A 144,179-nucleotide genomic window follows, 5' to 3' on the forward strand; every position below is an offset into this window, starting at 1 on the left:
TCATTATCGCCTCAATCCTCTCTGGTGACACCTTACGTTTTCCTTTCTCTAACCGGTGCCCTAGATACTGTACTTCTGTCAGACAATACTGCAACTTGCTCGGAGATACCTTATGTCCATTTTCGGCTAAATGGTTCAGTAAGGCAATTGAGTCTACTTTACAGGCTTCCTCTGTCTCTGACGCAACAAGTAGGTCATCTATGTACTGGACCAGAACCGAGTTCTGGGGCAGTACTAGATTTTCGAGATTCTTTTTCAACAACTGGTTGAAAATAGATGGACTGTCTGTGAATCCTTGTGGGATTCGACACCATGTTAAAACGCGATCTTCCATTTTAAAAGCGAAAAGATATCTGCTCTGTTCATCCAATGGGATTGAAAAGAAGGCCTGGCAAAGATCTATCACTGTGAACCATTCTGCTTGACATGGTATTTGAAACAGTATCACTGATGGATTCGGTACCACGGGACAACATGAAACGACTATGTTGTTAATTTTTCGTAAATCCTGCACTATCCTGAATTTCCCACTAGGTTTCTGCAAACCCATAATCGGGGAGTTACAAGGACTACCCACAATTTCTTCCAGTATTCCCTGCTGTATCATTGACTCGATCACAGGTTTTATCCCTGCAATCGTTTCCTGGGACAATTTGTATTGAGGCGTTCTTGGAAACTCGGCATTTGGTTTTACTAGTATTTTTACCGGTTCTACCCCTTTAATCAATCCTATTTCTTCTCCTGTGAAATCCCATACCTCTGACGCCACTGCATCTCTTAAGTCTTGGGGAAGATCTTCTACTGTCAGAGTAGGATATAGTTCTACACAGGATTTTGAGTTTGCTACCTTGAAAGTAGCATCATCGTCTGTAGTCTGTACCTCCACTCCTTGCGGGGTGCAGTATATTGTGCAGTTCAATTTGCACAACAAATCCCTTCCTAACAGACATACAGGACTCGAATCACAAACCACAAACTGATGTTCGTTCATATGGTTTCCTATCTTCACAGACACTGGTTCTGTCAATGGACTAGTCAGCCTTTTATTTGCGACTCCTACCACCTGAATTGTTTCCCCTGACATCGGCAAGTCAGGAACCACCGCTGACCTCAGAGTTGATCGGGTAGCCCCAGTATCCACTAAGAACGTTGTGGGACACCCTGCCACTTCTGCCTCAACAAATGGCCCTCTTTGATCCACCTCTAGGACTGCCCCGAGGGTACAGTCCTCTTCACTGCTCACACATTGTCCTGTCAATGGATCAATATAATAACACTTTTCTTCCTCGATGAAGAGAGGCATTTGTTTAAAGACCTTTCCCCCTGTCGCTACCTTCGGTGGCTGTGGGAACTGGGCCCGTGGAGCCGAAGTCCCCCCTTTGGCCACCTTGCTTCCTGGAACTGTCACCTTTGGAGTTGGGACTTCTTGAACCTGCTCTTCTACTTCTAGCTCTCCATTTTCAGGGTTAAAGGGACACTCGCGTCGCCAATGTCCCACCTGGTGACATAAATGGCACTTTGTCGTTTTCTTTAAAGTGGCAAAGTCTACACTTGGTCTCTGCCCTTCTTCATTATCTTTGTTCTGACCGTTTGGTTTTCGTCCCATCCCCTGCTTCTGCTGGCCACCCTTCCCAGCGGACTGCATTTGCACCACCATCAATTTCTCCTTTAGATTCTTGGCTTTAGAATCTATCTCGTCACTACAGTATCTTGCATAACGTAAAATCTCATCTAGTGGTTTGTTCTGCCAACAGATTAAATGTTGCTGTATCATCAAACAAATATCAGGTCTCAACCCCAAGACAAACTTTGACACAAACTGCCCTATATCTTTGGGATCCATTACATCGAGTCCACTGTATTGCTTGAATGTTTTCAATAATCTCTCATAAAACTCGTGAACTGTCTCCTTGGGTTCCTGCCTCGTTCGGTCTATTTTCACCCAATCTATATCCTGTGGTGGTACCTTATCTTTCAGCCATGCTATTACCCTTTCATACTTTCGCATGACAATCTCGGACGGTCCATTAGTCCGAGCATCCCTCACAGGTTCAGTATTTGGCCATTCAACACTAGTCTTGCACGGGGTCCACAAATCAGATGGGACTACGATGTCAAACAACGTGTTCAAATCAATCCACAATACTTTTGAGATTTTTACAAACCTTTCTACCTGCTTATACCACTCAACTGGATTGTCCCTTAACTTCGGAAATGAGTTGGTAAATGCAGCTAAGTCTCCTCTACTCCAGGGCACATGTACATAATTTCCGTTTGATATTTCTCGCAAAGGGAATGCCTCCATATGCATTACCCTTCCCTCGAGGGTCATCACATTTGTACTTCGTCTAACGGTGCCCTTTTTTGACCACCTCTCTTCCCATTTGTCCAATTCTCTCCACACCCTTATCCCTGATACCAGCTCTCTTATGTGTGTTTTTAATCCAGTAGTTCTCTTCTCATCTAGGTCCTGGTCTGCGTACTGCAATCTGTGGTTACTCTGCAATGCCCTTGTCCTAGACAAATCCACGGCATACCTGTCTGCCAAATCAGTCAGTTTCTCATGAAACGCTCTAGCTTTCCTAGTAATATCCTTTGCCATGAACAATAACTCATCCTGTTCATACAATTCTATCCTTTCCAAAGGCAATGTTCCATCTATTATCTCATCAACATCTGATTTTAAACTAGTAACATCGAGTCTCTTTGCCTTAATTTCAGCTTTCAAGACACTAAATTTAGTTCCTCCATCCGCATCTCTCCCATCCCAGCTCCGAGATCTACGTTTAGGTACTGGTGAGTTATAGGGAGTCCTCCCCTGTTCCCATCTCTCTAGGTCCCATGCCTTTCCATCTTCTCGGGGTGGATGGTGAAACACTCCTTCACGCCTCATAGCCCCACTCTCCCCATCCTGGCTAGTTTCGCGGGATGCATGGTAAGATATTCCATTACTCCCTCTTTCTTCACTACTTCCCTGTGATTCCTGATTATTCGAGGCGTGGCGGAACCTATCACTGTTCTCCTTTCTCCAATGTTGAACGTCTTCTCCGAGTACATGATGAAGGCACCTAAACCTATTCTGAAAAGCATGTACCATTTGGTCTCCACCTTTCTCCCAGAGACGGGACATCTCCTCACACCCTACACTCCTACTATTTTGTTCCTGCTGTTCCCTCTCATCCGTAGGACGTGTAACTCCTCTATTCTCCTGACTTTGGCCTTCCCGCCCCTGACTGCTTTCGCTGGCCCCACAATGAGATACAGTCCCGTTACCTCTGCTTTCCCATTCTGGTTCTGTTCTTGACCTGTTACTCGGGGTTACTGCGGACCCATCCCATTCCCTCAAGTCAGCTCTTAATTCCGTATAGGACTTTGGCCGCGGTCCCCTTAGGTCCATCGGTCCTCTCTGACCTCCCTGTCCTGTGTTGGGACCTACAGATGTATCTAATGGGGTGTTCCACGTTACCAAACCTGGCAATTGCTTCCATGCATTTGTCACGTTATTCCTCTTTTCCATCTCGATCCTTTCTCTATCCAATTGCCTCTGTTCTTCCTCTCTATCCCTCTCTGGGTTATAGATCGATACTATAGGTCCTATGGTAACAGGCACTTGAAGAGCGTCTGGCAATCCATAGGACTCAACCCTTTCGGTGGCTGGCGTTTTCTGCACCACAAACCTTCCCACTACACTCTGTACTGTACTAGGTTGAGGTGTCTCCCCACCTTTGATAGGTGTCCATTCCGATATAGGGAGTGGTGTATACCCCTCAATGGCATTCCCATCTTCCCTTGCGAGCCCCCTATCTTCTATCACCCCCACTCTCGGAGGTGGTCTATCCATTAACAATCTGTTTATCAGATTGTATTCCGACTCGCTTTCCTCGTCTTCCTCCATGAGGTTTCCTCCTCCTGCCACCTCCCTCATCGGATACATTTTTTCCACCTCAATAGCCTGTACCCTCCACCGCTTTGCTTCCTCATCCCATTTAGAATCTCGCACTGCTCTTACCGATCGCGTCAGTCTTTGTTGACGCCTGTTCAAATTTCTGTCGTGTGCCGCCCTAATCCATGCATTAAGGGCCTCAAACTGTGTAGGTCTAGGTGAGGGTTTCAATGAGGACATAGTTTAGCCGATGTAACACCTCTAACTTAAACGTCCCGTACCTCGGGAACTGCATTTCCTCATTCCCTTCCGTAAGCTTATTCCAAGCCCCAATCCATAATATGGTATGCAGCCCAACATTCGTTGCCATATAATGAGCTGGTGTACCCTCCGGCGGAGCCTCTTCCCCATAATAATGTTCACTTCGTTTTCGTTTAAAAATCCCTTTTAAACACTTAAAACACTTCATGATTTCTCTCTTCCTCCGCGTTTGTTTACTTCCTGATGATATTCCACCAATCTCAGCCCAGTTCTCACTAACTGGCCTATCCGTACGCGACTTTCCTCCGACGTCACTCTAGCCGCCCAACCAGAGCGCGGCTCTAGCTAACGTCACACCAACCGCTCAATCACAGCGCGGCTCTAGCCGACGTCACCCGTCCCCCTTCGCAGCAGTTCCCCTCCTTTCTCAGCTCGTCTCCTCGGTCATGCACGCGTCCCATTCATACTCTGAAAAATGATTACTTCCGTCCAAGCGATCACCTTTCTTGACTGTACGCCCACAGTCTTTCTGTAGTTGTCACCTTAACTTGACGAAATGTCTTTCCGTTTACTTCCAGACAATCGCCTTCACTGATAGGTTACTCACACACAGTAACTTCCGACCAGCGTCCGTTACTCATACGCTCACTCTTACACTCCCCCTATCTCGGTTCCACGGCGGTCAATGGTACCTCGTGACCTCCGTACTATGGTCGACAACTACTCTGGATGTTCGATACACCCAAAACCACTTAAGCCCTGGCCTGAACTTAAGATTTCACCAGTTCACCCGTTTACCAGGTAACCAGTTTACCAGGTTGCGCGCGCTCACAACCTTCTCTCATTCACACTACAGGCATTCAACTCCGCAAGACATTACAATACAAATACAACACAAAACACCGCAATCTGTTCACGCATGACCCTTGTTATACTCACTCTCCTCCGATACTGCTGCTTTTCTCGCACCGTCTGCACCTTTCGGCACACGATTCTTCCGCTGCTCGTCTCTCGACGTCTAGGGGCCTTGGGGTAAACTAACCTCTCTAGATTACCTTCCTCAAGAAGATAACCATCCTACTCTGCTACCAACTGTTAACGCGGGATTTCTGGTTACTAGTTACCTTACCAGATCCCAAACCAAGTCGACTGGATCGTTGGTACCTGTCATTGAGTAAAAGGCAATCTAACATTAAGTCAATCAATTAAGAACTTACACCACTCTAAATGACCACTGACCAGGATTAAGTTTCAAAGATTTAATATAAAGTCAAAGATAACTGAAGATACAAACTTCTCAAAATGAGGTTCAAAAGATAAACTGGTATCACTATGAACATAAATTCTTTGAACAATCTGAGTCTACAAAACAGAATAATGAGTACAAGCTCGAATATCATGAGCGTTGCCAAAATGGATACAAGTTGCAACCTCAAAGTCATTACAGAAAAGAACATTTAGGTTAGTCTGTCCCTACACTATATTAAGTGACATCCCTACTTAACAAGATCTTTACCCCTCTAGGTGTTAGCCGTGGTGACTTCCTAAGAAGATCACGCACTTCTCTTTGTCTCTTCTCTGATAATGGGTCTCTCCTGATCAGTCTATCTGCCTACCCACCCGCTTCCTTAGGCTCCCAAAATCATCTGCTCTACCCTCCTCCCGGGTCGCTTTCCCTAATACCAAATCACATTTCCAATAGAAACGCCCCTTGGGACGCCCCTCACGTGGTACATCTTTGCGCGGTAAACTCCATGATGGTACTCTTCAAGACCCTCGTTAAAGTTGACCTTGATTCCCAGGCTTCTTCTCCAGTGCGCCGATACCCCCTGAAATTCCTGGAAACTCCTACAGGCCTGCGCCAAGCGCCACTGAACAAAGCCCCTTTCATTCTAGCTGATTAGGACCCTCGCACCTGCATACAGTCCGTCCTGCAGTGGGCCTCAAATTCCAGACTCCACCATATCTATAGGTCGTAAAGCACACGCGAAGCTCTGTACTGGACGCCTCTCGACTTCTCTTCTAACGAGCACATGGCACATCAAAAGGAGATGACATTATCAGTTCAGGCCTACTTGATTTACACGAAGCGGGTCCCTGCACTCTAAAACATTTAACTTGATTTAAACAGCATTCTTAACTAGCATACGTTTCTAAAACAACACCTCTATAAAGCATATATTTCAAACTAGATTCGATAATACATTTTGGAAGATCCATGTTAACCCCATCTCACATTATTTTAGCAGCACGTTTAGATTTGCTGTGAATTGCCCTAAGGCCTACACAATATACTGGTTTTCAGAGTTCCATTCAACTCTTACATGATTCCTTTAACATGAGAACGTGAGGTTTTCATATTCATCCCAAACATTTCTACATTAATCTCACACAGTTATGACTATTGTTACTTTACTTAAACATTCTATACATTTCACTACTGAATATAAGACACTCTGTGTATTTCACTTCTAAATATAAAACACTCGTGTGCAGCGCATGTTTAAACTAACTACGTGCTTGTAAATATGGTGCACTTATACATTTTTCAGACTTGTGCTCTCTCAGTGTAATAACAGTGTGCAATGTTGAGGTTGAAAATTAGTTTATGTGTCATAAGACTGTAAAGAGCATTGAAAGTGCTCTAAAGCTGTCATGAAGTTTTCATTAAAGATTATGGGGCCCATTAGGATGTCGGGCGGTAGCCACCGCCAGCCTGGCGGGAGCAATCCGCCCGACATCCTTCCCTGAATTCCCCCCGCCATATTAGTATGGCGGGGAGGACCACGGCGGAAGAAAACTGTTGAAAATGTTGAATATGGTGGCGGTGTCTATGAGACACCGCCAGCCATATTACAATGGGCATTTTGCAATGCTTTTCCGTGGCGGCAATGCCGCCACGGAAAGGCATGCGGTGTTCACTCTGGGGGGCCCCTGTGGGGCCCCAGAGTGACGGCCAAAGGGGGGTGGCACACGGGGGGGTACCTGTGGTACCCCCCTGCATTTGCATAATCGCAGCGGCAGGCACCGCGCAGTGCCTGCCGCTTCGATTATGCTAATGCGTGCATTTGTTTTTAACATTGTGGCGGGCGGTGCAGTGAGCACCGCCCGCCACAATGTTAACTTGAGGAATGCACCCGCCACTGTGGCGGGCGCATCCTAATGCCAATGTCGGGACCCCCGCCCTTTAGGCGGGCGATCCCGATCTCCTTTAGGGTGGCGGGCGGACACAGTCCGCCCGCCATCCTAATGGACCCCATAGTGTTTTGTTCCGACCATAAAAGTTTTGAGATTTAAGAGAGCTCCCAGAGAGCCTTCTTCCGCTTGAAATAAGTTGTTCGCCTATCTAATTATGTGGGCCAACCTCTTGAGGAGGCACTAACTATCAAGTTCTCTAGACATAATGCTTGAACCAGTGTAGGTTGGCTCGTTGTTGTTATTTTGCAGAGTGATTTCCCTTTGTTTGTGTTCAAGATATAACATTAGTTTATGGAAATATATTCTAGTCCATATGACAAGGTGGAGGGAATTTAAGCACAATAAATTTCAAGGAGGTAATGAAAATGTCTCTTTCCAAGGGAAGAGTAAAATCTCTGTAGGGCGCTTATATGAGTTGCAGCTTTAAGTTCCATGTGATGGAAATATGACGTGGTTTCAAGTGCCTGTGAAAATACTCTCCCCAGGTGGGTATCTGCCTTTACTACCTCTACAGGTCTGTCACCCAATTTCCAGTCGAAGTGGAAATGATGTTTCCTACCTGTTACTATTGCTGTACATACTAATGAATCTAACATCATCTTTCTTAACATCTGATTTTCTAATTTTGTCTTTTAATAAATAATCTCTATTTATTTTATTGACACCACTTTAGCTATAGTCTTAACACTATGCCTGCCACATGGTGCAAGGTTTTCCCCAACCACCCTTTTTTTCAATGGGAGCCTGTTTTCTCGTTCGGAACACAGGCTTCCATTGAAGTCAATGGGAGTCTGACGAACAGTTTTCGGACACACCGTAATCGGTCAGTTGGGCTTCCCGAACCCGAGTCGTTCGTAAAGCATTCCGAAGCCGATTCGGTTGGACTGTTTTCCGGACGACATCGTAATCGGCACCTTAGTGTTATATGACTAGCACTGCCAACACATGTTTCTCTACACTGCTACTTCTTCGTGCTGTTAAATGAAAACAACGTAATCCTTTAAAAATCAGCATCATATATGATATATCGAGTTGCATGAAACAGTTCCTTATTTGAACATAAATGATCAATTCTTACAATAATTAATCAAATAATGATAGATAATCATCCCTTTTCGTTACATTATTAGGGTAAATAGAATCACAATTCGAAAAAAGGTACAACATTGTCATAATGTGTTCTTCAATTCTTTTGAAATTAGATATGAAGTTCTCCTTTTATTATTTCAATCCCGATATTAAGTTTAAATGCATGTTTCAAATTAAGACCGAACTACATGTCCATGATAGAGGTCATTATTAAGCCCAACTCACTGAAAAAATTGCATTGCCTTAGTAATATACTGTCCTAAAAATTGCATTTTCATAATGATATATAGTTTAATACGCTGAAAAGATAATTGGAGAATCCTCCCATTTACTGACCTGCAATGTTCCTTCAGGACATTCAATTTGAAATGTGCCCAGAAAGGGGGTGCAGAGTCACATCGAAGGGAATGTATGCTCAAGACATAATTAAAGCAGAGAACCATTGTTTTTATCACCTGAACCCTACCTCAGAAAGAGAGCGCGGACACTTCCAATGTGTTGAAGTCTTCATTCTTCTGGTAGATGGCCATAATGTCACAAACTATGTAATCTAAATGAGTGTTCAGCAGGATGCCAAGATTGCTAGGTGTGTTCCCTTCCCACTTAAGTGAAGTCTCTTGGTTGCTACTTTGGTAGTGATACATGACATTTGGTGAACCTCACTGTTAGGCCAATTAATCGTGTGTCCTGTAAAGGAAAAAAATGTCTCAATCAGGATCATTATGCCCAGCACTGATGACTTAGGTTCAGCTCACCTTCAGTAATATGCATATACTTAATTGTGGAGATTTTTAATGGCCCTAGCCATCATATCCAGTGGTAGTAGATATATCAAGGGTAACAAGGGGCCACCCTGTCTAGTGTCCTGGCATATGGTAACAACTTCTGACAAAAAGTCATGAATGTTTCTTGAGCTGAGGGGTTTCTGTATAATAAGCAGATTTTAGAAATGAAATCACTCTCTAAATTAAACAATCAAAGGACTCTAAGGAGGTAACAACCTGCCACTCATTCAATGACTTTCACTGAGTCGATAAACAGGGTTATTTCCTAGATCCAGGTAATCTGTACAGAGATTCAGAGTAGGTGTAATAACTTACAATGGGAATGCGTAGAAGATTGGCTGGGGGCAAAACTAGGCCGGTGGAATTTCAATTAGAATGGAGTATTCAGAGTAATTTTGTTAATTCCACATTACTCTAACCAATAATTCCTGCTTGTGTTATTGTGAGTAATTTTGAGGGAAAAAATACTACTGCAAGAATGTGAGCGGCTGTTCACGCTAGCTATTCTGGTTCTACTGCATTTAGAGCTATTTCTTAGTGCAAAATGCATCCTCACATCCATTTTAGACACAAGGGTCATTTTGCGCTAAGCTAATATTGCTAAAGGCCGGGAGTAAGTTGAGTGGAAAATCCTATCCCACGAGCACATTTATTCCTATTTCCTAGCGCAAACTGCATTCTCATGCCCATTTTGGATGCGAGGGGGCAGTTTTGCTCTAATAAATAGCTCTAAGCACAGAATTACTCTTCTCGTGTAATTACTTGAGTTATGTCTGCCCCTAAGCAAAACTCACTTGGGAGTAGTGAATCAAGGGATGACCTTACAAAGTTGTTTGACATAACTTTTGCCAGCAGCTTCATATTGATGTTGATCAAGGTTATCTGCTGATTGTTGGAGAATTGCAGGTAGAAGGTTTAAGAATCATAGTTATTAAGTCCTCGTGAAAAAAATAAGAGTGAAAAAAGCCTGTGTCCTCTACAGTAGCATAATGCATAATAGTGATCATACTTTAGAATGGTATAAGGGACCCATGAAATCCCAACTCTCACAGACATTCATCGTCCTTGGGCTGAAGAGGGACCCCTTGAAAGGTTGGCGGGCCACTGAAGGGTTGGGTGCATGTGTTATGCCCCTGATCCTCAGCTCTTTGAAAGCTGCATGTAGCAGTTAATCAAGTGTGATCGACCTATCTTATAAATCTTACTGGGGAATGTATTGTCTCCAGGCGTTTTATTGTTGGCCAGAGATATTTCCTATGGAATGTTTTCACCTTCAAGGAACCTCCCTCCACATCCGATAAGATAACAAGCATTTGCAATGCAGTAGGTCTCACATTTGCGAGAGTTTAAGCTTTTGACATTGTAAATGACAATGCCTTTTATTTAGCCATTTTAAAAAACAACACATAAATAAAAGACAAATATAATTAGAAGGAGCGTCTAAGTATACAATGTTATCAAGCATAATAAATTCATGCAGTCCAAAAAGAAACAAAAAAGTTCAATGCAAGCTTCCATCAAGTTTGTGTTCAGTTCAATTATTGTAGTATTTCATTCGGAACAAACAGTCTTCCTTGGTGAAGATATCCACCATGAAAATATTCAAATTATTGTACAAACATCTATTGCACAGCCAACAAACATTCCACAGCCTACCATTTTCATCCCATCCGGGACATCATCAGGGCTGTAAATAAAAAAACTAAATGGATAATTATGTCTCCACAACACGTATTCAATTCAACTTGGAGCCTGCCTATAAACCATTCTATACATCAAGTAGAATGAACCATGATCCTGCCTATATAACAATCTATGTTTTACAGATTCCATAAACAATCTATTCAAAGATTGTCTGGGAATCATGAACCCGTTTGATACATGTCTTCATATCATAGAGCATCCTGATTACAGCTCAACATTCAACCTTCCACATTGTAAATCACTATTAACGTCCATAATTCCTACTGCTTTATCCTATATGGCCTTCTCACCTCTATTTACACTCCATGTAATGATATGTTTGGCAATCCATTCTCAATCTTGTTTTTATCCAGCAAATAATGGATGCTTGTTGTATATACAAAAAACTTGCATTCACTACTCATACCCCTTATTTATCAAATGAAATGTTATGTCATTTCTATTCCATTGACTCACCTAGTATTTAGGCTAACAGTCTTATTTTTCCAGTTTTTATCAGGATAGCTTCCACTTATTACAAATGTTCTTGTTTCTTAATGGTATAATTGAAGGACTTCTCCTATTGTCCAAAAGAGAGGAATCCCTTGTTAAGATACACCATGATCTTCCATCCTGCATTATAAAAGAAAAACCCCATAATATGGTATAATTTTCTCACCCAATTTACGACTTCTGTTTCTCCACAGATCCAAAATCAGTCTTCCTCCATCCTAATGTAACTGTGGCAGTTGCCTAAAAATTCACCAAAAGACACTAGTTCAGCTCCCCTTTCTAATTTCCCATTGGTATTAAAGCCTACTTTGTTATATACTGCTGCCCAAACCAACATTGGTTAGCGCTTATCAACGGTTCCTGTATATTATCCATCCTCCACTGCACCACATCTCACCTTAATGTTCACTCCTGTGATCTACGTCCAACAGACCCGTTAAGTTCCACTCCTCCGTCTCTTTATTAATCCATAAACAGTATTGCCTGCAGTAGTAGCCTGTAATATATCCATGAAACACTTGTTTTAGGTCTCATTCTACCCGAATCCCTTAAACTCCTCTTAATTCCAAAAAACACTTGTTTAAGTCCTATTTTACCGAATTCCCTTAATCTCTTCTTAAATTCCAAAGCCTCAAGATCTCACCTTATTCTTCCAAGAATGCGTGTAATATGTCTTCACTCCATGTCAGCTAGGTTAAATAAATCCCGCCGTAACTCGCCCTTCGGGAACCGTGCTATTTAAATCCCAAGGTGGGCAATCACCTAACGCCTTTCCTCTGACTCAATTATATCAATTACTCCTCCCAGGTTTCCTTCCTGGTCCGCACCCTTATTCAATTCTGTAAAGCAAGTCTGCGGTGCCTCAAACACCGGAAACACTCCATTTCTTTCCTGTTTTCAGGAATTATCCAATCAGAACACGTCCTCCCCCGTCCTGTCGTTCCATGGCAACCGGAAAGACTCTAAACGTTTCCTGTTTTGTTCCATGACCAATCATATAACGTCTTCATCCACCGTAATATATTATGCGCCTCTGCGGTTCAGCCATGTAAAACTATTCCTGCTCAAAGTTAAAGGGCAATTGTTAGTTCCCATATCTCAATCTTATCAATTCATGGCAGCTCTCGACAAACATGTATATTCATAGTGACAATCTAAACCCTTCGTCTCTGGATCATAATACCAGATCCTTACCTGCTTCACTCCGCATGCCCAGTATTTAACAACCGGAAATACTGTATTAGTTTCCTACTTTGTCTCAGTGGCTTTGGCGGTGGGCCACTAGAAGTTGAGTGCCAGGGAAGTGATTTGTGATACTAATTGTTGACTTTCTTTGTTATATCTCGCTGTGCACACAAGTGTAATGCCCTCACCGTGCCATTAGTGCCATTAGTTGAAACAAACATAAATAAAAGACATTGGGCCCGATGTAGGTAAATCCCATTTACCGATTTTGAAATACCGAATTTTACCGATTCGGTATTTCAAAATCGGTAAATGGGATGTAGGTCCCAACATCTGGATTCGTTACCGAATCCTTAACAATTCTTTAATTACCGATTCGGTGAATACCGAATCGGTAATGCCCATTCATTCCTATGGGCTTTGAAGCCCATAGGAATGATTAGGCATTACCGATTCGGTATTTACCGAATCGGTAATTAAAGAATTCACAAGGGTGCAGGGGGTGTCACTTTGACACCCTCTAGCACCCCCAAAACGGACATGTGTGCAATGTGGCACACAGACATGCCCTAAGGGCACGTCTGTCTGTCACATGGCACATGTGTACATGCACAGATGTGCATGTACACAGGAATCGGTTTTTTACCATGGATTTGTATTCCATGGTAAAATACCGATTCTGTAAGCCATGTGCTGATGGAACATAGGCTACCTACATTGCATTTTCGGTAATTTTACCGAATCGTTATCATTACGGAATCGGTAAATATTACCGAATCGGTAAATTTACCGATTCGGTAATGATAACGATTCGGTAAAATTACCGAAAATGTGCCCCTACATCTCGATAGCCCTTTACCGATCGGAAACGGCCGAAAATCGGTATTTTCGGCCGATTCCGATCGGTAAAGGGCTACCTACATCGGGCCCTTGGTCATTTACAATGCCAATAGCTCAAACTCTCACAAATGCGACTTCTGTCTCATTAAATTTAGTTGGGACGAAAATCAACAGGTGGGTGGATCCAGAGCCACGGTATGTTGATTGCATAAGGTCTGGCCTCAAGCCTGTCCAAAAAATGGGAAAAAAATAGTTTCATATCATAAAATGATAATCCAGCCTTTGGTTTGTTGCACAATGGGTCAAGCATTACAATTAAGTGAATATTTGCTAGTCTGGGTGACATTTCTGATCCCTTCACAAAGCAGTGTTAGCTCAGGGGTCAGAATTCGGAGTTGTGTGGAGTTTACTGCTCTTGGAAATTACCGCTTGTCTGCAACCTTCGGTAAATTGTAGGCATGGCAAACTTGCTGCAACTTAACAGGGGTGAAGAGTACGGATGATGTATACAGTCACATGAAGAATTTGGTGCATTAAGTATCAAAATCCGCATATATTTCCAAAAACTCAGAATAGATACGATTGTTCGCACCAGGTCCATTCCAAACCTAGGCTCGTCATTGGATTTTATGGGTGAGATAAATAGCACCTTCCCTTTGGGGCACGTAATTTGGTCCTAATTGTTCAGACAATGCGATTCTAAATAAATGGCATTATGCGAAATAACGTTATAAGCACTGTGAGTTTTCATCAGGTGTATTTCACCACAGCAATGTCAATGTTATTGAACATTAGCACTTCTATGTGGAGAATCACGTCAAGACTTAGGGGCTCATTAGGATCGCGGACGGACTTGAGTCCGTCCGCGACCCCAGAGTAGGAGGGAACGTCCGCATGGGCAGCGGCGTTCCCTCCGTGAAGATTAGGATGTGACCACCAGGGTGGCGGTCACATCCTCTATCTTTAACATTGCGGCGGCTGCAGCTTCAAGCTGCACCCGCCGCAATGTTAAAAATGCATACATTGCGCGGTGCCTGCCGATTTCTGCATACAAATGCAGGGGGGTACCATGGGTACCCCCCATGTGCACCCCCCACCCCCCTTCACCCAGGGGGCCCGCAACGGGCCCCCAAGTCAAAATCCGTATGCTTTTCCACGGCAGAAAAGCCGCCGTGGAAAAGCATCTCTTTTACACTATCCTAATATGGCTGGCGGTGTCTGATAGACACCGCCAGCCATGTTACAGCTTTTCCGCCGCGGTTGAAGTCAACTGCGGCGGACTGAAACCAGGACCCACCAGCCATCCTAATGTGGCGGTGGGTCTTTGGTGGGTCCTCAGAGGATTTTCCGCATCCTCCGGGCCGGCGGTGGCTTCCGCCGGCCCGGAGGATGCGGAAAATCCTCCATCCTAATGAGCCCCTTAGTGCACACTTTTCCATTCACGTGGCCAGTTTTATGCTCAATATATCAGACCTCCCACACACATTACGTGTTATACAAAGGCATTTGGAACTTCGTAGTCTATCAATGTGGTGTTTCCTCAAGTTAGCCGTGAATGCTCCCCCACGGTCTATCTGCTGCACAAGACTAGACACTTTTATTCCGCCTTTGAATTTTGATCAGATTACTATGTTGACAATTTCATCTATTGTTACTACTAGCTTGCGTGGTGCCCGGTGGGCTCTAAAGAAAGATCATTTTATTTCAAGACTTGGCGAAAAAAACAAATGCATGAATTCCTCAGCTTTTTGTCTTTTATGCAAGCTGTGGCTGAGCACAGTGTCGTGTTACACACACGCACACACTGTGTGCACCTTCATGGATCCTGGTGACTTGTACAAAGCTGCCTTGTGGCCACGGGACACTGGGGCCCTGCGGTCCCGCTCGTCTGCCTTGAAGCCAGGCATTACATACACTCCGCGTCTTGATGTCTGCCTTTGCGGGCTGACACACCGCCTTCCTAAACCATAAACGTTTGCACATTTAGTCTAACGCACGAAGAGGCTGAAGGTGGGAGGGCAGGGGAGATACTCTCCCCTGCTACAGTGGCTGCCGGCAGATGCTGGGCGGGAGAGCCCAGCCAGGGTGGGTGGGGGGAGAGCTGCACTCCCCATGCCCCCTGCGCCTCTGCTCTCTGTGCCTGCTTCACCGTTGTGGTGAAGAATTTTCTTATCTGCTTGTTAAATAAACAAGCAGATAAGAAAAGTCTTCACAGCAGCCGTAAAGCAGGCCATGGTGTCCGGAGGTGCTGTCCGAAAAATGGACAGGGTGGCACCCAAAAACCCTCCTTTCCATTGGGAAGCCAGCGTTTACCATAAATGCTGACGCTACCCAATGGAAAGAAGGGGCGGGGCTTAGAGTCCCCGTTAGAAAAAAATGTTCTAACAATATCTCTCGCAGAGGCAGAGCAGCTTCGCTGCCACGCCCACGCGAGACCTAGAAATGAGATACAAACCAAAAAAGACATCATAAACCTCTGTTGTGTAAATACACTCTGAATAATATACATATCACAGGGATTTGTAAAAGACTCAACATTGTCACATGGATGGGAGTGGAGAAACCCATGTTATCTATTGCATGTACTGCCTTTTTGAACTCTCTGTTTAGTTGGGGAACTATCAGTCATCCTTGCTCATAGTGATGACATCGGGGTCAGTACAAGGCGTACTCTGCATTTCCAATTAATAAAACGAGTTTAGGATACATTTTCCCCTCTCCGGATTTCTAAATAGACTATGTGATCGGCAAATTCTTTTTTTTGTATTGTCAAGTCCCTAATTGATCGGTCAAGGCTTAGTCTAGCATAAGAACAAGGTCTGAAATTCCACCCTCTAGTATCTCACAGAAGACAGTTCTAGAAAGTGGTCTACCAGATAGTAAGAAATAGTCAATAAGGGAGCTGGAACCATAAACACAACATCTTTATATGTTAATTATAGCAGCTACCTGGCATCTCCTAAGCACCTAAAGCATGGTCCCAAACTATTTTGAATAACGTTTCTCAGAAAGAGATGTTACCTCTGTCTGGGGAGTTTGTCCTGTTCAGGACTGAGTTCTATGCCAAATTCTAGTCACCCTCTATAGATAGATCTAGTAGAGTTAAATTCAACTAGAAGTTAATTCAGAGGCATTAAGAAACAGGTGCGGGAAGAATTTGGTACCTATGGAGAACCTATTATCAAAACCGTTAGACCCTTAACCCTTAGGACCTTAACTATTATCAGGTATGTAATGGCCTTGGTGTTCATGCCAGATTTTTTGCACCTTAAGGACTAGGTTTTTCTTGAAATGGATGAACACACCACACAACTTTGAAGGGCTGTAAGCATTAGAGCATGTAACAGGATCAGAGTTAAGATGGGTACTTACAAAAACCAACCCCACTCAATGTTTTCTTGGCTTATCTGTCTCATTAGTGTGAGATGTGGCTCCTGTATCATTGAGACATCAAACTGCTTAGAAGATAAATAGTGAATTACCTTTGTCATTCTGTATTATGACACACCTTTGACGCTTAGGGACACAAATCTTAATGGGCTGGGCCACGTTGGAGATGCCACTATGTCCCCTTAAAGTGCATGTGATTAGGGGCAATACTGAGGTAAGATAGTCCCCGGAATGTGTAGGAGCTATCTAGGAATTTAAGGCAAGTAGATGTCAAATGTAACCAGTGCTCTTCCCCAAAACAACTCTTTCAGCAGGGTTTGTTTCTCAGAAATGATGAATCATAGATTCTGTTAGGAGGGGCCTGAAGGTCGGGTACAGTCCCTGGCTGGTGCAGGAAGGGTAATAGCCAACGTTCACACTGGAGAGTGGGAAGGGGACAGGAGAAATGGGGACAGAAAGACAAAATGTTCAGATGGAGGCTACTGAAAGGTGTGAGGAGACCACTGAAAACGAGCAGCTAGGGTGAAGGGCAAACAGAGAAAAAATAGTATTTTAACACTGATTCTCTATGTAAGGGACACTAACTCCCTATAAAGGATGGTGTGGAACTGTAACTATTTGAACCGGCAGGCTATACTTTTGCTTAGGGTCCACCATAATCTTGGCGATGCATCTTTTTGAGAATCAGTCAAGGGGAACACCACACTAGGTTGTGGTCAATGATTTGGTGCCAGGTCTGGATATATAGTGCTATGAAACCTTTCTGGTATACGTGCACTCTATAAATTGCCCCAACTTCAACATATATAGAGAGAAAGTGACCACAGAGTTTTAGAGTCATTGATATCGGGACAGTGGTTTGACCCAACATCAGTGAAGTCAGGCAGGGGGACCAGAAAAACTTTAAACATCATTCAATGATTTATGTTATAGAGAGATAGAACAAGTTACTCCAACTTTTGCAAAGGCTTACCCCACAGCAAAATCCATGCAACAATAAACAATTAAACTACTATAGAAAGATCAGTAAACTTACGATTGATATCATCACAGAGCGAGTTTCCACAGAAATTGCCCTGTGTGTGTCTTCAATGGTGATATGAATTTATATATATCGTTAACCAGTGTCTCAACCACTCAATGTAGGCTTTCTTTATTCGTAGTCCCTTGAGTCCTCTGATGATGATACGGATCAGAAGGTCAGGGATTGACCTTAATGAATGTAGGTGGAAGCATATTCAAACTTATCAACAAGTTCCATCTGTCCAAAAAAGGTTCAAGCTCCTCCAGTTCCATGAATTCTAAGGTTCAATCATTCATCATTATGAACTTCAAAGCCAGTCCAAGTAGTCAAATGTTATGTCACTTTATTGCAAATGAAGTTTCATAATAAAAACGACTTCTGCTTCAGGTTGGTCTAAAAAACGAAATCAGCTGAAATACGCGATTACGTTCATCAAAAGTGTATGGACCATGTTCTTCACTACCAGTATAGTCTCTTAACCCTGCTGGTAGTGAGGAAAGCAAGGGATATGGGGCTGAATAGATCAGGTTTGTCTGCAAGACAACGTCTGATATGATGTTTCCTCTGGAAACAGAGGGTATGGGAGAAGTCTATTACGAGAAGGCGAGGGAAAAACATGGACTGAAACTCTCCCTTAGTACCCTTCTGCAAGCCTTCAGGGCCACCAGAAAGCAAACATTTTCTTTTATTGGCCTTTCATCCTTGACTGTGAGTTTATGATGCAAATGTGAGAAATGTTGTTCCCAGTAAGGCAGATTCAGTGAAGGAAGTCTGCAGGAAATCTATGGATTTCTCTGAAAGTTCAGGGCAGGTATGAAGGATTGCAATATTTGCATGCATGAAGCAGGGGAAACGCCCTACCACGCTTGCCTTAACCACGCATATACCTTAACCACACATATGCATGGTTAAGGCAGTAGGTGTTCTAGTTGTCTAGCTGTTGCCTGCTGCACGGCAGAAGCAAGAAGATGCCAGGAAAAGAGGACGCGGTGAGGTAAGTGAGATTGGGGTCGGGTTTCGTGGGGGGTAGTTTGTATGGTTTGGGGGGTTGTTTTCAGTGTTGGGCAGGTCGGGTCATTTTCAGGGCTGGAGGGGTCGGCAGACATTTTCAGGGCTTCTGGTCAGGGATGTTTTTTGAGCTGGGGGAGTTGGGGTTTGTTTTCAGGGGTGTGGGTGTTGGCAACGTTTTCAGGGCTGGATAGATTGGTCGGGGTAGTTTTCAGGGCTGGGGGGCCGGCGTTAGTTTTCAGGAGTGGGGGAGGGTCGGGGTAGTTTTCAGGGTTGTGGTAGTTTTCAGGGCTGAGGGAGGGACAGGGTAGTTTCTAGGTCTCGCCTACACAGCGCGCATGCGCTGCATAGGAAGGCCTTTAGCCGTAGTTCTGCTCATTTTCAAGCTCATACTCGTGCTTGTGACGACATCCACCCTGCAGGAGCGAGCAGCGGCGCGCCACAAGCACGAGTGCAGTGCTTGAAAATGAGCAGACTGCGTGCACTCATGGGCTCACCTTCTGCTCCCCCTCTCTCTCACGCACGCACCACTCGCGGGATGTGTATTTTCAGCCAGCGCTTCTAAATTACAAAACACAAAGACCTTTGCCTTCGCTCTATTTCTGCATTCACTCTCCCTCTCTACCCCTGCCCTCTCCCTCCCTGCCTCCGTTCTCTCTCCCAAGTGTGTTCTTGTGCCGCCTAACTTCCTCGACCTACTTCTGTTCCCGGTCTGCTCTTTTTTCCCGCTGTACCGCCCTCATTTCCCTCTCGCCTTTTCCACTCTTACACCATAGACATGATTGATGAGCTCAGGCAAGAGAAACCAAGCATTTACACTGAGGCTGCTTTGAACTCCAGCGAGGGATGCGAGTGACATCACAGTCTGAGGCATCCTCAGTGAGGAAGCGCACGGGAAGCCAGCGTCTCCCGTCTGCAGACACTGCACAGTCTATGTAAATGTAAATGTAGACGTATTTGTAAAGCGCACTGGTACTCCGGCAGCTGGTGTGTCCTGGCGCTGTACTCATACCGCTAGGGAACCCATCCTGGCTTTTCCTCGTGAAATGTCCACTCCTGGGCATCCCCGGGGTGCAACCAGGCATCCCCAGCGCTGTTGGGGGCCGTTGTGGAGACTAAGCAAGCTATTGCCCAGAGTTGCAGCGTGGGACTCATGCTCAGAGTAGGCACCGAGGTGAGAAATCAGGTCCGAGGAATTATGAGCCCAAGAACCGCCGAGATCAGCCGAGATAAGCCGAGGCGGGATTTGAACCCTGGTCCCAGGCCAGACCTCTGCACCAGGGACTGCCGCTCTAAGAAGTGAGCCACACTTCTCCACTATGACTGCAAGCGCACCCTTGATGACATGCAGTCACTCACTGCCAACATCAGTCTTGTGGAACAGACAGCTCCTAGTGTGCACTTTTTGTGCACTCGCTCTCTTTCTCACACATGCACTCAGCAACTCTCTTAAAATTATTATTCTCAATGGCCGATTTCATAAGTAACCATACACATTCTTATGAAGTGTGCAGTGAAGATCTGAGAATCTCACAAGTCTGGGAATTTGCCCACTGTCCCTGGCTTTTATGCCAAGGCTATCCACGATTCAGAATCTGTATGCTGCTTATAACCACCTGCTGTACATTTTTTGGCAGATTCACCCCTGAACTTTTTGCCTTAAAGTCTGAAATAGTGATAGTGATTTTTGGCCTCTGCGCACTTTAGCACTGTGGTCCAGTGTGAAGTGCGTGCGCTCTCTGAGTGCGTGTGGTGAGTTTGGCCTGCCCTCCCATAGGTATGCATGGGGATATGTGTGTCCATGGTAATTCCTGATATGAGAGGGGTGCAGGGGCGAGTTTAGTATGTGTAAACTCGTGAGAATAAATTCTGTGCAATGGTGTGCGCAGATTTATGGTGACTAGTGGAGAAATGCCACTTTTAGAAGTTGGCATTTCTGTGTACTGTGTGTCTGCCTGCTTGATGTGAATTGCATGTCTGGCTTGTGATTGGCAGGAGCTGAGAAGTGTGGGTGGCTCTAGGAGACAGGGGGGAATCTGCCAGTGGTGAATAGGGAGATCTGCATGTAGATGCGAGGGAGGAGTTGCACCTGGGACCTGATTAGGACTGTGCCTTCCCTCCACAATGCCTGCTCCTCCTTCTGTGGTGCGTCTAATCCCTGAGCCCCCACCTGACAAAGGAGAGAGGAGCTGAGAAAAACAAAGTGCTCCAAAGCTCCCCTATACCAGTTCTAACTGGTATCCCTAAACCCTGTGCTGTGACACAAAGGGAGTTGCTAATATAAATATAGGGGATTTGTCCCCATGAAATGGTTCAGTTGTTCACTTGACTTGAGGCTGGGCTTGCTGTTGCTGGGGCCCAGGAGGGACCACCATGGGGGCTGCCTCCCTGCTGGAGGGCCCTGTGTGCTGGCCCTTGGGCACTGTCTTGTGCTTATTGCTTGAGGACGGGTGCCCACCCCGCCTCAATGTGTCTTTTTAAAACCAAAGCAGGTGCCCACCCCACATAATGCCGCTGATGAGGAGAGAAGCCAGGGAAAAGCAGAAGTCAGGCGAAGTCGCCTGGCAGTGGGCGGGACTTATTCAGGAAGTCCCGCCTGCTGCCGGCAAAGCCGTCCAGAGCCTCGCGGTTCCAGAGCGAAGTCCCGGGTCCCGGGTGAAGGCAGGGAAGTGTTGCGGTGTTCAGCACGGCTCCCATGTGCAAGGGAGAGCCCCGCCTTTGCCCACAGGAGTCCCGGGTCCCAGGAGGGGGCCCGGGTGAAGAGCTGGGATGCCACGGGCAGCCACAGCACGACCGGAAGAAGACGGCACCAGAGACCGGGTGAGTGTTCCTTGTCCAGGCGGCGCTGTGGGCCTTGTGGGCAAGGAGCTCTATGTGCACTTAGTGCCAAGGTCGGCACTAGAGGAGTCTCGTGGGCTCCAGTGGCGGTGCTTCAGCCTCCCCACCTGACAGGTAGGTAGGTCACAGAGATCGCCATATGGTTGATGGCACATACCGAGGCACATTGTCGGTGCCTGAGCTGTTCCGCCCTCGCGGGCCGCTCCATCGTGGGCATATTTGTTTACAGAGCCTGTGTGGCTCAAACCGGGGGCAAGGTATTTTAATGGTCCCGTTAGGGGCCAGAGGGCACAGTTGTGTCCGGGCCTATCATTGATCCCAGCTGCGCCGCCCCAGTGCGGGCAGCTGCAACGTTTGGCGAAATGTCCCTAGGGCCCAGTGAGAGCCCAGCCCTTATTGGATCAGCACAGCTGCCCAGCAAGTAGTGAGCAGCTGCATCGTTTAGGCCGCAATTCTTTGGGGGCATGTTGTTAAGTTAAGAGTGAGATGCACTCCTTTGCCCCATACTTTCCCAGCTGCCCAGCAAGTAGGGGGCAGCTCCACCGTTTAGGTTGGCGCAGTGGCGCACCTGGACTTCCGCTGCGTTGGCAGTGCGCGCTGACTGACTTTTTGAGCTGGCCAGGGGGACTATTAGTTTAATAGGGCCCCAGGCCCTAATGTGATTTATGTGCTAAAAGTATTTTGGTGCTAGGAAATTTAATTCATGTAGTCTGATTTACGCACCCTGTGTTATACCTCTAAATGTGTTTTTTATGATAATGAGGTTGTTTTGCATATTATGGTTTATGCTAGTGAGATTATGTTTCACTGTGTGATTTATGCCCCTAATGTGAGTTAATCTTAGGAGGTTAGGGTCTAATGTGTTTAGACTTATGAGAGGATTGCATAATGTGTTTTATGCTGGTGAGGTTGGCGCCGAATGTAATTCGCGCCTGATGTGATACTGTGCATAATATAGTTTATGCTACTGGGTGTAAGTTTATGATATGTTTACTTTGACTAAGTTCGCTTTGTGATGGTACTGACAGTGGTCCAAGTGGCTCTTTCATGTGTAAATACTTCCGTAGATATGACCCAGTGCCAGGTGGCACCATATATATTATGTGTTTACTATTCTAATGTGTTTTGAGAATACAAAGGCTATTTTTGATATAACCTTGTGTGGAGTTCCTTTTGTAGTGTGCCTGTGATTTTGTTGCTGTGTGCCTGTGCAAATGCTTTACACTTGGCCTCCGGGATAAGCCTGACTGCTCGTGCCAAGCTACCAAGGGGGTGAGCAGGGGTTATATTTGGCGTGTAATGCCCTTGCCCTGACTGGAGTGGTGGTCTCAGCCTGGCTTTGGCGCAAGCCTTAGCCAACCAAAGATCCCATTTCTAGCAAATACCCTCCTGAGTTACAGTAAAACAGATGCACAGTGGAGTCTACAATGCATGACGAAATGGGTAAAATGTGTCCAAGTGACCCTAAAGGTAATGCAAAGCATTTACCAAGCGCTGCGTGTCACGGGCATGACACAGGCTACCATTTCTTTATTAGCAGCCAAAGCCAGACTTCTATCAAATGTGCTGAACAACCACTGCCTTATTTCTGAATCACTGAAGCAAAAATATGTCTCCCAGTGAAAAGTGTGTGAGCACGCAAATACAGTTTCTGTTTTAGGGCGTAGGTTGTACTCCTTGTAGGGTTGGGGGTATATTTTCCAGTGAATGCTGAGGTGTTTGTTTGTAGTATGTTTGTTTCTCGTCCTGCCTTTGAGGCTGCCTACAATAGCGGAGGGTAAACATGGTGAACAAAGTGTATCCCAGTTAAAAGGAAATGTTATTTCAGTTAGCCATAATAATCCTTATTCGGCTATAAAAAGCCTTAAAAGCAAAGTTAAAACACACATAAAATACATCAATATGACAACAATACAATCAGAAAACAGAAAATGTTAAATATTAGGAGTACTGATAAATGCCCTCAAGTCCCCATGGCTCTTCCTAGCTGCCAGTGAACATCTTATAAAATTAACAACAGCATAGGGGATTTGAGCATGGACAAGTTGTTGCAAGAAAGCAAAAGCAGGCTTACAATATCTGATGTTAGCTTCAATGAGAATTGAAAGTAAAAAAACAAGTCAGTGGACATGTATACACTATCCATCCTCTACCCAGACTTTTTCTTTTTTTGCTCTCTTCATCTGCTTCGTTTTTATTGCTGACCTAAGAATCAAGCATTGCCAAAGCCAATGGGTCTCGCTTTTGGGACCTTATAAGTATTTAGTTATGCAGCACAATATCCTTGGTGCAACATCATCAACTGTTGCATGGCTAAACACTTATATGGTCCCAAAGGCCAGACCTATTGGCTATGCCAATGCTTGTTTTAATTAGGGGTTAGGGTATTAGGCTTAATGGTAGTGGAAGAGGAAGGGGTAGTTTTAGGGAGAGCGCAGGGGTGGCAGGGGGTTGGGGACAGGATTTAAAGCCTCAGTGGGAGGGGAATGGGTAGTCGGGTAGTTTGGGAGAGCTGGTTTGTTTTTGTTATTTAGGGCTAGGGGGTGGGCGTCGGGGTAGTTTTTTTTAAAATAGGGGTTAGGGCTTTAGGCCTAAGGGCAGTGGAAGGGGTTGGGGTAGTTTTAGAGACAATGCAGGGTGTGAGGGGTTCAGGGTAGTGTATATTAAGGGTTAGGGGCAGCGTGGGGTGTGGGAGGAGGTCAAGGTATTTGGACCGCAGGGGGCAAGTTGGGGGTTTGTAGCTTGGGGAGGGGGGTTGCGACCTCAGCCATGTATACCCCTTTACCATTCATGCCTTTACCACGAAATTGCATGGTAAAAGGTATGTGTGGTAAAGGAATGCTTGGTTAAGACACATGTGTGTTTGGGCTGCATGGTAGACGCACGCGTGATTTAGCAGTAGCTGCCCGTGGTGGGAGTGCTGCCGGGCGCTGACGTGGGGTGGGGGAGGGGCAGGGTGGGGGGTAGTAAACTGTGGAATACAGCTGCATAAAGGAGGTAAGTACACAAACAAATAAATAAAACGAATTTCGTTGTGCGCGCTATATCGCATTAATCCTTAACAATAGGGAGGCATAAGGGCGGTCCATAACTGGGCCTACATCTGACTGCTAACTATTTCCTCCCACAGGGAACCACATGTACTATGTCATCGATATAATTAAGTAGAAGTATACTAGCACTGTATGTTTTATGTGGAATTTTATTTATTTTGGTATTTAGGTTGGATTATTGTGCCTAATTTATATAGTTTATTTTGTAGTATTATGTTTTATATTATATTGTGTAAGTTCTGTGTACTCATTGTTTGGGAAACAATCAATAAAAAACTTTTGAACACAAATAGGTCTGGATTTATTTGGAGAAATACAATAATTGATATGGTGGCACAGTGAGCGGAAAACAAAAAAGTGGTCAGAGCTTTGTAGCTCAGTTTAATTAAAACGATGTTGCTTTATAAATATATCTCGACTTAGGAATATTTTCAGATGTATTTGTGAGGTTTTAAAAATCAATGGCATTTTATATATACTTTGTAAAGGGTTTTGGCACCTACTGTTTCTTGTTCCTGCAATATAAAACGATTAATAAGTAAAATAACCATTGTGACCAACTGCAGTATATATATATATATATATATAATCTGGAGGGGGTTAACCAATGAGGCTGAACAGTTCATCTCGGGCATCAATGTCAACGATTTGAATCTAAAATTTACCGGCATGATTAGTGACAACAAAGTCAACTTTTTAGATGTTGAAGTCTATGTGGAGGGAGGCAAGCTCCAAACCAAATTGCATCGCAAGGAGACCGCGGGTGATACGGTTCTCCATGCGTCTAGCCAGCATCCAGGCCACCTGAGCCGCAGTATCCCCTACGGGGAGATGCTGAGGATCAGAAGAATATGTAGCACTGATGAGTCATGCTTGGCATCACAATTAAGCAGTAAGAAAAGGTTCTTGGAAAGGGGCTATTCGGAGGCCTTGGTGGAAAAAGCCATGACAAGAGCCAACATGATGAATACTCTGCTCAACACTGAGGGGAAATCCAATGAAACATCAAGAGTGAAAGACAGCGCAGGCGGACAACCGAGGCTAATTACAGCGTGCAGCCGCCAGCACAAGCAATTACAAAAGATCTTTCGTAAGAATTGGCCAATAGTCAGGGGGGATCCCGTGATTGGCAAAACATTGGCTGATTATCCAGCCATAACTTACAGTCGTGCCAGGTCAATGAGCGACATGCTTGTGAAAAGTAGCCCGGAGGTGGTGAGCAGAGACAATTGGCTCATGCAAAGTAAGGGCTTTATTAAGTGTGCTATTTGCAAGGCATGCACCATGGGGAAAAATAAGACGACTTATACGTCCCCATTCTGCGAGGTTCCAAATCTGATCACTAAGAAAATGACATGCAAATCAGATTTCGTCGTATATGTGCTGGAGTGTGCGTGTGGGCTACGGTACGTGGTTAGCACCAAGCTACAGGTCCACAAACACATAATCAGCACATGCGGGCGGTTAACAATAAGGATGAAGCATACCCTCTGGCGAGACATGTCAACTCTTGCCACAAGGGTGATCTGGGTTGCCTCAGCTATTATGCTATAGATATGGTGCCGCCACTCCGGAGAGGAGGCAATAGGGAAGCACGCTTGAGATTACTAGAGACTAGATACATTCTTGAACTCGATACCAAGACACCGAATGGCCTTAATGCGACAGAGGATATGTACACATGCTTGTAAACTGAAATATGAAGTTGAACATACAAGCATGAATACAACCAAAAGACAGGCTCAGGAGAAATTCTGTGGGATATGTCATCTAAACACAAAAGAAACTGCTTTTTAATTCAATTTATCTATTTTTCACTAGGGGTAATTGTATTACACTCACCAATATGTGCATTGGGTAAACATGACCATGTGGGCAGTGTAGATGCAGTTATCCACAAACCAATCCAGCCCACTTGGGCTCTCATTTTAAAATCCTCCCCTTTCTTTCCAAACCCAGCAAAAGAAAAAACGCTGCACATTTTTTTGTACAGTTAAAATAGATTTTGCACATGTTTTTATCAGCTCGTACTAATGAATTCAAAGAAATTGTTATTTGTATTCGTTTTGGTAAATGCACATATATAATGAAATATTAGCCATGATTTTACATTTGATGTAGTATTAAAATGAAATGGGCATTATTTAATATTTATTATATATATATATATGTATTTATCTATTTATTGCGAAATATGCACAATATCTAATCTGGGTTTTGAATGGGGATAATAGCAAGCGAAAATGATGCAATATATATATTTTAGCGACATTGCTGAGTATATTTTTTAACGAGTTGGGCGTCATTTTGCTGTTGTAGTTGAAGGATGTGGATTAGGCAGCAGTCTGTTGTTTATATCTATAGGCCCAGGGTCAGGTGACCCTTGTATGCACTTTAAATCACGAATTTTGAATGACCATGTCATGTGATCAAGGGCTTCAGGGCCCGAAACGCGTCATGGCGAACGAAAGGTTGCACTAAATAAAAACCAGCAAATTCACCTGATTGGGTCCGGTTCGTTCTTTGTATCCAATAAGAATGGTATGCAGACGAAGTTCCTGGCATATATATATATATATTCACTGAAAAAACCATAGGTTATAGACCATATATAGTTAGGAATTAGCATTTACAAAACCTTGAAAATTCACTGAAAAAACCATAGGTTATACACCTTATATAGTTAGGAATTAGCATTTAAAAAACCTTATTTTACTCACACAAAACCATTGAAATTCCATATATAGTTAGTTGTACTAACTATATATCGCGCACCCGCAATCCACTGCTGATCATGTCACATATTACATCATTCATGACATGATCAGTGACATCACTGATGACATCACTGATGACATCTCAAATGACATCACTGATGACATCACTGATGACATCTCAAATGACATCACTGATGACATCACTGATGACATCTCATTTGACATTACTGATCACATCACTGATGACATCATTCATGTGATAATACGATGAAGCTCTTCAGACTCTAATATAACCTTAGATACACTCAGTGTAAACAGACACTCACAGACTGTCACTCATCCATGGAGTTACTCACACACCTAGTCAGTCATGCAAAGAATCAATCACACCTCCATTTCCTCAACTATACAGTTATACACACCTTACTTATTCAAACATATACTAACACATATTTACTGATACAAGTTCACAATGATCCATACAGCCACTCACACATTCACTGGCTCTTTTGCACAGTTATTTATATATGTCAACTCTCACATGTACTGTGTGTTACATATGTACTTACTTTGACATGTAGCACTGAGATATCCATTCACTCACCAATACACTGATGCACACAGTCAACCGCCCATACAGCTGTTTCCACTTGCATTTTTGTACCCATACATCTAGTGAATCAACTGCTCACACATCTATGCACAGAGTCATACACCTCCCAGCCACCCACACACACACTCAGTCTCCCATACAAATACTTGGGCAACCAATCAATAACCCATATAGTTACTCATATAGCTACTGAACAACACATGCAGCAGTTTTCAGAACAACAGACATAATGATGCACAAATTAAGACAGTTTAGTCACTAACCCATGCACTCAGTGAGACACATTTAATCACTCATTCATACAGTCAGTCATGCACCTACTAAATCCTTCATCCAGACACTTATACATCCACTCATTCTTAAATATGTAAGACATATTTTAACTTTACAGAAAAATACAGTCACTGGATGTTGTCATCAGTGATGTCATTTGAGATGTCATCAGTGATGTCATCAGTGATGTCATTTGAGATGTCATCAGTGATGTCATCAGTGATGTCACTGACCATGTCATGAATGATGTAATATGTGACATGATCAGCAATGGATTGCGGGTGCGCGATATATAGTTAGTACAACTAACTATATATGGAATTTCAATGGTTTTGTGTGAGTAAAATAAGGTTTTTTAAATGCTAATTCCTAACTATATATGGTGTATAACCTATGGTTTTTTCAGTGAATTTTCAAGGTTTTGTAAATGCTAATTCGTAACTATATATGGTCTATAACCTATGGTTTTTTCAGTGAATTTCATTGGTTTTTTAAAAGCTAATATCTATAGCTGTAAAATGTATTCTTCTTTAAATCCAAAAATATATTTTATATGTTTATTAATAATTTTTTTAAAATATTTTTTTTGTTTCGCTCCCGGTCCGCGAACCGGGAAGCTTCCCGTTAGCTCAATTTAAAGCCGCGACCCGGTCCGCGAACCGGTAAGAAATCAACATAGTGACGGTATCGCGTTGCCGCGTAATGCGTCTTATGACGTACTGCGTTAGCGCACCCGAAAGTGCCCCGGGGCGCGGACCGAGGCGCGAAACGCAGCTCCCGGGAAGCGATCCGCGTCGCGTCGCGAAAACGCGACGTATCGCGTTGCCGCGTAATGCGTCTTGTGACGTACCGCGTTAGCGCACCCGGAAGTGCACCGGGGCGCGGACCGAGGCGCGAAGCGCAGCGACCCGGAAGCTATCCGGGGCGCGGACCGGAGCGCGTAACGTAAGCATAACAGGTCATGTGACTTGTTAATAACACTTTTCATTGGTTCATTTCACTTTTGGTTTCATAATGATGTAAGGCTAGGTCAGGTGACCTAAAAATAACACTTTTCATTGGTTGAGAAGTATTGTTTTTCCCAAATGATGAAAACCCCTCCTTCTTTCCTCACTCTGACTTTCATCATTGTGAGAGGAAGACCTTTACTACTATATGAGAAATGGCTTCATTGGTAGCTTCAGCTGGTGGACCCCCACCACCACCTCCACCTCCTCATGGGAAGAGAGGACCACCTCCCCAGGTCATTACCAACACTGAGGAGGAAGATGAAGAAATGGATGAGGAGGGAGAAGAACCACAGTTCTTAGAAGAGGTGCCCCGGGTTTCCAGAAAGAAAGCCAGTTTCATCTGGCAGTTTTATTCGATCCCTCGTGGCCAAAAAAAAGTCAATGCGAGGTATGTCACCTGCCGCATATGCAAAGAACAATTATCAAGAGGGACGGACAAGAAATATAGTTACGGAAATCACACAATGCACAGGCACATGACAAGGAAGCATCCACTAAATTACAGCCGGGCGGAAATAAGGGATATGCAGGACAATCCAAGACCAACTCCTGTGGCCAGACCAAGATTACCAATTGCATTAACACCAGAAGAGGCACGGGAAACTGTGCCAAATATACAAGAAAATTTTGGCCACATGATACACTCTTGTATGCACTGTCGTGCGTTGTTAGCGTGTGGCAACATGAGCATCAATGCTATAAACCTGGCGTATGAACACCATGATTGCCCTAACCGCCCCCAGTAATTTTTTTTTGCTCCTGTTGAGCCCTTTTCAACGCCTGTTTTTTGTTGTTTCCCCCCCCCCAAAAAACCAAAAAAAATATAAAATCGTTCAAAAAATACAAAAAAAACAAAAAAATAAAAAAAATAAAAAAAAAATATAAAACAACAAAAATATTAAAAAAAAGTTCTTTTCAGAACTACCTTCCCTTTCAAAAAAAATTGCTAGAATGTTTAGCACTCTGGCAAGCTCTATTTCTTTTGGTTCGCTCCCGGGTTAGCTTCCCGGTACGCGGACCGGGAGCTAACCCAAAAAATAAAAAAATTAAAAAAAGAGTAAGTATAAGGAAAGTAAACAGAGAGTGATGTTAAAAGAAAGACAGCTATAGGGAGTAAAGAAGAGATACTGTTTAATAGATCTATTTACCGAAGAAAAGACGGAAGAGGGTATAATTGTGAAAAACAAAATAGATAACGAAGTGAAAGAAAAAAAAAGAGAGTATAACATTAACAAAGAAGAGTTTCTTGGAGAATGTGAGTGAATGTTCAAAATAAGATTAAAACATGAGGAATAACAGAGAGAAAAAATAGAAAACAGAAAACAAAAAATAACAGAAAAAGATTAATTGAAACAGCAAAGAAATGTAAGTAACATAGAGCCATATCATCAACATAGGCAATAAAAGTTTTGCAGCTTTTATTGGCAGAAATGTGTCGCTAAAGCTGCTTTTAGCGGCAGAAAACTGCCGCTAAAACCACTTTTGCACCAGTTTTCTGCCAATAAAAAGAGCAATAATTTTATTGGCTGTATTCATAACATGCCCCTTAGTGTGCTTCAACTACACAGAGAAAGCATTATGAACAAGTAGTGATAGAGTGATCAGTCAAAGACACTAAGAGTAATAGAGACGGAGTGAGTGAACAAGAGTGAGGAACTATGAGAAGAGAGGGACTGAGAAAAAGAGTGGAAGGAGTTGAGTAAGTAGGTAATAGAGAAAGGAATGAGGGAAGTAGCAAAGGCAGGAAACTGAGGGTTAAAGAAATGAAGCAGTGGAACTAATAGTAGGTGAATGTGATAGAAATGTAACGAAAAGAGTACAAAGCATTTACCTTATAATTGTCGTTAAATTACTCACTTTTTGTTTTTATACTTTCAATCTGTGAAAGAGAGAACAAACATTTCAAAAATATTAAAACATGTATTTAAAAATTACAAAAGACAAGGGAAAAGATTGAAGGACAAACAGTTTTTCAACAACTTTGACACTTACAGAAGCTTCTGCTTCTCCAGGCCCCCTACACAGTCCTAAAGATATACATTTTAAACTAACAGTATCTTGATGCAGATGAAGTGAGGCCTATCTTAAAACATGGTGCATCTTTTGCATTGCTGTTGTCTCAGAAAAGTGTCGCAAGACACTAAAATTTTAAATAATTGCTTCAGGATGCCAATAAGATGTGTCCTATCCAGAGGTTTGTTTGAGGTGAGGCCTACTCAGGGTTGCAGATGAAATTTCGAGTTGTTGAAGAGAATAGAGGACATAATACATGTGAAGGTCTACCAATGAAGTGAGTCATGTCCACTGCACTCTTGAACAAAGTCCAACCCTCCTATGTTTCCCTGGACAGACCTAAACTTGATCTGCACAATGTGATTCGTAATGATAGGAAACACAGGTGATGTAATTGAAATACGTGCAATTTATTTTGCTCATTTCACAATCACATCACTTGTGTTTCCTTTGCTTAGGTATCTCATTGTGCAGATGTAGTCTAGCATATGAAAGAATACGCAGAAGTGCAGCACTGCATGCAACAACTTTGACACTTACAGAAGCCTCACCTTCTCCATGCCTCCTACACAGTTCTACATATACATCATAAATGCAAACAGTACAGAATTAATTATACATGTTAAATGGTTTATTTTTGCTGTTCTCAGAATGTATCAAAATTCACTAAAAACAGTGACTTGAAGGTATTCATTATATAACAGCGGGGAAAAAAAAACACAATCAAAATGATTGTGTTTAAAAAACCCATACAACATAAGAAATCAGAATTCAGAACTCCTTAAAGTTAACTTACTTTCCATGACGTCAAAGGATGTCCTATGAACAGCTTACACTCTTTTGTGCTGTTATTACTTTCAGCCCGCCACTTTCTGAAAGAAAATCTCCATCGTTTTTAAAAACATGTTACATGCAATAAATGACTTCTTGCTCTCTACCACAAGTTTCCACAAGGCCAAATCTTGTCAGACCCATTTATAACTCTTGGATTTCTTGTAAGCCAATCCCGTCATTTGGCATTTCCGCAACTTTCAGAATTAAAATGTTGAAGATCATTTTCACAATCCTGGAATAGTAATATCTTCCCCTTCTTGCTCAGTCATGTTCTACATTTCCTATGACACTGATACTGCTTACTATGAAGCAGACTTACACTAACTCTATGACTACTACAATTATTTAATTCTCTACATCACTTTCAATCACAAAGCAATGTAAAACAGTAGACAGCGTTGCAGACTTACATTCCCTCTACTCTATGTTTTGATTGGCTGCTTCAATTAGCTTATAAAAAGAAATAGTTTTTCTGAACTCATTCAAAGTGCATTTATTTCTCCATGACGTCCAGTCTTATGGTTAGAACTTATGTCTCTGAACTACACTTATCCCCAAGGCCAAATTGTGTAGGAGCCATTAGAACTTCTTGAAATTCCACAGAGCACATCCCAAGATTATTTCCCTAAAATTTTGGTTTTAAAAACACCAGGTAAGAGTTTTTAAGGTCATACGGCAATTTTTTTATTGAAAATTAAAACAGAATCGTTGCAGAATGACCAGCCATTTCTAGACTTTAAATAAGCTGTGTAATGTCCTGATGTTATTGAAGGGCCGTCATGATATATAATTGCTGCAGTTACAAAAGTCCTTCCTGATATTGACAACTGCGAAGCTACAAAATTTTTAATTAAAGTTGTCAATTTTGTTCCATCAGGCCTACATCGTTGGAACATTAAAATGACATACTGGCCATATGTTCGTATAAATAATGTGGACATCATTTCAGATTTACATTGGCTACACTCCATGTTGTGATCAGCTGCTTTTACTAGCTTATTAAAGGAGACTGATTTACTGTCTGGCAAAGTTAAATATATAAATCTTTCTGAGTCTACACTAGTAGTACTTGATACCATACAGTTCTCGCAGTCATGCTGCCATTGATAAGAAAGCCCAAACAGCTGATCTACATCTACACCTTCAGCATGCAATACATCAAGCATATACATTAAAAACTCCTGACAATCTTGCTGAATATTTTGAGAGAATTGTGTTTGGCCTGAACATCTGTCTAACAGATTTCGAATTTCAGACACACTTTCTATGTTTCTTCTATCAGTGCTACATTTCTCTAACACAGAATTTAACAAACTGCAAAATCTTTGATCAGAATTGACCACAATCTCTTCTTTTACATTTTCTAGAGAAAACAAAACATTAACCACTACATTAGCATAGCAGTTGACACCAGAACTGTTTTCAAATTGAAAACCAACAACATCTTCAACAGAATCCTTTTTGTTTCTGCTTGTAATTTTAGGTTCATCGACTTTTCGTCTTTTTGCTACAACCTCCCCAGTATTGGTCACATTTCTTCGTTTCCGGCCTACCACACGTTTCTCAAACAAAGGATACTGAGGCAAATGTGATGCATACTCTCTTCTTAACCTATTGTATTCCTTAACACAATCTAGATCCGCACAAATGTTTGTGACATCACACTCAATCAAGTACAATCCCGATAAAGTTCTAACTCGTGACAATGCCACGTATGCCATACCCTCCTTGAACACAGAACTGCCAATATTCACCAATGCACAGTCTACACTTAAACCTTGCGATTTATGGATTGTCACCGCATATGCCAAGCAAACAGGAAACTGCTTACGGCGAATATATAAGTCTTTTACAAGCAAAAATCTAGCAGAGCAACGACCAATTAGCTGTACTTCCTCAATGCCATCAAATTTAATTTTTAAAAATTCAATTCCATCTCTATTTCTGTATTTTACAAAATCAACAACATTACCCATTGATCCATTTACCAGACCTCTTTCAACATGTAAATTCCTTCTTAAAATTATACGGCAGTTCAAGCACACATTCAGAGTCTTTTCAAAACCTGCAGTTTTAGATATACTCTTCTCTAATGAATCCAATTTTGTTTTCAGATTCTCAGACAAAATAATTGTTGATCCCATATGCTCTACTCTGTCAATAGCTTCCAGTTTCACAATCTCTTGCTTTTCTAAATGCAACATTTTGTTGTTGAATTTGGCACATTCTGCAAGAGTTGGCATCAAACATATTCCAGATTTCTTATCAGTAATTTTCTGAAAAATATTCTCAGGCACAACATCTTGTTCTGGATATAAATTTGACAGTAATCGTGCATGTAAAGCTTCTTTCCCATGCTCGGTCACTTTTCCAATTCTAACATCTTGTAGAATAGTCTTGTAAACTTCATCCTTCGCCTGACGCATATTTTCATGCAGTTCAGCATAATTGAAGTTTAACCATATATTGACGTTGCCAATGCTGCCTAGGCACTTCCTGGTATCTTCATGCGTGAGCATTTTGAACACAGGTTGCCCTTTCACTGGTGTCAGCTGCAGAAGATCTCCGAAAACAATGATGTGTTTGCCACCAAATAACACATCATACTCTGTTTTGAGAACTTCTTGCATTCTCAAATGCACAAAGGCAAGCATGACATTGGAAACCATGCTTACTTCGTCAATGATAAGAAGTTTCATTTTCCTCAAGATTCTTGAAACTTCAAAACAAGCATCTCCAGATAGCTTGTGATATTGTAATTTGTTGTCATGCTCCACTGGCAGCATCAGTAAACGATGTAAAGTAATCCCTTTAATGTTATGTGCTGCCAGTCCAGTTGGAGCGGTGACAACACAAGACAGCGATGACTCTGTCCTTTCCTGCAAATAGCATGAAATTGCTTTAATGAGGAAACTTTTTCCAGTTCCCGCTTCTCCACTCACGTACAGTCGGACAGGCTTCAACGACGTACATGAGCACTCTTTCTTGTCATGACTTAATCCATGATCAATTTGCATGGTAACTTCGTCATATATTTTCCTCTGCTCAACGTTGAGTTGTCTTTTCAACTCTTCTAAGTTAACCGCATCCTCCTGAGCATGTGCCATGGCTCTTTCCACTTCATTCATGGCAGTGGCAGCTTCATTTTCGATTACAGGTCCTCCTAGTGGATCCTGACTCAATGAAGCAGAACTCTGACTGTCCTGAGAACTGTCTCTGGCAATCTCGGCTGCAATCGTTGCTTCCTGCTCAATTTCCGCATTCAACATTTCTACATATTTGGGAAAAGCAGGACATTCTATGGTCTCCTTGGCGGCATTGAAAGAGTCTTCGTAACAGAGGAAATCTCCAAGCAGTTCCTCTTCTGCACGCCAAGGCTTGAAAAGTTGCAAAAGTGCTAAATAGAAAAACTCCTTTTTTTCAGGAGATTCGCCACTCAATTTTCGATGGTTTACCAAGTGGCATTTTCTTTGCTTGACCAGACATCCCTCACTTCCTATTACAGCATACACTCCTTTCTCAGTATCTTCTTTGATGTTCCTCTTGAATATGTAATTTTGAAGAACCTCATACAGACAAACATTGTCGAGGTGACTGCTTCTATTTGGATAATATGTATCCAACATGTTGGTCTTCAAAATGTCGGTACTGTTTGGCTCCTTTTCCGCCAAATACTCAATTTCCCGCACAGGTTTCAGAACTCGATTACGCGTTGCAGCAAGACCAAGACTCGCCCAAACGATACTCCTGGACTTGGCATAGAGACTTGCTGAAGACAACCGGTCAGAGCATTCGTAAGCTCCAATTTCTCGATGCGACAACATCTTCAGACTGAAACTGTACAACTTCTTGCTGAGGCTCTTTTCATGGGAAATGTCCTCCCACATATCCTTCAATTCTGTCTTTTTTTTTTTGGTGATGTAAGACGTCACATACCGAGCCACAGCCATACAGTTATCAGCCACAAACTGTATATCCATGTTAGCATTCCACATGGACAAAATCACCGGGTTGTAGTCGTTGATGTACTTGGACTCTTCGTTCCTCTTCAAATTGTATGTGTTTTTAGGTGATTTCTTCATGACATTATGTCGCAGCGAAGACATCAAACTGTTTACTCTTCCTTTAGAAATCACCGGTCGTGGAAAGCCGAAACGACATTTGGTGTAGAACTTGTCCTTGTTTCGGAATTTACGACGGCAGTACTTTCCACATCGATGGCTTTGGAAACGCAGAACTTTTTCTCTTAGGCTTTTCTTCTCCTTTGCGTTTGGAACAGCACACGTAGAATACTGTTGGATGAAACTCATCACTGAGTCTTCTGGATCCGTTCCAAATTTAGGTGCATCCTTGATCCACAGCAACATATGTATATGAGGAGCACCTCTTGCTTGGTACTCCTTTCTCCAGAAGAAATCCAACACCTCTCCAAGAGGTGGATTCTTCTTAATCATGATGAAAGACATCATAGCTTCAAATCTATGATTGAAGTACCTACATACATTGACTGGATCCAAAGAGCACAGTTCTCCGGGTGTCTTGAATTCGATGTTATCTACGTTAGCATTTGCCTCTCGTAGAAATTCAAGTAAGTCTTCCCAGCCATACTCGGCACAGCTCAGAGTGAGGAACCATGTGGGAGTACCTAAGTTCCTCAGCATACATTTTAAATCACCATGACGACGGTACCAGTACTCATTAGTACCACGCTGACACGCCATGAGATTAATCAGGTGAGAATCCAAAATACTGTCTTGGACATTGACTTTATCCATAAAGTCACTTGCCGAGATGTTTTGCATGTGTATACCACTTTTCAAGATGTGGTTCACTGCATATGACAGTCCAGACAGATCGCTTTCAAACAGGAGATGAAACAAATAGGGACTGCATTGTCGAAACCTAGCATCTCCTGCATACAATCGCAAAGTCCGGTATTCAGAAGCAGGAATTTGATGAGGTCGCTCATCATATCTTCCTCCCTGACCTGTTGGAAAAAGCTGTGGGAAACCCCGAGCTTCCAAACCTTCCTCCCAAACACTAATGGGACTCCCTTTGGCTTGTTTCATTTGAAACAACTCAATAGCATTCCCCATGACTTCCTTGGAATGCAAAGGATGAACACTATAATGTTCATATATTTCTTCACTAGTAGAGGGTTCTACTTTCTCAATTTGACCAGCACACAAATCGCTATCCTCTTCCTCACTTACTTCCTCTTCTGCAACATATACATTCTTATAGTATTTATTATTTTTTTTCAAATACAATGTTGCCTTTTTAACTTTCCTAACATCTACTAAATCTTGCCATATTTTCTTATTCTTTGTCGGAACCCCATTAACTAAGATAACCAGAGGTTCCTCTTCCACTTTTTCTACTCCAATTGTGTTAATGTTTTTCTTCAAATCTAGAGGCAAATAAACAACTCTTCCCTTTAATCCTCTCTGTAAATCTGATGGAGGCAATTTCCCTGTCTTTGGCTCCATTCTTACAATAGCCTGAAAGGGATGGATACTTTGAATCAAAATAGATTCATAAGTATTTAAATCCTTCAATTCAGAAGGAATCTCAACCAATTCCAGATTATTATGAACTGCTCTAGCAGGCATCTGGTTTTGATTTAATTTATTACAACAATAAGTACACACACGTTGATCCAATCCCAAATCAAAACAATTTTCTACCATCAAGTATGTTGCGAAATCCTTCCATTCACTATTATTTTCCCTTTCACTTTTTGCATATAAATCCACTAACTTAGTCTGATTCTTATAATAAGTGCGTCGACAACACACACAAGTGAAATTTGGCCTCTCACTTGATTTGACCTGAAACGTCGCAATTTCCCTCTGGAAATTATCTGTACTGGAAACCTGTACACTATCTTCCACATTACCCACTTCTTCTTGGTCAATTTCAACATTCTCCTCTTTACTTCCAAAGTAACAAAACTCAATTTCTTCACATATATTCTTCACATCTATTTCAGAACCATGCAAAAGAGCAGCGCATAATTGTTTAAGCATAATTGCTGGACTCTTAGCATAATACAACATTCTAACTAATTTCCTCACTTTATTATGATGCACTGCTAGCATCCTGAAATGATGAAAAACACTCTGGCATACTCTCCTGGAAAGACAAGCCAGTGAATGACCATGCAAACCTGTCACTTCTCTCACTCTGCAAGGATCTAATTCTTGCAACAACTTCATTTTCTGCTTCAAACTTTTCTTATTAAATGACCGTACAAAATCACAAAGCAAATTGATGGAATCCTGTCGCACACTGCAAATACTACTACACTTCCAGGTGTACACAGGACCCTTAGGATGTCTTCCTAAAACCTCATTACCTAACACCTCTTCTGCCTCTGTTGTCACAAGTTTTTCTTTTTCAACTGGACAACCATCTTTCACTTCATAAGCTCGACCACTGGTGTCAACTGCATGCACCAAATCATTATCCTGGAAATAACTCTCCTCATTAAAAAATGCCTCACAGCTTGAACTATGCATCCATTCTCCAGAAAAAACTTCACAAAAATTACTACGATTAACTATTCTCTTCCATCTACTATTTCTTTTGAAATCATAAATTGCCTTGTTTAGCTTCCTAATTCTATTGATTATCAAAATAAATAACTTACGTTTAATTTCAAATGCCTGATCAATAACTTTCTCAACTTTTTTTTTTCTCTTATAAAAAACCAGTTTCTGTTGACCTTTCTTAATATTTTTTAACAAATTGCCAATTATCCTGTTGCGGAACATTCGTTTACGAATGTCCCTAAACTGTTGTTTCCTTCTACTATCATGCACAGAGTTATCTCTTGCTCTAGCAGTAACATTTTTGATTGGCCTTTCCTTTCCATTTGATTTGCTTCTCTTTTTATGGACTGAAACATTTTCTGTAGTAATATTTTTTTTACTACACATATTTCTTATGAAATATTTTGTGCTCTTACCCGGTGCTTTCTTCGTGACTTGACAAATCTTTTTGTTAGAGGACTGCTGCTTATTTTGTTTCACCTGCTGTCTTTGACGTTTTGCAGCCTTTCTCTGTCTTTCTATTGTTGGCATGATGAAATCTTGAAATGATCTGCAGTTGAATCTGTGGTAAAATATAATAAAAAATGTTATTAACCATTATTACCAAACAGTAAATCAATAACAATGATCAAAAACTTAACACACTACTTGACATTTTAAATAGAAGATTTTTTAGTCCTTGGCAAATTTACAATACAGAAATAGCAGAAAAGAAATGACATTTATATTTATGTTACCTGTGCTATTTTATATGTGAATCTGATCTAATTTTATGAGCATATTTTAATATTTTATTGAAGACACTACACATAACCTGTTTTTGAAGGTGTCTTTATTTTTAAATTAAACGGTTTACATTTTTACTTTTTATTAATTATACATTTTAAAAATAAATGTTTATATTTCCATAGGCTCAAGCAGGTCAGCTGCCCACCCTATGTCATATAATTCGGACAAATCTGCATCCTCATCACGCTCTTCTTCATCCTCAGGATTTAAATCATCCAATGGATCAACATCCACTGATGTTTCAATTACAAGTTCAATGATGAGGTCAAAATCAACTGATTGCAGATTGTCACTCATGTTGATGTTGTCTTTATCTTTAAAGAAAGATAACAACAATGAGATGTTGCAGAGTAAGAGACAAATCTCAGAGATTATAATAGTAAAATTGTTTAACAAGAGTAATATTTTGCAGCTATTATTTAGCCATGTCCAGCAATGCTGATCAGGTGAAGACTATGTCTAATTTTTCAGTGAACAGGACTCATCTCTTCTTAACCTTGGATAAGCCTCACCGACTCTGTGTGTCCTGCACATACTTAAATGTAAAGGGGCAGATTTATGTTAAATGGCACATCCCCAGGCATGCACCAGTTAACGTGCACCGCTGCTCTGCCACCCATGGTGTGCCGTATTTACAATCAGATAGGAGAAAGCTGCGTCAAAACCCTGCGCCTGCTTTAAGCAGGCATAGGTCTTGACGCAACATTGTGGAGATGGGGCACCCCTGAGCCTTGCTTGAGCTGCATCGCACTTGCGATACAACTCCAGCAATCACTACCTTTACAGCACAGATACATCACGCATCTGTGCCATTTTTGCCCCATGATGCCCCGCATTGTAAATGCAGCACACCATGGGTGGCGGAACAGCGGCGCAGGATGACTGACACATCTCTGGTGATGCACCAGTCATCATAAATCTATCCCTAAGCTTCTTATCTTGTTACAGATGAACCGCCATATGTACCATCAAACTATTTTGCATTTCCTAAATAGCGAATTTTAAGGAATAAATAGCAATTCTTTACCATTCCTAATTTGCAATGAGCAAATTGCTAATTGCAAGTTACCCATTCATTTCCATGGGCTAGGAGCCTCATAGGAATGAAGGTTTAATTTGCGATTAGCAATTTGCTCATCACAAATTAGGAATTTTCCAAGGGTGCAGGGGTGTCTCAAGAACACCCTGCTGCACCCCTGAAAAAGAAATTGGGGGGCATATGGCACACATACATGCCCTAAGGGCATGTGTTGGCGTCATATGGGACCTTTTGTTTTTTTGAAAAAAAGCTTTTTGAAAAGAATTCACAAATTACCACCAATTTACCACAATAGTTTCCAAATCCTTAATGTCATTTTTTACATATTTTTTGTTTGATACATTGCATTTAAGTAATCACAAAATTTGCAAATCCTTCAGTGCAATCGCAAAATAAGGAATAGCAAATTTTGCTACTCCTTATTTTGCATCAAACTTGTTTGATACATACCATTTGTCTAATTAATATTCGCAAAGGCCGAAATTCGCAGAATTTTGATCTTTGCGAATGCTAATTAGCTTGATACATATGGCCCCAAGTGAGGCCTGTCTTGCAACATGGTGCATCTTTTGCATCACTGCTGCATCGGTTTCATGTGGTACGTTTTTTTTACACCATGACATATCTGCCTAAAAGCATCAATTTGTAATTTTGTCGCCTCATAGCAAATCTTTTGCACCGCCGCTGCATCATAAAAGTGACGCACAGTGGCGCAAAAGAGGCATACACCTATCATAAATCTGTCCCTAGCATTTTAAATGATTAATCCAGGATGACGATAAGGTGTGGCCTATCCAGAGGTTTGTTTAAGGTGAGGCCTACTCAGGATTGCAGATTAAAGTTACGCTTGATGAAGAATACAGAGGAGATAATACATGTAAAGGCCTACCAATGAAGTAAGTGATTTGCACTTTATTTTGCCAGTCATCATAAATGTATCCCTAAGCTTCTTATCTTGTTACAGATGAACCACCATATGTACCATCAAACTATTTTGCATTTCCTAAATAGCGAATTTTAAGGAATAAATAGCAATTCTTTACCATTCCTAATTTGCAATGAGCAAATTGCTAATTGCAAATTACCCATTCATTTCCATGGGCTAGGAGGCTCATAGGAATGAAGGTTGCAATTTGCGATTAGCAATTACCTCATCACAAAAGAGGAATTTTTTCAAGGGTGCAGGGGTATCTCAAGAACACCCTGCTGCACCCCTGAAAAAGAAATTTGGGGGCATATGGCACACATACATGCCCTAAGGACATGTATTGGCGTCATATGGCACCTTTTGTTTTTTGGAAAAAAATGCTTTTTGAAAAGAATTCGCAAATTACCACAAACTAGAAGTTGGTGGTAGTTTCCAAATCCTTAATGTTATTTTTTACATATTTTTTGTTTGATACATTGCATTTAAGGAATCGCAAAATTTGCAAATCCTTCAGTGCAATCGCAAAATAAGGAATAGCAAATTTTGAATTAAGGACATTTTAAGTCATTTCCACATGTGCAGTGTTTTCAAATTATGATTTGAAAATCGTTTTTGGGGAAAAGTAATGGTTTGCAAATTTATGACAAGGACATAATGGTGTATGCTTCTCTATAAGGCATTTCAGTGTCTCTGATGTAATTTTTCCCATATTACATTATAAGACCTTTCCCCATGGAGCACATTCCTTGTAAATATGCTCCCACCTGTGCATGGTGAATTTAGATTTTGACTGTTTGAGTCACATAGCCATGTTAAAAGTGACCCCAAAAAATTGCAAACGCTTTAAAAAAACACATTCATGTGTCTTAAGGACATTTTAAGTCATTTCCCCATGGACAGTGTTTTGTAAGTGGCGCAAAAGAGGCATACACCTATCATAAATCTGTCCCTAGCATTTTAAATGATTAATTCAGGATGACGATAAGATGTGGCCTATCCAGAGGTTTGTTTAAGGTGAGGCCTACTTAGGATTGCAGATTAAAGTTACGCTTGATGAAGAATACAGAGGACATAATACATGTAAAGCTCTACCAATGAAGTAAGTGATGTCCACTTCATTGCGCCAGTCATCATAAATGTATCCCTAAGCTTCTTATCTTGTTAGACATCAACCGCCATATGTATCATATAACTATTTTGCATTTGATGGGCAAATTGCTAATTGCAAATTACCCATTCATTTCCATGCGCCAGGATGCCCATATGAAAGAAGGTGCAATTTGCAATTAGCAATTAGCTCATCGCAAATTAGGAATTTTTCTAAAGGTGTAGGGGTGTCTCAATAACACCCTGCTGCACCCCTGAAAAAGAAATTTGGGGGCATATGGCGCACATAAATTTTAACAACATTCCTTTACCTCAAAAACGATTTTCAATTCATAATTTGAAAACACTGCCCACAGGGAAATTACTTAAAATGTCCTTAAGACACATGAAAGTGTTTTTTTATTGCCTTTCCAGCATGGTTGGGTCACTTTTAACATGGCTATGTAACACAAACATTTAAAATCTAAATTTGCCATGCACAGGTGGGAGCATATTTACAAGCAATTTGCGCCACAGAGAAAGGTCTTACATTAAAATGGGAAAAATAACATCAGGGACAGTCAATTGCCTTATAAAGAAGCATACACCATTATGTCCTTGTCATAAATTTAAAAACAATTCCTTTTCCCCAAAAACGATTTTCAAATCATAATTTCAAAACACTGCACATGGGAAAATTACTTAAAATGTCCTTAAGACACATAAAAGTGTTTTTTAATTGCCTTTGCAGCATGTTTGTATCACTTTTAACATGGCTATGTAACACAAACATTAAAAATCTAAATTTTCCTTGCACAGGTGGGAGCATATTTACAAGCAATTTGCGCCACATAATTCATAATTTTCTCCTTAAAGCACACTATTCTCTATCTAAATTAAAGAAATATTTTCTCACCTTAGCAAATACTTTGAGTTTGAAAACAGTCTCAGAAACACACCAATTTGTCTTCAGCAGAGCAAAAGGTATGCACTCCAGAGTCTGCAGCTATCAAAAGCACAGAAATGCTGTAATTCTTCACACATATCTCTCATGTCACCCAATCAAAACTCTTCCCTCACTTTTTTTCAAATGAAAACCCTTCCCCCCTCTACCCTTTCTGCCTTTTCTGCATGGCAACCACCTCTTGGAAGACTTCTGGTGTTTGCAAGTTCACACAACAATGTTGCAATTGAACTCTGAACTCTCAGTGCACCTGCATATCCAGTGCATTCTTTCATTTAATGATTTTTTATTGACCATTCAAAATACATCTTTCAAATAACTCATCCGTGCACCCTAACTTTCTGTTTTCAGCAATCAAAATCCACCAATCACTGTTACTGCTTCATGAACACAGAAACTCCACAGTTTTTTTCATTTTAAACTCTCATTTTTTCAACTGCCATTTCATTGCCACACTTCATCTGACTGCAGGAGAACCTTCTCTCACCATGTTTTCTGTCTGGATTGTTGGACATAGTTATATTCACTGGGCTCAAAGGTACACTGAAAACAGGAATTTACCTAACCTCAATTTACAAGATGTGGAAATTAAGTGGTTTGGCCACAGAGGATTAAAATGTCACCAATTGATACCATTGGTGAAAACCTTTATGCATTTGCCCAAACCTGACCTGTTAATTGTGCACTGTGGAGGTAATGACTTGGGCGCTTTGACTGGTGTAGGTCTGGAAATGCTTTTAAAGGACACCTTTGAGCAATTAATGGCACTTTTTCCTCAGACTGCCTTGGTATATTCAAATATATGCCAAAGACAGAAATGGAGGTGGTTTTGTCCACAAATTGAGAAGTCGAGGAAGCATGTAAACAAATCTGTTTCAGCTTACATGAGAGACCATGGAATGGGCTCCCTGTACAACAATAACTTGCGTTACTACATGCAAGATATCTACAGAGGAGATGGAGTTCACTTCTCAGATGAGGGCAACAGAATTTTCACTCTGAATTTAAGAATGTGCATTGGTACCTACTTATAAGTACCTAAATGTACCATAAACCCAAAAGCTCTTCTCAGAGCTACCCTACATCTGATCACTCACAATTATTATTTTACTCTAACATTTTTCACTAATTTTCAACAAAGTACGCTCCCTGGGGCGCTACCCGGTACGCGAACCGGGAGCTAACCTCGCGAAATTTTTTAAAAAAATGTTTTTTTTTCGCACATATGGGCCTCCTCAGCCACCCTCACAAAACCTAGGGGGTCAAGATAAGTCTACCGTGCCCCCTTCTACCCATTCTGAACATTATTTGCCCTCCATCTTGTATCTTAATTCGACCGAAACACAAAATGGTGGACTCTCGTTACGCTTAAGGTTCGCGAACCGGGGTGCTCAACGGTTCGCGTACCGGGTCGCTCCCTGGGAAGCGCACCATCAAAAAAGGTGGGAAAGTAGTTCACAGAAAAGCCACTGGAGACAATTTCACCAAATATAGATTAGCTCATACTACATACCAATCCCTACCATTTTCACAAATTTGATTGGAATTCCATTTAGCCATTTAGCCTGTAGACCTCTCTAAATACCGTGAGGTAAATTACTTCACAAAACACATCTGAAGTGTTGGAATTGACAACCAATTAAAATGTTACTTTCATTTTCTACTTTTTTTACCTGACATTTGATTGGTTATATACCTGAATATATATAAAGGAAGAGAAGAAAACACAGCCATTTTGACTACTACTTCTTGGTGTACATTTCAATAGGATTTTCACTAATTCCTTCAACTTCTTTCTAAAGGTAAGTTTTTATTTTTAAAACTGAAGTATATTGTGCACTATAAGTTAATATGGTAAACTTTTTCTGATAGTTATATACTATCCCTCTGTAGTAGTTATAGATTTAGATAGACTTCTCTGTTATAGTTATGGATGGAGTTAGGCTTCTCTTGTATAATTATGAATTTACTTACGTTAATCACATACACTTATTTATATTCCTACTTCCACTCTGATACTATACACTGCCCAAAATTAATCCCAACAGTGCCCTATCTCTACTAATATATATTTTTTTAATCTAAATTTCAGGCAAAATGGAAGGCGAACAGAAAGTTGAATTTCAAATTGTCCTGCAAGAGAGCAGCCAAGAAATCAATGATGAAAATGATATTGAATTTTTCGATGAAACTTTAGACAAAGAACTACTGCAATGTGTACAAGCAGTAGATAACCTCCTTGAAAATGAGGACATTTTACACCCTCAGAGACTACAATGTATATTCAATGATAATTATGAAATTTCTGACAATGAAATGTTAGAAAGTTTAATAAATTATGAAACACAATCACAATAAAAAAATGCTTAAAAAATAAAGAAAATAAAACATAATCAACAAAACCAACAATCAATTAACATACAGCATTTGAAAAGTCTATCATTCATTTTTCATTGCAGTACGCTGCCCAGAACGCTTCCCGGTTCGCGGACCGGGCGCTCCCCACGCAAAAAAAACAAAAAGAAAATTTTGTTTTTTTTGCCCCGCGGGGCCCTTTTAAAACCTCCACATTAAACCTAGGGGGTCAGGGAGGATCTAGTATGCCCCCTTATGGTTATTTCCCCCTTTGTTTTGGCCTCCTCTTGTCTCTCAATCCTACCGAGAGACAAGATGGCGGCCGCTCCGGACTGTTTAGAATGTTGACAGACACCGGAGAGCCAATCAGCTTAGCTACGCGAAGTTCCGGTACGCTTAAGGTCCGCGGACCGGAGCGCTGCCCGGAGCGCGCTTACAGATATATATCTTTTTTTAAACGTTAATTTCTCAAAATCCACTGGAGCACATATATTGAGACCTACAAAAGGCACATCGGGCTACCAGTCCCTACAATTTTGCCAAGTTTCGTGGAAATCCATTCAGCCGTTCGGGCTAAAAGTGAGGCCAACCGCCCTATGGAAAACTCAATGTTAAAAACACGTTTTGGGACCCCCCTTTTTTCTCGGCCCCCCCCTTGACGAACCCCCCCCAAATTTCCAGGGGCTGCTCAGAAACAAAATGTTCCATTTTCCAGAAAATTTCAGCCAATTCCGTCCACAAACGCCAAAGTTATTAGACATAGAATTTTCAAAAATCCCATAGGGAAAAAATCCTAACTATATATACCTACTGGCGACCGCCAGTAGGTAATATATATATATATATTACCAGTAGGTAATATATATATATATATATATATATATATATATATATATATATATATATATATTACCTACTGGCGGTCGCCAGTAGGTATATATAGTTAGGATTTTTTCTCTATGGGTTTTTTGAAAATTCTATGTCTAATAACTTTGGCGTTTGTGGACGGAATTGGCTGAAATTTTCAGGAAAATGGCACATTTTGTTTCTGAGCAGCCCTTTAAAATTTGGGGGGGGTTCGTCAAGGGGGGGCCGAGAAAAAAGGGGGGTCCCAAAACGTGTTTTTAACATTGAGTTTTCCATAGGGCGGTTGGCCTCACTTTTAGCCCGAACGGCTGAATGGATTTGCACGAAACTTGGCAAAATTGTAGGGACTGGTAGCCCGATGTGCCTTTTGTAGGTCTCAATATATGTGCTCCAGTGGATTTTGAGAAATTAACGTTTAAAAAAAGATATATATCTGTAACATCGGACCTGGCAGCGTCCCAGGACGCGTACTTTACGCGCAACGGAGCTTTGTGAAGCGAAGCTGATTGGTTCTCCGGCGTCTGTCAACATTCCAAACAGTCCGTAGCGGCCGCCATCTTGTCTCTCGGTAGGATCGAGAGACAAGAGGAGGCCAAAGCGAAGGGGCAAATGACCATAAGGGGGCATAGTACATTGTCGCTCACCCCCTAGGTTTGATGTGGAGGTTTTAAAAGGGCCCCGCGGGGCAAAAAAAAATAAAAATAATAATAATCGAACAGCTGAATGGATTTGCACGAAACTTGGCAAAATTGTAGGGACTGGTAGCCCGATGTGCCTTTGCTAGGTCTCAATATATGTGCTTCAGTGCATTTTGAGAAATTAACGTTCAGAAACAAGATATATATCTGTAACAGCGCTCCGCTTCGCGGAGATAAAATTATATGTGTATTACCTAGCTGTTGCTAACACCAGTTAGCGACGGCTAGTAGAATATAGCGACCATCTTGGGCCCCACTTTGCATGTGAGTGATATTTATCACTAATGACATGCAAAGTGGGCATGCCAAGATGTTAGCGACTGGAAACAATCGCTATCATCGCTATCTCCTATTATCAACTTTTGGAAATATTCGAGATAAGCGCGAATATCTCCAAAAGCTACCACCTGCCCTGAGCAGTTCTTAGCCATGTTATCCAATGGGAGGTGGATAACATGGCTAAGAGCATTAGCTCGGTAATGCATGAATATCGCTGAGTTTTCAGCGATATTAATGCATTGCGGTTGTTTTTTATCGTATTTCCGATAAACCTTGATAATAGCAAGGTTTTTCTGCGATAATTTCTGACGGTAAAAAAATCGTTGCTAAGCATCGTTAGGGATAAATATCGCTTAACTTTGGTAATATGCCCCAACGTCTGTTAACGTTCGATTCGAAGGAAATCAGGAAGTGTTGAAAAACATTGTCTGCGCCATCTTGTCTTTTTTCAAATGCCACACTTTTGTCGTGCACGGCAGCCATTTTAGATGCCTTGACCAGACCCACTCTGTGCACGCTGTCGATCCTTAGCATGGCTCCCCACCCTCGCAAGCATCTCCCCCAGGCAGTGGTCACCCCCGCTCTCTGTCTTATGCATGGGTAATAAACCTCCCCCCATCTGCGCTGCTCTTCCCTGAGAATCACACCCTGTGCCCGCCCGACACCTCCCTTTCGCCCTATTCACTACCGCACCCTCTGACACTCCTTTTCCTCTGTGTCCGATTGTCCAGGCTGGTCCTAGGGTATCAGCTAGCCCTGCAGATGTAGTTTATGGCCACAGCTGTAAAGAATCACCCCTCTTCAAAGGAGTTATAGTAGATCATGGCCCACACTCGATGAGATCCGTCACAGCAGAAGCGTTGCTATTATCTGAAAACCATCCTGTATTGTGATTGGGGAGGGGACCGAGCCTGAAGCAGAAGATTCCAGGGATGACTCTTTGTACATCAAAGTTTTTACAATTATGTGTCACATTAAAAATATATAGCACTCCGACAAAGTAGTAAGATTATAAAACTTTAATAATTTATAAATATATACAAGAAAACAAAAATAGTAATAACATATAAACATTTTTAGGGAAAACCAACGAAGTAGCGGTCGGCTGTGCGAATAGTCCCAACGCAGCACAACGTCCAGATTTCCGGCGTGGGGCGTCGCGGGGGTGGGTCATCAGTAGCAAACTGTTGTGCGAATAGTTCCAAGGCAGCAGAACGCGCTGAAATCTAGATGACACGAAAGTGATGTCTAGTAAGTTGCCACCCAGCAAATAACGGCATGGGGCGTCGCGGGGGGTGGGTCATCAGTAGCAAACTGTTGCGCGAATAGTTCCAAGGCAGCAGAACGATGGCACCAAGGTGATGTCCAGTAAGTTGCCGCACTGGTTTTGGTATCCTACAATGCTGCTCCGAATAACGGCGCGGGGCGCCCCGGGGGAGGCGGCGTGAACGGGCCTCTCCAGGTGGAGTGTCATCTGTTGTAGTGGGGCGCCCCTTTACCGTTTCAGTTGCCATTCCGTCCGTTTTTGGTCCACTGTGTCAAAAGCCGCAATTCAGCTGAGTTGCGCCCACTCTTGCGGTGCAGCGATAGGCGGCTGTCACAGGACTCTCAAAATGGCGGCAGGCTGTTTCCTTTTTGGGCCTGGTCCACTGAAATGGCCCTGGGACACCTTGGAAATCGGACGCTTGTCTGCTAGGTCTTGGACCCCATTCTCGAAAGCGTCCCCTCCGCCTTGAGAATTCATCAAAAGTTTTGGGGGCTCCGACTCCTGCAGGCTTCTGGTGGGGAGCGGCTGCCATGATTGCTCGCGGAATGACCACGACTGAGCTACGAGATGGTGGTGCTCTCATGCTGACGCCAGCTTCAGTCTGAAACATCCAGAAACAAGGTGGGGCTTTCATCATTTGGGAAAAAAAAAAAGTTTTCATCCAATGAAAAGTGTTGTTTTTAGGTCACATGATCAAGCCTTCCATCATTAGGAAACCAAAAGTAAAATGAACCAATGAAAAGTTTTATAAACAAGTCACATGACCTGTTATGCGGCATAGGGTGTAAAATGCGGAGAAAATACGTTGGCACGTGAGGCGGCGTCAGTAGCGGACCGATGTGCGAATAGGCCGAAGGCAACACAACGCGCCAAGATCCGGATGGCACCGAGGTGGTGTCCAGCAAGTTGCAGCACTGGTGTGGCCATCCTACAATGCTGAAAGTCGGCATGGGGCGCCCCGTTGGCACGTGAGGCGGCGTCAGTAGCGGACCGATGTGCGAATAGGCCGAAGGCAACACAACGCGCCAAGATCCGGATGGCACCGAGGTGGTGTCCAGCAAGTTGCAGCACTGGTGTGGCCATCTTACAATGCTGAAAGTCGGCGTGGGGCGCCCCGTTGGCACGTGAGGCGGCGTCAGTAGCGGACCGATGTGCGAATAGGCCGAAGGCAACACAATGCGCCAAGATCCGGATGGCACCGAGGTGGTGTCCAGCAAGTTGCAGCACTGGTGTGGCCATCCTACAATGCTGAAAGTCGGCGTGGGGCGCCCCGTTGGCCTGTGAGTTTGCGTCAGTAGCGGACCGATGTGCGAATAGGCCGAAGGCAGCACAACGCGCCAAGATCCGGATGGCACCGAGGTGGTGTCTAGTAAGTTGCCGCACTGGTGTGGCCATCCAACAATTGTGAAAGTCGGCGTGGGGCGCCCCGTTGGCCTGTGAGTTTGCGTCAGTAGCGGACCGATGTGCGAATAGGCCGAAGGCAGCACAACGCGCCAAGATCCGGATGGCACCGAGGTGGTGTCTAGTAAGTTGCCGCACTGGTGTGGCCATCCAACAATGCTGAAAGTCGGCGTGGGGCGCCCCGTTGGCCTGTGAGTTTGCGTCAGTAGCGGACCGATGTGCGAATAGGCCGAAGGCAGCACAACGCGCCAAGATCCGGATGGCACCGAGGTGGTGTCTAGTAAGTTGCCGCACTGGTGTGGCCATCCTACAATGCTGAAAGTCGGCGTGGGGCGCCCCGTTGGACTGTGAGATGGCGTCAGTAGCGGACCGATGTGTGAATGGGGCCGAAGGCAGCGCAACAATATTTTCGGAATAGAAGACACCACTAGGCGCTGAGATTCCAAGATCCGGATGGCACCGAGGTGGTGTGTAGCAAGTTGCCGCACTGGTGTGGCCATCCTACAATGCTGAAAGTCGGCGTGGGGCGCCCCGTTGGCCTGTGAGTTTGCGTCAGTAGCGGACCGATGTGCGAATAGGCCGAAGGCAGCACAACGCGCCAAGATCCGGATGGCACCGAGGTGGTGTCTAGTAAGTTGTCGCACTTCTGTGGCCATCCTACAATGTTGAAAGTCGGCGTGGGGCGCCCCGTTGGCCTGTGAGATGGCGTCAGTAGCGGACCGATGTGCGAATGGGGCCAAAGGCAGCGCAACAATATTTTCTGATTTGAAGACACCACAAGGCGCTGAGATGCCAAGATCCGGATGGCACCGAGGTGGTGTCTAGCAAGTTGTGGCACTGGTGTGGCCATCGTACAATGGTAAAAGTCGGCGTGGGGCGCCCTGTTGGCCTGTGAGATGGTGTCAGTAGCGGACTGATGTGTGAATGGGGCCAAAGGCAGCGCAACAATATTTTCTACAATATTTTCGGAGTAGAAGACACCACAAGGCGCTGAGATGCCAAGATCCGGATGGCACCGAGGTGATGTCTAAGTTGCGGACCGATGTGCGAATGGGGCCAAAGGTAGCGTAACAAGATTTTCTGTATGGAAGATACCACTAGGCGTTGAGATGCCAAGATTCGGATGGCACCGAGGTGATGTCTAGCAAGTTGTGCCACTGGTGTGGCCATCGTACAATGGTAAAAGTCGGCGTGGGGCGCCCTATTGGCCTGTGAGATGGTGTCAGTAGCGGACTGATGTGCGAATGGGGCCAAAGGCAGCGCAACAATATTTTCTGACTGACACCACAAGGCGCTGAGATGCCAAGATCCGGATGGCACCGAGGTGATGTCTAAGTTGCGGACTGATGTGCGAATGGGGCCAAAGGCAGCGTAACAATATTTTCTGTATGGAAGATACCACTAGGCGTTGAGATGCCAAGATTCGGATGGCACCGAGGTGATGTCTAGCAAGTTGGTGTGGTCATCCTACAATGCTGAAACTCGGCGTGGGTCACCCCATTAGCCTGTGAGATGGCGTCAGTAGCAGACCGATGTGCGAATAGGCCGAAGGCAGCACAACGCGCCAAGATCCGGATGTCACCGTGGTGGTTTCATAGTTGAGAGGCACTTCATCTGCAGTGGGGCGCCGAGATCCGGATGGCACCGAGGTGATGTCTAGCAAGTTGCTGTACTGGTGTGGTCATCCTACAATGCTGAAATGTAGTGGGGCGCCCATTTACCGTTTCAGTTGCCATTCAGCTGAGTTTCGGCTGCTCTTGATGCTACAGCGACAGGCGGCTGCAAGAGGACTCTCAAAATGGCGGCCTGTTCTTTGGATTTGGGCCTGGTCCACTAAAATGGCCCTGGGACACCTTAGAACTTGGACGCTCGATTTTTTTTTCCTTTCCTGTACATGCAAAAAAAGGTAAATGCCCGGTACGTTACACGCTTCATCTGCCACGATGAACTCTCCAGAGGAACCGAAAAAAAATATAGTTGTGGTAACTATACCATGCATCGTCATATGGAGAGGTGGCACCAATTAATTATAGTGCTGCATAAAAGAGAGATTTGGAGGAGAACCCCTGACCTGCTAGTACATTCATCAAAGAAGTGGCACTGAGAGCTTCAGAGGCAAGGGAAACGGTCCCAAATATTTAGAAGAACTTTGGAAAGATTAAACTGACATGTTTAGATTGTGGTAAATTAATTTCATGTGGACAGATGAGTGTTACTCTAATAAATACAGCATATGAACATCATCATAGTCGATGGTTGGTAGAGACATTTTGACTATATCCTGGACCTGCCCGTCCTCGCCCAAAATGGCGCCGGAATAAATGGGACTCGTAACTCCTTGTTGTGTACTGGTTGCAGAACCTTGAAATCACGAGATACGTATGCAGTTTTGAAGCACATGGCGGGCGGGGACGAGAATTGATTGAATATTTCGACATCCCTATTGATATTAAGTTCTGATGTGTTATTGATTACTGTACTGTTGAAAGTTCGAATTAACGTCACCCATGGTACTTGCCCGCAAATGTATATCTAGATAATTTTATTGTAACTGGCCCTGTCGTATTTTAATTATAAAATGTACGTCCACCGATTCCGTAACTGTTAGACACCTTAGTTCTTGCAACCTAATGGCCCGCCCGTTACGTTCCTCTACAGTGTAAATGTCTATTCATCATATACGATTACAGTTTGCTCCGTGGCAGGCCCACGTGGTTATAGGCTCGTATTTGTATAATGAAATTTTCACAATAAAGGTTTTTAAAAGAAAACATGGTAGTAGTATATACATTGGTAAAGTTTTTAATAATAGTCACTGTTTTAGAATCATTAAAAGGCAAGTGAAATAAAGCAGACCAATTACATGAAGGGTAAAAGGTATAATACGAAGGAACGCAGTAAAGATAAATGGTCAAGGGCTGTTGTGTTTTCTATTCCTGCAACATAAAGTGATCGATAAGAATCTCATATTCAGGCGTATCGGCGACTAAGACAGCAGGTCGACCCTCTTTTGTTCAACGGCTCCGTCATGGGACGAAGAAACGCTCTTTTTCTCGAAAAAAGAATATATTTTACTTGCAGGACAGTTGTAAAATTTCCGGGAAAGTACATTAGCCTGGAACATTATAACATATATTTAAGAAAAAATAATGTTCGGAAGTAATTAAAAGCGTGATTTTTAGGTGATATGACCAAGGCTTTCATCATTAGAATAAGAAAAGTAAAATGAACCAATGAAAAGTTTTATTAACAAGTCACATGACTTGTTATGCTTACGTTACGCGCTGCGCGCCCCGGATGACTTCCGGATGCGCTAACGCGGCGCGTCATATGACGCATTACGCGACAACGCAGGTCCAGAATATAGTCAAAATGTCTCCACCAACCAGCGGTCGAAACACAACCCCTTTCAGCAGGCTAAATAGTTCTGTTAAATGACAACAGAAGGGACAGGCAACAAGAACCATCAGTCAAAGAGGGGAGGGCTAGTTCTTCTCTACCGGGTTACATTGGGGCGCTACCGGAACTGATCGAATTGGTAGTCTACAGTGTTTCTGGATGTTTCAGACTGAAGCTGGGGTTAGCATGAGAGCAGCACCATTTCGTAGCTCCGTCGTGGCCATTCCGCAACCAATCATGGCAGCCGCTCTTTATCGTTATTTTGGGCGGGGTGGGTGGCGGAGCCGAGCTGTTTTGCAGCCATCATTGTGTGGAGTTCAGTTCATCTCACTAGTTTTGTATTTGTCATGAGGGGTTGTTCCTAATGTTTCTATTTTAGCGAGGTCAAAAAGAGATCCCATTAGTGGCCTACTGATTTTGCTCGATTCCTTTTCTTTTTTTTTACACGATTTTTCGTTATCTGCAAAGACTAAACAGAGTATTGCGACTCTGTGTTTGTTTGTAAATAGAGAATGAACCAAAGAGAACTAATTCTAAAACAGTAAATACTTGGATAACAATCAATCAAATGGAGAGAGAAGCAGGCACGACGGATTACAACGGGGGCAAAGGTCTGCGTTAACTACCTTTCACTATCTGCAAAGAGAGAGTACTCCTAATAGAAATGAGGGGGGGGGGCACCATTCAAAGCAGATCAGTGTGCATAAACACGAAAATGTTTTCACTTACCACGTACTTGACATTCGACAGCTTATGATATTTGCTATTAAAAAACCATTGAAATTCACTGAAAAAACCATAGGTTATAGACCATATATAGTTAGGAATTAGCATTTACAAAACCTTGAAAATTCACTGAAAAAACCATAGGTTATAGACCATATATAGTTAGGAATTAGCATTTAAAAAACCTTATTTTACTCACACAAAACCATTGAAATTCCATATATAGTTAGTTGCACTAACTATATATCGCGCACCCGCAATCCACTGCTGATCATGTCACATATTACATCATTCATGACATGGTCAGTGACATCACTGATGACATCACTGATGACATCTCAAATGACATCACTGATGACATCACTGATGACATCTCATTTGACATCATTCTTGTGCTAATACGATAAACCTCTTCAGACTCTAATATAACCTTAGATACACTCAGTGTATACAGACACTCACACACTGCCACTCATCCATGGAGTTACTCACACACCCAGTCGGTCATTCAAAGAAACAATCTCACCTCCATTTCTTCAACTATACAGTTAAACACACCTTACTTATTGAAACATATACTAACACATATTTACTCTCTTATACAATCCCTGATACAAGTTCACAATGATCGATACAACCACTCACTCATTCAGTGGCTCTCATGCACAGTTATTTATATATGCCAACTCTCACATGTACTGTGTTTAACATATGTACTTACTATGACATGTAGCATTGAGATATCCATTCACTCATCAATACACTCATGCACACAGTCAACTGCCCATGTAGCTGTTTCCACATGCAGTCTTGAACTCATACACCTAGTGAATAAACTGCTCACACATCTATGCATAGAGTCACACACCTTCCAGCCACCCCCACACAAACTCAATCTACCATAGAAATACTTGGGCAACCAATTAATAACACATATAGCCTCTCGTATAGCTAATGATCAACACATGCAGCAGTTTACAGAACAACAGACATAATGATGCACAAATTAGTCACTAACCCATGCACTCAGTGAGACACATTTAATCACTCACTCATACATTCAGTCATGCACCTACTAAATCCTTCGTCCAGACACTTATACATCTACTCATTCTTCAATATGTAAAACATATTTAAACTTTACAGAAACACACAGTCACTGGATGACGTCATCAGTGATCTCATCAGTGATGTCATTTGAGATGTCATCAGTGATGTCATCAGTGATGTCACTGACCATGTCATGAATGATGTAATATTTGACATGATCAGCAGTGGATTGCGGGTGCGCGATATATAGTTAGTGCAACTAACTATATATGGTCTATAACCTATGGTTTTTTCAGTGAATATATATATATATATATATATATATATATTACCTACTGGCGGTCGCCAGTAGGTATATATAGTTAGGATTTTTTCTCTATGGGATTTTGGAAAATTCTATGTCTAATAACTTTGGCGTTTGTGGACGGAATTGGCTGAAATTTTCAGAAAAATTGAACATTTTGTTTCTGAGCAGCCACATTTACAAAACCTTGAAAATTCACTGAAAAAACCATAGGTTATAGACCATATATAGTTAGGAATTAGCATTTAAAAAACCTTTTTTTACTCACACAAAACCATTGAAATTCCATATATAGTTAGTTAGTTGCACTAACTATATATCGCGCACCCGCAATCCACTGCTGATCATGTCACATATTACATCATTCATGACATGGTCAGTGACATCACTGATGACATCACTGATGACATCTCAAATGACAGTGGAAGTATACGTGTCTGGACGAAGGATTTAGTAGGTGCATGACTGAATGTATGAGTGAGTGATTAAATGTGTCTCACTGAGTGCATGGGTTAGTGACTAAACTGTCTTAATTTGTGCATCATTATGTCTGTTGTTCTGTAAACTGCTGCATGTGTTGATCAGTAGCTATATGATTAACTATATGGGTTATTGATTGATTGTCCAAGTATTTGTATGGGAGACTGAGTGTGTGTGTGGCTGGCTGGGAGGTGTGTGACTCTGTGCAGATCAATGTGTACTTGTATCAATGATTGTATAAGAGAGTAAGTATGTGTTAGTATATGTTTGAAAATGTAAGGTGCTCTATGTTTAACTGTATAGACAAGAAAATGGAAGTGTGATTGATTCTTTACAGGACTGACTAGGTGTGTGAGTAACTCCATGGATGAGTGGCAGAGTGTGAGTGTCTGTATAGGTGTATGAGTGCATATGATAGTGTTGTAAAGATGAGTGATGGTATGTATGAATGATTGTATGGGTGAATGAGTGAATGTGTGTGTAGACGTAGGAATCAGTGAGTGCGTATGTAGTAACTAGTATTGGTGTGTCAATGGTTTAAAAAATTATACTCTGTATTTAACACTGGGTGTAACAGAGGTTATATTAAAATGTGAGGAGATGCATTGTATTGTCACATGAATGATATCATCAGTAATGTGGTCATTGATGTCAAATGAGATGTCATCAGTGATGTCATCAGTGATGTCATTTGAGATGTCATCAGTGATGTCATCAGTGATGTCACTGACCATGTCATGAATGATGTAATATGTGACATGATCAGCAGTGGATTGCGGGTGCGCGATATGTAGTTAGTGCAACTAACTAACTATATATGGAATTTCAATGGTTTTGTGTGAGTAAAAAAAGGTTTTTTAAATGCTAATTCCTAACTATATATGGTCTATAACCTATGGTTTTTTCAGTGAATATATATATATATATATATATATATATATTGAAGACTCCATAGCCACGGTGAAGGTAATTGCAGCTCCCACCGTAGCAACGCAGACACGGACCACCAAAGTTAAGTGCTGGATATTTTTATTTGTTGCAACCCGCCATAACGTTTCACCTCCGTAGAGGCTTGTTCACATGACAATGTGACTCAGGTAAGTTACAGTTTTTTAAGTGACAGTGCAAAGTTAAAGTGCATCACGTGACAGTACCAAAAATAGAGATAGAAGATATACTTCTTAGCCGTATGCTAAAAATGCTTAGTTCATTTCATTAACATGTTGTAAATTAAATTAAATGGTTCATGCATATCAATAATGTTAAAAAGCTCATCCTGGTAAAATAGGCCTAGCTTAAAATCAATATCAGTAAAATACGTATTACGTGATGGAATTTCCACCCTTTTTACATCTTTAAGATTTGCCCATCAAATTTGCGTGCTGAGATTCATCATGGTTATTCCTGGTAATTTAATAAAACCAAATAGTTAAAACATATGTGCAAAAATACGCATTTGTGCAAATTAAGCAACATAGTTTTGATTAAACCATATTTGTAAGCTAATGACTCAGCTTTACCAGATGCTATGTTTCTCTTGATGTTCATAAAACCAACCTTCACATGCATATCAGAAAATCGGATTTTTAGTTAATGACAAATGTCGGGATAAATCCCTCAAGGTCCTAATACATACCGATCGAACGAAGTATCAGCCTTTATAAATATTATCCTTGATTGATATAAGACTATATAAAAATATACAACTTTACTGGTACTGTACAAAGTGCTGCCATGAAAGTGCTAAGGTGCCTGAAAATTAATAGTGATGTTTAAAAACTGATACATATGTAACATCCGCCAAATAGGATTATACTATAATCAATTCTGTTACGTCTTGTTCTGAACCAAGAGCTGTGTATATATGTTGCATGAGTTCGTTTGTTCTCATCAGCATAATCACTAACTACAACATGACATGCCCTGATATTGGGCCTTGCTTAATCTGTGTATGTTGAATGCCTCCTAGCAATATGCTCAATTCAACTGACTTAAGAACGATGGAATGATCTGGAATTAGATAACATAAGTGGAAAAATGCGGCCGCATTTTCCAACTCTTTGTGTTATTTAATATCAATGATTGTAGTGAGAAAGGGCAATTTGGTTTGGGAGACCAGATTATCTATTGGAGGAACTAGTGTACCCATTATGACAGACATGTATGTAAATCCTCAGTGATATTGAGGCCTTTGGGAGTCTTGGGGTCTAGTAACAGTATATATCTGGTTTCGAGTTTACGCAACCTCGACTCCCTATTCCCACCTCTCCTGCTGGTGCTCACGGCATAAATGAGAAAATATTTCAGACCTCAGTTGTCACTGTTGTGTTTATCCTTGAAATGTCTTGCCACCGGATAGGTATTATCCTGGTTCGTGATTGCTCGGAGATGTTGAAGTATGCGTTTATGTGCAGGCAATTTTGTGCTGCCTACATAGTACATACCGCACAAACAAATCAAGACATAAACAACATATTCTGTCTTACATGTTAATATTTTGACAATAAGATGTTTTCTGGTACTGAATGCATCTACATATGTTTTGGTGTTAAATCCATGTATGCATGATTTACATGCTTTGCACCTGTAGAAACCTTTGTTAGTTAAAAGCCAGGACGCTTTTTCCAAAACCTCTGGGTTCGTGTTGACCAATTCATCCCTCATTGAGGGTGCCCTACTGTATCAAGTGATGCTTTTCGTAGAAAAGTAGGCCCTATAATTGGGTCATTCAGAATTAACGGCCAGTTACGGTTAACAATTTTATAGATGTCAGAATGTTGTCTGTTGTATCTAGTGATTATTCTGAAAGGAACAGGTTCCGTTTTGGTCTGGCTTGTTATGGTTTCCACATTTGCTGTACTGGTAGTGTGGGGTTCAATTTGTCTGTAGGTACTAAGAAGCTGGTTTCTATCCATTAACATGGATTTGGCAATGGTGGACTCTATGGAATTGCTGGAATAACCAGGTTCCAGAAATCGACATTTGCTGTCATGTTGCACCTGTTTAAGATCGTCTTCATTACTACACAATTTGCTTAACCTTAACATTTCCCCGTAGGGGATGCTCGATATTTGATGAGCAGGGTGTGAACTTGTGGCATGAAGGATAGTGTTTCCTGCTGTGCTTTTTCGATGAAGCCTGGTTGATAGCTTGCCCTCTTTGATAAAGACTTCTGTGTCAAGGAATGGGACTGACTGTTGACTCATGTTTGCAGTGAATTGTAGGTTAAGTGTATTGGTGTTAATACTCTCTACAAACTGGTCAGCTGATTCCCTAGACCCACTCCAAACAATAAACAAATCGTCTATATAACGTAACCATTTAACGATCTTGTTATCACAAACTGTCTTGTATTGGACTTTGAAAGCGCACCCACTGGGGACTATTAGGTGCGCACTACAAAATCCAGAAGGCCATGGTGATGGCCACGCCCACTCGGGCAGGTGTGTTCATTTAAATTGTGCGCATGCATCAGCGCTTTCAATGTGCCATGAAACACGCCACTGAGGAAGGGATTTTTCTACTCCCGAAACGCGTCTGGCGTATCAAGCTTTGTGATGCAACTTCATAGCAGGGCTCTGCTGGCCAGATGTCAATAAAATTCATGAGCCTTACAGATTTCTTCATGGCCTCGCTTCTTTGAGGGTTCCTGTTGATTGGATATATATATATATATATATATATATATATCATAGACTATAAAATTGAGTAAAATTGAGTGTAGCTTCCACGAGCATCAATTATAAACGAGCAAGAGTCCCTGATTGTAGTAAACACATATATATATATATATATATATATATATTGCTAAAGGCGTCTCTCTGGTGTTCGAGTGCCCGGGGTGACCTGATTCAAGAAACAGGTTAAATGCCCCTGACTTCGAGTGAAGGTACCCTTTTTTTTAACGAAGTTTGGGGAGGACTTTGGATATATATATATTTTTTCTCCCCACATTGTAATTTTAGAGACATGTGATGAGTATGATATTTTTAGTGTAATTACTCTTAAATTGCGTGTGCGTGTTTGTGTGCGTTCAAATGCACATCATATATATATATATATAAATATACATATATATGTGTATATATATATATATATTACCTACTGGCGGTCGCCAGTAGGTATATATAGTTAGGATTTTTTCTCTATGGGATTTTTGAAAATTCTATGTCAAATAACTTTGGCGTTTGTGGACGGAATTGGCTGAAATTTTCAGGAAAATGGCACATTTTGTTTCTGAGCAGCCCCTGAAAATTGGGGGGGGGGTTCGTCCAGGGGGGGTCGAGAAAAAAGGGGGGTCCCAAAACGTGTTTTTAACATTGAGTTTTCCATAGGGCGGTTGGCCTCACTTTTAGCCCGAACGGCTGAATGGATTTGCACGAAACTTGGCAAAATTGTAGGGACTGGTAGCCCGATGTGCCTTTTGTAGGTCTCAATATATGTGCTACAGTGGATTTTGAGAAATTAACGTTTAAAAAAAGATATATATCTGTAACAGAGGACCGGGCAGCGCTCCAGTACGCGTACTTTTCTCGCAACGGAGCTTTGTGAAGCGAAGCTGATTGGTTCTCCGGCGTCTGTAAACATTCCAAACAGTCCGTAGCGGCCGCCATCTTGTCTCTCGGTAGGATCGAGAGACAAGAGGAGGCCAAAGCGAAGGGGCAAATGACCATAAGGGGGCATAGTAGATCCTCGCTGACCCCCTAGGTTTGATGTGGAGGTTTTAAAAGGGCCCCGCGGGGCAAAAAAAAAAATAATAATAATAATCGAACGGCTGAATGGATTTGCACGAAACTTGGTAAAATATTAGGGACTGGTAGCCCGATGTGCCTTTGCTAGGTCTCAATATGTGTGCTCCAGTGGATTTTGGGAAATTAACGTTCAAAAAAAGATATATATCTGTAACAGCGCTCCGCTTCGCGTACTTTTCGCGTTACGGAGCTTTGCGAAGCTGATTGGTTCTCCGGCGTCTGTCAACATTCCAAACAGTCCGTAGCGGCCGCCATCTTGTCTCTCGGTAGGATTGAGAGACAAGAGGAGGCCAAAGCGAAGCGGGAAATGACCATAAGGGGGCATAGTAGATCCTTCCTAACCTCTTAGGTTTGATGTACCATTTTGCCAAGTTTGGTGTAATTCCGTTCAGCCATTCAGGCTGTAGACGTATGTAAATGTCCTATGGAAAATTGCATGGGGAAAACACATTTGAAAGTGTTGAAATTTAGAACCAATTAAAATGTTACTTTGGTTTTGTATTTGTGTGTGATGAAAGTTAATTGGTTATGTATATATGTCAAATGAGAGGAAACCACAGCCATTTTGTGATACTACTGTCTGAGGTACATTTGTGAGGAATTTTTGGTGGTGAATTTCTGGTGTTTGATTTACACAGTACTAACACTTCTCCTACTTTTAAAAAGGTGAGTTGTTAATTTGTAAGGGGAACTATGTTGTACACTTGAAGATAATTTGAAAAATGTTTTCTGTTATTTATTTGCAGTCCTTCTGTTATACTAAATACTTGATAAAGTTAGTTTTATATTATGTATTACTAAAAACGATAAATGAAAGTGATTATTTTTTTCTGCAATTTACAGCAAGCAATTTCAAAATAAAATGGCTCACAATGAAGAGACCGTGGCAATTTCTTTTGAATTGTCCACTACATTGATTGAAATTGAGAGCACCAATAATGAAATATTGTCACAAGGAGGAGATGACTTGTATGATTCCATTAGATTGATTGAAATGGACAGCACCAATAATGAAATATTGTCACAAGGAGATGACTTGAATGATTCCACTACATTGATTGAAATTGAGAGCACCAATAATGAAATATTGTCACAAGGAGGAGATGGCTTGTATGATTCCATTAGATTGATTGAAATGGACAGCACCAATAATGAAATATTGTCACAAGGAGGAGATGACTTGAATGATTCCACTACATTGATTGAAATTGAGAGCACCAATAATGAAATATTGTCACGAGGAGATGACTTGAATGATTCCACTACATTGATTGAAATTGACAGCACCAATAATGAAATATTGTCACAAGGAGGAGATGACTTGAATGATTTTTTTGATCAATCTGTTGATGGCGAATTTATCGAATGTTTGGAGACCATAGAGTTACAAGAATCATCATTGCAGACTTTTCATGAGGAAATTGCTGATGAGGACATGTTACTAGTTCTTTCAAATTTAGAAAATTCTGAAGAATAAATTTATATTTAGAAATCAAAAATTGTTTGAGACATTATTCATTTTTATTTTTAATTTATGAGGTTGTAGCGAAGTGATTGTAGTATAAAATGAGACTTATAGTATAGAGTGCAACATTTTTATGTTACATGGTAAGTTTACTCATATTTACTTCCCTTCTGCCACTATATTATCTCCAATGTGTATTTGACATCTCTTCTTCATCTCCGGCCTCCTTTCTCTCACTGTGTGTCTCCGATGCATCTTATCGCTGCTATTTTGTGTAATTACAGAAGAGAGTAAAATAAAATAGTTCGGAACGTGAAAAGGGGGCAAAGTAGAGTACCCCTCACCCCCTAGGCCTTTTTAGGCGGTCCCAAAAGGATCAGTTTCTGCTTTCCTGAGAGATTATGGTATGAGTTCCATATACCACAATAATTTGCATTACAACATGCAAGATATCTATCTCCTATTACCAACTTTGAGATATTCGCGCTAAGCGCGAATATCTCCAAAAAGTAACACCTGCCCTGAGCAGTTCTTAGCCATGTTATCCAATGGGAGGTGGATAACATGGCTAAGAGCATTAGCTCGGTAATGCATGAATATCGCTGACTTTTTAGCGATATTCATGCATTGCGGCCGTTTATTATCGCATTTGCGATAAACCTTGATAATAGCAAGGTTTATCTTCGATAATTTCTGACGATGCTTAGCGGTAAAAAATTCGTTGCTAAGCATCGTTAGGGATAAATATCGCTTAACTTTGGTAATATGCACCAACGTCTGTTAACGTTCGATTCGAAGGAAATGAGGAAGTGTTGAAAAACATTGTCTGCGCCATCTTGCCTTTTTTGAAATGCCACACTTTTGTCGTGCACGGCAGCCATTTTAGATGCCTTGACCAGACCCACTCTCTGCACGCTGTCGATTCGTAGCATGGCTCCCCACCCTCGCAAGCATCTTCCCCAGGCACTGGTCACCCCCGCTCTCTGTCTTATGCATCGGCAATAAACCTCCCCCCATCTGCGCTGCTCTTCCCTGAAAATCACACTCTGTGCCCGCCCGACACCTCCCTTTCGCCCTATTCACTACCGCACCCTCTGACACTCCTCTTCCTCTGTGTCCGATTGTCCAGGCTATCACCTAGCCCTGCAGATGTAGTTTATGGCCCCAGCTGTAAAGAATCACCCCTCTTCAAAGGAGTTATAGTAGATCAAGGCCCACACCCGATGAGATCCGTCACACCACACGTGTTCCTACTATCTGAAAACCATCCTGTATTGTGATTGGGGAGGGGACCGAGCCTGAAGCGGAAGATTCCAGGAATGACTCTTTGTACATCAAAGTTTTTACAATTATGTGTCACATTAAAAATATATAGCACTCCAACAAAGTAGTAGGAATATAAAACTTTAATAACATATAAATATATACAACAAAACAAAAACAGTAAAAACATTTAAACAACGACGAGACCGTGGCAATTTCTTTTGAATTCCTGATGAGGACATGTTACTAGTTCTTTCAAATTATGAAAATTCAGAAGATGTTGCCTGGGGGTGGGTCGTCAGTAGCAGTCTGTTGTGCGAATAGTTCCAAGGCAGCAGAACGCGCTGAAATCTAGATGGCACGAAAGTGATGTCTAGTAAGTTGCCGCCCAGCAAATAACGGCGTGGGGCGCCGCGGGGCTGAGTGAGTCCAGTAGGCACCACAGCTATTCTTACCGGTCACACTGTGCTTTCACCGAAACTGAGGTCTGCAGGATTCTAGTAATTCAAAGTGAGGCTGGCGCCAGCATGGGAGCGCCGACGTCCCGCGGATACAGTTTCGTCACTCCACGGGCGATCATGGCAGTCATTCCCCATCGGGGGTCGGAGACTCCCGCGGCTCCTCTAGAATCTTCTAGGTCGTGGAGGACTACGGTGGTGGAGTCAACCAGTGACCGGGCCATTTCTTTATGCTGGGCCCGCTCTTGCCAGGTCGACCTCCATTTTGAGAGTTCGGTAGCTACTGGCGATCGCGGGGTCAAATGAGCGGACGGGCTCCACCCTGCCGGGCGAGACGTTGCAGCATGGCCACAGTAGAAGAACCCTTTTCCGGGCGCCTGGAGCGCTGAGGGTGCAGCTGGGAAGCCTCCACCTGGGGAGGCGGGAGAGGCCTGTTCGCACCGTCTCTCCCTCCCAGTGCACCCCACGGCGTCTCGCTTGAGATTTGTTATGGCCGGACCAGGCGATGAGGACGAGGGGGGGGGTCGGAGGCATGTGCAAGACATCCCCCCCAGTGTTGTCGCAGCCATTATTCAAGAAAGAAGAAGTGTCCCGTCCGTCTTCGGGCCGGGCTTCCGGTAGCTGTCGGCCGGACGCCCCTGGCTCTGGCCCCATGAACGGGTTTCTTGGTTTATTGGCTGCAGCCGGATCCCGTCGGCCTCGGCCCCCCGACCGTTGGTGGCCGGACCGGAAGAGCATGTGGCGGGACTACCTGAAACTGTCAAGGGCCACCGCGGCCGGACTTGGAGTGAGAGGGGAGGGTCGAGGAGACATTCCCCCCCCCTGCAACTGTTCAGCGTTGTAAAGGCAATCCCCTGGCCGGGTCCCGCTGGCCTCGGCCTCTCCTCCGGCTACACCCTACGTTAGGATCTCCTGGCCGAGGCGTGGCAGCAGGACCCGCCTTATATGGGCTGCTCCCGGCTGGGCGTAGCCGCAACCCTGCCCCACCTTGGAAGTTTCCAGAGTGGGGGCGGATGTTCTACTGACTTGCATTTTCCCTAGTCTATCGATTTTTTTGGCGTGGCAGGCGGTGGGACAGCGAGGGGTGATTTGGTTTCTCTTACTGTTTTTCTGGTCTCTCACCACTGGCATATTTTAACGTTTTCTTGTTTCTAGGACATTAATAGGTTTTATCATTACGTTATGTTATCGTTTCTTTGTTCGTTGTTTAATAAAAGTTCATGTTCATCAGTGGCCTACTGATTTTCGTTTTCCTATTCTTTTCTTTCCAGGTTGTTTCATGCTAAAGTTTCTGTTAACAGGATACAGTGATCACTTCGTTATTATTGCATATGTCCTTTTCACTAGGGGTGCTCTCTGGTCGGGCCAGATGACGTATCTCTAGTAAATGGTCCGGGTGAAACAGGTGCATCAATCAGTGGGGAGTAGATAGGCATGACAGATTACAACGGGGGAGAAAGGTCCGCATTACGTACCCTTTCACTATTTGCAAAGATTTTCCTACGTATATTTGCAAACAGGGAATACCTCCAAAAAGAACCAATTCCCAAACAGTCAATGTTTGGGGAAACAATCAATCAATGAGGAACGAAATAGGCACGACGTGTTAAAGGTTTGCGTTACCTACCCTTCACTATCTGCAAAGGGAGAGAGAATATTCCTATTCTTCCTCGTTTGCAGGCAGAGAAGATTCTTAAGAGAACCAACTTCGAACAATTCAATGGTCGATTCAAACAATCAACAAGGGGTACTGTGAACACAAATGAACGCCGCTTATGTACATACACATTGGTATTATCAACAGGTTGTTCCTAATGTTTCTATTTTAGGGAGGTCAAAAAGAGATCCCATTAGTGGCCTACTGATTTTGCTCGATTCCTTTTGTTTTTTTACACGATTTTTCGCTATCTGCAAAGATTAAACAGAGTATTGCGACTCTGTGCTTGTTTGTAAATAGAGAATGAACCAAAGAGAACAATCAATCAAATGGAGAGAGAAGCAGGCACGACGGATTACAACGGGGGCAAAGGCCTGTGTTAACTACCCTTCACTATCTGCAAAGAGAGAATACTCCTAATAGAAATGAGGGGTGGGGGGCAGCATTCAAAGCAGATCAGTGTGCATAAACACGAAAATGTTTTTACTTACCACGTACTTGACATTCGACAGCTTATGATATTTGCTATTAAAAAACCATTGAAATTCACTGAAAAAACCATAGGTTATAGACCATATATAGTTAGGAATTAGCATTTACAAAACCTTGAAAATTCACTGAAAAAACCATAGGTTATAGACCATATATAGTTAGGAATTAGCATTTAAAAAACCTTATTTTACTCACACAAAACCATTGAAATTCCATATATAGTTAGTTGCACTAACTATATATCGCGCACCCGCAATCCACTGCTGATCATGTCACATATTACATCATTCATGACATGGTCAGTGACATCACTGATGACATCACTGATGACATCTCAAATGACATCACTGATGACATCACTGATGACGTCTCATTTGACATCATTCTTGTGCTAATACGATAAACCTCTTCAGACTCTAATATAACCTTAGATACACTCAGTGTATACAGACACTCACACACTGCCACTCATCCATGGAGTTACTCACACACCCAGTCAGTCATGCAAAGAAACAATCTCACCTCCATTTCTTCAACTATACAGTTATACACACCTTACTTATTGAAACATATACTAACACATATTTACTCTCTTATACAATCCCTGATACAAGTTCACAATGATCGATACAACCACTCACTCATTCAGTGGCTCTCATGCACAGTTATTTATATATGCCAACTCTCACATGTACTCTGTTTTACATATGTACTTACTATGACATGTAGCATTGAGATATCCATTCACTCATCAATACACTCATGCACACAGTCAACTGCCCATGTAGCTGTTTCCACATGCACTCTTGAACTCATACACCTAGTGAATAAACTGCTCACACATCTATGCACAGAGTCACACACCTTCCAGCCACCCCCACACAAACTCAATCTCCCATAGAAATACTTGGGCAACCAATTAATAACACATATAGCCTCTCGTATAGCTAATGATCAACACATGCAGCAGTTTACATCACAACAGACATAATGATGCACAAATTAAGACAGTTTAGTCACTAACCCATGCATTCAGTGAGACACATTTAATCACTCACTCATACAGTCAGTCACGCACCTACTAAATCCTTCATCCAGACACTTATACATCCACTCATTCTTCAATATCTAAGACATATTTTAACTTTACAGAAACATACAGTCACTGGATGTTGTCATCAGTGATGTCATCAGTGATGTCATTTGAGATGTCATCAGTGATGTCATCAGTGATGTCACTGACCATGTCATGAATGATGTAATATGTGACATGATCAGCAGTGGATTGCGGGTGCGCGATATATAGTTAGTGCAACTAACTATATATGGAATTTCAATGGTTTTGTGTGAGTAAAATAAGGTTTTTTAAATGCTAATTCCTAACTATATATGGTCTATAACCTATGGTTTTTTCAGTGAATTTTCAAGGTTTTGTAAATGCTAATTCCTAACTATATATGGTCTATAACCTATGGTTTTTTCAGTGAATATATATATATATATATATATATACATAAATTTATATATATATATTTATTTAAATAGATATATAATTATCATTATGTTTTGTTCAAAATAGTCAAAACACCCACGATGAGCATTACCTGCATCTTTCTCTCACTCGGCATCCCTTTGACTTTGACAGATGTTAATCTGTCTGTGCAGGTGTTGCGAAATGTGCAGGTTACGTATTTTGCTGTTCTTCCATTCTAATTACTCGAACATGACTGGCTGGGATGAATCCCGTCAGTGCCTGTCTTAACATCAAGGGAGTAGAGTGACTTGAAAGGAAAACGAGAACAAAGAGAAGAATGCCTTCCTATTTGTTATGGACACACAGGAGCCTGAGCTCGCTCACCACGCCCCTCCCCCACTCCCCGTCCTCTTTCTGTGGCGGCTGAAGTCATAAAGGGCATGCTATGATCGTCTCCAGGTCCATTTAAAAAAGGCGAGACATTACACACAGACTGCGCGAAGCAAGGTTATCGAGTTTAATAGAGCTCCACAGAGCCCTGAAGATACATCACTTAAAAGTAAACACTTGGATGTCTTCAGCTCGAAAATGGCACGGCTCCTGAGGCCTCGGTTGTCAGTTTATTTACTAGCCTTTCCTGATTCACATAGATTAATGGAGCGTTTATGCCAGCCAGATTTAAGGTACAGCATATGTTTGCTTGAGTGTGCGGCCATGGTCTGGGCTGGAGAAATATGGCTTACAGCATTCTATCTCTGTACCTCTACAGTGCAATGCACATCATGTTTTATTCAGGATGGAAGCCCCGACTAGTCAGCCAGAATAATTTCTCGTTAACCCCTTCCTTGGCACGCAAACATCAAAGGTAGCACTAATGTGCATGATTTGCACAAAAAGGACTCAGATTGCTGCTGTTAGGCACAGCAGGCTGCTCAGATACCGAAAGTCTGACGCTTTCTTTGTGTTTACTACAATCAGGGACTCTTGCTCGTTTATAATTGATGCTCGTGGAAGCTACACTCAATTTTATAGTCTATGATATCTGGGGTATGACATTTCCCCATGACCTCTTCCATTGCTCACATTTTTCGCCTAATTTATTTTTTCACTTTTCTCTTTTCTTAATATTTACTTTTTGGAGTTAGACGTTGTTCATTAGATTTTATCTTCTCAATGTTATAGTTAATATTTCATTAATGAATAACGTATTTTTTCAGACCAGTACTTAAAAGAAAGTAATTTCATCCACAAGAAAACAGATTACTACATATTTTAATAGTGTTCTCAATTACAGGATTATAATTTTATTTGTGATTTTAGGTGAGGAGCAACACCCCTTTTGGTAGTCTCTCCCCAACACAATAATGTTTCTAATGTCTACAGCCCCCCCCCCCCCCCATTTATAGCATAGTACAGTATAGCCTATGATTAGGTGGAGGCGCAGTTTACTCTAAGTACCACACTGACTACATGCATATTTAGACTAGGTTTCACCAATTTAAACCCATCCGTGTATAGTTTTAAAGTCGTATAGCAGAGTGTTGTGCGTTCAGTCTCTTATTCCACTCAGTGTTAGGCTCCACTTTAACCTGCCCTCTGTAGATCCGTTGTTTTGTGGGTGGGTGACTGTGGACAGTATACCCACCCCAGTGATGACAGCTCAGAAACTGTAGGAGCTGCAGTGTAACCTTACCTTGGACATAAACTGCTGAGTGAAATAAGTGTGGAAGGCCCCCCTGGCACCAATCAGTTTCAGCAGTATAAGGGGCAGCTTTTAGGTCAGTCGTCAGTAGGTGTGCGTCTTTGGCAGTGGCAGCATCCATTACAATCAGGCATTCTGCATCCACCGCAATGATGGATCTTTGTCAGCAACATTGGCAGCAGAGGAACCAGTCTCTCAGACATGCTTGATGACAGATACCACAATGATGCTATGTACTTAAAAGTCTTGGTGCAGTTCATAAGGCTCACAGTTGGCTTTGCTCCCATTTAATAGTCAGCTTCTTGGGGGCACTTCCCATGCCGGAAACATACTGGACTTCTACCCTTTTGAACAGGCTCTACTTTTGTATGGTATAGCACTCTTCTGCTTGCCGTTCTAAAGGCAGGAAGTCAGTCTTTTAAGCTCCAGGCATGCACTCAGCTTCTTCAGTAGAAAGTGCAAATTTCAGTTGATGACCTCTCACTTCTGGAAGACTGGCTTTCATGCCAAGACTAGCCCTGGTCACAGAGCAGTCCTTTAAGCATTCTGTGGAACACTCCCATCCTTGGGCATTGTTAGACTTGGCATCTTTTGGCATGCTTCCATGAGTTTTTGCTTTCTGACCTCCCTGTTTTGACTCTGTTTTTGCTGGCGTAGTGTTTCTGCGCACTATTCTCTGTGCTGATCAGTGGTAAAGTGCAAGCGCTCCTGTGGTTAAATTGTGTTATGGATTGGTGTTTACATGATTGGATATTTGATTTACTTGTTAGTCCCTAGTAAAGTGCACTGAGTGTGCCAGGGCCTGGGAATCAAATGCTACTAGTGGGCCTGCAGCACTTATTGTGCCACCCACGTGAGTAGCGATGGAAAGGTAACTCAGACCCGCCATTGCGGAGTCTGCGCACAGTCTGTAACTGCCATGCCATGTCGACTTGGCCAGTGCACACACCTTCCCTTTTCTTACATGTCAGCCACCTCTAAGGCAGGCCCAAGGTACCCCTGTGGGCCGGGTGCAGTGTATGTGAAAGGTGTGACATGCCCTGGAGTGTGTGACATGTCCTTTTGGCGAATTACGATCAATTTCGTTTTTCGCTTTTGCAAGGCCTCCTGTTCCCCATAGGACAGAATGGAGAGTTTGTTTATAACATCTTATAAACATAACTGGCCCAGGGAATTAGGCAGGAAAATAAAGTTTAGTATGCCTGAACTCAGAATCTAAAGATGCATCTTTTAGTGAAGGTGATTTTTACATTCTGTGTTTGAAAATACCACTTTTAGAAAGTAGGTATTTTCTTGCTCAGTCATCCCATGTGCCTCTGCTGGAATGTGGATTGCCTGTCTGGGTTTTAGATGACAGAAGAATTGGGAGCAGGAGTGACTTCAGATAGTCTAGGTGGGCCAGGAAAGGTCTGAATAGACCTGGGTTGCAATTGGGGAAGGGGGAAGGGGGAGGAGATTTCTTTGCACCTCAAAGGGCCTGGTCTGCCTCTGACCATGCCGTATTCTACCTCCTGCCAGGAAGTCACACCAGAGAAGGCAGAACTGGTTCTGGCTAGGCACAGTCACTCTTTGCCTAAGAGATCAAAGGATTTTGGGATATAAATATTGGGACCGAGACCCCTGAACTTTAGAACTCTGTTGGACCAAGAAGACTGCCAAGAAGAGGAGCTGGAAAAGCTGTGAGGAGGAACTACCACCTTGCTGTGTGCTTTGCTGTGTTGGCCTGCGGTGGCTGCTTCTGTCTTGGGCAGTGAAAGGACTGGACTGAACTTTCTGCAATCTACTTTTGTGAGTTTCTCCAAGGGCTTGAGGTAGAGCTTGCCCCCTGTTCAAAAAGTCTCAGGAACAGTAAAGACTTAAAGCTTTTCTGCCCTCAGCACTGGGGATTGTGTGTATTGTGCTGAAACAGAAGGAAAAGCAACCCGACGCCGTCCATGAAGTCGCTACCGATTCTGTGTCCTGGAGGCACTGCAGAGGGCACCGCTGCAATCCCACTCCGCGTCCCTGGTCTCACAGACGACACCTGCTGACGCCACCTTCGAGCTGCTGATTGCATCGCACCCTGTGGGCCCCGCATGCCGCACCGCTGCACTTTGCACCACAGCACCCAACGCCTGCCGATGCCAGTGCTCCTGACTTCAACAGAGTGGAGTTTGATCTGCAATGCGTGTGACTTCGAGGGCCCGATGACTCCTGCACCGACCTCCAGAACTGATGCCTGCGGACGCCGTGCTTTTGGAAGCGCAACGAGAGGTCACCGATGCCCCCTGCATTTCTAAAAGGTACTGTTTGTGGGTCTTGCCAACACTGTAGCTGGCCCGCGACGCCGCGGTCAGCCAGAACTGTTTGGATTTGCTTGCGCACGTAGCCGCGATAGCCCCGGCGGAGCTATCAACATCAAGGAGCTGTTTTTCAAGCATAGTTTGATAACTGAAGATTTTTAAGTACTGTATTGTAGATTTTTATCGTTTTTGGTATATAAAGATTTTGGATATTTTTCTAAACTGGTGTGGTGTCCTTTTGTAGTGCGTACACTGTATTACTGTTGGTTATGTTGAAATGCTTTACACACTGCCTCTAAGATAAGCCTGACTGCTCGTGCCAAACTACCAAGGGGGTGAGCAGGGGTTATTTTAGGAGTGTAACACCCTTATCCTGACTAGAGGGGTGGTGTCTGCCTGGCTTTGGTACCTGCCCTAGCCTACCAAAAATCCCATTTCTAACAGCCATGAAGAACATGGAACTGGAACAAAGTGGGAGGGTAGGATCCCTCATTTACACTCATTTTCCACACAAGGGATGTGGATCTACTGTCCAAGGTTTCAGAGCCTGTTTGGGTTAATTCTCTTTCAAACGTTATTTTTTGGCTGCCCGCCAGACACAGACTTTGCAAAGTAATGGGTCTCACAGCAGGTAGCAACAATGCTGGCTCCAAGCAGGGGTATCCAGAAAATGGCACAATGAGGTCTGAGTTCTCTGAACATGACTGTTATCAGCCTTTCCGAAGCAATAATCAGGAACAGACAAAATGCCAGGTCCTGCCTAGAAACTTCCTCTCCTCACCTTGAACAAGAGAAACTGCATCCCCACCTTTATCCACTGCTATCTACTAAATGGAAATGCTCAAGAAGAACCAATCATCATCGTTCTGCTTAAAAGAATCTCATTGATTTTCCATGGTTGACTGTCTCCTCCTACCCTCACTTCATTGATTGGGTCCACAGTCTTCAGTTGTAGGAATGATGTCAATAACATCCACTATCTAGGGAAGCTGTATCCACCATCTATCTTAGGCCATGCCAAACAAAACCACATCCAGAAGTAGTCCTACTGATCTCAGTGCTCAAAATCTTGTAGCACAGTCATACTGCTACACATGTGCCACACATATGCAGACTCAAAACGCACAGAGAATGTCAGGCAAGGTATGCGGTTCACATCAAACTAGGACTTTACATCAGAGGGGTCAGTAGACCCCTCTCTCTCCTGACATAGAGAAAAGTATCTGGCTATAATAAGATTCACCAAAATGTGGTACACTACCACCACGCTTTATGTACCTACCCCAAGGCATGGACAGTAGGCTTATGCATGGCTTAAGGGCATGTTTGAGACACTTCTTCAGATATGGAGCACATTTGGGACCTTTCATTACCATGGACAGGATTAGGTCTTGTGCACACACTAGATGGATGCAGTTACATGGCGAACAAAATTAGGATACCAATTCAGGGCTGTAGCTTCAGGGGGCGATTGGTGCGTTAATAAATGTATTTTCTCCTAAGTAGTTGGGTAAAGTAGCTTTCAGTCGGGTTTAGTGAGGTTTCTGTCAGATTTCACAGAAAATTTTTACCTACACAGAGACGAAAATGTCCCTCTGTTTTGAAGGGTCTTCAACAATGTAGGTTATTTTACAAATGATTGTGTTTTCTCTCACTTAGTACCCCTACCGATCTGCATTCGTATCCTGATCCATTGCTCTTTAGCCCCTCTCATGCGCCCTGCTTGTCCTATAATGCATTTTAACATTATATGCCAGTGCCATTGTTGAAAAATCTGAAGCTGACACCTACCCAATCGTACTGACCAAGCTACGCCCCTGCACTAGTTTCATGTGCAGTCAGGCATTCAGTGCAGCCTTACAAGCTCATTTACCATGCAAGTCACAGTATGCATGTTTATTAGAGTTTAAATACAAGGATCATTTTTGCCTCGTACTCCTTACTATTAGGTTTAAAATGTGTCATCCTAACAATATCAGTTTGTACAACGTTAGAAATTTTGTAATTGACTATGTAACTTTTTATTCTATTTTATAAATGCTGTCTGATATTGTTTTTCCTCATTAAAACGTAATAAAAAAACTTGAAGCAAAAAAAGGAATTCTTGTAAGCATGTTTAAAACATCATTGTTAATGTTTTGATGTACACTGTGTTCCATTTAATAGTAAGTAACAATAACGTCTTACTATATTGTACAGTAAGTGCCTTTGTGAAGTTCTGCAAATTAATGGTAAAGCTGGAAGTGTTTATGAGTTATCATTGTGCTCATCTATATAGTATTCCTAAGTCCTGCCAAAGCCCAGCCTTGTGAAGCCAATTTAGTCCATCGCAGAAATCAGATTTTCCAGAAGCATAGTGTGTAGTAAAATACTTATGAATCCAGCGGTACTGAGTCAAGTCAGCGTTGAGCAAAGTGACTGCATTTGCATCCCACAACAGCCAAATCAAATGCATCCATGCTCTGCAGCAATAGTATGACTGTCACTAAGGGATACTGGGCAAGATATATTGTTCGCCACTGTCCATTGCAGATGTGTTTGCCTATGCTTTTGTGGCACTTTCTGTAATACGGATTGAATCGGTGGTAATTGTGTACCAAAGCAAACCCAATGGGCATACCGAAATAAGCACGAGGGTGTATCCTCTTGCAAATATGGGATTCCTTTGTCTTTACACCCATGCCATATAACAGATGCAGAGGCAAAGAGGTTGTAAGGAGGTGCCCTGACAATGGGCCATGTACAGGTGGCCCACATTCAGTGCACCTTCGTGGACAATCATTGTGACAGGGGGAGGGGGTCTAACAGACTTCCCAAGCATTCCACAGTAGACTGGAGCAGTCACTTACAGCACCTTCCTGTAAGGGTATCTCTGCCCCCATTTGAAATGGAAGCCAGGTTGGCACCTCTGGTGAATGAGACAGCCGGTTCACCTTTAACTGATGTAATGTACCCAGAGCAGGCATGGTTTCAGAAACAGTGTATTTATTGTGATACGGTGCACTGTCCTGGCCTGCCCTTAGCACATACAATTGAAGGTTCATCATGGTGCAGCATGGGACAATGCACTGTCTATGCAATGTGGTTGAAGGAGAGCATGTACACAGGTCAATAATACTATTATGTGCTGCAAAACTGACCAAAACTGCCATTTGCACAGTGGACGCTGACGTCACAGAGAGCTTCCATTGTGGGAATATTTATGGACAGACAATGTTGTTAACATTTCAACGCGTTTAGACAACATGCAGACATCACAAGGGGAGGATGTGCCTCTTTCCTGTTGTTTACGAAGGAATTGCATGTATAACTGTAAGCATTGTAAAAATTTGAAATTAAGACATGGAGTTTTCAGCTAGAGCCCATCCACTTCTTGGTCCCGTTTCTGCATTTCTTAACAAAACATGATAAAAAGGAGGGAGAAATGTTCCGTGATAAAATCAATGAGATCCAGTGTTCTCTCAGGGTTAGATGACAACCCTTTTGTGAGCAGGAGGTAAAGGGAGATAGCTATTACAATATCTGTGATGGGGATAAGGCTGAAGAGCATTATTTATTGTTGTATTGGAAAACCAAATACAAATTGTATTCTATAAAGAGATATCAGGCAGTGCTTAATTTGAGCCAGTGGTTTCCGGTGCTGAGCACCGGCACTTAATTGTCAACAACAACACTTATGATATAGCCTGCCACATGGTGACACATTTTGTGTCATTTGGAGATGAGCACAGCTACAGTTATTTAGCAGTACATCCGCTTAAGGTGTCCTCTCTTCAAATAGGCCTTCAAAAGATTGCCGAATGGATGCATTCCAACAAACTGAAGTTAAATGGAGGCAAAACAGAGCTCCTCGTCTTTGGTGGTAGAAAAGATCTCTGGGGCCCACAGCACTGGCCGCACCAAATGGGCCCCCTTCCTCAACCTTCGGACTGTGTTCACAACTTGGGCATCAATATTGATGACCAACTGTCTATGCGACAACAAGCAGTCAAGACCACTTCAATATGCTTTGCCATTTTGAAATGGCTGAGAAAGTTCCTATGGATGCTGCCAGATGGGGCGCAAAAGACGGTGGTCCACTCCTTGATTACGTCAAGGTTGGACTCTGGGAATGTCTTATACCTAGGGGCCAACAAGGATGTCATTCACAGGCTGCAAGTAGTCCAAAAGCTGCAGCCAGACTCCTATACCGGCTTCCTAGAATGACCCCAATCACAAGATACCTTCGCGACTTACATTGGCTAAAGATCGAAAAACACTCTAAATTTAAAGCACTCTGCTCCCAGCTATCTTAGTGCGCTGGTTAAACAATACATCCCCACCCGTCATCTACGCTCGTCAAAGCAGGCCAAATTCGTGACCCCTAGGTTCAAACGGGCTCGGATGGGTGGTTGCTCTTTTGCTTAACTGGCTCCGGCATTGTGGAATTCATTACCACTTTTACTTCGCCATGAGCATAACTATGTCAGATTCCGGAAAGGCATCAAGACATGGCTATTCAATCAGTAAGCTCCATTGATTACTCCTCTTCTCAGCATGTGTCCATAGGCGCGGGAAACCTCCGGGTAGCTGTTGCGCCATATAAGTTTAAATATAATAATATTAATAATTATTAGTTCAAAATACATTAAAAAGGACTCCCAAGCCAATCTTCTAGCTTTGGGGTCGTGGAATAGACACATCTGTAGGAGTGTGACAATTAATAGTTGTTTTGTTACTGGCACCGGCTGCACTGGCGGGGGCAATGGATGGTGCAAGCTGCAGTGGCCTCCTGACGAGGGCCTGGGCACTTATGTTTTTGCAAATTAATTACTGACACCAGGGATTATATAAAGACTCTGAGTGAGGCCAACACTGCAGACCCAGGCTATATAGAGTAGAGGCAATTATCATGGTTCACCCGGTGATAAAGGAGGCTACCTCGTAGGAGCTGCCTGGAGGCAAACCAGTGTCCTGGGTCTGTATCAGTAACAATTGTGCTTGCTCAGTGCAGTGCCAAGCGCCTTTTTCTATACATTTTCAAGGTCTAAACCACATTTAACTCAGAATTTCTCAGGGCGTGGCCAAGATGGAGGTTGAAGCAGACATACTCTCAAGAGCTCCGTTGTCCGGCCATCAAAAAATCCTGTTTAAGATGCCCATCCAGTGAAAAACAGGCTACCCCAGATACCATCAGGTAGAGGTGAACAGGGGGGAGCAACTGGGGATGCAAACTGAAGTGTTTTTCATGAAAATTGGGACGCAACAGCTCAGCCGAGTCGCTGGGAGGCACTGAGCTCTGAACAGGGCCCAGCGGGTGGCAGGCCGATACCGAAGACACGCTGAGATGAACAGCTGCGCCCCCCTCGGCCTCCCCCTTTGATAACCTAGGAGGCGGAACTGCGAGAGCCAGCTACGGCAGGGGGTCCGGGAGGAAGGCGTGATGCAGGAGGCTAAGACCGGCGAGGTAAGCCAGGACCTCGAGTGGTGGCAGCCCCATCTGTGAGACACTGAGGCAGGCATGCAAAAAGACCTTAAAAGGGAGGGCACCTCTCTGCGCGACACAGGCCTGCCGGACCTGCACGACCGCCGAGGGTCACTTCGGTGGGAGTCGCAGACCTTGTAAAATGACTGGTTGAGAGGAAGATTACTGGTCCTTGCCGACTGGAGACCCCCCTCCAGAATAATACTACACGGGGAGCAGCGGGAAAGTGGAGACACTCAGTGAGGTCCACACAGAGGCCTAGTAGTGAGATGCACTCACCAGAAGCAGGAACAGTGTTGGGTGCCGATCTGGGACCCGGTGGAAAACCGCCCGGCAGGACCCTTGAGGCTCGGGCTAGGACGGTGAGGCCTGGACCTCGAGCGGCGACGGCCCTGCCCATTAGACAGACACCTGTGCAACTAAAACACTCGGGGGCACACCCTACACAACATCCCACCCACAGGGAACAGCTATTTATGCTGCTCCATCCGGGCTGGAGCAATATCTCGATCTCTTGATGCAGGCAGGGAAACAGATCTCAAGTCTGCTCCCAGCTGGTGGCAGGATTTTCTAAAGGTCCTGCCCACTGGGCACTGACTTTGTGTTTGCTCCCATTTGGCGGATGTTTTGGAAATGCTCTTACCATGTGGGGGCAAAAACAAGTTTCCCTACCCACTTCAGTATGGGCGGAGAAACTGCTGTGTCCCAGGGCGGGCTTTCCGGGGCACAGTAATTGAGCTGGCCCCAGGGGATGGGGTCATCGCGTCAAAGAAGGCCCTGGGAGGTGAATCACATGTCCCCCCTCCCTTTTTGGAACATTTTGACCCTGGGGTCTGCAGGAAGTCCGGAGGCTCGGGGAGGGGGGGGCACATGGAATTGGTGCAATTTTCAGCCCCGTGGTGAGGTCTTGAGGGCCTATAATGGCTCAGGTGTGGTGGAGGGGGTGCATGCCCACTCCTGTTAATAAACAGTGTGGCCGTGGGCCACAGGAGTCTTGCAGGATTGTGGCAGAAATTACAGATTTGTTTTGTATTTTGGCCCTGGGGGGGGTCCCTCTGGGTCTATCCTAATGGGACCTAGGGGAGCAGGGTATCCCTACCCTGCCACCTTATCTCCTTATATCACTTTTTGTTAATGTTGAAGACAGGGGACTAAATCCCCGAGTCCTGTAATGGATGCCAGAAAAATATTTCTGATGTTGCTGGCATCTAACCAGAGTGCTTGCTCCCGTGGGAGTCTGACTGCTGTGGGAGCAAATTTGCCCAAGGGAAATAATGCTCCCTGGGCCAGCCCATCAGAACGCTCAATTTTTTAACTGGCGCTTCAGAAAGAGTGTCTCAAGACCAATCTTCCAGATATACAAACACTTTTCCCCTAAATTTCTAAAAATATACTGAATGGATTTACACCAAATCACAAATAGCACAATCTGCGGAAGAAGATCTAGCTTCCTGACAAATGTTGTGTAATTCTGTTCAACAGTTTTGGCTTTAGCCCTGCCTAAAGAAGTCTATCAAAAATGAATGGAGATTTTGCGGTTTGGGACCCTGTTTTTTCTCGGCCCCTACTTGACAGGTCACCCTGAAACATGCACAAACTAGGCAAAAAAGAACATTGCCAAAGTTATTGTGGCACTAAAAACGCATTTCCTGTGGAAACGCTGAACTAACTATAACTACCCAGTGGCGACTGCCACACATGTGGTTTTACCATGCATAATTCTACCACGCATGGTAAGTATAGTTAAGGTAAGTGTGTGTGTGTATGTATGTGTATATATATATATATATATATATATCTGCCACCAATCCCGCCTCCACATGAAAGTACGGGTCCGACACATGCATAAAAGTTTCTCCAGGTAAGGATTTATTGCCACCAGCTCAAGGACGCAAAGTTTAGTAAAACACCTGGCAGACGCGTTTCGGTGTTTGCCTTCATCATTGCCAGATTTATGCTTTTCGAAAGTTGTTTTCTGCGTGGGCCATAGCCTGCCAGTTATATTCCCATTGGAACTTGGTTAATCCAATTGGATGCACTGCTCTTGCCACCTCCGTTGCAGTGCGCTATGCTAGCTGGTAGTTGTAGTCCCCACGCACGGTCGTAATCCTTAGAGTTCCCGCAGCATATACACAAGCAGGCAGTCTCAACACACGGACTCTGGTTCAGTGACCGGTCCGGGCACACGATTATGCCCCGGCATTGCCGGCATTTGAGTCCGCCGCTCTTTGCCACAGGAAACATAGCAACTGGCGGCAATCATCTCCCAGAGGAACTTTCACCAGCAAAGAAATGCTGCTCCCTCCCCATGCCACTACGTGAATCCTGGGCAGGTGGGGCGCCGCTGTGTGCATCCAGCACGAAACACCAATAGAAGTGCTGACTGTCAGCGGAGCACCTGAACGGGAGGCATGTTGGATAATGCGGAGTCGACCACCGCATTAAACATCTGCCACCAATCCCGCCTCCACATGAAAGAACGGGTCCGACACATGCATAAAAGTTTCTCCAGGTAAGGATTTATTGCCACCAGCTCAAGGACGCAAAGTTTAGTAAAACACCTGGCAGACGCGTTTCGGCGTTTGCCTTCATCATTGCCAGCTTTGTGCTTTTCGAAAGTTGTTTTCTGCGTGGGCCATAGCCTGCCAGTTATATTCCCATTGGAACTTGGTTAATCCAATTGGATGCACTGTTCTTGCCACCTCCGTTGCAGTGCGCTATGCTAGCTGGTTGTTGTAGTCCCCACGCATGGTCGTACTCCTTAGGGTTCCCGCAGCATACACACAAGCAGGCAGTCTCAACACACGGACTCTGGTTCAGTGACCGGTCCGGGCACACGATTATGCCCTGGCATTGCCGGCATTTGAGTCCGCCGCTCTTCGCCACATGAAACATAGCAACTGGCGGCAATCATCTCCCAGAGGAACTTTCACCAGCAAAGAAATGCTGCCCCCTCCCCATGCCACAACGTGAATCCTGGGCAATGGGGGCGCCGCTATGTGCATCCAGCACAAACCACCAACAGAAGTGCCCTTCTGTCAGCGGAGCACCTGAACGGGAGGCGTGTCGGATAATGCGGACTCGACCACCGCATTTAACATCTGCCACCAATCCCGCCTCCACATGAAAGATATATATATATATATATATATATATATATATATATATATATATATATATATATATATATATATTCACTGAAAAAACCATAGGTTTCACACCAGTTATAGTTAGGAATTAGCATTTAAAAAACCTATGAAATTCACTGAAAAAACAATAGGTTTCACACCAGTTATAGTTAGGAATTAGCATTTAAAAAACCTATTAAATTCACTGAAAAAACCATAGGTTTCACACCAGTTATAGTTAGCTGGAAATTTTATTCGCATAAAACCATTGAAATTCCCACGTTATAGTTAGTTGGACTCACTATAACTTGCGCGTGCAATGCACTGCTGGCGACGTCACATATTACATCACTCATGACATGGTCAGTGACATCACTCATGACATCACTGATGACACCATCCAGTGAATGTGTGTCTTTTTAAAAAATAAATATGTGTTATATATGTATATGTAAAAGTTGATGGAAGATTAAATGTTTAAATAACTGTTTACATGGATGTTTTTTTTTAATTGATTGGTTAACTGGTTTATTAAGTGTATCTTAGTGAATACATATATTAGAGAGTAATGTTTAAATATTTAAATATATGTATTAGTGTTTCACTTTGTGTATAAGTGGCTGCATGGGTTGGTGAGTAGCTACATGTGTATGTCTATGGATTATTAGATGTTTTTCTTAGTATCAGTATGAGTGTTTGTATGGTTTGGTGGGGGTATTACTTAGCACATAGATGCATGAATGACTGACTCTCTCTTTGTATGTGTTTTGAAGACAGCATATGTGCAGGACTGTATGGGTGGATGAGTGTGTATATGTGTGTGTTAGTGAGTGAATGACTGTCTCACTAGTGTCTTTATCAGTAACTACATATGTTTTAATGTAGTATATGTGAATATTGATGTATATAAGTGAGTATATGTGAGAGTGAGGGATTGTAACAGTTCCTGTTTAAATAAGTATGTGTTTCTATAAGTGATTGTTTAAGAGAGTAAGTATGTGTAAGTTTCCTTAGAAGTAAGGTGGTAGTGTGTGTATAGCTGTATATGCAAATAAATGGATGTTCAATAGTTTATTTGCATGTGTGAGTATGTGTGAGAGTATCTTTTGGATGACTGTCGGTGTGTAACAGGATGTATAGGTGTATCACTACATATGATGAGTGAGTATATGTATGAGTGACTATATAGAACTGTTGGTGAATGAGTGGATGTGTATATAGATGGTGGAATTATTGAATTGGTTGTTGTAACTGGTATGGGTATCTCCAGTTTTTTGAAAATTTTAGTTTCTATTATTGAATATGTGTTTCAAGGGTTACATTACAGTGAAAGGAGGTCTGTCACTCTGTCACAAGGATGGTGTCATCAGTGATGTCATGAGTAATGTCACTGACCATGTCATGAGTGATGTAATATGTGACGTCATCAGCAGTGCATTGCACGCGCAAGTTATAGTGAGTCCAACTAACTATAACGTGGGAATTTCAATGGTTTTATGCGAGTAAAATTTCCAGCTAGCTATAACTGGTGTGAAACCTATGGTTTTTTCAGTGAATTTAATAGGTTTTTTAAATGCTAATTCCTAACTATAACTGGTGTGAAACCTATGGTTTTTTCAGTGAATTTCATAGGTTTTTTAAATGCTAATTCCTAACTATAACTGGTGTGAAACCTATGGTTTTTTCAGTGTATTTCATAGGTTTTGTAAATGCTAATTCCTAACTATATATAGGGCCTCAAACCTATGTTTTTTCAGTGAATTTCATAGGTTTTTTAATAGCTCATTTCTATAGCTATGAAATATAATATTTTTTATAATAAATCCTATATTGTATATTTATGTAATACTATTTTTTTAATGTATATTTTTCCCTTTTTAAAATTTTTTTTGTCTTGGTGCGCTCCCGGTGCGCTTACCGGTGAACGCACGGGTAAGCGCAGTGTTATGGCGCGCCCCGGTGCACGTACCGGTAAGTGTCCCGTTAGCGCCATTGCCGCGAACAAAAACATCATCGTGACGTATCGCGTAGCCGTGTGATGCGTCTTATGACGCACGGCGTAAGCGCACCCGGAAGCGCCCGAGCGCATACGATCGCGCAACGTAAGCGCCGCCGGGCGCACCCACCGGGGCGCGCAGCGTAAGTGCGTCGGGTCATGTGACCTGAAAATAACACTTTTCATTGGTTCAGAACAGTTTTGGTTTCCAAATGATGAAAGCCCGGGTCATGTGACCTGAAAATAACACTTTTCATTGGTTCAGAACAGTTTTGTTTTCCAAATGATGAAAGCCCCCACCTTTTTTCCTCATTCTCACTTTGTTCTTTGAGTGAGGAAGACTTGCTTCTATTGATAGAGAAATGGCTACAGTAGCAGCAGCAGCTGGAGCATCTGCACCACCAGCACCACCACCACAAGGACCACCACAACATCACATTGGTGGTGAACAAGAAGAGGAGGAGGAGGAGGAGGAGGATGAGAGAAGGCAGTTCCTGCCTGAAGACAATCCCCCATATAAACCTAAGGAGCACTTTATGTGGGAGTTTTATAAAATCCCAAGGGGTGCAAAGAAGGTAAACGCTGCAAAGGTGACCTGTCTCATCTGTGGCGCTGTACTATCCAGGGGGAACCCTGCCAAAAATATTCATTTGGGAATCACACAATGATTCGCCACATGCAACGATTGCACCCCAATAACTATTCTGCAGCAGAGGTGAGAGAACTGTGCAGAAACCTTCCCCAATCGTCTTCCAGAACCTCAACAAGCAAAGAACCCACTCCATCGCGTCCAGAGGCAAGGGAGATGGTCCCAAACATACAAACCAAGTTTGGTGGATACAAAATCGTTTGTATATTTTGTGGAAAACCAATTACCTATGGTGAGCAAAGTATTACACTCATCAACCTTGCTGGTGATAACCACAAGTGCCCAAAGAAACCTTAATTTTTTCCTGATTTTTTTTTGCTCCAGTTGAGCCGTTTACAATTCCGTTTTTTGTTTCTCCCCATAAAAAATACAAAAAAAATTATAAAACTGTTCAGAAAAGCCAAAAAAAGTAAAAAATGTTAAAAAAAACAATAAAAAAATATAAAACAACAAAAAGAAAAAAAACAGTTCTTTTAAGAACTACCTCCAATTTAATTAAAAAAACTACATTGTTAAAAAACTCTGTCATTCTTTTTTTTCCAAGGTACGCGCACTGGTACGCGTACCGGGGCGCGCACCCAAAAAAATAAATAAATAAATAAAGGAGTGAGCATGAGGGAAAGACACAGAGAGAGTGATGTTAAGAGAAAGAGAGCTAGAGGGAGCAACACAGAGGGACTGTTTATTACATAGTAAGACAGAGAGAAGGTGTAATAGGGTGTAAGTGAGAAAAGGAAAATGAACAAGGGAGCGAAAGAAGGGAAGAGAGAGGAAGAAGACTAAAGCAGAGGTACTGGGAGAATGTGAGTGGGTGTTGAAAGTAAAAGGAAGGACAATAAAGGATGGGGAATGAGGGGTAGTGACGGAACCGGAGTAAAGGAACAACGGTGAGGGAGGGTGAGAAAAGAGCAGTGAGTGTAAGTAAAGAGGGGTGAAAGAGGGTGGATAAAAGTGAATAAGGGTAAGACATGGGGAGTGACAGAGAGAAAAGACAGAGAGAGTAAAGGAAGGAGTGACTGAAAGGGTCTGAGTGAAGCAGCAAAGAAAGTTAAGTAAGGGAGTGTGGGTGAGTTGTAGGGAGTGAGCATGACGAAAGAGTAGTGACAGAGTGAGGGGACAGAGACAGTGACGGTAAGAGAGACAGAGTGAGGGAACGGAAGTGAGGAACTGTGAGGACAGACGGACTGAGAGAAGGAGTGAGAGGAGTAAATTAAATGAGTAAGTGAATGAGTGAGGGAGCGAGGGAAGGGAACAGAGGGTAAGGGAAGTAAAGCAGGGGGACTGAAAGAAGTTGAATGCGGTAGCAGAGTAAGGGAAAGAGGAGTAAACATGGAGGATAAGAATAAGTGAGGGAAGCAGAGTAAGGAAACAGGAGTGAGGTATGGTGAGAGAATAGTAGTGAGGTTAAAGCAAAGGGTGATGACAAACTACATTTTTTTAGTCACACTTACCATATAATTAATGTAAATTTTATTACATGTTTTTACTACACTTTGTATCTGTGAAAGAGAGAAAAAAAAGAAGTTATAATTAGTAAAAATATATATTTTAAAATAGAAGAGACAAGTCAAGAGGTTAAAAATCATAAAAGTGTACTAAGAAATAAAGTAAGAGTGAAGGACACAGAAAGGGAAATAAAGTAATGTAGAAGGACAAAAAGAGGGAAAAAGAAATAGAAGGAGAGCAAATTACTAAGAGTAAGGCAGATACATTCAGTGACAGAGAGGAAGAGAAGAAGAGAGAAATGAACTGAAGCTAAGAAAGATACTAAAAGAATGTGAGTTAGCAAAACTAAATCAGGAAACAGGAGTAAGTAAAAAGGGAATGACTGAGAGGGAAAGGAGTCTGATTGAGGATGCATTTACAAGAATGAGGAATGGAAGATGACTGAGAGTGAGTGAAGGAGAGTCACAGAGTGAAGGGATGAAGGGAGAGCGGATAATATAGAAGGATTGAGGGAAAAGGAGTGAGGAAGTTAGTAGACAGAGGGACTAAGTGAAGGACTGAGTGAAGTGGAATACAATGAGTGAGGAAAGGAAAACGAGTAAGGGAGGAAAAGAAGGAAAGAGAGGGGAAGAGGACTAAAGCAGTGGAACAGAGAGAATGTGATTCGGTGATGAAAGTAAAGAGAAGGACACTGAAAAATAGGAAATGAGAGGTAGTAATGGAACCGGAGTAAAAGAAAAGGGGATGAAGAACGATGAGAGAGGAGCAGTGAAGTTGTTGTAAGAGAAATAATAGAAGGTAGATAAACACAAGTGAGCATAACACAAGGAGAGTGAGGGACTGAGGACATAAAGGTAGTGAACGAAAAACAGAGAGAAGAGGACAAAAGAAAGGAGCAAAGAAAGATAAGTCAGGGAGAGTGGGTGAGTTATAGTGACAGACTGCGACAAAAGAGGTGAGTGAGTAAAGAGGAATTACTAAAAGAGCAACAGAGGAAAAGACGGAAAAGGGAAGTAAAGCAGAGAGACTGAAAGCTGAAAAGTGGTGCAAGGGAGAGAGGGGATGCAGACAGTTGAAATGGGAATGAGGGGTTGTGAAAGTAGTGGAGTAAAGGAATGGGGGTGAAACAGAGTGAGAGAAAGACAGTGTGAGTGAGTAAAGAGAGCTGAAAGAGGGTGGGAAAAAGAAAGGGAGTGTGAGACAATGGGAATACAATTTAAATTACACAATACAAACTATAGAATAACTTGTACAACATGTTACATAGTTTATTTTTGCTGTTGTCAGAATATATTGAATTTTACTAAAAATAGTGAGTTCAAACTACTCATCATATGACAGCGGGAAAAAAAAACACAATCTAAAAGATTGTGTTTGAAAAAACCCATATAAACTTACAAATCACATATGTACACTAATCTTTGATTCACTTACTTTTCTTTTAAGCCAAATAGTACATCATGAAGGTCCTTTTCGTTGGAAAATACTCTGCTGTTCTCTAAAACTTCCATTTCATCGACTTTCTATGAGAAAAGCTCCAAGAACATGTGAAATATTTTTCAATGTTTTCATTTCCTTCTTGTGTTCAGTCATGACTCTTTGCTTATTCCTTCACTTTTCCATAAGGCCAAATAGTGTCAGATGTATTAGTATGTTTTAAATTACTCAAAACAAACTCTGAAATTACCGTTTTCCCAACGTTCTGAAAGAAAAGCTTCTACAACATTTTCACAATGTTTAAATATTCATATTTCCATCTCTGGCTCACTGATATTCAACATTTCCTATAATACTGATATCACTTACTATGAGATCCATTTACAGTACCTATATGACAACTAGAATTTTTATATTATCTTGAACACTTTTACTCACAATATAATTTTAAACAGCAGACTAACTTTTATTAACTGCTCCCGTCTTCATAGGCCAATTACCTTTACTTAAATTTTGGTTGTAAAAACACTAGGTATGAATGTTTTAAGTCAAAAGGCAAACGTTGTTTGAAAGTCAAATGAGTATCATTACAGTTAGTCCAACCTTTTCGACATTTTAAATAAATTGTATAATGCCCTGATGTTGTTGAAGGACCGTCATGATAAATAATAGCTACAGTTGCAAATGTTCTTCCTGAAATTGATAACTGAGAAGCCACGAAATTTTTAATAGAAGTTGTCAATTTAGTTCCATCAGGTCTACATCGTTGGAACATTAAAATGACATACTGATCATAACTTTGTATAAATAATGTGGACAGCTTGCAGACTTACATTGGGTACATACCATATTGTGATCAGCTGCTTTAACTAGATTATTAAAAGGCACTGATTTGCAGTTTGGTAAAGTCAAATATATAAATCTTTCGGTGTCTATTGTAGTACTACTTGATAAACTACAGTTGTCGCAGTCATGCTGCCATTGATAAGAAAGGCTAAAAAGATTTTTTATATCTACACCTTCATCTTCCAATACATCAAACATATACATTAACAATTCCTGACATTCTTGCTGAATATTCTGTGAAAATTGTTTTTGACCAGAACATATGTCTAAAAGATTTTGAATTTCTGAAACACTTTCTATTTTTGCTCTATCACTGCTACATTTCTCAAACACAGAATTCAATAAACAACAGAATCTTTTATCCCGATTTTCAACAATCTGTTCTTGTAAAGTTTGAAGAAAAAAAACAACATTAACCACTACATTAGCATAGCAGTTGACACCAGAACTGTTTTCAAACTGAAATCCAACAATATCTTCAACAGAATCCTTTTTCTTTTTCCTTACAATTACAGTGCCATCTACTTTTTGTCTTTTTGCTACTACCTCACTGCAATTATTCTCATTTCTTCTTTTTCGGCCTACCACACGTTTTTCAAACAGAGGATATTGAGGCAAATGTGGAGCATACTCTCTTCTTAACCTATTGTATTCTTTAACACAATCTAGATCTGCACAAATCTTTGTTTCATCACACTCAATCAAGTACAATCCTGATAAAGTTCTGACTCGCGATAATGCCACATATGCCATACCCTCTTTAAACACAGAACTTCCAATGTTCACCAAAGCGCTATCTACACTTAAACCTTGAGATTTATGAATTGTCACCGCATATGCCAAACAAACAGGAAACTGTTTTCGGCGAACATATAAGTCTTTCACGAGCAAAAATCTAGCTGAACAACGACAAATTTCAATTCCATCTCTATTTTTGTAATTCAGAAAGCCAACAACATAACCCATTGCTCCATTTACTAGACCTCTTTCAACATTTAAATTCCTTCTTAAAATGACACGACAATTCAAACACACATTCAGAGTCTTTTCAAAACCAGCAGTTTTAGATATACTCTTCTCTAATGAATCCAATTTTGATTTCAAATGTTCAGACACAATAATTGTTTCTCCCATATGCTCTATTTTATCTATAGCTTCCAGTTTCACAATCTCTTCATTTTCTAACTTTAACATTTTGTTGTTGAAGATGGAACATTCTTTCACAGTTGGCATCAAACATATTCCAGATTTGTTCTCAGTAATTTTCTTTAAAATATTCTCTGGAAGAATGTTTTCATTTGGATACAAGTTTTAAATTAATCGTGCATGTAAAGCTTCTTTCCCATGCTCACTTAGTTTTCCGATTCTTACATCTTGTAGAATATTTTTATAATCTTCATCCTTTGCCTGTCGCATATTTTGAAGCAGTTCTGCATATTTGAAGTTTAACCATATATTAACGTTTCCAATGCTTCCTAGGCACTTCCTGGTATCTTCATGCGTGAGCATTTTAAACACTGGTTGTTCTTTCACTGGAGTCAACTGCAGTAGATCTCCAAAAACAATAATGTGTTTTCCTCCGAATAAGACATCATAGTCTGTTCTAAGAATTTCTTGCATTCTCAAATGCACAAAAGCAAGCATTAGATTTGAGACCATGCTTACTTCATCAATGATAAGAAGTTTCATTTTCTTCAGGACTCTCGAAACTTCAGAACACGCATCTCCAGATAGCTTGTGGTATTGCAATTTATTATCATGCTCAACTGGTAGCATCAGTAAACGATGTAAAGTAATCCCTTTAATGTTATATGCTGCCAGACCAGTTGGAGCGGTTACAACACAAGACAGCGGTGATTCAGTCCTTTTCTGCAGATAAGTTGCAATTGCTTTAATCAGAAAACTTTTTCCAGTTCCCGCTTCTCCACTCACGTACAGTTGGACAAGCTTAAATGATGTACATGAGCACTCTTTTTTCTCATGACTGAATCCATGTTCGATCTGTTCTGTGACTTCGTCATATATCTGTTTCTGCTCAACGTTTAGTTGTTTCACCAAATTTTCTAAGTTAATTACATCCTCTTCAGCTTGTTCCATAGCTCTTTCCACCTCATCCATGGCAGTGGCAGCTTCATTTTGAATAATTGGTCCTCCTAGTGGATCCTGACTCAATGAAGTAGAACTCTGACTGTCTTGAGAACTGTCTCTAGCAATCTCTGCAGCAATTGTGGCTTCTTGCTCTATTTCTTCGTTCAACATTTGCAGATAATTTGGAAAAACAGGACATTCTATGGTATCCTTGCTTGCATTAAAAGAATCTTCGTAACAGAGAAAATCTCCGAGTAGTTCATCTTCTGTACGCCATGGCTTAAAGAGCTGCAAAAGAGCTAAATAATAAAATTCCCTTTTGTCTGGAGATTCGCAACTCAATTTTCGATGATTAATCAAATGGCCCTTTCTCTGCTTCACTAGACATCCTTCACACCCAATGATACCATATATTCCATTATTGATATCTTCTGTGATGTTCCTCTTATACGTATAGTTTTGCAGAACTTCATACAAACAAGTGTTCTCAAGATGACTACTTCTATTTGGATAGTATGTATCCAACATGTTTGTCTATAAAATATCTGTACTGTTTGGTTCTTTCTCCGCTAAATACTCAATTTCTTGTACAGATTTCAATACTTGGTTTTGTGTTGCAGCAAGACCTAGACTCTCCCAAATGATGGTTCTCGATTTGGCATAGAGACTTGCTGATGATAACCGATCAGAACATTCATATGCTCCAATTTCTCGATGCGACAACATCTTCAGACTGTAACTGTATAATTTCTTGCTTATACTCTTTTCATGTGAAATGTCCTCCCACATTTCCTTCAGTTCTGTCTTTTCTTTTTTTGTGATGTAAGACGTCACATATCGAGCCACAGCAATAGAGTTGTCAGCAACGAATTGAATATCCATGTTAGCATTCCACAAGGACAAAATCACTGGGTTGTAGTCGTTGATGTACTAGGACTCTTCGTTTCTTTTTAAATTGTATGTATTCTTTGGTGATTTTCTCGTCACAGTATGTCGTAGAGAAGACATCAAATTATTTACTCTTCCTTTAGAAATCACTGGTCGTGGAAACCCGAAACGACATTTTGTGTAGAACTTGTCCTTGTTTCTGAATTTTCGACGACAGTACCTTCCACAACGATGGGATTGAAAGCGTAAAACTTGTTGCCTTAAACTGTTTTCTTCGGTAGTTTTCGGAACAACACATGTTGAATACTCTTCAATGAAACTCATCACTGTTTCATCCGAATCTGTTCCAAATTTGGGTGCATCTTTAACCCATAACAACATATGTATGTGAGGAGCACCTCTCGCTTGATACTCCTTTCTCCAAAAGAAATCGCAACCTCTCCAAGGGGAGGATTTTTTTTGTTGGTAATAAAAGACATCATAGCTTCAAATCTATGATTGAAATATCTGCATACATTTACTGGATCCAAAGAACACAGTTCTCCAGGTGTTTTGAATTCTATATTTTGTATATTTGCATTTCCCTCTCGTAGAAATTGAAGTAAGTCGTCCCATGCATACTCGGCACAGCTAAGAGTGAGGAACCATGTAGGAGTTCCTAAGTTTCTTAGCATACATTTCAATTCCCCATGACGACGGTACCAATACTCATTTGTACCACGCTGACATGCCATGAGATTGAGTAGATGACATTCCAAAATATTGTCTTGCAGATTGACTTTCTCCATAAAGTCCCTCGCCGAAACATTTTGCAGATGTGCTCCACTTTTCAGTATATGATTTACTGCATAAGAAAGCACAGACAAGTCACTTTCATACAGTAGATGAAACAAATATGGAATGCATTGATGAAACCTTGGATCTTCAGCATATAATCTTAAAGTCCGGTATTCAGATGCAGGAATTTGAACTGGTCGATCGTCATATCGTCCACCTTGACCTGTTGGAAATAGCTGTGGAAAACAAGGAGCTTCCAAACTTTCTTTCCATACACTAATGGGACTTCCTTTTGCTGCTTTCATTTGAAACAAGTCAATTGCCATTACTTCTTTGGAATGCAAAGGATGAACAGTATAATGTTCATATATTTCTTCACTTCTAGACACATCAACTTTTTCAATTTGGCCGGCTGAACAAGCACTGTCTTCTTCTGCAGCTGTTTCCTTTGCTCCAACACAGACATCTTTGTAGTACTCATTGTTTTTGACCAAATACAACGTTGCCTTTTTGACTTTCCTAACATCCACTAAATCTTGCCAGATTTTCTTACTCATTGTCGGAACCCCATTAACTAGAATAACCAGAGGTTCCTCTTCCACTTTTTCTACACCAATTGCATCAATATTTTTCTTGACATCTAGAGGTAAATAAACAACTCTTCACTTTAATCCTATCTGTAAATCTGAAGGAGGCAATTTCCATATCTTAGGCTCCATGAGCACAATAGCCTGAAAAGGATGGACACATTGAATCAAAATAGATTCATATGTATTTAAATCCATCAATTCAGGAGGAATGTCTACCAACTCAAGAGTATTATGAACAGCTCTAGCAGGCATTCTGTTTTCATTTAATTTATTATAACAATATTTACAAATACGCTGATCAGAACTCAAATCAAAAGAATTCTCCACCAACAAAAAAGTTGCAAAATTCTTCCATTCACTATTATTTTCCATTTCACTTTCTGCACATAAATCAACTAACCTAGTGTGAATCTTATAATGAGTCCGTCGACAACACACACAAGTAAAATTAGGCCTTTCATTTGATTTCACCTTAAACTTGGTAATTTCCTGGTCAAACTTTTCTGTACTCGAAATCTGTACATTGTCTTCCACATTACCTTCTATTACTGTGTCAATTTCTACACTGTCCTCTTTTTCACCAAAATATCCAATCTCAATTTCTTCACAAATCTTCTTCACATCTAATTCAGTTCCATGCAAAAGAGCACTGTTTAATTGTTTAAGCTTAAGTGCTGGACTTTTTGCATAATACAACCTTCTCACTAATTTCCTCATTTTGTTATGATGCACTGCTAACATCCTAAAATGATGAAAAACACTCTGACATACTTTTCTAGAAAGACAAGCTAGTGAATGCCCTTGCAAACCTGTGTTTTCTCTCACTCTGCAAGGATCTAAGTCTTGCAACATCTTCATTTTCTGTTTTAGACTTTTCTTACTATATGTACGTAAGAAATTACGAAGCAAATCGATTGAATCCTGTCGCACACTACAAATACTACTACACTTCCAAGTGTACACTGGACCCTTAGTACGTCTCCCTAAAACTTCATCAGTTAACACCTCTTCTGCATCTCTAGACACAAGTTTCTCTTTTTCAATCGGAGAACCGTCTTTCACCTCATATGCTCGACCACTGGTGTCAACTGCATGCACCAAATCATTCTCCTGATAGTAACTCTCCTCATTAAAAAATGGCTCACAACTTGAACTATGCATCCATTCTCCAGAAAAAACTTTACAAAAATTAGTCCGATTAATTACTCTTTTGCATCTACTGTTTGATTTGAAAACATCACTTGTCTTGTTAAGTGTCCTACTTCTATTGATTACTAAAATAAATAATTTTTTCTTAACTTCAAAAGCCTGATCAACAATCTTCTCGGAGGAGGAGCTTGGCGGGCATCCGAGATGGCCGCTTGAGCACAGCGCTCTCCGGACCCTCGCCGCTCCCGACATTTTATCCTGGCTGAATCCTGATTTCTTGCAAGAATTCGTGTAGGGGACGTTTGGCTGATTACCCTGGCACTTTTCAGAAATCGATTTGGGTCTCGTATTCCTGAGATATGGTGCTCTGAACTTTTGGGCTCCGCCCTTGAGGTGCGCCCGGGACGGGGTGCGGTACTGTAGCCGTCCTGCAATTGAACAACAACGGCAAGAGATCTGGCCTTGTGGGTCCCCCCTTCCTAAGTTTCGGTTTCGATTCCGTTCCGACTTGGGCTAGGATGTGGATGTCGTGTTGCGACTGAGACTTGGAGGCAGATCGGCTGTTGGGCTTTCATGTGACCTATTTGCTGGCTTGGCGACCTCTACCCGAGTTGTGCCCCTTTTTATGTACTTTTGATCCTGTACTTTGGGTGTCGGGCCCGTCGAACCTGGTGGCTTGTCCTGTGACGCATCTTCAAAATGGCGGGCAGAGGGGACAGAGAGACGCGCAAGACGAAAACACCTCTGCGCGGAGCTCCAGTTCAATCAAATGTCATGGACCGTTATACCCATTCTAAGGGGTCCCCCGGAGCTGCCCTGCCTGGTTCTAGTATAGCGTCCGAACGAATTTTGGAAGAGTCGGCGGAGCCCTCCCTACAGGATATCATGGGCGCCATCTCGGGTGTGAGGGAATCCATCGGCCTACAGTACGAGGCCTTGGCCCACAAACTTGACACCGTGGCTATTGAGGTGAATCTGATTCATGCTGATCTCGGCAAGACGAATGAGAGGGTACAATCACTGGATATTAAATCCTCTAGCCTTACGAATGACGTCTCGGAGCTCCAAACAGAGATTGGAAATCTTCGTCGGGGGAACGACTTCATGACCCGTCGCCTGGAGGACTTTGAAAATAGGGCGCGTCGCTGCAATGTTCGCCTGGTTGGTGTACCGGAAAACCCTGAACCCCACTCGGTGGATCTCCTGGTTGAGGATCTGGTCTTGAACCATTTGGCCCCTTCTGGTCTCACAAAATTTTTCACGGTGGAACGTGCACATCGTGTTCCAGGGGGCAAAGTCAAGCCGGGAGCCCCGCCGAGACCCATTGTAGCGAAGCTTTTTCATTATAGAGACCGGGACGCTATCCTGCAGGCCTCGCGGGTGAAGGGCCCGGTGGCCTTTGAGAATGCTACGGTGAACTTTTACCCGGACTTTTCCCAACAGGTTCAGAGACAACGTATGGAGTTTCGTGGTGCCAAGAAACGTCTCCGGGATCGGGGCCTACGTTACGCCATGCTCTTTCCCACTAGACTCCGGGTTGAATACAATGAACGTACCCTTTTCTTTGATCGGCCAGATGCTGTTAATGACTGGCTGGACTCATTGCCTGACCGTCCTCTTGAGACAGACTCCGCTGCTCACCCTGGTGGTGCCGAAGGTGGTGTGGAGATCTAACTGTTCGGCTCTTATGTCTTATTTTGAATACATTCTCAGGAGTGTTGGCCGGCGTCCCTCTGCATTGTGATCATTCTATCTTTCGTTTGTTATTTTTGTTCTTGCTGAGGTCGGGGGGTGGATGGAACGGAGACCTTTCCTCCTCCGGGGTCTTTGTGTAGAATAGGGGTTCTTGGGCGACAGGCACACTGCAGGTTGGGGTGGCTCTTTAGCTTTTTGCAGGGGTGCAGGGTGGGGGGTGTTTCTCTTCAGTTTGGGGGAGGGGGGTTGGGAAGTTTTTTCTTTTCTGTGTGTTGTTTTCAAGGCGAGTTGCTCCTGTGTTTGCTGCTGTTTCTGATGTCTAGCTCATGGACGAGGGGTCTTGGCTCGGGCGGTTGGGATGGGGGGTAGAGGGTTGAAATTTCTTTCCTGGAACGTTAATGGCCTAGGAGATCGTATTAAGCGCAGTGTGGTCTTAAAATGTATACGACGTTTGTCACCGGACATTGTTTTCATGCAAGAAACCCATTTGATTGGTAATGTTTGTTATGCAATGAATAGATGGGGCTACCGCCTTGTGGCGCACTCGGGGTTTACCTCCGGATCTAGGGGTGTGGGTATTCTTGTTCGAACCTCCCTCCCCCTGGCTATCGATGAGGTGATTCATGATGACCGTGGGAGATATACTGTCCTGGTGGGTAGATATGAAGGCCGCACCCTATCTCTCTTCAATGTTTATGTTCCCCCGGGTTTGCAGGCCTCTACTTTTACTGACTTGGGCCGTGTTTTGTTAGATCTCCCTGATAGCACTCTCTTTCTTGCCGGTGATTTTAATTCGGTGCTTTCCGGCCTTCACGATCGCCATCCCCCTAGAGATACCCCGCAGGCTCAGCAGTGGTTGGGTGGGTTTTTAGATACCTTTGGCCTTGTGGACTGCTGGCGACTGTTGCATCCTACTCAGCTCCAATACACCTTCCATTCTGGGGCCCATGGCAGTCTGTCCCGGCTGGATTATTTCCTAATGCCCGCAGCCCAATCATCGGCGGTTCGCGAGATTTTACATTTGCCGAGGGGTATTTCTGATCACTCGCCGCTCTGGCTTCGTTTCGAGGTTGGGGTAGAGGCGGCAGGCCGAGTGGCTCCCATTAACCCTTGGTATCTTTCCTCCCCTGAGACTCGTACCCTCTTGCTCAAGTCCATGGATGCATATTTCCTGGAAAATGAGGGGTCGGTCTCTTCGGCTGTGTCCCTGTGGGAAGCTTTTAAAACTGTGATTCGTGGACAGGCCCTTTCCTTGATTGTTGAAGCTAAGAGGGCAGGGAGGAAGGAGGTGGTGGACCTTGAGGGGGAGATCTCTGCTTTGGAGGACGAGTTGGAATCTGGTGTCACGCCTGAGAAACTCCATGCCCTGGGTCTCAAACAGTTTGCATATAAATCTCTGGTCACTGACGCTGCAAAGGTGATGTTTCGTGAGCAGCAGGGCAGATTGTACGATGTGGGTGACAAGGCGGGCAAACTCCTAGCGTGGTTGGACAAGAAAGAAAGAGTTAATCGTGTGGTGCCCATGATTCAGTCTGCGAGTGGTGAGAATGTGATTGATCCGACCGCCATTGTTGATCGTTTCGCGGAATATTTCCGTGTGGTATATGCTCCCGTGTCTGTGAGGGATGTTGCTGATTCCCGCCTTCTTCTGCGTGATATCACTTTGCCCTGTGTCACCGACTTGGACCGTATTGCTTTGGACTCCCCTTTTACGAATGATGAGATAGCCAATGCAGTTCGATCGCTCCGTTCGGGCAAAGCACTGGGCCCGAACGGTTTGCCTATTGAGTTGTACAAATTACGCCCCGATAAGGTGGCGCCGTATCTCCGCGCCATGTTTCTAGAATCTCGTGAGCGGAACATACTTCCTTATGATCAGCGTCTGGCGACAATCGTCGTCATTCCCAAAGAGGGTAAACCGCGTGACCTCTGTTCCTCGTATAGGCCCATATCCCTATTAAATGTTGAACCTAAGGTGTTGGCTAAACTTTTGGCGACCCGTCTCCTTTCGGTTCTTGGGGAGTTGGTCCATCCGGATCAATCTGGCTTTATCCCGCATCGCAACACTGCTCTGAATTTACGTCGCCTCCACAGCGCGCTGGCGAGGGCGGGGCTTTTGACTGAACCGGCCATTTTGGCGTCCCTGGATGCCTCCATGGCCTTTGATACTGTGGAGTGGCCCTATTTATGGGCGACACTTGAGAAATTTGGATTCGGGTGCGAGTTTATTAGCTGGGTTAGGCTGTTGTACGCGGAACCTCTGGCGCAAGTTGTAGTGAACGGTAGAGTGTCGGCCCCCTTCTCCTTGGGCAGGGGTACCCGTCAGGGTTGCCCCTTGTCCCCTCTGTTGTTCGCGCTCGCTCTTGAACCGTTGGCGGCCTGGCTCCATTGGGAACCGTCCCTTAAAGGTATTCGTTGGGCCCCGGACTTCGAAGACCGCGTCTCGCTTTATGCGGACGACATCCTCTTGTATCTTACTTCCCCTCGCAAGTCTTTATCTGTTTTATTTGACGTTCTTGCGTCCTTTGGCGCTAACTCAGGCCTCGTCATCAACTGGTCTAAATCCTGTGTATACGTTTTATCTGGTATCTTGCCTCCGTTGCCGAGTAGACTTCCTCTTCAGGTGGTCCGGGATGGTTTCAAATACTTGGGGGTTTTCGTTACCTTGGATCCGTCCCTTCGTTTTGATCGTAATCTCCTTCCCCCGTTGCTTAGGCTCCGTTTGGACGTTGCCCGCTGGTGCAAACTTCCCCTGTCTCCACTGGGTCGGGCGGCCCTGTTTAAGATGATGTCACTACCGCGGTTTCTCTACGCTCTCCAGAATTATTATGATCCTATCCCCAAGACCTATTTTCGGGAGATTGAGAGCCTTCAGAGGCAACTTATTTGGGATGGGCGACCGCGCATTGCTCTCGCGAATGTTTCCATCCCGTGGTACGATGGGGGCATGGCGCTCCCCGATATTAAGAGATACTACTGGGCTTCCCATCTGTCCGCTATTAATCACGCTATGTTCTCTCCGGGTCGTAATCCGGCGTTTGAGATGGATAAACTTCAGCTTCCGGGAGGTGACTTTAATAGAGTGCTCTATTCTCGCTCCGCTGGGCGCCATCTTGTGGGACCTACTTTGACTGCTTTGACAGTGTGGCGTGCTGCGAATGTGAGCCTGGGCTGGGAGGATCGCTTGACGTTGGCGACGCCGCTTTATGCTTCAGAACGTCTGGGCGGTCTTTGGTCTTCCAAGGGTTTTGACCGTTGGGACTTGATTGGGATCTCTAAAGTGGGGGATGTATATTCTAAGGGTTCTGTGCGCCCGTTTCAGGCCCTCCAGGCTGACTATGGCCTGAGTAGTCGGGAATTCTTTCGTTATTTACAGATCAGGCACGCTTTGGTTTCGGTGTTTGCTCCTGGTGAGATTCCGCCTGACTCTTCCCCACTTGAAGACCGTATCCTTGACGAACATCTTCCTGATAGCACTATCTCCCTGATCTATAAAAAGTTGATTAACAATCGGACTGACTTATTGGCCCGACTTCGGGAACAGTGGATGGGAGATGGGTTGGAACTTGATGATGAGGATTGGCAATCGGCCCTCTCCTCTCCGAAGGAGGTGGCTATACCGGCTCGACTCCGTCTGGTCCAATTGAAGATCCTTCATCGGGTGTACGTGACGGGACCGCGATTGATGGTGATGGGCTTTTCCTCCGATGGACTGTGTAAGCGTGGATGTGGTTTGCGTGCTACTTTCCTGCATATTCTTTGGGAGTGCCCGATGGCGGCTGCTTATTGGGTGGCCGTGCTTGATCTGATGACTGTGGTGACAGGGATATCCTTGCGACCGGAACCTCGTCGCTGTCTTTTGAATGTTTGGGAGCCCACGGACTATTCGGTGGCACAGACTAGATGGGCCACCCTGGGCTATATGATTGCGAAGCGAGATATTGCGCAACTCTGGGGGGCCTCCGGGCCCCCTGCCCTCTCGCAATGGGAGGATAATATGGATTGGTCCATGTTCCGTGGGAAAACTGTCTATGTGGCCAGGGGTAGACCCAGGGCATGGGTGAAGGTGTGGGGTCAATGGAACGAATACCGTGGCGACATTTGTACTCCTCCCCTTGTGGACACTATCGAGATTACCCTATCTCCTTAGGCTAGCGTTCCCGGAATCTTCATATAGGGACTGAGCTGGTGTCTCCGGCTCTTCCCCCCTTCTTCTTCCTGATCTCTGCCCCCCTCCCCCCCCCCCCCACTCCATACTCCTTAGTGCTTAGGATATTACTACTGCACCTCCGCTGCTGTCCCCCCCTTGCGTCCCTTGGGCTGACCTTCAGTGATACACTCTCGCCTTTCTGTATGTTTGTTCTTTCATATATATAAAACCTGTTTTGGTCCTGTATATAATGTGTAGTATTGCATTGTTGATTGACGGTTACCTCTGCGGGCATATGTGATATGTGTCTACTCCTTTTTAGCGGCTGGCCCGTGTGGTTGTAGGCCCATCCTTGTACATTTCTGCTTGCTCAAATAAAGGTTTTAAAAAAAACAAAAAAAAAAAAAAAACAATCTTCTCTACACTTTTCTTTTTCTTATAAAAAGCAGCTCTCTGTTTATCTTTGTTAATATTTTTTAACACATTTAAAACCAGCCTATTGCGAAACATTCATTTACGGATGTCCCTAAATTGGTTTTGCCTTCTATTCCTATACATATTATTCTCTCCTGCTTCAGTAGTAACATTTTTGGGGGACCTCTCCTTCCTTTTCAAATTTGCCCTCTCCTTCTGTATATTCACATTCTCATCAACATTTTTTTTTTATCTACATATGTTCCGAAAGAAAGACTTAGTTATCTTACCAGGAGCTTTTTTCCTGTTTTTTGAAGTATTTGTTGTAGAGGAGTGCTTTAATTCCGTTGCTGTTTTTCATTTTTTCCGCTTGGCATCTTTTCTTCTCCTCTGCCTTGAGGGCATATTTCCTTACTATTGAAATCTTGATTTCAATCTGTGTTAAGGAAAAAAGATAACACATTTTAGACCACTATTACCAAACAACAAAGCAATGACAACAAGCAAACAATATAAACACTAGTTTACAACATATCTAAGTTTATATCACAGCAACTATGTAACTAGGAGTAAGACAGAGAAAAAGAGCTAGAGGAACTAACACAAAAAGACAGAGAGAGTCAGACAAAGAAACAGGTAGAGGGAGTAAAACATAGAGAAGGAGTAAGACAGAAAGAGTGTATAATATGTTGTAAGACAGAAAAAAAGATGTAATAGGGAAAGGGAGTCAGTCAAAGAAAGGGACAAAGGGAATAAGTCAGAAAAAGGATGTAACAGGGTGTAAGACAGAGAGAGGGTGTAAGAGGATGTAAGTCAGAGAGAGGGTGTTAGAAGGGGAGAGTATGTAAAAGAGACTAAAACAGAGAGAGGCTGTAAAAGGGAGAGAGAGAGAGAGTAAGTTTGAGAGAGGGTGTAAGAGGAAGTAAATCAGAGAGAGGATGTAACAAGGAGTAAGTCAGACAGGAAGAGAGAAAGAGAATAAAAAAGTCAGAAAGAGGGAGAGAGGGTGTAAAACAGACAAAAGGTGTAATAGGGAGTAAGTCTGGAAGAGAATGTTACAAAGAGAAAGGTTGTAAGACGGAGTAAATCAGGAAGAGGACGTAAGAGAAAGTATGACATACAAATTGCTGTAAAAAAGAGAGAGAGGGAATACATTAGAGACAGGGTGTAAGAGAAAGTAAGTCAAAGAGAGAGTGTAAGAGAGTGTAACACAGAGTCAGGGTGTAATAAGGAATAAGTCAGAGAGAGGGTGTTAGAAGGGGACAGGTGGAAAAATAAAGTAAGTCAGGAAGAGAATATAATAGAGACTAATACATTATTGATAATGCTTGTTAAAGAAATGTTGGTGCATAAAGGAATTGTATTTTCTAAAGGAGTGAGGTTTCAGTAGTGTAATGAAATGCTTATACATATGACCTGTGCTCTGTTTTGTAAATGTTATTTAAAAAAAGATTTCGGGCACATGAATTGGTTTTACATTATTGACAAGGATTAGATAGTATCTGCAAGATTAAATAGATATATTTGAACCTTTCACAATCATGTCACCTGTGTTTTCTCAGATTAGTAAGTACATTGTGCACATGAGGTGAGACCTGTCCAGGGGTGCAGAGGAGGTAAGGCCTATGTCGAAGAGTGCATTGGACAGGACTCACCTCCTCTGACCCTTGAACAAGCCTCACCTCCTCCGTGCAACCCTGGACAGGCCTCAATGTATTGGGTATAATTGATGGTAACAGGATGCAGATAAGGTGAGTCCTAACCAGGAGTGCAGATGAGGTGAGGCCTGTCCAGCAACTTTCACAATCATGAAAGCCATTTCGATTTTCCTCACCTCCTCTGCACCTTTCGCAATCATGTCAGGTGCAAGAAGATTGCATTCTCATCAATGCTCGCTCACTTATTAAAAACAACATTGCGTTCAAGGAGCTTGTACTCGGCTGGAAACCTTCGTTGGTCTTTGTTACGGAGACATGGGCAAAGGACTCCTCTGGTCCTGACCTTGTTGAAGCAGTCCCTGAAGGGTACTGCTTGGCACGGCAGGACAGAATAGGCCGTGTAGGAGGTGGGCTAGCGATTCTCTATAAGGATTGCTTCCATTGCCTTATTACACCAGTCACTGACCCCAAGGACACCTTTCAAGTACTGTATTTCTCTCTGACGGGCCTCCATAAATTTGCATTCAATGGGATTTTGGTCTACCGTCCACCAGGCCCTAGAGCCGACTTTGGACAGCAGCTGCTCCATATCCTAGAACCTTATTTTGGTTGTGAAAATTTAACTGTTCCGGGAGATTTTAATTTCCATCTGGAGTTGCTGGAGACCCATGATACTCTTTCCCTGTTGGATGTTATGTCAGCTTGTGGACTCTCTCAACTGGTGAAAGGGGCCACCCATCGAGCAGGTCATACGCTCGATGGGATCTTTTCCAACGATCGGAGGCTGACGGTAAAAGACCCCTTTTTTCTTTCATGGTCAGATCACCTGGCCGTACCATTCAAAGTGTCCTGTCCGACCTTGGATGGATTTAGAAATGTCCCGAGTAAAAGGGAATTACGTAGGAACCTGAACAACATTACGGAAAGTTCCTTTATACCCTGGATATCCAGCATGTCTACTTTCCAGTGGGACAATGTCCAGTCGGCGGTCCTACATTATGAAAAGACCGTTATAGAGGCTCTGGATGTACTGGCTCCCACACGGTTGTGTTATTCAGCCAGAAAAAGACCATCAGCCCCGTGGTTTTCGGAGCACTTAAGACTACTTCGACAGGAAGCTAGGAGACAGGAGCGTTTATGGCACACCAGCTGGGATCTAAGGGACAAGGAAGCCCATAAGATCCTGATAAGGAAGTACAAGCTGGAAGTAATTAGGATAAAACAAGAATACTTTACGGCCCTTACCACCTCACTCTCCTCCCCTAAAGAGCTCTTTAGGATAGTAGATTCCCTCACTACCCTTCAGACCCCGGATCCGGTTATTGCGTCACAGGAGCTCTGTGATAATATAGCTTCCTTCTTTCAGACTAAGATCTCGGACATCTATCCCGCCTTGGAGTTACAGAGACCCGTTACCACCAAGCCCGCTGTCCCTGTTGACCTGGACCTTGCTCTTTCGGAGAAACCATCGGCGGGATGTCTGGATTCCTTCCCTCCTCTTTCTCTACAGGATGCAGAGCTGCTCCTTAATAAAACTAAATCTGGTTCCCCTTTAGATGTCTGCCCGCTTAGGATCCTTCAGCAGTGTAGGAATTCCCTCCTTCCCCCTCTTGTAGACATCATGAATAGGGCCATGAGGGAGGGTACTTTTCCACAGCAGTGGAAAAATGCAGTAGTAAAACCTTTACTCAAGAAACCCTCTCTTGACCCTGGGGTACTAAAGAATTTCCGCCCCATCTCACTGCTTCCAGCCCCTGCGAAGATGGTAGAAACACATCTGAATAAACATCTTGCTGCCTTCGTTGAAAACTCGGGCTGTTTGGATCTCTCCCAGCATGGATTCAGGAGGGAACATAGCACCGAGTCTGCCCTCACCATAGTACTGGATAATATCCGCACGTGTGTGGATGGGGGACAGACCTCCCTCCTGATCCTCTTAGACCTTACAGCCGCCTTCGATACCCTTTCTCCCTCAGTCCTAACATCTCGCCTGAGGGAGATCGGGGTTCAGGGGGAGGCACTGGCTCTACTTACCTCTTTCCTCGATCAACGAGAGCAAAGAGTGAAGCTGGGTAAATTTCTATCTCCATCCCTGTCTGAGCAATGTGGGGTCCCTCAGGGGTCGGCGTTAAGTCCGACCCTTTTTAACATTTACGTGACTCCTCTTGCCAGACTAATTAGATCTTTTGGGATGGAGGTAGTTTCCTATGCGGATGACACACAAATCCTCGTCTCTCTCTCCCATTCAGTTATTTCGACTGCCTCCAATTTTAGATCTTGTATGGAGGCAGTCGGACAATGGATGATTCACAATTCATTGAAACTGAATGGGGAGAAGACTGAGGTGATGGTGTTTGGAGGAAAGGAGGAGGTATGGTCAGCCGATTGGTGGCCAGACTCACTGGGAGCCTGTCCTGCCCCTGCTTCATCTGCCAAAAACCTCGGGGTCGTGATCGATCCCACCCTCAGTATGCGTCAACAGGTAAACAGGACTATCTCTACCTGTTGGGGCATTATTCGCATACTGAGGAAGATCAGGCACTATCTTGCACAGCAGGCTAGGAAACAACTGGCAGTTGCCCTCATTGGCTCTCGCCTGGACTACTGCAATGCGCTGTATGCGGGACTGAATAAAAGTCTGCTGCAGCGCTTGCAGGTAGTCCAGAATGCAGCGGCTAGGTTTGCTTTGGATTTACCCCGACGCACTTCGGCTACCTCGGCCAGAAAACGGCTTCACTGGCTTCCTATAGAGGATCGTATCCTATTTAAAACCATGTGCCTGATCTATAGGGCCTTAGCAAAAAGTAGCCCTACTCGAATTGGATCTATTTGTCCCGTTACAGCCCTTGTAGGAACTTACGTTCCTCAAACAGATTCCTTCTATCAGTCCCGCGTATCCGAAGAACCAGATGGGGTGGCAAAGCCTTTTCCAATTTGGCACCCAAGTGGTGGAATACTCTCCCTATGGAATTAAGGTCCCTTCCCACCCTGCAGCTATTCAGAAAGGCCCTGAAGACCCGTCTTTTTGTGCGCGCATATCTGTAGTTGTGATCTGCCTTTTCGATCTATTTTGCTAGGCGCCTTGACACCTTAGGGTTTTAGTCGCGCAATATAAATTATATTCAAATCAATCAAATCAGGTGTGTTTTTTTATTGTTGCTTTCTGTTATTTTTTGTTAATGCTTGGTAAAAATTTTCAGCTGCATAGAGGAATTGTATTTTGTAAAAAAATGAGGTTTCAGTAGTGAAATGGAATGCTTGTACATATGACCTGTGCTCAGTTTTTTTAATGTTAATATAAAAACGATTAAAGGGCAAATGAATGGCTTTAGCATTTTTCAGAAGGATTAGACAGTGTCTGCATGATTAAATAAATATACCTGCACTTTTCACAAACATGTCAGCTGTGTTTTCTAAGATTAGGAAGCAGATTAAACTTTTTTATTCTTTCTTTGTGTCATATTTCTTGATAATACTTGGTAAAGAAATGTTACTACATAGAGGAATTGTATTTTGTAAAAAAATGAGGTTTCAGTAGTGCAATGAAATGCTTCTATATGGCCTGTGCTCTGTTTTTTAAATATTATCGATTTAGGGCACATGAATTGGACCCCTGGACAGACCTCACCTCATGTACACCCCTGGACAGGCCTCACCTCATCTGCACCCTGTTACCATCAATTATACCCAATACATTTAGGCCTCTTTAAAAAACGATTTAGGGTTGCAGATGAGGTAAGGATTGTCCAGGGGTACAGAGGAGGTGAGGCCTGTGTTCAAGAGTGTACTGGGAGAGATGCGTGTCCTGGGGTGCAGAGGTGGTGAGGCCTGTGTCTAAGATTGCAGTGGGTTGGACTTCATGAAGCCTCTCCCCCACTGCACTCTAAGACACAGGCCTCACCTCCTTTGCACCCCTGGACAGGACTCTCTCCCACTACACTCTTGAACACAGGCCTCACCTCCTCTGCACCCCTGGACAATCCTCACCTCATCTGCAACCCTGAACAGACCTCACCTCATCTGCACCCCTAGACAGGCATCAGTTCATCTACACCCCTGGACACGCCTCACCTCATCTGCACCCTGTTACCATCAATGATACCCAATACATTGAGGCCTGTCCAGGGGGCACAGAGGAGGTGAGTCTTGTCCAAGAGTCAGAGGACGTGAGTCCTCTACACTGCACTCATGGACACAGGCCTCACCTCCTTTGCACCCCTGGACATGCCTCACCTCATCTGCACAATCTACTTCCTAATCTGAGGAAACACAGGTGACATGATTGTAAAAGGTTCAAATATATTTATTTAATCTTGCAGACACTATTTATTCCTACTCAAAAATGTAAAAGCCATTCATTTGCTCCAAAATCGTGTTTCCAATAACATTTACGAAACAGAGCGCAGGTCATATGTACAAGCATTCCACTTCACTACTGAAACCTCACTATTTTTCAAAATACAATTCTTCTATCTAGGAAATGTTGATACCAAACATTATAATTAAACTTAACAAAAAGCAAGAAGAAAAAAGCTCAATCTGCTCCCTAATCTAGAGTAACACAAGTGACATGATTGTGAAAACTGCAAATATATTTATTTAATCATGCACACACTATTTATTCCTAGTCAAAAATGTAAAAGCTATTCATTTGCCCAAAAATCGTTTTTCAAATAAGATTTAAGAAACAGAGCGCAGGTCCTATGTACAAGCATTCCATTTCACTACTGAAACCTCACTATTTTACAAAATACATTTCCTCTCTCTTGCAAACATTGATACCAAGCATTGTCGAAAACCATGACACAATTCAACAAGAAAAAAGCTCAATCTGCTTCCTAATCTGAAGTAACACAGGTGACATCACTGTGAAAGCTTCAAATATATTTATTTAATCATGCAGACACTATTTATTCCTTCTCAAAAATGTAAAAGCCATTCATTTGCCCCAAAATCGTTTTTTAAATAACATTTAATAAACAGTGTGCAGATCCTATGTACAAGCATTCAATTTCACTAGTGAAACATTACTATTTTACAAAATACAATTCCTCTATCTTGCAAATGTTGATACCAAGCTTTATCAAAAAACATGACACAAACCAACAAGAAAGAAGCTCAATCTGCTTCCTAATCTGAGGTAACACAGGTGACATGATTGTGAAAGGTTCAAATATATTTATTTAATCATGCAGCCACTATTTATTCCTTCTCAAAAATGTAAAAGCCATTCATTTGCCCGAAAATCGTCTTTTAAATAACATTTTAGAAGCAGACCACAGGTCCTATGTACAAGGATTCAATTTCACTTCTGAAACCTTACTATTTCACAAAATACAATTCCTCTATCTTGCAAATGTTGATACCAAGCATTATCAGGAAACATGACTCAAACCAACAAGAAAGAAGCTCAATCTGCTTCCTAATCTGAGGTAACACAGGTGACATGATTGTGAAAGGTTCAAATATATGTATTTAATCATGCAGACACTATTTATTCCTTCTCAAAAATGTAAAAGCCATTCATTTGCCCCAAAATCGTTTTTTAAATAGCATTTTAGAAACAGAGAGCAGGTTCTATGTACACACATTCAATTTCACTACTGAAACCTCACTATTTCACAAAATACAAATCCTCTATCTTTTTATCTTATCAAAAAACATGACACAAACCAACAAGAAAGAAGCTCAATGTGCTTCCTAATCTGAGGTAACACAGGTGACATGATTGTGAAAGGTTCAAATATATTTATTTAATCATGCAGACACTATTTATTCCTTCTCAAAAATGTAAAAGCCATTCATTTGCCCCAAAATCGTTTTTTAAATAACATTTTAGAAGCAGACCGCAGGTCCTATGTACAAGGATTCAATTTCACTACTGAAACCTTACAATTTCACAAAATATAATTCCTCTATCTTGCAAATGTTGATAGCAAGCATTATCAAAAAACATGACAGAAACCAACAAGAAAGAAGCTCAATCTGCTTCCTAATCTGAGGTAACACAGGTGACATGATTGTGAAAGGTTCAAATATATTTATTTAATCATGCAGACACTATTTATTCCTTCTCAAAAATGTAAAAGCCATTCATTTGCCCCAAAATCGTCTTTTAAATAACATTTTAGAAGCAGACCGCAGGTCCTATGTACAAGGATTCAATTTCACTACTGAAACCTTACTATTTCACAAAATACAATTCCTCTATCTTCCAAATGTTGATACCAAGCATTATCAAGAAACATGACTCAAACCAACAAGAAAGAAGCTCAATCTGCTTCCTAATCTGAGGTAACACAGGTGACATGATTGTGAAAGGTTCAAATATATTTATTTAATCATGCAGACACTATTTATTCCTTCTCAAAAATGTAAAAGCCATTCATTTGCCCCAAAATCGTTTTTTAAATAGCATTTTAGAAACAGAGAGCAGGTTCTATGTACAAACATTCAATTTCACTACTGAAACCTCACTATTTCACAAAATACAAATCCTCTATCTTTTTATCTTATCAAAAAACATGACACAAACCAACAAGAAAGAAGCTCAATGTGCTTCCTAATCTGAGGTAACACAGGTGACATGATTGTGAAAGGTTCAAATATATTTATTTAATCATGCAGATACTATTTATTCCTTCTCAAAAATGTAAAAGCCATTCATGTGCCCCAAAATCGTTTTTTAAATAACATTTTAGAAGCAGACCGCAGGTCCTATGTACAAGGATTCAATTTCACTACTGAAACCTTACAATTTCACAAAATATAATTCCTCTATCTTGCAAATGTTGATAGCAAGCATTATCAAAAAACATGACAGAAACCAACAAGAAAGAAGCTGAATCTGCTTCCTAATCTGAGGTAACACAGGTGACATGATTGTGAAAGGTTCAAATATATTTATTTAATCATGCAGACACTATTTATTCCTTCTCAAAAATGTAAAAGCCATTCATTTGCCCCAAAATCGTTTTTTAAATAACATTTTAGAAACAGAGCGCAGGTCCTATGTACAAGCATTCAATTTCACTACTGAAACCTCACTATTTCACAAAATACAAATCCTCTATCTTGTAAATGTTCATACCAAGCATTATCCAAAAATATGACACAAACCGACAAGAAAGAAGCTCAATGTGCTTCCTAATCTGAGATGACACAGGTGACATCATTGTGAAAGGTTAAAATATATTTTTTTAATCATGTAGACACTATTTATTCCTTCTCAAAAATGTAAACGCCATTCATTTTCCCCAAAATCGTTTTTTAAATAACATTTTAGAAGCAGACCGCCGGTCCTATGTACAAGGATTCAATTTCACTTCTGAAACCTTACTATTTCACAAAATACAATTCCTCTATCTTGCAAATGTTGATACCAAGCATTATCAAAAAACATGACACAAACCAACAAGAAAGAAGCTCAATCTGCTTACTAATCTGAGGTAACACAGGTGACATGATTGTGAAAGGTTCAAATATATTTATTTAATCATGCAGACACTATTTATTCCTTCTCAAAAATGTAAAAGCCATTCATTTGCCCCAAAATCGTTTTTCACATCACATTTAAGAAACACAGCACAGGTCCTATGTACAAGCATTCCATGTCACTACTGAAACTTCACAATTTTACAAAATACAATTCCTCTATGCAGCAAAAACTTTTTACCAACATTATCAAAAAACATGACACAAAGCAACATTAAAAAACCACATTTTGCTTCCAAATCTTCTCCATAGAGTATACAAGTCTCTATCTATATTAAATGAATCATTACTCACCTTTACAAATGCTTTGGGAGATTGAGAACAGTGTCAGACACACACACCAATATTTCTTTAGCAGAGCAAAAGGTATGTACTCCAGGCACTGCAACCATTAATGGCACAGAAAACCTCTAATTCTACACATATATCCCTCATGTTAACCAATTAAAACTCTTCCCTCTCTATTTTCAAACCAACACCCTTCCCACCCTCAGCCCTTTCTACCTGTTACCATAGCAACTCCCTCCTCACTGAACTCTCACGTTTAAAAGTTTATTCTACAATGTTGCAAATGAACTCAGCAAGGATGTTTGACCTCTCAATACACCAGCTTATCCGGTGCAATGTTTCTTTAAATGACTTTTTCTTAACCATTCAAATTACTTCTTTCACAGAACAGAAGCATGCACCCTAACTTTCAGTTTTCAACTATCTGAATCCACCAATCATTGCTTGTGATTCAAGAGCACTGAAACTCCACAGTTTTTTTTGCAAACTCCTACTGTTCCAACTGCCATTTCATTCCTACACTTCATCTGACTGCACCAGAACCTCCTCTCACTATGTATTCTGTCTGGATTATTGGACATAGCTACATCCACTGGGCTCAAAGGTATGCAGCTATTAGAAATGTTCACAACCTTGATTTACCAAATGTAGACATCAAGTGGATTGGCCAAAGAGGATTGAGATGTCATCAATTGATACCATTGCTGAAAACCTTTTACCATCTGCCACACCCTGACCTCATAATTTTGCACTGTGGTGGAAATGACCTAGGCACTTTGACTGGGGTAGGTCTGGAAATGCTTTTAAAGGACACCTTTGAGCAATTGATGACACTTTTTCCACAAACTGCCTTGGTATATTCCAATATATGCCAAAGACATAAATGGAAGTGGTCCAACCAATTTTGTCCACAATTTGAGAAAGCACGGAAACGTGAATAAATCTGTTTCTGCTTACATGAGAGACAATGGAATCGGTTCAATATACAACAATAACGTGCGTTACAACATGCAAGATATCTACAGAGGAGATGGTGTGCACAACTCACAAAGGCAGTCCAAGCCTCTGATGAAATGCACAGCATGAAACGCGTCAGGCGAAATGGATTTTATCCTTCTGTTTTGTTTTGCTGAAACCCGCTGCAGCTTGCAATAAATACTTTTGGACATAACCTACCTGACTGAGGCTCTCTCTACAGCAGGCAAACTTTGTGAGTTGATGTTAGCGGCCCCGCCTGAGCCGCAGAGAGAACCCTGATGCCGCTCGCGGTGCCCCTGCAATGACGTTAAACAACGACACTGCCACAGGATCAGGTACCTGTTATTGTAAGGTGAAAAGTGCAAACGGGACTTTGGCCAAACACCAGAACCCACTTGGGAATGAATCGCACCATTTTGATGAAGGCACGGCAGCTCACTGAAGCAGAATATGGCACTACAATAACCAGCAGCCACGAGGGTGACCACACCCACATGGGAGGGATTATCAACGGTTATAACCATGCTGAATTGCCGTGTCAGTAATCTTGCAGTCCAAGCCTCTGATGAAATGCACAGCATGAAACGTGTCAGGCGAAATGGATTTTATCCTTCTGTTTTGTTTTGCTGAAACCCGCTGCAGCTTGCAATAAATACTTTTGGACATAACCTACTTGATTGAGGCTCTCTCTACAGCAGGCAAACTTTGTGAGTTGATGTTAGCGGCCCCGCCTGAGCCGCAGAGAGAACCCTGATGCCGCTCGCGGTGTCCCTGCAATGACGTTAAAGAACGACACTGCCACAGGATCAGGTACCTGTTATTGTAAGGTGAAAAGTGCAAACGGGACTTTGGCCAAACACCAGAACCCACTTGGGAAAGAATCGCACCATTTTGATGAAGGCACGGCAGCTCACTGAAGCAGAATATGGCACTACAATAACCAGCAGCCACGAGGGCGACCACACCCACATGGAAGGGATTATCAATGGTTATAACCATGCCGAATTGCCGTGTCAGTAATCTTGCAGTCCAAGCCTCTGATGAAATGCACAGCATGAAACGCGTCAGGCGAAATGGATTTTATCCTTCTGTTTTGTTTTGCTGAGACCCGCTGCAGCTTGCAATAAATACTTTTGGACATAACCTACCTGATTGAGGCTCTCTCTACAGCAGGCAAACTTTGTGAGTTGATGTTAGCGGCCCGCCTGAGCCGCAGAGAGAACCCTGATGCCGCTCGCGGTGTCCCTGCAATGACGTTTAACAACGACACTGCCAGAGGATCAGGTACCTGTTATTGTAAGGTGAAAAGTGCAAACAGGACTTTGGCCAAACAACAGAACCCACTTGGGAAAGAATCGCACCATTTTGATGAAGGCACGGCAGCTCACTGAAGCAGAATATGGCACTACAATAACCAGCAGCCACGAGGGCGACCACACCCACATGGGAGGGATTATCAATGGTTATAACCATGCCGAATTGCTGTGTCAGTAATTGTCAGGATCCATCCTTCTTCTTCACGAATTTATCGCCCAAAAGGACCTTGCAAGCGCAGGTACCCGTGTTGGAAGACCTCATTGCGGCAGCTGATCTCAGAATTGCAGCGTTCCGCCATCTCACGACATTTGAGGCGGTTCCGTTCTCGATGGGAGTTAGCAGTCTAGCTGATTTCCCTTGTCCTCGAGAGCGTTCCTTCTTCGCGCACGCGCGTGTTGCGTGCTGCGCACTTCAACTGGCGAATTCCCTGAAGGAGAGCTTCTCTCATGCTCTCCGTCACAGAACACATTCTATGAGGAATATTTAGCGAAGGCTTCAGAGTATTTACAAAAAGGAAAGTTAGAATAGTTTGCGGTTTGTGAAAGGTTAAAAACGCTTCTCTAAAATTGAACCTTTTCCCCTCAGAATTCATCATTTAAGAGGAGCTTGTTGTGGCGCTTTCACTTCCAGAGTCTGGTGAGGAGGAGCAGGTTTGCCGGGGGTGTCTTCAGTCAAGAGAAGACCCCACTACCTCAAAGTAAGCATGTCTAAGATTTTCGATTGTGTCTCAGGCAATGAATCAGAGGCGCCTTCACTCTCTTATTGAGCAGTAGAGAGTATCCAGCGTCTTGAGCCATTAGAGACTATTCTTGAACTGCCAGTTATTTCCTGTGGAGAAAAGACTGTAATCTATTCAGAGAAATTCTAAAGACTTGTGTCAGAGTTGGAGATGTTGTGAGAATTCACCTTTTTAGAAAAAGAACTGAGAGAATTAAGCTGGCTATAGAAAAGACCTACTTTCACCTTGAGAAAAAGACTTTAAAAACAAAGAACTTACATTAAAGCATATGTTGAGCAGGATATACATACCAAGTATCAGAGATTCTTCCAGTTAATCAGATTGATGTTACACATCAGACAAAACACTCAGGAGAGTAGCTAGCTTCTAGTAAGCACTGGTAAGATTTAGAAAACCAAAAAGAATATACATCAGAAGAGAGAGTGTAGGCAGTTGACTAGGGAAGTTAACCTTGTCTATTCCTTTCCAGAGCAAGAGTTGCCAGGTTTGTTCCAGAGGCAGGCTCAGTGTCCGAAGAGAAGCAGTCTCTCTTGTTTTGTCTTCCACTTCCCCTTTCCCTTCCCGGGCAAATTCTATGGACTGTAATCTCTAAAAGGCAGTCTCTGGATTTTGGTCGGAGAGGGTTCTGGGCAAGAGCATCTGTTCCTGAGGGGGCCGCTTCAAAGTATCCTTTTTTGACAGATTGAAGTGCCTACCTCTTAATTGAGGATTCAGGTCCCCTCCTGGACAGTATGGCGGAAGGACTAGACTTGAAGGCCTTAAATAGCGTTTTAAGTGGCATGCAGGAACAGTTAAATTGTGCCTTAGAAGAAAATAAAGCCTTAAGAGAGGAGGTTAGAAGATCTAGTCAAGAGTCCATTCAAACACGTCAGAGGTTGGACGACTTGGTAACTGCAGGGTCTGTGTTTCGAGGTATTACCTCGTCATCTCAGCAGTCGTCCGCGTCAGGAATTTCCACTCAAGTAATCCATTCTATTTCTCCTATCATCCCTTTAGCGTCCCCTGAGAGATATGGGGGGATCCCATGAAAGCCCAAATTTTTTTGACACAATGTTCTCTGCACTTTTTGTGTCGTCCAGTAATTTTTACTGATGATCAGGCTAAGGTGGCTTTCATATTGTCGTATCTGACGGGGGATGCGGCTGCTTGGTCCATGTCTTTAGTCACCAAGAATGATCCTATCTTGACCAGCTATGCAAATTTCAAGGTGGAGTTTGCCCATATTTTTGATCGTCGATCAGCCACTCAGGCCACAGACAACGAACTGTTAGACTTGAAACAAGGAAGTCGGGATCTGGTGGGGTATTTGGCTAATTTCAATAAGTTGGTGGTAGAAACAAATTGGCCAGAAGTAAAAAGAGCGGCAATTTTCTACAGGGGTCTTAGGGATGATCTAAAAGATGCCTTGGCCCAAATACCTCAAAGGCCCACAGAAATCTCGGAGCTCATAGATCTGGTTTTACAATTGGATCATAGATTAAGTGAATGGCGACATGAAAAGAAAAGAGACTTTCGTCCCTTCCCGCCGCGATTTGATCGAGTAAAACTCGAATCTCAAAAGAGTTCTGAAGCTATGTCAGTCGAGGAACCCATGCAAATTGGCTCAGTCAGAGGGCCGTTAACTAAAGAAGAAAAAGAGAGACGAAGAAATTCTCAGTTGTGTTTGTATTGTGGAGGGTCTGGACATTTCGTAAAAGAGTGTCCAAAGCGACCAAAAGTTACGTTGCCAGTAAAAGATCGGCTTCGCCCGTAGATCGAGTTGCACGGGTAGAAGCATTATCAAAGACAACTCTTGGAAAGCAACACATTATGAACACATTACAATCTGCGGCTCCGCATTTAATAGTGATGTTTGTGGTAAAATTTAGGGATAGAGAAATTAAAGAGGTGTCCGTGATGATCGACTCTGGGGCTACTGGAAATATTTTGCGATATCAAGTATGCCCGGCAAAATGGAATCCAGTCAGTAAAGAAGTTGATTCCTGAACTAGTACGTGCAGTCGATGGCACCAGTTTATCCTCAGGCCCCATCACGCATGAAACGGAGATGGTTCAGTTGTCAGGACTGAAGGGACACTCAGAATTAATTACCTTCAATTTAATTGATGCACCCCAGTTTCAATTAATTCTAGGGCTTCTTTGGTTGACGGAGCACAACCCAAGAATAGACTGGAGTAAGAGGACCTTAGAAATGAATTCTCCTTTTTGTGCAGAAAATTGTTTTGGAGATCCAAGTCATCAGGAAAAGGAGTAACAGGTAAAGATTTTGGCTTCAGTTTACCCAGTTCAAATTTGCACCATGGAAACGAAGAAGTTTCCTGAGGAATATCAAGATTTAGTGACAGTTTTTGACAAAAAGAAAGCTGAGACATTGCCACCTCATCGCCCTTACGACTGCAAGATTGAACTTGAACCAGGAGCTATTTTACCTTGTAGTAAAATGTATGCACTTACTGAAACGGAAAATCGATTTTTGAAAGAATATTTGGATACATTTTTGGCCAATGGGTTTATCCGCCCCTCCCAATCCCCAGTTTCCTCTCCTCTTTTCTTCATTCCCAAATGGGATGGAGATCTTCGGGTCTGTATTGACTATAGAGCATTGAATCAAGTAACGATCAAGAACAGGTACCCGCTCCCATTGATCTCAGTACTATTAGATCAAGTCAAAAATGCCAAAGTCTATACAAAGCTGGATCTCCGAGGGGCTTATCACTTAATCAGGGTGGCATCCGGAGATGAATGGAAAACTGCATTTCGGACTCGTTATGGATTGTTTGAGTATCAAGTGATGCCCTATGGCCTATGCAACGCTCCGGCCGCCTTTCAGCATTTCGTCAATGATGTATTGGGAGAATTCTTGGACCGAGTGGCAGTGGTCTACATTGATGATATTTTGATTTTTTCCAACAGTTTGGAGGAGCACATTCCACATGTAAGAGCAATTTTGGTCAAATTGATGGAGAATCATCTTTACGTCAAGCTAGAGAAATGTGCCTTCCATGACACTCAAGTGGAGTTTTTGGGATTCGTGCTGTCTCCAGAGGGAGTGAGTATGGACACTACCAAGATCAAGGCAGGTCAAGATTGGCCTTCTCCTCGATCTGTGAAAGAGGTTCAGAGCTTCTTGGGGTTTTCAAATTTTTACAGGAGATTCATTCCAGAATTCTCTCAGAAAGTGGCTCCAATTACTCGATTTTTGAAAAAAGGTGTAAAATTTTTGTGGGGAAAAGAAGCAGAAGATGCTTTTCAATTTCTCAAAGATTCTTTCACTCAAGCTCCCATTTTGTTACATCCCAGGATAGAAGACCCCTTTTATGTGGAGGCGGATGCTTCCGATGTGGCAATTGGAGGAATTTTGTCACAACGCCATTCAGTTTCAGGTCAGTTACATCCAGTGGCATATTACTCAAGAAAATTGAGTCCTCCAGAGTGCAATTATTCAATTGCCGACAAAGAATTACTGGCAGTGAAAGGAGCTTTTGTGGAATGGCGCCACTACTTGATGGGAGCAAGACATAAAATTACGGTTTTCACGGATCATAGGAATTTACAGATCCTCAAGTCGGCACGTACATTAACGGCCCGGCAGTTGCGATGGTCTTTATTCTTAGCAGATTTTGACTTCGTGATTACCTTCCGACCGGGTAAGAGTAATGTCAAGGCAGATGCATTATCCCGAATTGATTCGAAAGCCTTGGAGAAGACAAGAGAAGAGCAAAGCATAATTCCAGAAGAGAAAATCGTTATGGCGACCGACACCTCAGAACTTGCAGACAAGGTAAAAGAAGTCATGCCCTTGCAAGAGATGAAGGAATGGTCCCTGAAGGAGGAGGGTCGTGAAATCAAGAACGGTCTCCCATATCAGGATAAACGTCTGTTCTTACCTACACAAGAACTTCAAGAGAAGGCCCTGGAATCTTGTCATGACCATTTGCTGGCTGGACACAAGGGAATCCTCAAGACCACTGATCTAGTAGAGAGACATTTTTGGTGGCCAGGCATGAAACCGCAGATACGACAATATGTGACTATCTGTGAAAGGTGTTTAAGAGGGAAATCAGAAAGGAAGCCTCCTCAGGGCAAGTTAAGACCATTAGCTGTTCCACCACATCCTTGGCATACAGTGTCAATGGACCTAATATTAGAATTACCCCCAAGTCATGGATTTACTACAGTGCTAGTGTTTGTAGATGTTTTTTCTAAAATGGCACATTTCATTCCACTGAAAAGAGTCCCAGATGCACCGCTTTTAGCACAACTTTTTTCCCAACACATAGTGCGTTTACATGGAATTCCAAAGATTTTGGTTTCTGACAGAGGCACCCAATTTGTATCTCACTTTTGGAGAGCCTTTACTCAAAAGTTGGGAATAGACACCCGCTTTTCCACTAGCTACCACCCAGAAACGGACGGCCAGACGGAAAGAGTGAACCAGGAACTTGAGCAGTACCTCCGACTTTACCTTTTGGACCAGAAGATGGAATGGTCCGAAATGGTGTGGGCGGCAGAGTTTGCTTATAATAACACGGTTCATTCATCCACTGGTTACTCTCCTTTCTATGTAAATTATGGTAGGCATCCCACCTTAATTGTGGAAAAAGAGGAAGGCCCAGTCCCTGCTGTAGAAAAAAAAGTTTCAGAAGTCCAAAAATCCCTTGTACAAGTTAAAGAAAATTTGATAAAGGCAAAAGAATCGTATAAAAAACATGCAGATAAAAAAAGAAGAGCTGATCCAGTCTTTCACCCAGGGGAAAAAGTTTGGCTATCAACAAAAAATCTGAAATTGAAAGTAAATAGAAAATTCCAGCCCCGATTTTTAGGTCCATTCACTGTGGAAAAGATGTTAGGACCAGTGACTGTCAAATTACACTTACCTTCACATTTAAAGATTCACCCTACTTTTCATGTCTATCTGATAAAGAAAAGCCCACCAAATCTAAGAGTTCGTTTAGCGCCTAAGCCAGTTCAAGTTGATCTTGAGGAAGAGTTTGAGGTACATAAAATTCTAGATTAAAAAATTAAGAAAGGCACACTGTACTATCTGATTGATTGGAAGAATTTTGGACCTGAGGAAAGATCGTGGGAACCTTATGAGAATCTCCATGCTAAAAAATGAAGTAGAGAGTTCCATAGGGCTTATCCTACTAAACCCCGGCTGGGGAGAGCCTCCTTGGTGGGAGGTACTGTCAGGATCCATCCTTCTTCTTCACGAATTTATCGCCCAAAAGGACCTTGCAAGCGCAGGTACCCGTGTTGGAAGACCTCCTTGCGGCAGCTGATCTCAGAATTGCAGCGTTCCGCCATCTCACGACATTTGAGGCGGTTCTGTTCTCGATGAGAGTTAGCAGTCTAGCTGATTTCCCTTGTCCTCGAGAGCGTTCCTTCTTCGCCCATGCGCACGTTGCGTGCTGCGCACTTCAACTGGCGAATTCCCTGAAGGAGAGCTTCTCTCATGCTCTCCGTCACAGAACACATTCTATGAGGAATATTTAGCGAAGGCTTCAGAGCATTTACAAAAAGGAAAGTTAGAATAGTTTGCGGTTTGTAAAAGGTTAAAAACGCTTCTCTAAAATTAAACCTTTTCCCCTCAGAATTCATCATTTAAGAGGAGCTTGTTGTGGCGCTTTCACTTCCAGAGTCTGGTGAGGAGGAGCAGGTTTGCCGGGGGTGTCTTCAGTCAAGAGAAGACCCCAATACCTCAAAGTAAGCGTGTCTAAGATTTTCGATTGTGTCTCAGGCAATGAATCAGAGGCGCCTTCACTCTCTTATTGAGCAGTAGAGAGTATCCAGCGTCTTGAGCCATTAGAGACTATTCTTGAACTGCCAGTTATTTCCTGTGGAGAAAAGACTGTAATCTATTCAGAGAAATTCTAAAGACTTGTGTCAGAGTTGGAGATGTTGTGAGAATTCACCTTTTTAGGAAAAGAACTGGAGAATTAAGCTGGCCAGAGAAAAGACCTACTTTCACCTTGAGAAAAAGACTTTAAAAACGAAGAACTTACATTAAAGCATATGTTGAGCAGGATGTACATACCAAGTATCAGAGATTCTTCCAGTTAATCAGATTGATGTTACACATCAGACAAAACACTCAGGAGAGTAGCTAGCTTCTAGTAAGCACTGGTAAGATTTAGAAAACCAAAAAGAATATACATCAGAAGAGAGACTGTAGGTAGTTGACTAGGGAAGTTAACCTTGTCTATTCCTTTCCAGAGCAAGAGTTGCCGGGTTTGTTCCAGAGGCAGGCTCAGTGTCCGAAGAGAAGCAGTCTCTCTTGTTTTGTCTTCCACTTCCCCTTTCCCTTCCCGGGCGAATTCTATGGACTGTAATCTCTAAAAGGCAGTCTCTGGATTTTTGTCGGAGAGGGTTCTGGGCAAGAGCATCTGTTCCTGAGGGGGCCGCTTCAAATGTATCCTTTTTTGACAGAAATCTTGCAGTCCAAGCCTCTGATGAAATGCACAGCATGAAACGCTTCAGGCGAAATGGATTTTATCCTTCTGTTTTGTTTTGCTGAAACCCGCTGCAGCTTGCAATAAATACTTTTGGACATAAACTACCTGATTGAGGCTCTCTCTACAGCAGGCAAACTTTGTGAGTTGATGTTAGCGGCCCCGCCTGAGCCGCAGAGAGAACCCTGATGCCGCTCGCGGTGTCCCTGCAATGACATCAAACAACGACACTGTCACAGGATCAGGTACCTGTTATTGTAAGGTGAAAAGTGCAAACGGGACTTTGGCCAAACACCAGAACCCACTTGGGAAAGAATCGCACCATTTTGATGAAGGCACGGCAGCTCACTGAAGCAGAATATGGCACTACAATAACCAGCAGCCACGAGGGCGACCACACCCACATGGGAGGGATTATCAACGGTTATAACCATGCCGAATTGCCGTGTCAGTAATCTTGCAGTTCAAGCCTCTGATGAAATGCACAGTATGAAACGCGTCAGGCGAAATGAATTTTATCCTTCTGTTTTGTTTTGCTGAAACCTGCAGTAGCTTGCAATAAATACTATTGGACATAACCTACCTGATTGAGGCTCTCTCTACAGCAGGCAAACTTTGTGAGTTGATATATATATATTACCTACTGGCGGTCGCCAGTAGGTAGTTATAGTTAGGATTGAGTACCATAGGGAAATCGCAACATTCTATTGGGAATAACTTTGGCGCCGGTTGAGGAATCTGCCTGAAATTTTCCTCAACTTTGCCTCGCAGCGCTCCGCTCCTTCTCTGAAAGTTTGGGGGGGGATCCGTCAAGCGGGGGCCGAGATAAAAGGGGGTCCCAAAACGTGTTTTCCCCATGTTAATTTCCATAGGGCGGTCGGTCTCACTTTTAGCTCAAACGGCTGAATGGATTTTCACTAAACTTGGCAAAATTGTAGGGACTGGTAGCCCGATGTGCCTTTGCTATGTCTCAAGATATGTGCTCTAGAGGATTTTGAGTAATTTAGGTTACAAAAAATGTATATATCTATAGCCGCGCCCCGGTACGCGCACCGGGGAGCGCTCCGGGCACGCCACGTGACTTGCGCACGGAAAGCTGATTGGCACTCGGGTGTCTGTAAACATTCCAAACAGTCCGGAGCGGCCACCATCTTGTGTCTCGGTAGGATCGAGACACAAGAGGTGGTAAAAACAAAGGGGGAAATAATCAAATGGGGGCAGGGTAGACCCCCCCTGACTCCCTAGGTTTGATGTGGGGGGCATAAAAGGGTTCCTCGGGTAAAAAAAAAAAAAAAAAAAATTTCGATTTTCGCGGGGGGGGGGGAGCGCCCGGTACGAGCCCCGGTGTGCGTACCGGGGAGCGTACCCTGGAGAAAAAACAATGACAGACTTCTTTACAAATGTAGCATTTTTTAATACATTGGAGGTAGTTCTTTTTCATTTTTTTTAAGAACACAGCTCTTTGATGAGAATTGGAGGTAGCTCTGAAAAGAACTTTTGTTTTTCTTCTTTTTTTAACAAAAACAAAAACAGGGAACTGGAAACAGCTCAACAGGAGCAAAAAAAAAAAAAAAATTAGGCCTGGGGATGGCAGCGGTGGTTCTCGAGAGCTCGAACCATGCGTGTGACACTTTGCTCCCCATAGCAAAGAAGATGGTCAAATTTTCGGCATTTTAATATAGCCTGATTAAAAGCAGGCTGAATATTTCGTATCATCTCCTGCTCACGCCGACGCACAGAAGGTGTTGCTCCACCGGTAGAAGTAGAGCCACCATCCCTGGGAGCCTCTCGTGCCAGAGCCCTGACACTCTCCCGTGCATAGTTCTGGGGATGTTTCCTTGACACGTGGCGTATCATCGTCCAGTTCCCGAAGCTGTATTTTTTTCTGGGATTTCCTCTCGATAAGATGGTGTGGCATATTTTACACTCCACCTTTGGAGCATTTACCTTCTTCTCCCCCTCTGGAATTTTGAAAAATTTCCAAATGAAATGTTCCTTCACAGTTCGTTCAGGAACCTCCTCATCAATGAAATCCTCAGTCTCATCACTGCTGCTGGATGCTCTTGCAGCCATGATAATAGAAGTAAATATGACACAGGTGCCAAAAGCAGGTCTTGCACTCACAAAAGTGAAACAAGAAGTGAAGGAAATGGGTGGGGATTTCAGTCTTTGTAAAAAAAAAAAGTTAGGAACCAATGAAAAGAGTTATTTCAAGGTCATATGACTTGTTACGCTCACGCTACGCGCTCTGGAGTGCGCCCGGGGGCACGTAGCGTAAGCGCGTCAGGACGTTGCGTGATCGTATGCTCTCGCGTGCTTCCGGGTGCCCTTACGCAGGGCGTCATATGACGCATCACGCGGTTACGCGAAACGTCACAATGTTGTTTTTGTTCGCGAGAATAGCGCTAACGGGACGCACACCGGTACACGCCCCGGGGCGCGCCGCAACATTGCGCTTACCCGTGCGTTCACCGGTACGCGCCCCGGGAGCGCTCCGGGGCAAAAAATAAAAAAAAACAAAAAAAAACTATTAAATAATTATACAATATAAAATTCGTTATACATTTTTTTACTTTTTATACCTATAGAGATTTGCTATTAAAAAACCTATGAAATTCACTGAAAAAACCATAGGTTTCACACCAGTTATAGTTAGGAATTAGCATTTAAAAAACCTATTAAATTCACTGAAAAAACATAGATTTCACACCTGTTATAGTTAGCTGGAAGCTTTACTCGCATAAAACCATTGAAATTCCCACGTTATAGTTAGTTGGACTCACTATAACTTGCACGTGCAATGCACTGCTGATGACGTCACATATTACATCACTCATGACATGGTCAGTGACATCACTCATGACATCACTGATGACACCATCTAGTGAATGTGTGTCTTTCTGAAAAATAAATATTAGTGAGTAATGTTTAAATATTTAAATATATGTATTAATGTTTCACTTTGTGTATAAGTGGCTGCATGGGTTGGTGAGTAGCTACATGTGTAGGTATATGGGTTATTAGATGTTTTTTTTAATATCAATAGGAGTGTCTATATGTTTGGTGGGGGTGTTACTTAGCACATAGATGCATGAATGACTGACTCTCTGTTTGTATGTGTTTTGAATACAGCATATGTGCAGGACTGTAAGGGTGGATGAGTGTGTTAGTGAGTGAATGACTGTCTCACTAGTGTCTTTATCAGTAACTACATATGTTTTAATCTATTATATGTGAATATTGATGTATATAAGTGAGTACATGTGAGAGTGAGGGATTGTAAGAGTTCCTGTTTAAATAAGTATGTGTTTCAATAAGTGATTGTTTAAGAGAGTAAGTATGTGTAAGTTTCCTTAGAAGTAAAGTGGTAGTGTGTGTATAGCTGTATATGCAAATAAATGGATGTTTAATAGTTTATTTGCATGTGTGAATATGTGTGAGAGTATCTTTTGGATGACTGTTGTTGTGTAACAGGATATATAGGTGTATCACTATATATGATGAGTGAGTATATGTATGAGTGACTACATAGAACTGTTGGTGAATGAGTGGATGTGTATATAGATGGTGGAATTAATGAATTGGTTGTTGTAACTGGTATGGGTATCTCCATTTAAAAAAAAAATTTAGTTTCTATTTTTGAATATGTGTTTCAAAGTTTACATTGCAGTGAAAGGAGGTCTGTCACTTTGTCACAAGGATGGTGTCATCAGTGATGTCATGAGTGATGTCACTGACCATGTCATGAGTGATGTAATATGTGACGTCATCATCAGCAGTGCATTGCACGCGCAAGTTATAGTGAGTCCAACTAACCATAACGTGGGAATTTCAATGGTTTTATGCGAGTAAAACTTCCAGTTAACTATAACAGGTGTGAAACCTATGGTTTTTTCAGTGAATTTAATAGGTTTTTTTAAATGCTAATTCCTAACTATAACTGGTGTGAAACCTATGTTTTTTTCAGTGAATATATATATCACATCCTGATTAAATGGCTGAAATATAACCTGTGGCTGTGAGACTTTATTCAAAAGGGCAGACTTTGTTTGATGATTTAAAGAGGGCCAGGCTCGGTCGCAAATGAAGCCCCGCCGCGCTGCGGATCTCCGCTGGTGTTTGATGACGCCAGCACTTTGGAGGGCCATCGGAGCCTGGATGCTGACGCTACTCTGCAGCCTTTCAAGTTTAAGACGTTTGTCTTCACCCCACTGAGGTTTTAATTTTTGATGGATTATTTTGCACTTCACGAGCCACTCACTGGAGTAATACGTTTTTGGCACTACAAAGACCAGCAGGCAGCGCTCGCTGTCACGCCCACTGGGGCATGGTACTTGAACACAGGTGGTGCCAATTGACTCTTGAACTGCTTTCAAATCCCAGCCCGTGACCAAGTGCTCAGGAAGCACGAAACGCGTCGGGCGTTTGAATTTGGAGGACATCGTTTTTACTTGAGGCTGTTGTTCACATCCTGATTAAATGGCTGAAATACAACCTGTGGCTGTGAGGCTTTATTCAAAAGGGCAGACTTTGTTTGATGATATATATATATATATATATATATATAGATAGATAGATATAGATAGATATATATCCCTTCACTCGGTTCCTTTCCGCAGGGTAGCTTGCAGCGCTCTCACGTCGGTTTGTGTTCCTTGCGGCAGAACCACGCCACTCTCATTTTCAACACAATCCACCCTTCGCAGAGTGGATAAATAGGATGAACTTGCGTGCTCAAGATTATTTTACTATTTTTATTCTTTTTCCAACCTTCAAATAAGTAATATGGCAGGCAAACACAGATCACAGATCTACGCGTTTTGGGAGCCCTCTCCCTTGCCTGCCATATTACTTATATATCAGTGATGTCATGAGTGATGTCACTGACCATGTCATGAGTGATGTAATATGTGACGTCATCAGCAGTGCATTGCACGCGCAAGTTATAGTGAGTCCAACTAACTATAACGTGGGAATTTCAATGGTTTTATGCGAGTAAAATTTCCACCTAACTATAACTGGTGTGAAACCTATGGTTTTTTTCAGTGAATTTATTAGGTTTTTTAAATGCTAATTCCTAACTATAACTGGTGTGAAACCTATGTTTTTTTCAGTGGATATATATATATATATATATATATATATATATATATTACTTCACTTGGCAAACAATTTCCTGGCTTGCAGCAATGAAAGGCACACTCGGAGTTAATTATAAAGCTGGAAATGCTTTATTCGGTGCTTGAGCCCTCTCCCCCCCATCGACAGACGCGTTCGCCTCGCGGCTTTTTCAATGTCGATTACCATTTAGTGACACAACCATTTTAAACCCTCCATACGTCATCATAGCCTTGAAAACAGAAGATGGACATTTCACCAGCCCCAACGATAACAATTATGTGGTGGCCATCTTATAGTGGGTTGATAAAATGCAAAGATATTAGTTTCATTTAGTGCAAGTGCTGAAAACTTTAACAAAAATATAAACCAAAATTAAGGATTTAAAAACATTTTCTGTAAACAGGTGTAATTTTGTAAGCAGAAAAAATTCATTACCTGCTATACACATTCCCTGTTATAAATCTTAATCACAACAGGAACAGAGAAAGATCAAATTAATATCTGCTCAATTTGTAAACATTAGATCAATTTCTTATTGTCGCAAAACCTGTTGCGGTAGCAAAATTGTGCCCTGAATGGGCTCATTGTTGTATGTATATGTCTAGCTAAGCTAGCTGCTATAGGACATTCCTATTTTTCTTTTTTCATGTAGAGCAGCAATATATAGCGTAAGGGATTCGGGAAATTAAAAGGGTATATGTTTCTTTGCATGTGTTAATTACATATTTTACATTACATCCTTTTTCTTACAATGAAGCTGTTTTTCTAGGTATAACACTGCCACTGGTTATTCTAGGTGTGTCCAAAGTTCCTCATCGTTATTGAGTCCAGCCGGACTCATACTTTGGAGCTCTATACTATAACGGGACTCTTTGGCTCTGAGTTTCTTCAGCCTGTCTCCACCCCTTTCGTGTTTATCTACCCCGTCGATGCAGTAATATTGCAACAGATCCCTGTTACTTTGATGGTATAGTTCAAAATGCCTTGCGACGGGGTAGGTAGGGTCTTTGTTCGAAATGGCCCGCATATGTTCCATTATTCGCTTTTTAGTGGGGTTCTTAGTGCTGCCGATATACCTTTTGTTGCTCGGACAGATGAGACAGTATATGGTATACTCAGAATTACAATTATAGAACTTATTAATTGTTCTTATTGGCCTGGGGTCCCCTGGTCCACCTTCGAAAGTAGTGATTTTTTTACTAAATCTGCAGGCTTTGCATTTCCTACAAGGAAAAAAGCCATTTATTCCTAGTTTGTTCTGTGTGGCATTAGATTTAGTAAAGTGGCTGTGTATAAGATGGTCTCCTATTGAAGGACACCTTTTGTATGTGATAGGCGGGCGTTCTGGAATGTGGGCTTTTAGTACATTGTCGGTTTGGAGGATGTGCCAATTCTTTTTGAAAATCTGGACAATTTGTGCAGATCTGTCATTGTACGTTGTGATCATTCGTACAATGTTTTTTCTCAGTTTTAGATTGTTTGGTTTTCATGTTTTTAGAAGATAATAGTGTTTTCCTCTCAATCTCCTGCACTTTTAGTTCAGCAGTTTTTAAGTGTCCTTTCCTGTAACCTCTATCAGAGAAGGGTGATAATGCATCATTTTTGGCACTTATATATCTCTCCATGGTGGAGCAGTTGCGCTTTAAGCGCAAAAGTTCCCCATAGGGTATGCTTTTGATTAGGCTTGTTGGATGGTGACTACCTGCGTGCAGAACTGCATTACCCGCAGTAGGTTTTCTGAAAAGACGGGTTAGTAGTGATGTCATTTGAGATGTCATCAGTGATGTCATCAGTGATGTCACTGACCATGTCATGAATGATGTAATATGTGACATCATCAGCAGTGGATTGCAGGTGCGCGAAATATATAGTTAGTGCAACTAACTATATATGCGAATTTCAAAGGTTTTGTGTCAGTAAAATAAGGTTTTATAAATGCTAATTCCTAACTATATATGGTCTATAACCTATGGTTTTTTCTGTGAATTTTCAAGGTTTTGTAAATGCTAATTCCTAACTATATATGGTCTATAACCTATGGTTTTTTCAGTGAATTTCAATGGTTTTTTAATAGCAAATATCAAAAGCTGTAAAATGTATTCTTCTTTTAATCGAAAAATATATTTTATATGTTTTTAATATAATTTTTTTATGTATATATTTATTTTTTTAATTTTTATTTTTGTTTCGCTACCGGTCCGCGCACCGGGTGGCTTCCCGTTAGCTCAATTTGGTGCCGCGACCCGGTCCGCGAACCGGTAAACGTTCCGTTAGCGCAACTGCCGCGTTAGAAAACAACATCGTGACGCGCCGCGTAAGCGCGACGTATCGCGTTGCTGCGTAATGCGTCTTATGACGCGCCGCGTTAGCGCACCCGGAAGTGCTCCAGAGCGCGAACCGAGGCGTGAAGCGCAGCTCCCCGGAAGCGATCCGGGGCGCGGCGCGGAGCGCGTAACGTAAGCGTAACAGGTCATGTGACTTGGTAATAAAACTTTCTATTGGTTCATTTCACTTTTGGTTAACTAATGATGTAAGGCTAGGTCATGTGACCTAAAAATAACACTTTTCATTGGTTTAGAACATTTTTTTTTCCCAAATGATGAAAGCCCCCACCTTTTTTCTCACTCTGACTTTCAACTTTGTGAGAGGAAGACCTATTTTCATTATTAAGAGATGGCTTCAATAGTAGCTGCAGCTGGTGCACCCCCACCACCACCACCACCTCCTAGGAAGGAAGGACAACCTACCCAGTTACTTCCCAACCGTGAGGAAGAGGAGGAAGAAGAGGAAGAGGAGGTACATGAGAGAGTATTCTTGCCTGAACAGCCCCGGAAATCCCACCACAAGGACAGTTTCATTTGGCAATTTTATACATTCCCAGAAAGCCAAAAAAAAGTCAATGCCTGTTATGTCACATGCCTGATCTGCAAAGAAGTTCTGTCCCGAGGCACAGATAAAAAATATAGCTACGGGAACTATACTATGCATCGCCACATGCAAAGGTGGCATCCAATAAATTACAGCGTGGCTGAGGTGCGTGACCTCCGTGAAAACCCACGAACTCCTGTGGCCACCACCTCAACACAGGAAAGTTTTTCGGGACCAGAGGCAAGGGAGACGGTCCCCAATATCCAGAGCAATTTTCAACACATCAAGCTAGTGTGTATTTATTGTGGGGGACTACTTTGCCACGGGGAGATGAGTGTGATTTTAATTAACAGAGCATTTGTAAATCACAAGTGCTCAAAACGCCCCAAAAAGTGATTTTTTTTTTTGCTCCTGTTGAGCCCTTTCTAATGCCTGTTTTCCGTTGTCCCCCCCCCAAAAAACCCCCAAAAAACATAAAATTGTTCAAAAAATACAAAAAAAATGTTCAGAAAAAAAAATATATAAAACAACAAAAACATTAAAAAAAGTTCTTTTCAGAACTACCTCCCATTTTTAAAAAATGACTAAAATTTTTAGCACTCTTCACTTCATTTTTCTCATTGGTGCGCTTCCCGGTACGCGCACCGGTGAGCGCCCCGTTAGCGCAACACAAAAAAAAAGAAAAAAAACAAGAGAAGGAGAGCATAAGAGAAAGAGAAAGAGAGAGTAATGTTAAGAGACAGACAGCAAGAGAGAGCAACACAGATGTACTGTGTAATACATAGTAAAACAGTGTAAAAGATATAACAAAGTGTAAGAGAGAAAATGTAAAAAATATAAGGCTGTGAAACAAAGAAAGAGAGAAGAAGAATACTAAAGCAGAGGCACATGAAGAATGTGAGTGTCTGTAAAGACTAAAAGGAAAGAGAAAAAATGATGTACAAATAAAAGGTAATAACGGAACCAGTTTTAAATAACACTGGTAAAGGAGAGAGAGAAAAAAGTAGTGTGCATAAATAAAGAGGGATGAAATAAGATGGATAACATCGAATAAAGTTAAAACATGTGGATTGACAGAGAAATGCGCTACCCATAGTATAAGTAAAGAGGGGTGAAAGAGGGAGAAATATTGAATTAGGATAACACATGGTGAGTGACATAGAGAGTGGACATAGAGAGTAAAGGAAACAGTACCTGAATGGGCTTGAGTAAAACAGCAAAAAAAGTTAAGTAATGCAATGTGTGTGACTTACAGGGAGTCTGTGGGTGTAGGTAGGAGTTTGGGTGTGTAAGGTGTGTCTGTGGGTGTGGTTGTGTGGACTGTTTTGGTGTGGGTAGAAATGAGGGTGTGTGAAATATGTATGAAAAGTGTATGAGTGTGGGGTGTATATGTGTTCGATGTATGTGTGTGTATGGAATGTGTGTGTGTTTTTGAAGAGTGTGTGTGGGAGGTTTTTTGTGTGTATGAGGTGTGTGTGTGGTGTGTGTGTGGGTGTATGTTACAGGTGTGTGCATGTGTTGGGAGGGGGATGAGCTATATGTGTAGGAGTAAGGTAAATAATTAAGAAAAAGAGAATGAGTGAAGAAGCAAAGGAAAGGAACAGAGGGTAAGTGAAGTAAAGAATAGGGGTCAAAAGAAGTTGAATATGAGAGGGTAAATAGGGAAAGGGGAGTAAACATGGAGAATAAGAATAAGTGAAAGAAGCAGAGTAAAAACACAGGAGTGAGGTAGATTGAGAAAATGTTAGTGACCTTAAAGCAAAGGGTGATAACAAACTACATTATTTTAGTCATACTTACCATATAATAAATGTAACTTTAATTTTTTTACTACAGTTGGTATCTGTGAAAGAGAGAAGAAAAAAAAGTTATAATTAGTAAAATATGTATTTCAAATTAAAAGATACAAATGAAGAGCTAAAAACATCATAACACTCTATTTAGAAATAAAGTGAGAGTGAAGAACACAGAAAGGGAAATAAACTAAGGTAGAAGGACAAAAAGAGGGAAAAAGAAATAGAAGGAGAGCAAATTACAAAGAGTAAGGCATATAGATTCACTAAGAAAAAGAGAGAGAAGTACAGAGAAATGAACTGAAGGTAAGAAAGATACTAAAACAATGTGAGTTAGCAAAACTAAATCAGGAAACAGAAGTAAGTAAAAAGATAATGACTGAGACAGAAAACAGTCTAATTAAGGATGCATTTAGAAGAATGAGGAATAGAAGATAACTGAGAGTAAGAGAAGAACAGTCATAGAGTGAAAGGATGAAGGGAGACAGAATAATATACAACAATTGAAGGAAATGGACTGAGGAAGTTATAACGTAGACACACTAAGAGAAAAACTGAGTGAGATGGAGTACAATGAGTGAGAAAAGAAAAAAAGTAAGTCTGCAAAAAAAAGGAAAGAGAGGAGAAGACGACTAAAACAGTGGTACTGAGAGAAAATAATTTGGTGATGAAAGTATAGAGAAGGACATTGAAAGAAAGGAAATGATGGATAGTAACGGAACCAGAGTAAAAGAAATGGGATGAAGAACGATGAGAGAGGAGCAGTGAAGTTGTTGTAAAAGAAATGATAGAAGGTAGATAAACACAAGTGAAAATAACACAAGTAGAGTGAGGCACTGAGCACAGAGAAGTAGTGAACGAAAAATAGAGAGAAGAGGTCAAAAGTAAGAAGCAAACAAAGATAAGCGAGGGAGAGTGGATGTCAGAGAATGGGAATACAATTTAATTTACACAATCCAAAGTATAGAATAATTTCTACAACATGTTACATAGTTTATTTTTGCTGTTCTCAGAATATATTGAATTTCACTTAAAGCAGTGAGGTCCTTTTCTCGTTACATAGTATTTTGCTGTTCACTTAGAAATCCATTTCATCGACTTTCTACAAGAAAAGCTCCAAGAACATCTGAAATATTTTCAAATTTTTAATATACTCCTTTTTTTCAGTCATGACTCTTTACTCATTCTTGCACCTTTCCATTTGGCCAAATAGTGTCACATGTATGAGTATATATAAGTACTCCTCCCGTCTTCATAGGCCAATTACCTTTACCTAAATTTTGGCTGTAAAAACACTAGGTATGAATTTATAAAGCCAAAAGGCAAACGTTGTTTGAAAGTCAAATTATTGTCGTTACATTGGGTCCAACCTTTAGAAGTTTTTAAATAGCATGTGTAATGCCCTGATGTTGTAGAAGGACCGTCATGAAAAATAATAGCTACAGTTGCAAAGGTTCTTCCTGATATCGATAACTGAGAAGCCACGAAATTTTTAATAGAAGTTGTCAATTTAGTTCCATCAGGTCTACATCGTTGGAACATTAAAATAACATAGTGACCATAATTTTGTAGAAATAATGTGGACAGCATTGCAGACTTACATTGAGTACACACCATATTGTGATCCGCTGCTTTAACTAGATTATTAAAAGACACTGATTTGCAGTCTGGTAAAGTTAAATATATAAATCTTTCAGAGTCTATTCTAGTAGTACTTGATGAAGCACAGTTATCACAGTCATGTTGCCATTGATAAGAAAGGCCAAATATATTTTTTATATCTACTCCTTCATCTTGTAATACATCAAACATATACATTAAAAATTCCTGACAATCCTGCTGAATATTCTGTGAAAATTGATTTTGACCTGAACATATATCTAGAAGATTTCTAATTTCTGAAACACTTTCTATTTTAGCTCTATCCCTACTACATTTCTCTAACACAGAATTCAATAAACAGCACATTGTCTGTTCCCGATTTTCAACAATCTGTCTTTGTAAATTTTGAAGAAAAAAAACAACATTAACTACTACATTAGCATAGCAGTTGACACCAGAACTGTTTTCAAACTGAAATCCAACAACATATTCAACAGAATCCTTTTTGTTTCTCTTTACAATTACACTTTTATCTACTTTATGCCTTTTTTGCTGATACCTCACTGCAATTACTCTCATTTCTTCTTTTTCGGCCTACCACACGTTTTTCAATCAGAGGATATTGAGGCAAATGTGGCGCATACTCTCTTCTTAACCTATTGTATTCTTTTACACAATCTAAATCTGCACAAATCTTTGTTTCATCACACTCAATCAAGTACAATCCTGCTAAAGTTCTGACTCGTGATAATGCCACATATGCCATACCCTCTTTAAAGACAGAACTTCCAATGTTCACCAAAGCGCTATCTACACTTAAACCTTGAGTCTTATGAATTGTTACCGCACATGCCAAACAAATAGGAAACTGTTTTCGGCGAACATATAAGTCTTTCACGAGCAAAAATCTAGCTGAACAACAACAAATTTGTTCTATTTCATCAATGTCATCAAATTTAATTTTTAAAATTTCAATTCCATCTCTATTTTTGTAATTCAGAAAACCAACAACATAACCCATTGCTCCATTTACTAGACCTCTTTCAACATTTAAATTCCTTCTTAAAATGACACGACAATTCAAAGACACATTCAGAGTCTTTTCAAAACCAGCAGTTTTAGATATAGTCTTCTCTAATGAATCCAATTTTGATTTCAAATTTTCAGACAAAATAATTGTTGCTCCCATATGCTCTATTTTATCAATAGCTTCCAGTTTCACTATCTCTTCATTTTCTAACTGTAACATTTTGTTGTTGAACATGGAACATTCTTTCAGAGTTGGCAACAAACATATGCCAGATTTCTTCTCGTTAATTTTCTTAAATATGTTTGGGTACAAATTTGAAATTAATCGTGCATGTAAAGCTTCTTTCCCTTGCTGACTTACTTTTCCGATCCTTACATCTTGTAGACTATTTTTATAATCTTCATCATTTGCCTGCCGCATATTTTGAAGCAGTTCTGCATATTTAAAGTTTAACCATATATTAACGTTTCCGATGCTCCCTAAGCACTTCCTGGTATCTTCATGTGTGAGCATTTTGAACACAGGTTGTCCTTTCACTGGAGTCAACTGCAGAAGATCTCCAAAAACAATAATATGTTTTCCACCAAATAAGACATCATAGTCTGTTCTAAGAATTTCTTGCATTCTCAAATGCACAAAAGCAAGCATGATATTTGACACCATGCTTACTTCATCAATGATAAGAAGTTTCATTTTCTTCAGGACTCTCGAAACTTAAGAACACGCATCTCCTGATAGCTTGTGATACTCCAATTTGTTATCATGCTCCACTGGCAGCATCAGTAAACGATGTAAAGTAATCCCTTTAATGTTATGTGCTGCCAGCCCAGTTGGAGCAGTAACAACACAAGACAGCGGTGATTCAGTCCTTTTCTGCAGATAAGTTGCAATGGCTTTAATCAGAAAACTTTTTCCAGTTCCCGCTTCTCCACTCACGTACAGTTGGACAGGCTTAAATGATGTACATGAGCATTCTTTTTTCTCATGACTGAATCCATGTTCAATCTGTTCTGTGACTTCGTCATATATCTGTTTCTGCTCAAGGTTTAGTTGTTTCACCAAATCTTCTAAGTTAACTTCATCATCTTGACCTTGTTCCATAACTCTTTCCACCTCATCCATGGCAGTAGCAGCTTCATTTTGGATAATTGGTCCTCCTAGTGGATCCTGACTCAATGAAGCAGAACTCTGACTGCCTTGAGAACTGTCTCTCGCAATCTCTGCAGCAATTGTGGCTTCTTGCTCTATTTCTTCATTCAACATTTGCAGATAATTTGGAAAAACAGGACATTCTATGGTATCCTTCGTTGCATTAAAGGAGTCTTCATAACAGAGAAAATCTCCAAGAAGTTCCTCTTCTTCACGCCATGGTTTAAACAGTTGCAAAAGAGCCAAATAGTAAAATTCTCTTTTGTCTGGATTATCACAACTCAATTTGCGATGATTAATCAAATGACCTTTTTTCTGTTTCACTAGACATCCTTCACATCCAATGACTCCATATATTCCATTATTGATATCTTCTCTGATGTTCCTCTTATAAATATATCTCTGCAGAACTTCATAGAGACAAGCGTTCTCAAGGTGATGACTTCTATTTGGATAGTATGTATCCAACATGTTTGTCTTCAAAATATCTGTACTTTCTGGTTCTTTCTCCGCCAAATACTCTATCTCTTGTACAGATTTCAAAACTCGATTTCGTGTTGCAGCAAGACCTAGACTCACCCAAATGATGGTTCTAGATTTGGCATAGAGACTTGCTGACGACAATCGATCCGAACATTCATACGCTCCAATTTCTCGATGCGACCACATCTTCAGACTGTAACTGTATAATTTCTTGCTTAGACTCTTTTCATGTGAAATGTCCTCCCACATTTCCTTTAGTTTGGTCTTTTCTTTTTTTGTGATGTAAGACGTCACATATCGAGCCACAGCAATAGAGTTGTCAGCAACGAATTGAATATCCATGTTAGCATTCCACATGGACAAAATCACTGGGTTGTAGTCGTTGATGTACTTAGACTCTTCGTCTCTTTTTAAATTGTATGTATTTTTGGGTGATTTCCTCGTCACAGTATGTCGCAGAGAAGACATCAAATTATTTACTCTTCCTTTAGAAATCACTGGTCGTGGAAAGCTGAAACAACATTTTGTGTAGAACTTGTCCTTGTTTCTGAATTTTCGACGACAGTACTTTCCACAACGATGGGATTGAAAGCGTAAAACTTGTTGCCTTAAACTGTTTTCTTCTGTAGTTTTCGGAACAGCACATGTTGAATACTCTTCAATGAAACTCATCACTGTTTCATCCGAATCTGTTCCAAATTTGGGTGCATCTTTAATCCACAACAACATATGTATGTGAGGAGCACCTCTCGCTTGATACTCCTTTCTCCAAAAGAAATCCAAAACCTCTCCAAGGGGAGGATTTTTTTTGTTGGTAATAAAAGACATCATAGCTTCAAATCTATGATTAAAATATCTGCATACATTCACTGGATCCAAAGAGCACAGTTCTCCAGGTGTTTTGAATTCTATATTTTGTATATTAGCATTGGCCTCTCGTAGAAATTGAAGTAAGTCCTCCCATGCATACTCAGCACAGCTAAGAGCGAGGAACCATGTAGGAGTTCCTAAGTTTCTTAGCATACATTTCAATTCCCCATGGCGACGGTACCAATACTCATTTGTACCACGCTGACATGCCATGAGATTGATTAGATGAGATTCTAAAATATTATCTTGAAGATTCACTTTCTGCATAAAGTCCCTCGCCGAAACATTTTGTAGATGTGCTCCACTTTTCAGAATATGGTTTACTGCATAAGAAAGCCCAGACAAGTCACTTTCATACAGTAGATGAAACAAATAGGGAATGCATTGACGAAACATTGCATCTTCAGCATATAATCTTACAGTTCGATATTCAGATGCAGGAATTTGAAGTGGTCGATCGTCATATCCTCCACCTCGACCTGTTGGAAATAGCTGTGGAAAACAACAAGCTTCCAAACTTTCTTCCCATACACTAATGGGACTTCCTTTTGCTGTTTTCATTTGAAACAAGTCAATTGCATTCCCCATTACTTCTTTGGAATGTAAATGTAAATGTAAATGTAGTTGAGCTTATATAGCGCACAGCTACCCGCAGTGGGTTTCCCGGCGCTTGCTTAGGGAACCCTTCCTGGTATTCCCCTGTGAGATAGCAGGGTATCCACAAGGTGAAAGTCAGGCATCCCGCCCCGAGGGGCCGTTGTGGAGATTAAGCAAGCTATTGCCCAGAGTCGCAGAGTGTGAACCCGTGAGTCGAGGAGGCACCGGGGCGAGAATTATCGAGTCCGTGGAATTTTTAGCCCAAGACCCGCCGAGGCGGGGAATTGAACCCTGGTCCAGGACCGATCTCAGCTTCCGGGTCTGCTGCCTCTAACCCCTGAGCCACACTTCTCAAATGTAAAGGATGAACAGTATAATGTTCATATATTTCTTCACTTCTAGACACATCAACTTTTTCAATTTGGCCAGCTGAACAATCACTGTCTTCATCTGCAGCTGTTTCCTCTGCTGCAACACATACATCTTTGTAGTACTCATTGTTTTTGACTAAATACAACGTTGCCTTTTTGACTTTCCTAACATCCACTAAATCTTGCCAGATTTTTTTACTCTTTGTTGGAACCCCATTAACTAGAATAACTAAAGGTTCCTCTTCTACTTTTTCTATACCAATTGTATCAATATTTTTTTTCAAATCTAGGGGCAAATAAACAACTCTTCCCTTTAATCCTCTCTGCAAATCTGTAGGAGGCAATTTCCCTATCTTAGGCTCCATGCGAACAATTGCCTGAAAAGGATGGACACATTGAATCAAAATAGACTCATATGTATTTAAATCTATCAATTCACGGGGAATGTCTATCAACTCCAGATTATTATGAACAGCTCTAGCAGGCATTCTGTTTTGATTTAATTTGTCATAACAATATTTACAAATACGCTGATCAGAACTCAAATCAAAAGAATTCTCCACCCACAAATAAGTTGCTAAATCTTTCCACTCATAATTATCCATCTTTTCACTTTTTGCATATAAATCAACTAACCTAGTCTGAATCTTATAATGAGTCCGTCGACAACACACAAGTAAAATTCTGCCTTTCACTTGATTTCACCTTAAACCTGGTAATTTCCTTCTCAAACTTTTCTGTATTTAAAATCTGTACATTGTCTTCCACATTACCTTGAATTGCTGTCTCAATTTCTACACTGTCCTCTTGCTCACGAAAATAACAAATCTCAATTTCTTCACAAATCTTCTTCACATCTAATTCTGTTCCATGCAAAAGAGCACTGTTTAATTGTTTAAGCTTAAGTGCTGGACTTTTTGCATAATACTGCAAAATCTGTTTTATCCACACTATGTGTGGGAGGGTATACTCAGACGTGAGTCCCTTGCTCATTGCACCATCAGGATTCAAGCAAACCGGGCCGCAGAAGGCTGTGATGCCAGAAACCGGTCCCCGGGAGCTTGTTTCCTTCCCAGTATAAGAATTGGCTTGGTAGTTTGGTTTGCCCTGTTCCCATCATGCACTGGGACAGGAACAGACTAATTTGCATACAGCCAGGTTCTGAGCTGGGATGGTGCAGTGAGCTAAAAAACGGTGATGGATTAAAACCATGATCTCTTGACTTGGTAAGAGTATTCTGCATCATTCATAAACTCTGTCCATCACCACCCCCCTTTTCCAAAATCTGTTTTATCCACACTATGTGTGGGAGGGTATACTCAGACGTGAGTCCCTTGCTCATTGCACCATCAGGATTCAAGCAAACCGGGCCGAAAGAAGGCTGTGATGCCAGAAACCGGTCCCCGGGAGCTTGTTTCCTTCCCAGTATAAGAATTGGCTTGGTAGTTTGGTTTGCCCTGTTCCCATCATGCACTGGGACAGGAACAGACTAATTTGCATATAGCCAGGTTCTGAGCTGGGATGGTGCAGTGAGCTAAAAAACGGTGATGGATTAAAACCATGATCTCTTGACTTGGTAAGAGTATTCTGCATCATTCAGAAACTCTGTCCATCACCACCCCCCTTTTCCAAAATCTGTTTTATCCACACTATGTGTGGGAGGGTATACTCAGACGTGAGTCCCTTGCTCATTGCACCATCAGGATTCAAGCAAACCGGGCCGAAGAAGGCTGTGATGCCAGAAACCGGTCCCCGGGAGCTTGTTTCCTTCCCAGTATAAGAATTGGCTTGGTAGTTTGGTTTGCCCTGTTCCCATCATGCACTGGGACAGGAACAGACTAATTTGCATATAGCCAGGTTCTGAGCTGGGATGGTGCAGTGAGCTAAAAAACGGTGATGGATTAAAACCATGATCTCTTGACTTGGTAAGAGTATTCTGCATCATTCAGAAACTCTGTCCATCACCACCCCCCTTTTCCAAAATCTGTTTTATCCACACTATGTGTGGGAGGGTATACTCAGACGTGAGTCCCTTGCTCATTGCACCATCAGGATTCAAGCAAACCGGGCCGAAGAAGGCTGTGATGCCAGAAACCGGTCCCCGGGAGCTTGTTTCCTTCCCAGTATAAGAATTGGCTTGGTAGTTTGGTTTGCCCTGTTCCCATCATGCACTGGGACAGGAACAGACTAATTTGCATATAGCCAGGTTCTGAGCTGGGATGGTGCAGTGAGCTAAAAAACGGTGATGGATTAAAACCATGATCTCTTGACTTGGTAAGAGTATTCTGCATCATTCAGAAACTCTGTCCATCACCACCCCCCTTTTCCAAAATCTGTTTTATCCACACTATGTGTGGGAGGGTATACTCAGACGTGAGTCCCTTGCTCATTGCACCATCAGGATTCAAGCAAACCGGGCCGAAGAAGGCTGTGATGCCAGAAACCGGTCCCCGGGAGCTTGTTTCCTTCCCAGTATAAGAATTGGCTTGGTAGTTTGGTTTGCCCTGTTCCCATCATGCACTGGGACAGGAACAGACTAATTTGCATATAGCCAGGTTCTGAGCTGGGATGGTGCAGTGAGCTAAAAAACGGTGATGGATTAAAACCATGATCTCTTGACTTGGTAAGAGTATTCTGCATCATTCAGAAACTCTGTCCATCACCACCCCCCTTTTCCAAAATCTGTTTTATCCACACTATGTGTGGGAGGGTATACTCAGACGTGAGTCCCTTGCTCATTGCACCATCAGGATTCAAGCAAACCGGGCCGAAGAAGGCTGTGATGCCAGAAACCGGTCCCCGGGAGCTTGTTTCCTTCCCAGTATAAGAATTGGCTTGGTAGTTTGGTTTGCCCTGTTCCCATCATGCACTGGGACAGGAACAGACTAATTTGCATATAGCCAGGTTCTGAGCTGGGATGGTGCAGTGAGCTAAAAAACGGTGATGGATTAAAACCATGATCTCTTGACTTGGTAAGAGTATTCTGCATCATTCAGAAACTCTGTCCATCACCACCCCCCTTTTCCAAAATCTGTTTTATCCACACTATGTGTGGGAGGGTATACTCAGACGTGAGTCCCTTGCTCATTGCACCATCAGGATTCAAGCAAACCGGGCCGAAGAAGGCTGTGATGCCAGAAACCGGTCCCCGGGAGCTTGTTTCCTTCCCAGTATAAGAATTGGCTTGGTAGTTTGGTTTGCCCTGTTCCCATCATGCACTGGGACAGGAACAGACTAATTTGCATATAGCCAGGTTCTGAGCTGGGATGGTGCAGTGAGCTAAAAAACGGTGATGGATTAAAACCATGATCTCTTGACTTGGTAAGAGTATTCTGCATCATTCAGAAACTCTGTCCATCACCACCCCCCTTTTCCAAAATCTCTTTTTGCATAATACAACATTCTCACTAATTTCCTCATTTTGGTATGATGCACTGCTAACATCCTAAAATGATGAAAAACACTCTGACAGACTTTTCTAGAAAGACAAGCCAGTGAATGGCCTTGCAAACCTGTGATTCCTCTCACTCTGCAAGGATCTAAGTCTTGTAACAACTTCATTTTCTGCTTTAGACTTTTCTTACTATATGTACGTAAGAAATTACAAAACAAATCAATTGATTCCTGTCGCACACTACAAATACTACTACACTTCCAAGTGTACAGTGGACCCTTAGTACGTCTCCCTAAAACTCCATCAGATAACACCTCTTCTGGTTCTCTAGGCACAAGATTCTCTTTTTCAATCGGACAACCGTCTTTTACTTCATACGCTCGACCACTGGTGTCAACTGCATGCACTAAATCATTCTCCTGGAAGTAACTCCCCTCATTAAAAAATGGCTCACAACTTGAACTGTGCATCCATTCTCCAGAAAAAACGTTACAAAAATTAGTCCGATTAAGTACTCTTTTCCATCTTTTGTTTGATTTGAAAACATCAATTGTCTTGTTAATTGTCCTGATTTTTTCTTAACGTCAAAAGCATGATCATCAATCTTCTCTACACTTTTCTTTTTCTTATAAAAAGCAGCTCTCTGTTTACCTTTCCTAATGTTTTTTAACAAATTTAAAACCACCCTATTGCGAAACATTCGTCTACGAATGTCTCTAAACTGATTCTGCCTTCTATTCCTATACATATTATTCTCTCCTGCTCCAGTTTTAGGATTCTTTGAATTTCTCTCCTTCCTTTTCAATTTTACTCTCTCATTTTCTTTTTGTACATGGTGTCCATTATTTTTTCTGGATGTACATATGTTGCGTAAAAAAGACTTGGTTGTCTTACCAGGAGCTTTGTTCCTGTTTTTTGAAGTATCTGTTGTGGAAGAATGCTGTAATTCCGTTGCTATTTTTGATTTTTCCCGGTTGCGTTCTTTCTTTGTCCTTTCTTTTGTGGGCATCTTTGCTTTTTCTTCAAATAACGATTTCAATCTGTGTTAAAGAAAAACAGTACCACATTATAGACCACTATTACCAAACAACAAAGCAATGACAAAAAGCAAACGATCAATACAGGGTTTCAGATCAGGTGAGGATTCTCCAGTGGTGCACAAAAGGTGAGGAGTGTATTGAAAAATATAGTGGAAGACAGCTCTGTCCACAACTACAAAGAAGATCAGACCTATGTCTAACTCCACTGCACTCTTATACACAGGCTTCACCACCTATGCTTTCCAAGAAAATATTGAGTTATATAGTTATATAAAATTGTATTTTATAAAATTGTGAAGCTCCATGAGAAAGTGTTTGCCTCAGTCTTATTCCTGTTGTGAGGCAGGTGCAAGATTTTGCCTCAGTCTTATCCCTGCTGTGAGGCAGATGATTGTAAATAGGATCTGTGCTGTGTTTCCTAAATGTGATGTCAAAAACTATTTTGGAGAAAATGATTGGTTTTTACATTTTTGATTATAATGTGGCGCAGAGGTTTAAAAAGTGACCCATCTACCTACATGCATCAATTTTTAAATATGCAGCAAAAAGGTACTTGTTTGGGTTTTCCTGAGGAGCGTAGTTGGGGAAGCTTGTGTCTAAGAGTGCAGTGGACTAGACTTCATGAAGCATATACCTGTCTGCATTCTTAGACGCAGGTGTCAATTTGACTCTTTACAGTGATGTTAGCTGTGTTTTAAATCAGTGTAGGAATCATATTGAGTTTGTTTGCATAGAGGAATTGTATTTTGTAAAATTGTGAAGCTCCATGTGAAAGCGTTTGCCTCAGTCTTATTCCTGTTGTGAGGCAGGTGCAAGATTTTGCCTCAGTCTTATCCCTGTTGTGAGGCAGATGATTGTAAATATGATCTGTGCTGTGTTTCCTAAATTTGATATCAAAAACGATTTTGGGGAAAATAAATGTATTTTACATTTTTGAGTATAATGTGGCACAGAGGTTTAAAAAGTGACGCATCTACCTACATGTGTCATTTTTTAAATATGGGGCAAAAAAAGGTACTTGTTTGGGCTTTCCTGGGGAGCATAGGTTTTTTGTCCCCGTTGTAATCCGTCATGCCTGTTTTTCTCCCCACTGATTGATTGATTGTCTGGACATTTATTGTTCAAGGAATAGTTCTTTTGAGGTATTCTCTGTTTGCAAAAAACGTAGAAAAGAAATATTCTGTCTAATCTTTGCAAAGAAGTGAAGGGTAGGTAATGCGGACCTTTGTCCTCCGTTGTAATCTCTCGGGCCTATCTACTCCCCACTGATTGGTAAACTAGTTCCACCCGGACCATTTATGAGAGGTAGGTCATCTGGCTCGACCAGAGGGTACCCCTAATAAAAAGGACATATGCAACAATAACGAAGTAATCACTGTATCCTGTTAACAGAAACTTTAGCATGAAACACGCTAGGAAAAAAAAAAAAAAAAGGGAAGAAGGAAATAAGAAAGCAAAATCAGTAGGCCACTGATGAGTTTTTGATTTCACTACAAATAGGAAAACGTTAGAAATAGCTGACGATAAAACACATGATTTCGCTAGAAAAAAGAAACGTTAAGAAATAAGTCCGTAATACGAAACATGAAAATGGTGAGAGAAGCCAAGCTTGACATCACGGCAGCCACAAGGCAACCAGGCTTCGCCACCCCTCACTGCTCCACACATGTCTGTCCCACCGCCTGCCTGCCACGCCCCAATAACGGTAACATGAGACAGATACAAGTCAACAGATACCTACCCCCATTCTGGAAACTCCCGAAGTGCAACAGGTTCGCGGCTACGCCCATCCGGAAGACGAGATCTTCGGCACGTGTAGGGCAGGTCCTGCTGCCAGCCGTCGGCCGGAGGTCGTCGAGTAAGGTGGGCCAAAAGAGGAGCCGAGGCCGACGGGATCCGGGCTTCCCCTCTTCTTTCTTCAATAATGGCTGCGACAACACGGGGGGGGGTGTCTTGCTCATGCCACCGACCCCCCCCTCGCATCTCCTGGTCCAGCCACGGCTTGGTATGAGCTCCCCGTTCGGCCCTGAAGCGGCGCCTTGCAGGCCACCGGGGGGGATGTCTTGCCTATGCCTCCGACCCCCCCCTCTCATCGCCTGGTCCGGCCATCATGAATATTAGCGCCGAGAAAAATGGCGTGGGGTGCGCTGGGAGGGAGAGGCGGCGCGAACGAGCCTCTCCCACCTCCCCAGGTGGAGGCCACCAGTGGCACCTCCAACGCTCCACTCACCCGACAAGGGTTCGCCCACTCGTAAAATGGCGGTCGACCCTGCTGGAGCGGGCCCGGCGTGGAGAGATGGCCCGGTTGCTTGTTGATTAAGAAATGAGTCCCACCATCATAAGTGTTCTCCTCGACTTTGAAGATTCTGCGACCCCCGCAGACACCCCCGATGGGGAATGACTGCCATGATTGCCCGCGGAACGATGAAAATGTAGCCGCGAGACGTCGGCGCTCCCATGCTGACGCCAGCCTCAGTTTGAATGACTAAAATCCTGCAGACTACAGTTCGGACCAGTTCCGGTGAAAACCCAGTATGACCCGGTAGGAAAAAAATTGTTGCCTCCCTCCCCCTTTGACTGATGGTTCATACTGCCGATCCTTTCTGTTGACCTTTTTAACGGAACTTTTGGACTGCCGAAAGAGGCTCTGGGCCAACCACGAGATTTTGACAGTGCCTGGATCTGCCTGGCTGCCCCCAGAATGGCGCTGATACAAATGAAACTTTCAACTCTTTGTTGTACCCCGATTGCTCAGCCTTGGTGTCATGAAATATGTATGCAATTTTTAAAAACACAATGAATTGATATGGGATGGGTACTGATTATGTGTTCGGACAATGAATTGAAGTGAGATGGGTACTGATTGAACATTCGGACAATGAATTGTTGTTAAGTTTTGGCGCATCATGATTATTGAAAGTTCGAATTTCAACACTTATGATACTCGCTCACACTGAAGTTTCGATATGATTTTATTGTACTTGTCGCACTTTTTATTATGAAATCAACGACCATCGACTCCATTAGGTTTTCCACTAATAAGTATCCCCACATGTACAGTTCTGGCCTGCCCACAGGGTTGTAGGCCCGTATTTATGCACCGACATTTTTTATTAAAGATTTTTGGAAAAAGCAAACTTAGTTGTCACGTGTAAATTGGTAAATTTCGAATAAATGCCGATATAACTAAATTACAGGTGAAATGGCCCAGCTCGATTAGTTAAGGGTTAAAAAGTATAGTACGCAGAAATATTGCAAATATGAACGGTCCAGGTTTTTGTTGTATGTGTTTTGCATTTTAGTACAGCCTAAAGCAACCGCTAAAGATCCTGGTATTTAGCCTATACGTTATATGCTACCTGTGTCAGGAAAGTTGTTTTAAAAATGCCCCTAAGTCGCCCCAAAGGAGTGCCACCTAACCCCCCCCCCCTGGTACGAACGACAAACGACCCCGTACCACTGTAGGTTATCACTTTTCCTCAAAGGAGAGCACGAGCCCCCCCACGTTGCACCGACTGCCCTTTTGTTCTGACCCCCCCCTGCGCACGATCCGTAATACCACACTTGGGCGACCTATGCTATCCACAGGCTTCCGATAATCATCTCTCCCACACTGAATGGTCCACCTGGGCTTAAACGCCAAGTTGGCAGGGATTGCGTCCAGTGGAGATAGCCCGAGTATGTAGTAAGTAACAGCCTTCTCGAGTTTATGCGCGCTGATGTGTTTTTAAAATGCTGCCCCCGCCCCCCCCCTTCCTTTTTCCCTCTTTCTACAGGTCACATCGGAACGTCGATTTACTTAGCGCTTGGGAGGACAGCCTGAAGCGGAAACTACGAAATATGACTTCGCTTGGCACCCCGAATAATACAACCAGGAATGACGTGCACTAATGAATGAATTCCTACGTTTAACTAAATAGGGAAAGTTTAAGGAATATTCCGAGGTGAGGTTTACCCAAGTACCCTCCGCTTGGAGGACTAGGAGTATTGCCAGTGTTTAAAATCTACTACCTCCTTTCGCACCCTCATAGACATGAAAATCAAAGCTGCCCTATTGTTCTCACAACTGACACCCACTGTTGCCTCAAGCCTGGAAACATCCTAGCCCGACCAGGTTAGTTCTTGACCAATTGCCAAAGGCATATAAGTGTAGATAACTAAAGGCCACCGGTAAAGGCAGCCGACGATAAAAGAGAAGAAAAAGGTAAACAGAGCTTAGGATGCTAAGGATGCGCAGCATACAGGCAGAGATCATTTTGGCCAATAACTGTTCTATGTTTTGTCTTGGATTTTTGTACATAATACATGTACTGTCTCCCCCGCCTGAGTTTGAGTGCACGTAATTTATGGGTCTACGTCGTCCCTCTGCCTGTGTTTCCGTATTACTTGACCCTTGCTGTTCTGTGTTGTGTGCGCACTGAATGGCCCATTATTGTATAGGTCTCTCTCTCTCTCTCTCTCTCTCTCTCTCTCTCTCTCTCTCTCTCTCTCTCTCTCTCTCTCTCTCTCTCTCTCTCTCTCTCTCTCTCTCTCTCTCTCTCTCTCTCTCTCTCTCTCTCTCTGAGGATCCCCCTGTTCCCTCCTTCCTTGTATGGTAACGTTGTGCCCCACCGGCACAAACCTAATTGGGTCTCTTCGAACACAAAGGTGTTCGGCAAAATTGACAGAAACTAAAACGATTGTAACTTGCCATATTACTACCTCTCCTTTCTGCAAAACGATAGAACCCGAGTTGGTAATGAAAGAAAGGACAGGTAAGACGACTGATGTCCCCTAATCTGGCCTTTTTTATAGGGAGGCTATAACGTCAATGGTCTTCTGTTTTTCAGTTCATTAGAAATGCAATCCCTAATGCCCAGATTGCCCCACCCCTCTACACTTAAGTACGGATGTCCAAAGCGTCCTCGTTTCTCCCGATTGACCCCAGCTCCCTGTCCAAAGCGTCCTCGCTTCTCCCGATTGACCCCAGCTCCATATCAGCTATCCCCTAAGCGTAATTGATGACCTTGATTAACCGTCGCTCCCCAAGAAAAGCATGTTTAACCTCTGTCCCCCCTCTCATGATGATAACACCCCTGGTTTGCAAGAGTTAGCCGACCCCGAAGGGAAATGTAAGATTGTCAGTAATTGGGCTAAAAAAGGGCGAGTCTCAACCTAAGGACTCGATTTCGAGTTTGATAAAATACACTGTCAATGGGAGTCCGATTTCTGTCCACGTAAGTCACGAATGAACGCCAAATAGGCTTACGAATTCAATAGAAATGACCCTCCTACATACTCCATAAGTGATGACTTCTGACTGTGACTGATGAACAAATCCCCCACCTACTTAGGATTGGGGACGGAATTGAGATGTATAAATGTCTTCTCCTGCCAGTTTTTCTAAAACTTGTTTTGTACCCATTCAAAGATACAATCACCGGAGGAGAGGAGCTGGACGTGACGCACAGCCTGGCCACAGATCATGAAGCACGTGTGACCTCGACCAAAGGTGGAATCACAGAGCAACGAGACGCGGGACGAGGCACCACTCTCAAGCTCGGCAGATAAAGGAATGAAGGGCTGCCTTGAAGCCCTCGATTTGCTGACCCACTCGTGCCTGAAGTCCCCGTCCCTTTTGAGCCCGACTGATGGGCCTGCCTGCTCGTCATCCTTTGCTCCTTTGGTCCCTTGGTGTGCTCAAAGATCTGATCCCACTCCGCCCTCTCTTCCCTCGATTATTCAACAACATCACCCTTTTCGCATAACCTTTGACTCAGAAAAGAAGAGCAACAGTTAGATAGAATAAGGTTTTGCCAAGGAAAAAGAAAGACACACAGGTGCCCAGCATGAGGCACCCCTAAGAAGATCAGTTAGGAAACAGGACTGTGATCTAACAGCAGAGGACTGATCGCACCCTGCAACGCGTAAGGATGAATCCGAGCTGGACCTATAGCTCCACCGCCGGTGCTCAACAGCGCCAACGAAAGAAGACGGACTCTGTTAAAAAGACACTGTGACAAAGACCCCCCCTTCCTGAACTTTCTGCCCACCCCTTCACTAATTGCTTGTATCGAACTGAATTCCTCCCTCAACCATTTTGTGTTGCTTTCAAAAATGTTTCATCGGTCACACATGTATTTAGTTTTCCAGAAGTCTCACATAGCACTGACAAGACCCGAAGGTATCAGAGCATTTTTTCTGTATGTTGATGTCACCGGACAGAAAGTCTGAACTTAATTCTATAATGCTCCGGAACATTTTTCTTGATTGACCCCGACTAAGTATTATGCCGATCT

The sequence above is a fragment of the Lissotriton helveticus genome, chromosome 9 (assembly GCF_964261635.1).
Source record: "Lissotriton helveticus chromosome 9, aLisHel1.1, whole genome shotgun sequence".
NCBI classification, from domain to species: domain Eukaryota; kingdom Metazoa; phylum Chordata; class Amphibia; order Caudata; family Salamandridae; genus Lissotriton; species Lissotriton helveticus.